Source organism: Dreissena polymorpha, chromosome 14, assembly GCF_020536995.1.
Source record: "Dreissena polymorpha isolate Duluth1 chromosome 14, UMN_Dpol_1.0, whole genome shotgun sequence".
Lineage (NCBI taxonomy): Eukaryota > Metazoa > Mollusca > Bivalvia > Myida > Dreissenidae > Dreissena > Dreissena polymorpha.
The window spans coordinates 58454043-58564370 of NC_068368.1; the positions used below are offsets into that span (position 1 = coordinate 58454043).

Here is a 110328-nt window from a genome sequence, read left to right on the forward strand (position 1 = left end):
ACACTGGCCTGTGGTATCATAAAGGCTCTGACGCCTGTATAGTTGCCTCAATGCCTTACGCTATACTGTCAACATGGGGTCTTGTATGTCATGATCCATTGTGGGGCTTTGCTGAATCTATAGAACAGGCTGTATTTTAAAACTGCTGCCCCACATAGGCTTGTCCGTGTACTGGCAGCCATTGGTGAATAACGACGTTTGTCACTGGTTACCCTGACCTTACCTAGTGACCTGAAAATCAATAGGGGTCATCTGCAAGTCACGATCAATGTACCTATGAAGTGTCATGATCCTAGGCAAAAGCGTTCTTGATTATCATTCGAAAATCATTGACTATTTCGGGTCACTGTGACCTTGACCTTCTCTTGAGTTATAATCCGGCAACCATTTTACAATTTCGATCACACCGTGACTTGACCTAGTGACCTCAAAATCAATAGGGTCCTCTGCAAGTCATGCAATGTACCTATGTGTTTCATGATCCTAGGCCCAAGCGTTCTTGAGTTATCGTATGACAACCACCTGGGGGACGACGGACCGATCGACATAGCAAAGCAATATACCCCCTCTTCTTCGAAGGGTGGCATAAATATATATTGGCTTGGACAACAAAAATTGTACTAGAATATGAGTCTACAGTTGGGTCATGTCTTTATCATCAATCAATGGGTGGGCCTTTATTATATGATAATAGAAATACCATGTCAGACTGGCTGGCTCTTCACTTGGCTCCCTTCTATCAGGTGTCAGACTGGCTGGCTCTTCACTTGGCTCCCTCCTATCATGGGTCAGACTGCCTGGCTCTTCACTGTCAGCAGTTGACATGGACTCTGAAAGAACCAAAGTGAAACCTGTAGATTGCATTTGATCAGCACAGTTAACACTGGCCTGTTGTATCATGAGAGGCTCTGACTCCTGTATAGTTGCCTCAATGCCTGTAAGCATATAATGTCAACATGGGGTCTTGTATGTCTATTATCCATTGGTGGGTCTTGCTGAAATCTATAGAAACAAGCTGTTTGTAAACATGCATGCCCCACATATGGGCTGTCCGTTGTACTGGCAGCCATTGTGTGAATACGACTTTTGTCACTGTGACCTCGACCTTTGACCTAGTGACCTGAAATCAATAGGGGTCATCTGCAAGTCACGATCAATGTACCTATGAAGTGTCATGATCCTAGGCAAAAGCGTTCTTGAGTTATCATTCGAAAATCATTTGACTATTTCGGGTCACTGTGACCTTGACCTTGTGACCTCAAAATCAATAGGGGTCATCTGCGAGTCATGATCAATCTACCTATGAAGTTTCATGATCCTAGGCATATGCTTTCTTTTTATCATCCGAAAACCATTTTACTATTTCGGGTCACCGTGACCTTGACCTTTGACCTAGTGACCTCAAAATCAATAGGGGTCATCTGCGAGTAATGATCAATCTACCCTGAAGTTTCATGATCCTAGCCGTATGCGTTCTTGAGTTATCATCCGGAAACCATTTTACTATTTTGGGTCACCGTGACCTTGACCTTTGACCTCAAAATCTATAGGGGTCATCTGCGAGTCATGATCAATCTACCCATGAAGTTTCATGATCCTAGGCGTATGCGTTCTTGAGTTATCATCCCGAAACCATTTTACTATTTCGGGTCACTGTGACCTTGGACCTTTGACCTAGTGACCTCAAAATCAATAGGGGTCATCTGCAAGTCAATGATCAATTACCTATGAAGTTTCATGATCCTAGCCCAAAAGCGTTCTTGAGTTATCATCGGAAACCACCTGGTGGACGAACCGACCGACAGACCGACCGACATGTGCAAAAGCAAATACCCCCCTCTTCTTCGAAGGGTGGCATAAATATATATTGGCTTGGACAACAGAAAAATTGGTACTAGAATATTAGTCTACAGTTGGGTCATGTCTTTATCATCATAGGTGGGCCTTATTATATGATAATAGAAATACCAAAGGAATGTTTTGTTTTCCAAAAAAGCACTTCTAAACGTGTTTTTTTATGCTTTTCGGTATAAGGTATGAGATGTACACAAAATAACAACACACATATCCCCCACTAAAATATGTTATAAGACCTGCTTACAATTTAAATCAGAAAATCTTCATACTTGGCCAAGTACGTTATTTATCCTTAAATCATTAAAATAACTCAGAAACAGAAATGTCTAATTGAGCATATAAACTATTTCATAAGGTGTCCAAATCTAAAGGTATTCCTATACTCCCTTTTTTTTTTAATGGGCTACCATAACAATGACTCTGTTATGGACCAACTTTCATAATACAAATGAACAGTGGCCAATGATCTAGCATGGGTATAATAACTATTTTACCTTCTTGATGGCCATCTTCGTCTTCAATTGGAAGAGGTAAATCTGTAAAAATGATTTTTATTTAAAATAACTATTTAGAAAAAAATAACCAGAAGTCACTCTTGATACGACAGTAAAATATTTTCAATACTTCAAGGTTGTTAAAAAGTATTTGTGTTGCATTAGCATTTCTTAAGAGGATAAAACAAGTTAATCACAAGGCACTAAAATAGGTTTGCCTATTTTTACCACGTAAATTTTAGACTTATTGAATTAACGTGGCCAAAACAAGGGCCCCGCCTTTTCAAAACAATGTTTTACATACATCGTTTGTCTGTTCTCAAGCGCTCTGTTTTGTTCTGAAGAATGATCATTCAGTCGAATTTAACTGACAGCCATAGGAGAGAAAGTAACAAAAATTCTCCATCCCAATTCAGTAAAATGAATTATATTAATAAAATTCTTATAATCAAAACCTTCTACTACTATGTCCTTCATCTTGCCTTCCCTTCCACTCATTGACTTTACCATTTTCAACAGCATACAACATCAGGGGCAACCTATAAAATTTCAAGAAGACCATAATATTCCAGTGTCAAACAATACTTCCATCATAACAACAGTAGCAATCCATAGTTCCCTGACCTCACTTTTATTTCAATATCAATATAATTGAACACAACGTTGCCATATGCTATTTTGTTGACAGCTTGTGAAAGTCGCACAGTACCATATTTGTAAATTACACAGCCCTACAAATATATAATCTCAATTATCTGCCACAACACTTAAAGAAACTAGAGCTTTGTCACAGGACGTGACCTATACCCCCACGTGCCCATCCACACAAGAGAATCTAATTAATGGCTATTTTAAGAATTATTATGCATTATCATTTATGGCCATTTTTGACCTTTGAACTTAAAGCATGACCTTGACCTTGGAGATATCGACATAATTCTTTTCTTCCTGGCCACACACCATCCATAACGGTGAACACATGATTTAAAATCTCACAATGAACAACATAGTTATGGCCTTCTTTTACCTTTGAACAAAGTGTGACCTTGACCTTCGAGATATTGACGTAACTCTTTCACGTGACACACAAGTCATATGACAGTGAACAAATGTGCCAATGATTTTTAAATCTCACAATGAACTACATAGTTATGGCCCAGAAAAGCTCATTTATGGCCATTTTTGACATTTGAACTCAAAGTGTGACCTTGACCTTGGAGATATCGACGTAATTCTTTCGCACAACACACCTTCCAATGATGGTGAAATGTTCCAACTGATTTTAAAATCTCAAAAGAACAACACAGTTATTGCCCGGACAAGATGAAATTCTTTGCGCGACCACCCTCCAATGATGGTTAACAAATGTTCCAAATGATTTTAAAATCTCACAATGAATGACAAAAGTTATGGCCCGGACAAGCATTTTACCCTTGAACTCCAAAAGTGACCTTGATCTAAGTTCTTGGAGATATCGACGCAATTCGTTCGCGCGACACACGTCCCATGATGGTGAACAAATCAAAACCAAGTCAATTAAAAATCTAACAATAAATGAAATAGTTATGGTCCAGACAAACTTGGTGTTTAAAAAGCACTAAGTGACCTTGTGACCTAGTTTTTTTACCAGGCATGACCCATATTCAAACTTGACCCTAGACAATCATCTAGATACAACTTGTGACCAAGTTTGGTGAAGATCGGATGAAATTTCGGGACAGACCGACAAAGTGACTTTAATATAGCCCCCATTACACATAGGTAAGTGGGTATAATTAACGCTTATATTAATGCTAGCTTGTGTGATGTACTGCCTTTAGATAATTGCATTTTTTGATACCATTTCGGTAAAAGAACTTAATTAATGAAAAGCTGGTCAGTGACCAAAATTCCCATTGAATAAATGAAGAAAAGCCACAATAATATAAAATAGTCAACAATGGCAACAAATTAGCAGACAACACTAAACAGTATGACAATGAGGGCTAAATAGACAAAACAACAATAACATGAACTGGAGAGTTTCCCACCTTGGCATGGACATTGGTTTGTAGCACAAAACACACTCACAACAAGAGATGTTTTGTAAGAAACACAATGCCCCTACTGTGCCCGCTTTTTTTATTTGACCTGTTGACCTTGAAGGATGACATTGACCTTTCACCACTCAAAATGTGCAGGTCCATGAGATACGCATGTAATCCAAATATCAAGTTGCTGTTTTCAATATTTCAAAAGTTATGATCAAACGTTTAAGTTTTGGTAAAAGTTTTGTACACACACACACAACCTTGACACGCACACACATACAAAGAAAGACAAGCCAAAAACAATATACCCCCGTTCATTCGATCCAGGGGGCATAAAAAGCCATTAATGCAAAGCATACTAGTCAAAGTCAACATCAGATATGGTCTTACTGTGGCTGCCTGTTAAATTATTCTTTCTTTTAGCCCTCTTAGTTACAATATAGCATTTAGTTTTTCAAATATCTGTGTATGGAAAATTTAAAGATTTTTATTAATGAAATATATACCTTTGAGAGTTCCATGGTACTGGAAGACAACTGATAATATTCCTTGTGGGTCTTCACATCATGTCCCAGATGCTTTGCAAGCAATTTTAGTTCACCATGAGTCATGTCAAGAATCTATAAAGCATGTTAATTCTTGATTATATTCACAAATATGCAGTCATCATTCCAGTTTGCTGCCAATTTAAACAAATTTGTTTTGCATCTTCTACAGAAAAGATGTACACAAGAAAGCTTTTATCTGTATAGTTGTAGTCATTATGGTGCTCCAAATTCTTGTAATCACACCATGCATTTACAGAGTCAAAAATTTGTAATGTTTAAATTCTGAAAAAGCCAACACGTGGTTTGGTATTTACATGATCCGCCATTTTGAAAATAGCTACTTCCTGTATATATGCCAAAATTTATGTTAAATATACAATTGGGTCTAACAATTTAAAATCAATTATTGGGTTCTCACAGATAACCATTTTCCTGTCATACAAAAGCTGCCAAAATCAAAGGTCTCCATAAAAGTTTTATTATAATTTATTCACAAATTGATGGCAAGCAAATTCAACATAATTACTTATTTCTGTATAAAAGCCGAAGTATACATGTATGTATGTATGGCCATTAAACTGGAAGAGAATGTAGTATAATTGCTGAAAGTCTAATAATATTGTGCCATAATAAAGAAACCTTCAGGTCACAATATCTCATCTGTACAGGGATATGAAACAAAGACCATAATTCTTAATGGCTTAAGCAATCCCATATTTGCACAACTAGACTTTAGAAGTAATTGTGAACGATTGTACCAGTTTGTAAAATAAAAATACATACATATAAAACAACACAACAATTTCTTGATTTAACAGCAAAGTTTAATATAAAATAACAAATCTATGTATCAAAGACTAAGTAAACAAAAGGACTGCAATGGTCGCTTCAAGGTATAATTGACAGCAAGTAAGAAATGCTGAACCAATGATTGGCAAATCGCCATGACAAAGTAACCTTGGAACTTTTGAAGAATGTCTTATATGGTACCAGACAATATTTCTTACAATACTTCTTATATGAGACTCAACAGTATTTCTTATATGGGACCCAACAATATTACTTATATGAGACCCGAAAATTAGTGTAAACATGTTTATTTCTTATATGGGACCCTACGATGTTTATTACTTGTAAGAGGCCCAACAGATAATAGAAATACCATGGGTCAGACTGGCTGGCTCTTCACTTGGCTCCCTCCTATCATGGGTCAGACTGGCTGGCTCTTCACTTGGCTCCCTCCTATCATGGGTCAGACTGCCTGGCTCTTCACTGTCAGCAGTTGACATGGACTCTGAAAGAACCAAAGTGAAACCTGTAGATTGCATATGATCAGCACAGTCAACACTGGCATGTTGTATCATGAGAGGCTCTGACTCCTGTATAGATTCTAGACTGTGGGTGTCTTCAACAGTTGCCTCAATGACTGTAAACATATAATGTCAACAGTGGGGTCTTGTATGTCTATTATCCATTGGTGGGTCTTGCTGAAATCTATAGAAAATATATATTGGCTTGGATAACAGAAGGTTTGCTATTATGTTTACGTGACATGGTTCAGAAAAAAAAGGCCATATGAATGTGACAAAAATAAATTGAGTTTTTAAAATGTTCTTAAAGTTCGTTTCTTTTCCTATTCAGATAATGTACACGTTTTATATGATCAAATGAAAACTTGTTCAAACCTATAATTTTGAAGAGATGCTGTGTGAACTCTAAAAATGTTTTTATATCAATGCAACTATTTTGACGATATAATTTTGCAAGAAGTTTTGTCCGTTGTTTACTACTATACATGTAATATGGCCAATTTGTATTGTTACACGTTCTAAATTAAATGAATTAGCATAGTGATTAAATTTGTGTGATGTTTGTCTAAAATAATTTTTAAACGTCGGAAAATAATGCATATCTTCACAACGTCATTTCTCCGTTATTTGACGTTCACACAAAAGGGGCCTTTTTCAGAAACGCGCCACATATATATAAGTATATAGTCAACAGTTGGGCCTTGATATTATTATCCATTGGTGGGTCTTACTGAAATCTACAGAAAAGTATATTGGACATTACAACTGAAGTTTTGCTGTTATGTATATCATAAGTTATAGTTTTTTGTTTACAGTGTATATTGGTTCCTCTACCCAAACAGTGCACGTATGACCAAGAAAAATTTGACGAGGAGTAATATGTGCACTGGAGGGGTAGAGGAACCCATATACACTGTGACAAAAACTTATAAACAATTTTATAATACTTCAAATTCTTTAAAACAGCCAAAAAATCCTTCATTTAACGGACAAAAATCCCTTTTTGCCATTCAAGATGTTAAAGACAATATCCACATGCCGCAACCCTTAATATGATGAGTAATAGAAGGGTGTCGTTTTTACGTACATATTATACGTGTATAAAAATGTATAACAACGGCAAATGCATTTCTGCAAAATATTTGAATGTCTGTGAACATGCCATAATTAGCTTTATGTTGTATTGTGTCATTGTATTCGTTGTGGATTCAGGGCTTTTTTTCCTTCTTTGCGATTGGCCATGGACGGACATTTCACAATTTTGACACGGCCAATTCACAATCCTTTCATGTCCGTGAATATTTACAAAAACGGCCGTTTTAAATCGTGAAAAACGGACTGTTCGTGCTCAAAACTGTAAAAAGAAGAAGAAGAAGATGTTTAAAGAAAAAGTTAACGCACGCATGGACACACGACGGACACAGGACCATGACATAAGCCCCGCTGGCCAGATGGAGCTAAAAATAAATATATATTTTTTTTTAGGTGGAATTTTTTTGACCAGAAAGGGGAAACAAACAGCCTAGTTCGGCGTCTGTTATAGAAGGTAAAAAACCCGTTTCTAAAATGGGACCCAGCAATACTTCTTATAGGACCCAACAATATTTCTTATATGGTACCTGACAATATTTCTTACAATGCTTATTATACATGGGACCCAACAATGTTTCGTATATGGGACCCAACAATACTTCTAATATAGGACCCAACAATATTTCTTATAATACTTCTTATATGGGACTCAACAGTATTTCTTATATGGGACCCAACAATATTACTTATATGAGACCCGAAAATTAGTGTAAACATGTTTATTTCTTATATGGGACCCTACGATGTTTATTACTTGTAAGAGGCCCAACAATTCTTATTACATGTATTTAGGCAGAAATATTGCAATAATAAAGCTTCAAACAAGGATACATCGTAAACAACCTAATAAATAAATATTCTGCCCATTGGGAATTGGCAAAAATGACTTCGCAAACTGGAAATCTGAAATTGGAAATTCTGCAATCTGGTACAAAGATGGCGAAGATCACAGCTTAATTGCTTTATTCGTCCATTTAACAGATTTTAATGGCATAGAGGTTAAACGACTTTCGACAGCTCATTGGTGTTAATCTGTTGTGTAATGTCAATAAAGGTGTGAAAAACTCGCAAGTCATGTTTATAACATGTATTCCCTATCAGAGCAGTATGTGTAAGAAAAATAAATGAAATAATCCAGGCAATTTGTTTCATGCTTATGCAGTGCAACTGTTAACAGATATTCACTTTCATTTTAACCCATTATCAGAAAGTACCACTCAAAATGTGCAGCTCCATGAAAAACACATACATGCCAAATATGAAGTAGCTTTCTTCAATATAGCAAAAGTGATTGCAAAATGTTAAAGTTGGCAGAAACAGACCAACAGGGGAAAATCCATATGTCCCCCACTATAGTGAATGGGAACATAAAAAATAAAATGGGCTGGGTGGTGGTGGGGGGGGGGGGAGGGGGGTATAGTGTAAGGGTGTGGTGGTCATTTATAAGGTGGGGGGAGTCTATTGTGGTATGTCAGTTAAGAGTTGTTTTGTCAAATTATCAGTTAAATCTAATCATAAATAAAGATGTTATGGCAATTTTAGCAAAATTAAATAATTTGACCTTGAGAGTCAAGGTCATTCAAAGGTCAAGGTAAAATTCAACTTGCCAGGTACAGTACCCTCATGATAGCATGAAAGTATTTGAAGTTTAGAATCAATAACCTTGATACTTTAGAAGTAAAATGGATCTAAACACAAAATTCACATAACCAAATCTTCAATTTTCTAAGTATAAAGGGCCCATAATTCCGTCAGAATGCCAGTCAGAGTTGCATGACTTTGCCTGCACAGTCCCCTTATGATAGTTAATAAGTGTTGCAAGTATGAAAGCAATAGCTTTGATACTTACGGAATAAAGTGGACCTAAACACAAAACTTAACCAAATTTTCAATTTTCTAAGTATAAAAAGGGCACATAATTCTGTCAAAATGCACGCCAGAGTTATCTAACTTTGCCTGCCCAGTCCCCTCTTGATAGTTAGTAAGTGTACCAAGTTTGAATGCAAAAGCATTGATACTTAATGAGTAAAGTGGACCTAAATCAGGGGGTTTTCAGCACTGTCTGCGCCTCCGGAAAACGGAGGCACTCCCAAAGCAAACGGACCCGATCCCAAACCAAAATATTTAAAAAAAGTCCCAACTTCCAAAAAAAAAATTTTTTTTTTTTCTTTAAAGAATGAAGTGTCTTATAACTTGTGTGACTAACCAGTGTTTGTTTTGGTAAAAAATATCTGCTAAAAGGTTTTGACTGTTCAGTTCTTATCTCAGAGTGTAACTGTAACTAATAAACAAAAATGCAGTACTTGAATAAACGTTGAACACGCCCAATATTGCATCTGTTTATATAAAGAAGACAAAATAACAAATAAAAACAAATTTATTTGTTAAACTACTGAATTATTTAAGCATGATATATTCACTATTTTTTCCCAAATGAGCTGTTTAATCGAAGCAAAATTTCCCCAAATGGCCAATTGTGTCGATAAAAAATTCCCAATTTGGTCAGACTCCTTTTCCCAAAATAGACAGAAAAACCCCTGTAAATGCAAAACTTAATCGGACGCCTACGCCAAGGTGATGACAATAGCTCATAATTTTTTTTCAAAAAATAGATGAGCTAAAAATGAAAAGATGCAAACTAACATGAAAATTAAATCTTAACAAGCAGGCTGTAATGATACCTTTGAATTTGATTTTGCCATTCACTGGATAATTCAAGTATCATATACATGTTTGCCCTAGGTGGCAGACCATTTAAAGCGGGTATATACGATCTTGTCAAATATTTATTAATTAATATAAAATGTGCAAAAAACTTATTATACATATATTTCAAAATAAACTAAAATACAAGTAAAGAAGAGCATTTGTCGGAAAATGCGAAATAAGCAGAATATTTAAAATTGAAATCGAAAAAGCCTGTACAGCCGAATTCGCCAGCATGTATATCATGCATGTAAGATGTGAATCTAAATTTAGTTTAACGGTTCATTTTAAATTCCTGCAGCGATATTGATTCATACGACACACCAACACTTACTTAAAAGACGAATGCATCGGTTATTGTAGGAAAATATGTACGAATTATCTTCGTCACAATCAGCTTGGTGCGCAAGTTTGCATTTGCTGCATTTTATGAAATTCGTCTTAAATGTATCATTTTTCTTGCATATTGCGTGTTATTATAGCATATTTGTTTCAATATATTACAATTTAACGCATTTAAAATCGAATATACCCGCTTAAAGTTATGTTGCTTTTTTCCTAAGAGATGTACATGAATATGTGTGCCAACTATCATTTGCATACTTTTGACAGTATTGAAATTATCATAACTATTTATCAGCCTTGAAAAAAACTGACAACCATGATGCGAAGTTGGCCATAAAAACTTATTTTCTTTGAACGTTCTGCTAAATTGTATTTCACAAGATTGGCTTACTCAATAATTAGACAATTTAAACAAGAATATTTACCTACTTACTTCCCAATATTACCATTCAAAGTATCATTACATCCATTAAAAACTGTGAACTAAACATACCATTGGCTTTCTTTTCCTACAAATTATTGCAAAAGTAACTTAATATTGATTTTATAAAAGGTACCAGATAACACAAGACTAAACAAAAGGTCCAACAAGATGTGTTTGTGAAACACAATGTCCCCCTATATGACGTTTGACCTTGAAGGATGACCTTGACCCTTCACCACTCAAAATGTGCAGCTTCATGAGATACACATGCATGCCAAATATGAAGTTGCTATCTTCAATATAGCAAAAGTTATTGCAAAATGTAAAAGTTGGCGCAAACCAACCAGCAGACCAACCAACCAACCAACAGACCAACAGACAGGGCAAAAACAATATGTCCCCCACTACTATAGTGGGGGACATAAAAAAGCCCAATATTGCTCAACAGCTATAATAAAGATTGCTGAACTCTTATTGATTTGTGGGGTTGATTAACTTGGAACATAAGATGAATCTGATAGCTCATTAATTTTTGTAAAAGATGTGATCTCCAAGGAAGGAGCAAATTTTAACCAAAGGGGCATTATTTAAACAATCCTGATAGTGGACCAATTAGAGACGCTAGATACCAAATACAAATGTATAAATGCTCTTTCCTTTTTGTTACAGGGAAAAAATAAGAATGTGGCGTCTCATCAGGATCCAAACTGTTTGCTATTCTAATAATATTCTATGAAAAAAACTCGAAGAAAATGCTAATTTTTGAAATTCAGCAGATGAATTAGAGCAGGAGACACATTTCCCAGCATGCAAAGGGTTAACAGCTGTTTTTGAGGATACAATTATGTTAGCGAAAAGCCATAAGCTGTTTGATGACAAAAGTTATGTTAGTAGTTTGACATCCATTCATGTGTGCTTCTTCATGATAATGGCATCATCTATTTATTAAATATGATGTATATGATATAACTAACCTTCCATGGTAGATCAGACACACTATAGTCATAAAGAAGCTCCTCTCCTGTCTGAATGTCTCTTTGAGCAAATAAGCATAGGTATGGTTTTTGTGTGTTCATTTTCAGCACAAAATAATTGTAGATGTCACTATCTATTAATGTAGGAAAGTCCATTAAGTCACTACTCAAAAATACGTAATAGCCAATATGGCGGCGCCCTTATTATCGATTCTGGGATTGTCTATATTGCGGAGGATACTGGCAGTGGTCAATGTATAGTGATTGAGCATGCCTGTATTTACGTCATCGTCCAAGATGGTGGCAAGCAGAAAAGAAATTACGATGAACGGCAAAATGATAAATAACATTCGAATTAACAACGGATACCATATGGTTATAAGGAAATAATTTAATGGGTGTGTCAATTAACCCTCAAGACTAATTTTGAGATTAAAACAACACATATTTAGTAGAAATCTGCACAGTGAATGTGTGTCACTGAAACCAGTGTTAGAAAATTGCAGTTCAGTCTACTAGCAATACATTTTAATTATATGGGTCTCAACATTAGTCATTAAGTGTAAACATGTCTACTTCTAATAAAGGGCCAGGCCCAACAATTTTCATTACTTATATGGATACCTAAAGTGTTAATTATACATTTAATGTTAATTAAATTATAAGGGACCCTAGAATGTCAACTTGTATCTTTTATGTTGGACCCAACGATGCTTTTTACGTATATGGGACCCAACAATGTTTCTTATATGAGATCAAACAATATTTCTTACAATACTTTTTATATATGGGACCCAACAATGTTTCTTATATGGGACCCAACAATACTTCTTATATAGGACCCAACAATATTTCTTATATAATATGGTACCTGACAATATTTCTTGCAAAATTTCTTAAATATGGGACCCAACAATGTTTCTTATACGGGACCCAACAATACTTCTTATATAGGACCCAGCAATATTTCTTATATGGTACCTGACAATATACCTTATATGGGACCCCACAATATTACTTATATGGGACCCAACAGTATTTCATATATGAGACTCAACAATATGACTTATATGAAATCTGAAAATTAGTGTCAACATGTTTATTTCTTATATGGGACCCTACAATTTTTATAACTGATAAGAGGCCCAACAATGTTTATAACATGTATTTTGGCAGAGGAAGAAGTATTGCAATATTGCAATATCATCTGTTTACCACCACTGTTTCCCTTTGAAAGAAAGGAAGTATCTGAAGAGAAGGGGAATGGGAAGCTTGGTATTAGTTTATAGCCGTGTGGATACATAATTATGGCTGAATGTTACTGCTTCTGTTACTGATTATCATAAAAGCTTTAAAGCAACAATCAATATTCCATTAAAAATTTCCTCTGTATTTTGGCAAAGAAATATTAATCTTAGTCTTTTACAGATGACACAGAGGGAAAGTTTTGAAAAAAAATCGGTTAAAAAATAATACAATATAAAGAAGTGAAACTCCAGCTGCTGGAGCAGTATTGAATTTTCATTAAAAACAATTAGTAGGTCCTTTATTTAAGGCAAGTGACCGATTGCCCAAACAGTACAAAACAGCACAATACAGCACAATACAAACCAACATAAACACAAAATATGAATAAAGCTGGGGTCACCGCCTTGGAACGGTCAATGCAAAGCATTGGGGGTTTAAACCTGGTTATAGAGCGCTCAACCTCACACTTGGCCCAGCAATATTCATAATACATTTAAGTGTAAATAAAATTTAACGTCATAGCATTGTTACTCAAGTTAAACAATAATAAAAGGGAATTAAAACGCATTCAATTTAATTGCTATTTAATTACTCAATTGCATTGAAGATACAAGAGTAACAGAATTACAACTTTTTGACGAACGATCAAATAAAACTATTAACAATTGTCAACTACATTCCTTCTTTATAGAAAAGATTTGAGAATACAGAATCATAGAGTTAATATCTCAGATAATCATCGCGCAAATACAGGAAGAAGCAGCAATAATGGGTGTAAAAATTCCATATTACATAGCTTGGTTGTTTATGTGACTGCTAAACAAATTACAAGGCATTTTTCCTGAACAATTCCAGGGAACAGTTAAGCATTTGAAACTTGAAATGTTTTATTTTATTCATAAACCCATGTGGGACAGACAGACACAGTGATTGCAGTATAGCTCCAATCACTTGTGGTAGGGGAAAGCCATATAAAAAGCTACAGCTTTTAAGTGGAGCAAATAATGGTTATTACATGTAATTAACCTTCGGTTTATGACAATTTATTGCAATTTTTCCCCAAAAGTGCCCGTCACATGGTATTTTCCCCTTTTGAAAGGTAAGGCCGTATCCCAGAGTCAATTGTTTGTTTGCTTAAAGGATTTGATGCCCATTTTATTTGTTCAAACATATAAAGGCAAAAACATGTAGTGCCAGCTGAAATTGAAATTAACAAACAAGATTAAATGACTTAAGGTCAAGGCTACAAAGAGGAATCTTAAATGATGCACAGTACCAACTCCAGGGATTTTCTTAACTCTTTCAGTGCTGGAACCGAATTTTGAAGGCCTTTGCAAACAGTTTGGATCCAGATGAGACGCCACAGAATGTGGCGTCTCATCAGGATCCAAACTGTTTGCTATTCTTATAGTATTCTTTGAAAAAATTCAAAGAAAACGCTAATTTGAGAAATTCAGCAGACAACATTTTAGCAGACGACAAATTTCCCAGCATGCAAAGGTTTAAGAACTTGACTTCCACTTGCACAGATCCTAGGCCCAAGCGTTCTTGAGTTATCATCCGGAAACCACCTGGTGGACGGACCGACAGACCGACATGTGCAAAGCAATATACCCCCTCTTCTTTGAAGGGGGGCATAAAAATCAGTTACTTGTTTTATTTCTGCATAAACAAACTGTTGAGTGAAACATCTATCAGACATGAAAATCATGCAAGATTAATACATGGCTCTATATCTAACATAAATGATATTTAAATTTTCATAATATTTAATGATTAATCAAATAACTGTAGAGAATGAAATTTTGAAAGGCCTTATTACTCACTTAATGTCATAAAGACTAGTCACTTTAGGGAGAAGTTCTGCAAAATCTCAAACAGAAGAAGGAATAACGTTGGTCCAGTTCTTTAAGATTAATATTAAATTGTGTTTTGGAAACAGTCAATCTTTAGAAAATTGAAAACAGTTTAGACAAATGATCGTTGTTGGCAATGTTATTGAAACGACCATACTATTGACTGCTAGCCGCTGACAATCGAACTGGACGGGGCTTTATAATCAATAATCGAGGTGACTGCCAACAGCTGTTGTGTTGGAATGTATTTGAAACTCTGACCTTTGGGCAAAAGAATTTGGTTGAATTTAGATTGATCAGGTTTAATGCCTTCTTGAACCCAAATTAAGGTCATTTTGCAAGTGGTCAGGACATGAACCAGCTTTCCTACTTCTTGTGACCAGTATTAGCCAACCACAAGTGACCCACTTCTTCCCAACTTGATTCAGAGGTTGGGGAAGAATGACCTACAAATACAATGTTACAATGTTCGGGAACCAATCTCTATGAAGAAACTTTATCCTACCCCCAGATTCAAACCTAAAAATTGACAGTCTGGCGCTCTATCAACTGAGCCATCAACTCAGCTAGCTGGGCAGGCCCAAAACATTTTGGATTAAAAAAATCAATGCACAGAAAGCAGAAAGCATACTTCATTTTTAGCATATGATCATATAACCGGACATTACCTAACTTTTGGTTCCTAAACATCAGTAAATTACAGACTGCGCATTGCGATAAATAGTTGATATTTTAGATGATATTTAATATATAGCATCTTCAAGGTCTGTTCTTTAAAACGCACTGATTGAGTCGTAATGGGAAAGACTCTTTGTCAAACATTTCGGTATGTTTTGCTGACATTTATATACAATTTTGTTGATTTCTGTCTCGTTTCCAAATCGAGGTTAAACATTGTTCGCGGCCACATGCTAGTATAACTATGTTGGCAAGCAAGAAGTTTAAGCATTAATTTTAAGGCCATTTAGTAGTCCTGCCTGCAAAAGTCCATTTCAGTTTTGATTCGTGTTTAAAGATTTTGCAGCACCTTAAATGAAATAAAGAATAAGGACAATAACAGATCAAGCGTGATAATATGCGTATTGCTAATATATTATATTAAAATATATGAAAATCTTGTTGATTCTTACAATAAATGACATCAATCTTATAGTTTTATTTATGATCCATGTTTAATATCGATGATTATATATGATTCAAATAATTTCATGGTTTTTAACACGCCCATATCTTTCTGATCTATTTAGGATTTTCATCAGATATTTCACACAAGAATACAAGATCACATATAGAAAACAATCAATAACAATAACAAAAACATGAATATTATTTATAACTGGCAATATAACTTGGTCCTTGTAAACAACAAAGTTCATGTTTCGACAGTTTAAATAATATGTTAAATGCCCCCCTCCTTGAGTGGTTTTGATCATGTGATCCGTTATAGCTACAACTGATCCGTTAATGCATGAATTCTGCGGCGAAAAAAAAGGTAACACAAATACATTTTGGATTTGACAAGGCGGACAGTCGCTCCAACATTATTTTGCCAACCCGGCTAACATCTATAATTAACAGACAATTAAATTTGCCAACTTGTTAACAGAAAGCCAATTTAACATGAGCGGATCAATGTGATTTTAATAAATCAATTTACTTATTAAGAAACTATGTTACAGTTGGTCGATTCTTTAAATGTAATTTAGCAATCTGTGAAAACAATATGTATATATTGTAATGTCAATATTACGCCAATAATTTACTACCAACATGGAACTTCTAACAAACAAACGCAGTCAGTCTGTGCTATGCTTAGAGGGTCACTCGTACTCAAAGAAGCACATGTCTAAGTCAACCATATGATGGTTATGCAGTAAATCGAACATGTCTGTACAGTCGAATTTGCCTGCATGTTGCATTTTATGAATTTCGTCTTCAATGTATAATTTTTCTGGTATAACATTCTATCAATATATAACAATTTAATTCTTTGCTATTATATAAATATAATCGGTGATAAAACGCGTAAGAAAGAAGACGGTGAGCCACTGACAGACACAAAAGACCTTTTGTTTGGATGTTTTTTCGTTTGTGTATTTTGTGTATATATATGTTTATAAATGTCATATAAATGTCATATCATAAAAACAAATGAAATTAAGAACAACATATTTGCGGTTTTTATGTTTATCCCATTCGCAAAATGGCACTTACATGTATTCCAATAAATGTAATGTAGGAAATGTAATGTTTTGAATTGGCTAACTGTCAACAAGTTGGCAAAATTAATTGTCGGTTAATTATAGGTGTAAGTCTTTGATAGGCATATAGAACGTTTTGCCGTTGAATAAAAATAATGTAGGAGCGACTGTCCGGGTTGACAAAATAATGTAGAAGCGATTGTCCGAGTTGGCAAAATAATATAGGAGCTACTGTCCGCCCTATCAAAACATTGTAGGAGCGAATGTCCGCCCTGTCAAATTTAGCGTTAGCTAAAGAAACTTCAGCGTACAGTTTATATAGTATTGACATATCTGTACGCTGAAGTCAACCCTGTATCGAAAGTCAACCAGAGTGGTGACAGATTTATGTCACGCTATAAATCAAAGACAGTATGTTTTCTTGGATACATTCCTTCATATATTGGTGAATGAATATAAATTACTGCATCGGGGCATATTTTAAGATTCAAATGTTTCAAATGCATCTTACAATAGATGAAAATAACTCTCATCAGCCTGAAAGTCATAATTTTGCACCATTGTCGCTTTGTCATGTGACGAGTTTTCATTTGGATACTTTCGGATCGACCTTGACATTTTTTGCTGGAATTGTAAACATTACTTTCGTTTTCTGAAATCTATTATTTGTGATTAACAAGTTACGTCTGGTGGATTTAAACACTGATTTCAAAGTGAATTTGGTAATTTTGAATATTTTGTACATTGATTTTGTATTTACACTACAATTTGTTTACAAAACAAGCAAGAATAATTATAAAAAAAAAACGGGAAATGTCTTTCTGAATTTGTAAACAATTGAGCACATGGTTTGTTACTAAAAATAGAAATAACATCATATGACCGTGAAATCTCGGGAGATTCGCATTTCAATCATGTGTGTCACGTCACTGTTTTTCTCGATAGACCAGTTGAATGTTATTGTTTACAGTCGGGATTTTCCGCGCATGCGCACTGGCTGGTTGGCAAAAAACACTGGTTACAGTAACGTAAAACATGTATACATGTCGTTTGTTTAGTCAATAAAACGATACAAAAATCCGAAATAAACATAAAAACTCTTAAATAATAGTGCAAAAATATAATATTTAGTACCAATAAATGTATTTTCATAAATATAATTACCTCTGTATAAAAATACATATTAATAATATTAATACATCAGACTAAAAACTGGCAATCCAACAAAACAAAACAATAAATATTCTTTCATATTTTTTGTGATTGTAAGATTTTGGTAAATTATATTTCAAAGATAATAACACATACATTAATTTGATTATAATTATAAGTGGTGCAGATATTGTTATTGTTCATAAGCGAACGAAGGTGCAAGAGGGGCATTTAATCAATTATAAAACGAAGCCCTAAAAGCGGAATACATTACAATTAATAAACATTGTAGTAATTTTATTTTACATGGAATGAATTACCGTTTCGTTTCCATCGAATGACAATATCATAAAGTTTAGCATACATATGAAAAACAAGAACTGCATATTAAGCAAATTAAACTGTCTTTGCATGCACTCTCTTTACTGGTGGTAAGGAGTGATAACAATCTAGCATTTTATGATAAATATATCTATATATTAATTTATTTTACGCAAGTATTTTTTACCCTTTTGTTGTTTGCTTGTTTTCATGTCATTTCATACACTACAGAAACGTACAATCTTAACATGAATAGCCGAGTTTACATTTGCCGGTACTCGTTAAATACGTTAATTGTGTAGCAATGAAATTGCACAATATTTTTAATTTATAGTTATTAACACTCTATTATTATGATTAAACAGGCTAATATATACATACACTAATTCCTGTTAATCCATTTCGGACAAATATCTTCATTTTTTAATATGTTCAAATATTTTATTAAAGCAACTGTTTCGTATTTTGGCTTTACAATTTTGCTTAGATGATCGCTCAATATGCCAAGAGATGACATGGAGGTATCATAAATGATGTTTAATGACCAGACACTTGTATGCCACATGTGGTTTATGCAGTGGCCAAGAATAGGTCCCTGGATTTATCACACCATGTGTTCTTTGTAATTGTTTGGACAGTATCCGATCATAACGAGATAATCGCTTTATGATGAACAAAAGTGCAATAAAACACCGGGTTAAAAACGCTGAAACAAAGAGTGTCAAAATTGGTGTGAATAATTAAATAAAAACAATTACATTTATCAAGAGAATTTATTTAATGTGTAACAAGGCAAGTTTTTACAGGCATGTTCAAATCAGTTACTATATGTTGCGTACATAAAGTCGATCTATTTGCTGTTTGTTTACATCCTTATTTTTGTTCGTTCATTAAATTTGTTTTATTCTGAAAAAATTTCAATATCAGAGAATTTTTTATCTAAAAAATGGTCGCGAAGATGTGCCAAGTAGAGATTTTTATGGTAACTGCATACCGTGCTCGTATATTGTGTTCCACTCCAGATTTCGTTTATAGTAAAAACAAATAATAACAACAATATAATCGTTCCAAAAATGCATTTCCTTGCACGCTTATGTTTAATTCAGACATAGTTAGTAAAATTATATTTGATATAGTGCATGATTATCAATAAAAACGATTATTATTTCAACTTTCTCTATAAGCGCTTATATGAATTTCACCTCTTTTTGCCAACCAGTGGGCGGAGTGTAATATTTGCAGGTGCGCGTGACTTCACTCGTCAACTGGTCTATATGTTAGAGCAGAAAAGATAAATGTTAAATGTTTAAGATAGTATTTTGTAAAAAAACATATCAGTTAAATGTGAAAAATGTCAATCTTTCCAATAAAGACATAAAGTAGCTGATTTGGGCCAATAACTGCTTTTACAAGCTGTTTTGGAGCGGTCTTTGTTAACTGTCAACTTTTCGTATATTCCTGGTTGACTTTCCTACTGGGGTTGGTCCATAACTTTAATGTTGCGCCATTCAAAATTCATAGAAAGCGAATTTTAAAGTTATTGAAGCCAGAACTAATTTAGCGTAGGAGCGATTGTTTGTGGGAGCGTTTGTCTGGAAACCTTATCAAACTGATGTAAAAGAAGTCTTAAACCATTTATTGCTTTTCCCCAGAACAACTTTATTACGCTACTGATCCGGTAATAGTAACATGACTGTACCACTAAGGCTAGTCCAACTGTCTTGTGTGGTTAAAGATTCTGTTCTTTTATAATTTATTTCCCCAGTCTAACCATTGCAGTCAGCCTAAAACATATATTGAACTTGTATCGCATGGAAATGATCTGATGCTACAATCATGCTTGCTTTCATGAATGTCACTATATCTGCATTAAATGCAGATTATAGGTTACATTTGTTTGTTTGCGGTAACAAGGTTGTCACCTAAATTCGTGCCACGGCTTTACATGTTTGAAATATGTTTTCATTGTCAGCAAACGTTTCAGAAACTGTGTCCTTATTATTGGTTGCAGTTTCAGTTTAAATTCAGTCATTTGCAGAATAATTTTAATAACCAAAAATATAAATAAACCTAATAAATATTATCGCCACTTACCTTTTTAAGTTTAACCGCGAAAATTGGCAATTTATATTACAGAGTTGTCGGGCGCCGAGTTGTCGTTCGTTGCTATGCTGGTTCCCGGTAAATCACTGCGCCGAGGTTGGTCAATCTCATACGCAGTGGCCTCCCTTATTCTAGAAAAAGACATTAATGATTGGCAAATGCCCAAGGGAAGTAACTGCTGTGTGGAGTTTGACCTAATGTGTGCTAATGGGAGATATAGGCCCGACAATTCGAGTAAAATTACACATGCAAATTTGAATTTAAAAATAGTCATGAGTATGTTAAGCAGCCTTTTTTTAAGTGGGTCTTCAACTGTCGGGTCCAAGTGCCCGATAATCGACTTTGGGACCCGACAATCGACTAAAGACCCAACAATACGGCCGTAAAATGGACGTTTGACCCACCATTTTACCCAATCTGAAACTATATATATATATATATATATATATATATATATATATATATATACATTATTATTACTTTATGTTAATAGATCTCATGCACCAAAGAATGAAACCATCTCAGTAGAATCAAACAATGCAAGCAACTCGTCTGCACCAGTGTATGCAATAGTCTCACGCAGAGGTAAGAATTGCGTTTGGTAGAGCTATTGTAGAATTGTATTCGTAGTCATTAAAAACTTCACAATTAACTTTTTTTTTAAACTTATCTTCAATATGTGTTTAAGGAATGCAAGCATAATAATCCCAACTTTTTTTGCGCAAAGAGCATCCAGTTTCGATGTGTGAAAATACGTCATCTGTAAAAGCCAATAATACGGCAGTTCAAGTGCACAACCCTGTTTACACAAAAAGTCGCGTGGATCCGGTCTCCCCAAGGGATGGTTCTTCAATAACAACAGAAGACAGTTTAGAAATCGGTACGTGTAATGTGTGCATGTTCATTATGTGAATGTACTTACTATTGTATGTTTTGGTTTTGTTTCTAAATAGATAGCGTTAATGAATTGAATTTGATCGTTATACATGGGTTCATATTTTTTATAGATTTTTATAATATGTTTCTGATCATTTTCGATTAGTCCATATCAAGAAACGTGAATTAATGATGCTAGTACACATTTTACCACTATTTATACTATTTTACCATTCATGTGTGAAGTGTTTAATTCTTCCATATCATGGGAACGTAAAATGATGAAATAGTAAATACATAACGTTGAAACAGAGTAACATTGCAACTCCTAAAACAACAGCAGGCGACTAATTCATGTAACAACTGATCATGCCAATTATATCCCAAGATGAATGGGACAGTATCGCTCGCAATAATGCGATCATATTCGAAGAAAACGGAGGGGTGTACTACAACAACAACGAAAAAGTAAAGGCACTGAAAATTCAAGTTGTAGAAATGAAGAAATTTGTTATGTCAAAGAATATGGACTACATCAAGAAAGAGTTTGAGGTGATTATTTTTTCACTTTAATTACCTTTTTTTGGAACGTCTTTTAAATGTCAGATTTTTAAGTAAGCGTTCCAAAGCAATGCACCCAATTTATTTGGTATGTTTTGTGGTTGTTTTGTGTTTTCGGTACGTTGCTACAATCTGTTTGGCTATTCGATCGTTGCTGAAAATAAGATACTTTTAGTACCTATTCCCAGCTCATAAGCTAAGGTTATACCATTATTTGGCAGGTTCAGTCTATGAGTTCCTATTACTAAATGACTTACGTATTTTGTTTATTTTTGCAGAAACTTCCGTACGGGCTTCTAAAAGAGTACCGGGTTTCGCAAATGAAGGAAAACATTGGCAAAAACAGATACAAAGGCATATATCCTTGTAAGTTAATTGAAACTTAATATTATAATGAGTATACTTTTGAAAGTCATTGTAAACCCCACTCTCTTTGATTATTTGTTTCATCGTGCCGAAGCATGACATTATATCAATCAATGAATGACTGTTTATTGATTATTCTAAATGTTAATGATACCTATATGTTAATTTTATCATACCACTACACTTATATTTGCCTGATATAACGCTGCCTGTTATATATTTATCTACTTAAGAGGAAGTGGTTATATCAGTTATGTTGGGAGGTAGGTCGCATCACTCGGAATCAAGTATTAAGTCATCATTTTTGGTGAAACAAATTCAGACTCAACCAATCAAGCAACTTGATACCAAGATGTTATATATTATGTGTATAAATAAAAAAAGTAACATACACAGCATCAAATATATTTTACATGTTAAAGTGCCAGTGCGAATGACATCATTATTTATACGTAAAACATCATATTCATTCCCGTTAAAAATGCAGCGTCGCGCAATTATATTTCATTATTTCTTTTGAAATGGGGACGCAGATTTATGTTTACCGTCCTATCGCTGTATAATATATCAGGCTCGGCTCAAATACCACAACGGTACGGCAAGCCTCGTCGTTCTTTTATTCTACGTGTCAACCGACACCATACACAACGATCGGGCAGTAACCTGCTATCCTCAATATAACTAATATTTATAAAAGTAAACGCTGTAAATATGAAATCTCCTTGTTGGATATTCGTGTAAATGCAAAAATATACACCCTAGAGATTACTAAGTAACGACACCTTTACGTTCGTAACACTTGATAAAAGATTTCAATCATAAACGTATACAATCATTTGTGATAATGGTCTAAACACAGATGATGACTACAGGGTGAAGGTTCGAGGTGGAGACACCGACTATATCAACGCTAGTTTCATTGACGTAAGACACCGTTCTCATCAAATTTAACTTAATATATTATCATAATTTTATTTACTTTTGATGTAAATTTATTCTATCTTGTTCTGTATAATACATTATTCAAAGCAATATTGAATATTGGATTGATACATTTTCATATAAATTACTAATATTGCATTGAATATTTATGCCTCAACACGTACAGGTGTACTTAGTAAACATGAGATTGGTGTATAGCAGCTTTCAATATTTTATCATATGTACACGGCTTTTAGCATCAGCATTTGGTTGTCAAGAACAACTCATTGCAAATACAAACAATTACGTTAACACATGTATACGTTCAGTGTTAATTATGATCAGTTTTGCTATGTTGTCAGGGATACAAAAGGCGAAACGAATACATCGCAACATTGGGTAAATATTATTCACGCACTCTAAACATTTAACCTTTATAATTATTTAATTTTGTATTTTTGGTAAATTGCTATTTTACTTTTACATGAGTAGTGAAATACTTTGGACTATTTTTCATCACATAGATTAAGTTTAAGCGGATTGTATTTTTATTTATACATGAAGAATATGAACTGTTTTTACTATTACTATAAGGTCCCATGTCTAAACAACTTGGCAATTTTGCGACTTTCTGGAGAATGGTGTGGCAACAAAACGTAGAGAAAATTGTAATGGTAACAAATCTAGTGGAGGACGGGGTGAGTATATCATGGAAGTATGTCCGATTTAATCGTTTTAAATATTTGGTATGATTACTTTTTTTGATGGTATAAACCTAAAAATAATGGTTTTATAAGTGGTAAATTCAATGAAAAAAACAGCAACACTTCACTACAGGCATATTAAATTTCATACTCGTCTGATAAACCCCAATAAGGACGAATTCTATATAACTCAAAATATTTACCAGGAGCTCTTTCGTTTTAAAGATATGATATCGCTACATGTATGTCTCCAGGTATATCCATACCGTGAATATTTTTCTTACAGACAGACAAGTGCGAGAAGTACTGGCCCAGTGTTGATGCCCCGCAGATGTACGATGATATTCAAGTGTTATGTCAGAGTGAAGACGAATATGCCGAATTTACGCGACGAATGTTTACTGCTATAAAGGTATAATGTTTTAAAACTAATTCTCATTATACAGCATTATGAAACCCGCAGTCTTTTATTGAAATTATCGACATAATGGAACTGGCATATTTTAAAATACAAAAGAAATAAGACAGTATGTAGCTATGCATATTAAAGCACATATCACATACATGAATACGATTTTCAGGACAGACAAACTCGGACTTTGACTCAATTACATTTCACATCTTGGCCCGATAAAGATGTTCCAGAAGATGTTACATCAATCATCGATTTCAGGCAGAATGTTTTACGTGCTCCGGCGCCACTTGAAGGACCCACAATCGTGCACTGCAGGTACAAGACAGAGAGTGTAGATATGTATGTGTGTCTCAGTCTATATACAAGAGAGAATGAAAGTCCCTCACTCATTCAACGAAAAAGGGATCAGTTGATTACATCTCTGTTAATAATTAACAATAAATATCTATAAAAAATATATTCTGCGTCTATACTGTCTAAATTACTTGTCTAAATAATTAAATCGAAAATATATATGTCTTAACCGGGAGATCACCTTCTACGTTTCATCACAGGGCTTCCTAGGAAATTATTCTTCACCATCGAAATATATTACATGTTTATATTTTTTGCACACAGATTTTTATCGACACATTTAAATCACACTTTAAGATCCGCGTTATGCGAAAACAGGCCTACATGGGTTTTGGTTAGCGAAGCGAGATACCAACCAGCGCAAATGCACAGTCTTTTCCAAATTTACGCTTTCCGCAATAAAATAACGTACGCCTTCATGGTCTTATCGGGTATTTATTGACCAGATTGCGAAATGTTCAATCTTGACATAAGCTACGCTGGCCGCATATAGCATAATACCAATTTTCGCAATCCTTTACGATAGAAAATTGAAAGCAATTTGTGTTATGTATAGCTCATTTGCAAGAACTGGCAGCTTATTCAGGCTTTAAGGAACAATGTACAGACGGACTGACCGAGTACTGCAAACATTTGTACTTAGGTAATTAAACGGTTGTTATCATGACACTATACTATTTCGGTAGTGTTTGTTTTTTCATCTTAAAAGCGATACTTAGATACCAACATTTATCGATAGTCCGTAATGTATTCCCTTTAATGTCCGAGTACTGACCCTGAAATTCTGCGATATTGATTTTAAACGCGTAATTGAAACTTTGCCAAAACTTGTGTCTAAGTGTCTTGTTAACATGCAGAGAGAAGTCAGGAATTCCTTACACTGAACAGTGTTAAATCCAATACGCTTTATACTAACGCAGTGATGTTGCCGAAGTTGTGGGGGATTTCTCTCGAATCGTCCAATGGAATATTTGAATGTATTCTAATCGTCCGTGTCTGCTGCCGTTATGTAACTGTCAGTTAAGGTGAAAAGCTGAGTTAACCAGCTACGAAGCTGAGTTAACCAGCTACGCCGAAAAACCATTAATTTTGCCTTGAAATTGTTCCATGTTTCTGATTGTTTTGGTAATAGTGCAGGCGTAGGTCGCACCGGTACCTACATAGCTATCGATATTCTCACAAAAGAGGGAGAAGCCGAAGGAGCTATAGAAGTTCCTAGCTGTGTTCTGAACATGAGACAAAACAGGCCAAATATGGTACAGACAGAAGTATGTATTCTTTTTAATATTCTATCTTCAAACTTCAAATAACGACACATGAGAGCTTCAAAACATTATTAATTTTTAATGAATATATTATTCAAATAACAAATGCAGGCACACTTTGTTTTTGATGTAAAACAAATCTACATGTACAATTATATGGCTAATGCAAGAAATTGCTTTTGTAGAAAACATTTGATTTAAAATTAGTATACATAATGTATCTAAGTTGATTACATATAAACATCATATCATTTACATCATGTTATCCGGATATTTATAGTTAATCGCAATTGGGGTATGTCACACACAATTGCGTATTTAATACAAAACAACTTCGTACAAACTAAATCGTATCACATGTTAAAGTGAAGAAACCTAACCATATTCTTGAATTTATACCTCAATACCTGCATTTACAGGGACAGTACGCGTATCTTCACCATGCCGTTCTCCATTCGCTCACATTTGACTGCAAGCCAGTGACCATTAACAAATTCCAATTGTACATGGACACAACATCAAAGGATAAAATCAGGAACTTATTTCACGTAATGTTTGTTTAATTTTATTGCGTTAAAATTGTTAAACCATTTCAAATCTATGCATTGATGACACAATATCGGAACTCATTATTACAAATATTATTTAGCAATTACAAGAGACAGCGTCGTGCGAGTCATCGGATGACACCGAAGCAGTTGCAAGAAACGCCAAACGTACTGACAAGAACAGAGAGGGGGCTGCTGTTCCAGGTATTAACTCGGTTTATGTTCAGTTACATGATCCCTCTAAATACGCATCAGTTTTAGAGCGATTGGCAAATGGAACATTTACATACTGTGTGTGTTTCAAAACACAAACAATAAAGAACAATACAACCAAAAATTTACAAAAGACTTACGCTTGGCTTCGATGTAAATTTTACTTGTAAAATGAATGTCCGCTTCTGAAACTTCTGTTATTATGTCTACTTTCTATGATTTGTACAAAAAAAATACTGATAATTGACTATAGTTCACTGTTTTTAGCATTTCGGAGTTTTGTTTCGAAACAAATGTAAACAAAGTCAAGCTCCTGTTGTATTGAATGACGGCAATGATTGACGATAAACGCACATCTAAAACAAACATTAACATAAATCATGGCTTCCTTTATTGTGAATTGCAACGCATATATCATAATGATCATAAACAACACACATTGGCATCAGTAATAACTTCTAACTTTAATTATGTTAACATAAAACATGCGTTTTATAGTTTCTGCTCACAATACTGATAACAATCACAGGTGACGAGCATCGACCGAAGCTATACTTAAACCGGAAACCAGGCTCCACAGATTATATAAATGCAGTTTTTGTTAACGTAAGTATGCGATGTATACAGGCTGTTCTTATCGTTGAAACGCATCAAGTTAAACACATAATACAACATATGTGTTTACTCTAGAAATCGTCCATGAACACGTTCATCACTCAGCTTGCTGTCTTAAACATTGCATATTAACATGTTACCATGTGATAAGCACTTTTGTGCTGAGTATATCGGTATCAAATCCACTTTTGGTTTACGCAGGTACAAATTTTATGCAAGTAAATAGATTTTGCAAATAATACGTTTTTAACTGCTAATATTGGTGCAGTTGATTCAATGTAAAATTATATGACACATATTGTCAATCTGTAAATCAATCTCATTAACAATTGTTATTTTGAATAAAACAAAGTTACTGTTCTTTAACGGTAGTCGTAGTGAAGTCATTAAAATAAAGTATTAAGATTTACATCGGGTGTCTTTTTGCTTTAGTCTGTTATAGATCTAGTATAAGTTATTATTATCTCGGATAAATATGAATATATATCTTATTATTGTGTGTGTGACTTGTTTGCAGAGTTTCCAGAAAAAGAATAAGTACATCCTTGCACAAACTCCGTTAACAAACACCGTCGTCGATTTCCTCGCATTGCTTGTCCAAACAAACTGTGCGTGCATTGTAAGTTTGGAATCAGCAAATATGAACGCTGTGGTAAGTGCTGCTTTAAATCTATGACAATGAGTTTAGTATATTTGGTACTTGTACACCATCGGTTATTGTCTAATCCATTGCACATTTAAGATATGGAACACTACACGAGTCATACCAAACAAATAACAATTTAAACTATTAAAATTGTTATTAATATGCAAGTAAAATGTATACATGTACCATTCGACTTCATATGTGAATGTGAACAATTGCGGGTAAAAATAAATGTTGTTAATATGCCAGTAAAACTTCATACCACTCGACTTTATATGTGTATATAAACGCTCTAAGGTAACAAAATGCTGCTACTGTAAAACATATAATTTAAGGACATCGGTGTGTACTTACCTGCGGACAATCAGGTGTTGAAGAATGGAATCTTCAGCGTCCGTTGTTCGAAGACAGATGCAAATGAGTACCGCAATAAACGGACGATGACCGTTGAGCATCGAGCAGATCAGGTTTGAAGTCCTACAAAAACTTAATTTCAGTGCATTGTATTTATTCGCAAAAAAAATATTATGAAGAATGAATTCAAATGACATTTACTCGTGTAATACAGGACGTATACAACTTTTTTTCAAAAGATTGATGTATTAATTATAATTATTTGCTCTGTCTTACTCTAGGCAAGCGAGGCATTGTCTTTAACGTACCTGGAGTTTACAGACTGGAACACGGAAGACAGAATACCAAATTCTCCTGTCAATTTCCGCCGATTCATTGCAGAAGTTGACACAGTAACAGCCAATAGCTCTGATCGTCCTGTTCTGATACATTGTCTGTAAGCTCATTTTGTTGTTGTTGTTGTGCAGCGATATGGTACCTATGATTCAAATGTTTAGTTCCAATATTATAAATTCATTACAAAAAAGTTAAACTATCTTTGAAGATAAGTGAAGTGAAACTTCAGCTGATCCGAAAGGAAAACAAACTCTTATAAGCAGTTAATGTTCTATAATTGACGGAATTCGGCGAATTGCCAGAACAATACGACAGTAACAATTATAATCAAAGTAAACATCGATAATCATCTTACATGTCCTTCATGTATGGTAACTGACCCAATAAATGACAACACAAGCAAAGCAATTATTACATGCAAGATATTGAATGTGAAATATATATCAGTTGTTTCTTTGCAAAACAAAACAATTCTTAAGGTCGTTAAGTTTACCTGTCAATGATCAAGCGAACTTACAATTAATTATGCAGGTAAATGCGCAATTTTTCGTTGTTTCGAGGACTGATGGCATAGTATAATGTTATCAGGGATGGTGCCAGTAAATGCGGCCTATTTTGTGTGGTTGCCAATCTCCTACAGACGATGGAGGTGGAACATGAAGTCAGCGTAGCGAACACTGTGCGGAAGGTTAAGGCGAGAAGAAAGGGCGCGATCCCTAACTTAGTAAGTTGTTTAAAAAAAGCTTTCATCACTAATGTGTTCGCATTATGTTCACATTGTGTGAGGCTGATTTAGTTAATGAATCACTAACAATCTTTGCAAAACACTGCAATGTTCATAGGCCCTCCATTGTGCGTTCGTTTTATTTAGTTTTCAAACTATTGAATATGCAATTCGTACACATTTATATTACCAGTAGTTGGTATCTGAAAACAAGAGAAAAATGGACATGTTTATCAGATTACTTAAAATCAGCGGACTTTTTCTATTTTACTTGTCGAATATCATTTTTATAATTCATGTTTCATTTTTCAGGAGCAGTTTCAGTTCTGCCATGACTGTGTCCTTGACTATACTCAGAGCTTCAACATTTACTCAAATATCGCCGCTGAGCTATCCGATTGCTGAGTTGATGTTGTATGAAACGACTTGGTCCTTGACTTCATTTTGAGCTTCAATATTTACTCCAACTTCGGTGCTGAGCTCTCCGATTGCTGAGTGCAGGAAGTATGAAACGACTTGGTCCTTGACTTCATTCAAAGCTTCAACATCTACTCAAATTGTGCCACTGTGCTCTCCGATTGCTGAGTTCATGTTGTATGAACTGACTTGGTCCTTGACTTCATTCAGAGCTTCAACATTTACTCCAACTTCTCCGAGGAGCTCTCCGATTGCTGAGTTCATGTTGTATGAGACGACTTGGTCCTTGACTTTATTCAGAGCTTCCACATTTACTTCAATATCGCCGCTGAGCTCTCCGATTGCTGAATTCATGTTGTATAAGACGACTTGGTCCTTGACTTTATTCAGAGCTTCAACATTTACTCCAACTTCGCCGCTGAGCTCTCCGATTGCTGAGTTCATGTTGTATGAAACGATTTGGTTCTTGACTTCATTCAGAGCTTCAACATTTACTCCAACTTCGCCGCTGAGCTCTCCGATTGCTGTGTTCATGTTGTATGAAACGACTTGGTCCTTGACTTCATTCAGAGCTTCAATATTTACTCAAACTTCGCCGCTGAGCTCTCCGATTGCTGAGTTCATGTTGTATGAGACGACTTGGTCCTTGACTTCATTCGGAGCTTCAACATTTACTCCAACTTCGCCGCTGAGCTCTCTGATTTCGCGGACTTTAGGAAGTTTGCCTTTCGCTGGACTAGACTACACTCAAACATTCCCAATCTACTCCGATGGAGGAGTTCAAGTTGTCTGTCATGACTGTGTCCTTTGCTATATTCAAAGTTCACAGTGGCTTTAACAACTACTCCAATTTCGCTGCTGCTCTTTCCGATTGCTGACAATACTTCGAAAAAAACAACAACAACCTCTCAAACTTCGCTGTTTTCATCTCCAAGTCCTACCTTAACATTACTACCCTTTGAAAGTGCTACTGATAGACTACATAGTGCTTTCCTAACAAAGGCCGAAACTAATCTCCATCATTGATCACTTGATTTAAACTTTGATTATTCTATGATTTGAAATTCGTGTTGTCTTTTTTATGAATTTCTTAATAAAAGCTCTTTTAGTATAGCTGTTTTAAATCTTAAAAGAATACATGTTGAAATGCATGACGACATTAGAATACAAGTCATTCAACTGATATATACTCTTGGAACAATCGACTAGGGTAATGGACTGTATGTATATGAAAATGCATCGCAATTCGCGCAATAGTGTGCGTGTAAATATGTCCAATTTTATTTTATTGGAGCGCTTTGATATTATTCGTGATAATTGTAATCTGTGACAGTAAGTAATAACCTATGTAGACTAGTTTTTCAACAATAATATTCAATTATTTAAATTCAACTTCTAGAGCAGATATTCGCTACTTTTTGCCATTTAAAAAGTCCTGTCTCATAGCCACTGTTTTTAATGCGACAGCTTTTACATGGTGTGTTTTATGATTATAGCCGTTTTTCATATCAATGTTATGTTGCGTTACTTATGTTTTTCAGACATTTGCAATTGCAAAAGTAAATATCCAATGTGAATATTAAACATGATGCTTTATTATCGGGCGTATGTATACATTATGAATTTGCTTTCTTTTTAGTTGTCCATGGATTAATATGAATTTATGTATAATTGAGTATTTGGTAGTATTGAGTGTTTAGGGAATGTGCGTTGCGTGGTCCCATTCGAAGTGACTACATATACGTGTTTTAAAGTTGTGTGTGCCTTAACTACCGGAAAACTTTTCATACGCTAATTTACAACGCAGTTTTAAATCCGGTTTATGTGGTTTTTGTTAATTTTAGCCATAAAGGTTAAAGTTTGAAACATGTCAATGTATATGCTGGTAACAAAACGACCGTTGCATGATGAATTGTGTTTTTGTTTTGTATGGGTATGATGATAGTTTGCGCTTGAATTCTTTGTTAAAGGCATTAACTGTATTTCCATAATGTGTTATGCTCCAGTATTTAATGTGCTTCTTGAATTTGTAAATATAAATAAATAACGTACTTTCTATCTTTTTGAACATCTAAACCTTTCGCAACAAATACAACTACTTTAAACAGCTGATATGTGCCCGTTGTTTTCTGGTAAGTTTGAAAGCGCACATAAACTGTGCTACAGTCGCTAAAATAGTGTTAACTCTATTACTAAGGTAAACAGATAAACAAGCTTATTTTTTTATAATAAACTATCAAAGGAATGTTTTTACTATAATCACAATCGGGTCTATTCAATATCATCACATGAAGGTCGTGTTTTTGAGTTGCAATATACTTATGGATTAGATTGGAATTTAATACGCACTCAAGGGGGACAACTGCTTTTGCAGCAAAGCAAAAAAGCAGCAAGCAAAAGTTTCTCCCATTTGATATATTTGTTCAACGGCCGGATGATCATATTAAATTGACGCTATATTTTGCCATCACAAAGAAAAAGCCATGTTTCAATTGGTTTCTTATTTATTTATTTGATCTTTCTCTGAGAAAAAAACACAGAATGTTTATTTTAGTGCTAAGATCTTTTACACAAACAATGTATGAGTGCATTTGTACAATATATATTCACTAATCTTTACTTTTCGTGATACTTCAACTAACATTTGAACATATTATCGTTTACTTGAAAGCTTTTTCAAGATGTTAAACAGTACATCCATCTATTTTAATATTTGCGGAAAATAAGTTTGAAAAACAAATATTGCCATGATCAGAGAAAATAAATGATCCGTGATATAAAACAAAATGTACATAACCATGCATGTATAGGTCGATTCTAAGATATTACAGAAATATTTCACGTCGCACTTTTTTCTGTGTAACTCAATTTGTCTTAATAGCATTGAAAACGACAGTCTGTAAAATCATTTTCTTTAAAGGATATTAACGATCTCTCCATTAATATTAGCGCATTTTATGTTGCCTTATCTCTATATTGTATTCATTAATTTCATTAAAGTAGAAAAGATGTCAAATGCTTTAAACATCATGGGTAGATAATGGGCGTTATATTCAGTCCGTATAGGTGGTGGTTGCCGGTCGGTGCATCTCTTATGGATTCTACCCAACATAATTCGTTACCTGCGAGCATCGTTTGTCTTAGTTAGTTTTATTCGTTTCTCTGGATGATGATGATGATTATGATGATGATGATGATGATGATGATGATGATGATGATGATGATGATGATGATGATGATGATGATGATGATGATGATGATGATGATGATGATGATGATGAATATAACCTTATATAACTCCGACACTAGACGCGGTATTCCACTCTATGACGCCAAACAGCGCTCGCGCACACCGGTCACATGACGAGATTCTCGCGCTATCCGAGAGTCTTCTGCAGTCCGTATGCAACCTTCTGTACAAGAAAGAGGTCCGAGGCAAATACGAACTATGATCAACAGGTCATACCGAACTGTGAAAGGAGTGGTGAGAGAACTTACTTTTAGCAGTTAGCTTATTCATAAAAAGTGTAATGCCTTTAGCAATATAGGATCGGATTATATTTAACATTTCTTATTTTACCATATTCCTGAAAAAAAGATCTCGTTGGGAACATTGTACTTGTGGTGATTTCCAAGAAAATTTCTAAAAAAAATACAGACATAATATTGAGAACAATATAGGTCATATATACGAATATTATTTACTTTCTGATCAAAAGCTTGACAAGATCAAGGTTCACATAATATTCACAACAGTTCATAGTGCCCGTAATTTCAGATTTAAAATACCCTTCAATTATGTAAAATATGGTTTGTTAAATATAAATGATCATATAACTGTTTAAGACATGCTTTTACAAGAAACCTCATAGGCTAGACTTGACGCGAGATACAGCACAGAGTGTACACGCGATGGTGTTATACACAAACATTAGCTTTAAACCGAATAATAAATTCTTATTAAACCGACAGAAATAAAAACAAGATCAAAGAGTATAGAAATAAGAGTGAAAGTATCTGAATAATGCGTTTTATATTTGATTAAACATGGACGAAAAAATACATTCATCCATGAAAGAATCCAAGCATATTTATCTGTAAATGATAGTTAAAGCAATATAAGTTTCGTAATGGAAACTTTACCTGTATAGATCTGGTTGTCCTATCTATTATGCAAGTATGCATGCCGAATATTTTTATTTCAAATTTTAAAAGTCAATCATTTATTCAATTCAAGTCAAATAATATGTAATCATTCTGTAATCAATAAATTACTTAGATTGAATGCAATGATGGTGAGGTTGTTTTCTTTATTAAAGCAATTGTTTGATTTAATATGCACGCAAATAATTATCTTACACTTATTATTCCAAAACCAGAAGTGGTATATAGTGTCCATGAATGTTTTTTTTTCAACTGTTTACCCATAATTTCTATTATTTAAGTAATTAAAATATGTTATGTTCATTATGATGGTGCTCATTATGTCACTGACACACGCTGTATAATGATGCAACTGCCGGAAACTTTGCAATATGGTTTATATGTACACTTGTAGACTTTTCTAACGCAACACTTTTCAAACTTGAAAATCTCGGTTATTTGTTTAGATGTTGATTTTAAATTTTACATCTGATCATTTGACAACATTCTGAGCAAGCTCACAATAAAATGATTTATCCTTGACGATATGTCGCTTTAGCGCGTGGGGTATTTATGGTTTCATCTGTCTGCACGTTGAAATAGAGAAACGCGATATTATTCTTAATTAAGTTCACTTTCATCATTTAAGGTGGGTTAAGAAAAACATAAAACTAGTTTAAAAAAATGTATGGCTTGTTTAATATTTAGGAGTGCAACCGCGTATATCGCTCATTGCAGGTTATCTGCATATGTATTTGATACTTTTCTAACCCAATACTTTTCAAATTTGAATATCTCTCTTATATGTAAATATTTCATTTAAAATTGTACATGTGATCATTTGACTACATTTGGTGCAAGCTTACGAGAAAATCATTCATCCGTGATGATCGGACGCGTCAGCACGTGGGGAAAGTAACATGCAATCTGCCAAAACGGTTGTGCTATTAAATATTCATATGAGCCATACATATTTTAATTTAGTGTATGTTTTCCTGGTGTAAGAACCCTCCTAAAATGATTACATTGAAATAAATTTAGATTTAGATTAATATTGCGTTTAACCATGTCCACGTGCAAACAGACGAAACTATACATATCCCACACGCTTAAGCGTCATATCGTCAAGAATGAATATTTGTATCATGAGCTTGATCAGAATGTAGTCAAATGTTCACATGTAATATTTTAAATCAAAATCTTCGGTCATTACAGAGATATTCAACTTTTAAAAGTGTTGCTTTAAAAAAGTCTCCAAGTGTATGCTATGAGAACGTTGGTGCAAATTTCGATACGAATTGTATCTGCTTGTTTATCTGAACGGTTTAAATGTGTAAACAGTAGGCGGAAGTTTAAATCACTACAGTTTTACAAGTGATATATCAAGCGGAACTTCAAAAAGGTTCAAATCAACGTTTGTTCAATAGTTAAACATAGCTGGGCATGAGTTTTATCGGTTTGAAGAAATAGTATGTGACGTTGTGGTATTGAAAGGTAAGTGGGTTTATGTTTTATTGTAATGATTTTAAGTATCAATAAGTAAACTGAACAGAACAGCTCGTGAATTATGCTGTATACAGAAGTATTAAGTTTTATTTTATATTTAGAAGATAATATAAAGCTGAGCAGGGCCGGGCAGTGATAATTGGCCCGCAGGGAGCATAACGGCCCGAGGGCCGTTTGCGATCTGGGGCCGATTATCACTGCCCGGCCCGGCTAAGCCGTGTATTAATGTCTATAATATATATTTTACTTTGTTTTGTTTATCGTTGTGTTGTTCTACCTCTTAAATTTATAACAGAACCAGCTTTCCGTACTTTTATTTTAATTCAATTCATTACGCAATTTATGACGTTTTTTGTGACGTCATATCTGTGACGAAAACACCAGTTTTTGCTATTCGGACGTGAAAGGTTCTTATTCAATATTTTTGAAGCATCGAACGAAAAATACAAACGTTTTTTCGGATTGTGCACTTTTCGTGCATATTTGGAGGGACGATTGAACTTTACCGGTACGCAACACTTAACATCAAACAGCGTACCCTAACCCTAACCCTTAACACCTAACACATAACAACTAACACAACACCTTATAATCCTTTTTATCCTATATATTTCCTTAGTATCGGGGGCTACCGCCCCCAAACCCCCGCTTTGTCGATAGTGGTAAACAACTAACACAACACCTTATAATCCTTTTTATCCTATATATTTCCTTAGTATCAGGGGCTACCGCCCCCAAACCCCCGCTTTGTCGATAGTGGTTAACAAATGCGTACCGGTAAAGTTCAATCTAGCCTATTTGGAAGCTTTGATATAATTATTGTAATCGCTCCGACAAGTTATTCGATTTTGTAAATCGTGTTTTTGGTGACAGTGCCGAGTGGTTAGCATTCGCTACAGTCGTTTAAAAAAAAAGTGATTTAAAATAAATATAAATAAACGGATAGAATAACAGAAAACGGATTGCACATCTTTGATATTTTATTATTACAAGCATCGGATTAAAGTTGTCATAGAGGTAAGTGTGTCTTTTACTTTTTAAATTTTGCTGTTCGATGAATCCTGTTAAAGCTTAAATAGAGGCATCAATCTAATGTGAAGCAGAGTTTCAGTTTTAATCGATATTTTTATTTAATATCCAAATTGCGTGCTACCTGTCATGAAATAATATAATTATTATTGATTGTTTCGTTGATTTATGGCTAAGACTGAATGTGGACGCCGTTGAACGTCACGCGCACACATTCTGAGGGCCGATTATAAATAATCGGCCCTAGGGCCGAATATTTATAATGACCCCGCAACGGTGATAATGGAATGAAAAACTGTACACATTTGCTACTATATATAGTAAGGTATGTATAATATAAAAATAACGATAACATGAATTTGTATATCACGGTATGTTTAATGCGTTATCAACATAATGCATTTAATCATTTGCATACTTCGTCATTTAGCAGTTTTATTAGAGTTTCAAATAACAATTCGAGCGTTTAATGATGTTATTTACTTGTGTTGGATGCCTGCTGCGTTAAATGACTAACAAAAGATTATTGGCAATTTACGAAATAAATGAATAAATAATAACATATATATTCACGGCTTTTGTGTGAAGGATATAACTGCAAGCATGATTTAATATCATTGATTAAATTGGGCCGTTTTTTGTGAGCGAAAATAAACATAATACAAGAAACCGATATATTTTCTTGAGACAATTGCACGTAGCTCAACGTGTTCATAGAAAACCATTGTAATGTTTCTGAAGTTTCCGATTGTTATTTGTTTGCTTCTAAGAGCTTAAAATTACATTAACAATATCGCGTATTGTATTTCAAAACAAAAATCATACACGTGTATCCTGGTCTATCGTAAGTTCGTGGATATTACAAATAGAACAGTTTTTTAAGCAATTATATTTTTATTTTGATCAAATTAATATAATTAAGCATAAATTAAATCATTATCTGTGTGAATAATTAAAAAGAATCAAGTTCAATTGTAATCTTGTTTTCCAAATTCAAGTTAACAAACACCATCCATCACTTTGAACCGCCATTTTGAATTCATGTAAGTTCGTGGATGACACATGTGACGTCACTACTCCAAAAACAGCTGATGAGGCCAATTGTAGGAATGTGTGTTTTCTAAACAGATGAAAATCATGCGAAAATTAGACTTCATGTACAACATCACGTCATTCTTCCTCGGGGAAAGCGTGGACTTTAATATTCGTTTGCTGAATAAAAACTTCGTAGCGCAGAGGTCGCTAATATCTTTACTTTTGGTAAAACACCGTAGATAACTTTTGAAATGTGATTCTTTTTAAACACCGTAGATAATTTTTGAAAATTGATTCTTTTAAGTAGTAGTTGTGTACGCTGTATCTACAGAGCTACATTGGTTGAGATCAGTAATGATCTGTGAAATGTACAGTTATTGTATTCAGTTCCACGTGGGGGGGTCGGCGTGTATACGGCTGCCTGAGCGCTGATTGGCTGATGCGCTTACCAATAAGAGTTTGATTGACAGCTGGAAAATCAATATTGGCCACTCGCTGAGAAACTCATTGAAAACAGTAGCTCGTAGGTGGAGTTAACGGACTAAATAACCCGATTTACTGTTGACATGTGTACGTGTTGTGTATTAGAAAATAGCGTACATGCGGATTATCGGACGTCCAAGGAACTTTTACCATTTGTATACAATGGACGTACGACTGCCGTTTTTGGGCGTAATTTACGCCCGGACGTCCACTAACGGCAGCGCTGACAATTTTTTTTTGCACTATGGAGACTGGTTGGTGAGTACAGTCTATATTTAAGTTTCAATGGAGTTGGATTGGCCTGTAAATTAAATAAAGATGCATAAGAAATCAGGTACCGAAAACCACTTATTATTTACTTTGCCTAAGTAGCATTTCCAAATCGAGAACAATGTTGTGTACATACAGTGTCAATAAAACGCTGTTTGTAAACAAAGTGAGCAAAATAGGGTTTATGTATTTTGTTGCGGATTTTTTTGGAAAGGAAATTTGTGCATTAGGAAAATGGAGGCAAAATATACTTATGGGCATTATTCAATTTGTTTACATGTTTAGAACGCATTTTATTTGAATATTTTGTTCTCAGTTGTTAAAAGATAGTTTGCAATACACAATTTCGGTTTTCGTCTCCAGAATGTCAAATTTTAGCGCGTGTAGTTATTCCAAACTGAAAATCCACGAACTTATGCTATCCACGAACTTGGACTACAGTATGCACCGATATTTATTTAAAAAATATATCTATATTACTTTATAGTATTGGGAAAATGGTTTTTAATAGTTTCAGACATATTTATAAAAACAGTAATTTAATAGTAAAATATTTGATGATAAAATATGACATTTCTGCAGTGAAATAACAGCAATGAAAATAACAAATTGTTATTTTCACCGATGAAAAGAACAACTTTTCGGAACTCCTTTTCTATTTTGAGATTATCATAAATAATTTTACATATATTTTTCTATGATCACGAGTGAATTAAAATCATCATTCCACAGAACCCAACACATTTTCTTTTTATTTTATGCTTAAATTCACCGTATATTTACATTGTAAAAGAGTTTTAACTGGAAATTCCGCTGGTATAATGACGTCATTCCGTCATACTAATGACGTCATTTTGTGTTTTGAAATGTTTTTAGGCATGCCATGGGAGAAACTCCGAGAAAGGGTAACTTTTCAGCGAAAGGTAAACAGCTGTTAATTATTTTCTTGAAAAAGGGGCATGAAAGAAACAGAAAATGTGTTCATGTCAGTGTAAGATCGTATGTTATTTCACTCGATATCATAGAAAAATAATATTTTGTGTTATAATATAAATATAATTTCTATGATCACTCGTGAAATAACAAACGATCTTACACTGACATGAACAAATATCAATGTATTAAACCTTACTGAGTGAATGCTAAGTTGTCCCCTTTTTTGGAAAACCATAGCCTTTGTTATATTTTTGTTAATACATAAAGTTTCCATTCATCACAATATTCCTCTAACAAGAACAACCCACCCTGTAATTAGTTCTTCCTAAGTTTCTACCATAATTACAATATAATCTGCATATAACAACACACATAATTTTAGCTTACCGATATCACTTCCTCTAAAACCATTTAACATACAATTTGTCTTTTAAGTCTTTCAAATCAAGAGAAAATCGGAATGGTGATAATGATTCTCCTTGTCTTACTCCCAAAACACAGGAAAAATCGTCATTACTTATTGTGTTACCTAAATTTATTCTTAATTTCACATTTGTATATATTGATTTCATGCTATCAAGCATTTTTCAAATACTCCAAGCTTCAACAGTTTATACTAGATAATCTCCCCCAAACAATAATCGAACGCTTTGTTGTAATCAACACATTTGACACAAACAATTTTTGTTCACTTGATAAATAATTAATGACATCGTGTAATACAAATATGGTATCAACAGTTCCCATATTTGGTCTGAATGCTGCCAGAGCCTCTATGCAGACATAGAAGTGTTCCGCCCAAGTAGTAAGCCTAGTGGTAATGACCTTAGTGAATAATTTCCCAAACGTACTTAATAATGTTATCCCTCTGTAATTATTCACATCATGTTTATTATAATTTGAGCATAGACTTATCGGCTATTCGAAGGCGTTTACCGAACCTTGTTGGTGTTTTTGTTATGTCTGTTGTAAAAATTATATTTAGTATGTTATTTATATTTATTTTGAAAGGAGGTACTTGTCAGTTTTAAGGATTATTACGCATATAGTTGCATATGTCTTGGTAGTTGGATCGAGATTATATTTTTTAAATAAAATAAATGCAAATCTAATGTCACAAGAGTTGTGCCTCAACCATTACAACTGCGTAATGTCACAAATATGCCATGAAGATAAACACGGTGAGTAAATCGTTGAAACAAAATCACTGTTTTCATTTATTAGTAGGATAAACATGTGATTCATTAACATGTGATTCATAATCACTAAAAAAATCCAAATAGTTTTTACTTTTCATTGTCAATTTTTAAAACAATCTGAACTTAACAAATGCAATTTCGCTGCTAACATTAAGTTACCAGGATTGTTTGTTCTCAACTCCTAACATCTGCCGAATGTAGATTATAATAAAAAGCACAAGTACAACAATTGAAAAGGTGTTACATAAGTGTCTGTCCCTGGTTGCTCAATATTATGCAGGTGAATGTATTGCCAATTGAACAGGTTGAAACATATATCTTATTAAGAACCAAAGACATTGTAGATTGAAAGCTCGGTTTTCTCCAGTCACAAAAACAGGTTGATTCAGGTTTCCGTGTGCTACGCAGGATTGCATTTCGTTCATTCAGTAGTTCAATCTGTCGAAACATAGACAGAGAACAGTCTACACGGTAATATATTTTAACCACTAGCCCGAATTATGATGCTTTATTGGAAACAGACAAAAATCCAATAGCCCAACTATATAAATTATTAATTTCTAGTGGCCCGATTAACGTTTAACCAGTCCCGGGCTGTCGGGCTTATAGTTAGCGTGAAGACTTAGAGAATATTCACAAATATTTTATTGCAAAATCAAATAGCAGAGCAAATGCTCGTTTAAGCTGACGTAATGTGGATGTCATACATGCGTTGCACGCGCGGTACGAGCAATGTCGCATCGCTCATCAATGTTCTTAAATCGAAAGTAATAAATTCTACTAAAACACATATTACCCGATCGGTTAAAAGAATAAAATGTGCGAACTAACATGTATCATATCATGATGTAGCTATCTACAAGATGATGCTATCACATAAAATCAACGTTTTAAGCAGACGATATAAAATACATGTTATAATCGCCGTAGCTACGTGAAATAAAAACCAAACCTTTCACTGTAAAGTACACTGACATTTAAGCCTTTTCCATGTGTGTGCATGTTCGTTTTTGACCTAAATATATTTTTGTAATGTGCACTACTATGTGTATTGCTATTTGAAAGTATCAATTTCATAGTACATAAGATAGCGCTTCAAAATTGTATGAATTTGGCCGTTGTTAATGTTATAAATCATACAAAACGAATGTAAAATTCTCTATAAACAAATTAAGTACGTATGCGTGTTTATGTATCATTTTTGTTCTGTGAAAACTTATTTTAAAGCTCACGCTTATGTGTTATTCAATACGTCTCAATTTACATTATAATAAAATAAAACAATAAACTTTACCTCTTAATGTTTTAAAAAGTTATTGAAATTATATACTGAATACTAACGGTATTGAAATTGAAATATCTGCAATAATCTTTTATTCGCTAATATGACTGTGTTAAGCAGTATTAATGTTCAAAGTATTTGTTAAACAAAAAAATACTTACATGGCTGTAATTAATGTGTGTATCAGTCATTTCGTATGAAAAGCCAGGTTGAATCAATACAAATGCGCCGTACAAATTTTTTTAACATTTTATTGCTTAAATATTAGATATGTTATTTCCTCTAAGCATTTGCAATTTAATAAGGTGAAACTTATTAACGGATATTGAATTGTCAGTTAGAACATATATGCAAGCACTGAATGTCAGCTAGTTAAAAAATATAAGTGCAGTAATAAAAACATGGTTTTTATCTTAAAGTGTTGTGTTTAGAGAAGGAATAACTTAAATACAATAAAGATGCATTGAACGTTATTTCTGTCCAGGTACTCAAATGATAAAAACACTCTAAGTTATCTGAATGTTATTACTTTCAAATTCAATCGGTTTGTGGTATGCTTTATTTTTGTTTGATTTGACACTCGGTGCTTTCATATTATTGTATTTACACGTTTTTGTTGTGTGTGGTTTTTGATTTCCGGACAAAGTTTGGAGTTTGACATGCTTTTTAAGGCTTCTATACGGTTTACGCCGACGATGTGTGTTTTAATTGAGCGTTTATTGGCGGTGATCTCTGTAATTTGTCTGGTATTTCAAGTTTATCAAGTATGTATTTTTTCTTTTATGTGAGTAGTGCTTTGTTAAATATGAGGTTAGGACTGCCGGTTTCAACACACAACATGCACTATCATTAACCGTTCCAAGAAAGTGAATCAATCGTGTTTATTTTAAATAACTTATTGTATGAAACATGTTGGATGGGATGTGTCTCAAGACTTTTAACATGTTTGATGCGCGATATCAAGCTTTGTTACCTGTCTGATGCAAAATGACAAGCCTTATAACAGGTTTGATGCGCGGAGTTAACCCTTCTAACAGGTTTGATGCGCGATATCAAGCATTGTTACATGTCTGATGCAAAATGTCAAGCCTTATAACAGGTTAGATGCGCGGAGTTAACCCTTCTGACAGGTTTGATGCGCGATATCAAGCTTTGTTACATGTCTGATGCAAAATGTCAAGCCTTATAACAGGTTTGATGCGCGGAGTTAACCCTTCTAACAGGTTTGATGCGCGATATCAAGCTGTGTTACATGTTTGATGTGAAATGTCAAGCCTTCTAACAGGTTTGAGGCGCAGAAATAACCCTTCTAACAGGTTTGATGCGCGATATCAAGCTTTGTTACATGTCTGATGCAAAATGTCAAGCCTTATAACAGATTTGATGCGCGGAGTTAACCCTTCTTACAGGTTTGATGCGCGATATCAAGCTTTGTTATATGTTTGATGTGAAATTTCAAGCCTTCTAACAGGTTTGAGGCGCGGAGTTAAACCTTCTAACAGGTTTGATGCGCGATATCAAGCTGTGTTACATGTTGATGTGAAATGTCAAGCCTTCTAACAGGTTTGATGCGCGGAGTTAGCCCTTTTAACAGGTATGATGCGCGATATCAAGCTTTGTTACATGTTTATGCGAAATATCGAGCCTTCTTACAGGTTTGATGCGTAATGTCAATCCTTCTAACAGGTTTGATGCGCTTTGCCAAGCCTTTTACCAGGTTTGATACGCTATGTCAAGCCTCACAAAAGGTTTGATGCGCTATGTTAAGCCTTTGAACAGGTTTGATGCGCGATGTCAAGCCTTCTTACAGGTTTGATGCGCTATGCCAAGCCTTCTAACAGGTTTGATGCGCTTTGCCAAGCCTTTTAACAGGTTTAATCAGCTATGTCAAGCATTTTAACAGGTTTGATACGCTATGTCAAGCCTTCTAACAGGTTTGATGCGCTATGTCAAGCATTTTAACGGGTTCGATGCGCTATGTCAAGCCTTCTACCAGGTTTGATGCGCTATGCCAAGCATTATAACCGGTTTGATGCGCTATATCAAGCATTCTAACATGTTTGATGCGCTATATCAAGCCTTCTTACAGGTTTGATGCGCTATGCCAAGCATTCTCACAGGTTTGAAGCGCTATATCAAGCCTTTTAACAGGTTTGATACGCTATGTCGAGCCTCCCAACAGGTTTGATACGCTTTGTCAAGCCTCTCAACAGGTTTGATGCGCTATGTCAAGCCTTCTAACAGGCTTGATGCGCTATGTCAAGCCTTCTTACAGGTTTGATGCGCTATGTCAAGCTTTCTAACAGATTTTATACGCTCCGCTTTACAGACATCCGCTTAACAGACAAACAGTTACGTACAGAATGGAACAGGACGTCTCTTAATTTTGTTTCACGAGTGACATAATACATTGAGCTATATTTATTGTAACAACAGCAAGCAAATATAAATTATTTGATGACACAATTGCAAGACATATGGCAATCAGAAGGAGAACAACACTATTAAATCATGTTTTGGTAAAGTTGACCTTAAAAGTTTAATTAACTACGGATATATTGCGAACTGTCTTAGGTAGATATCACGTTACAACTAACGAGTTTGAAGGTTATATTTTAGAAATTCAGAACACAGCTAGACGTACCAATCTAGAAATGAGCCGGCTAGAACTAATACAGACTACACACTTGTGTTTTTTGGCAGGAAACACTTCAAGTTTAAAATACAAAATGACCGGCAACAATTATATTAACATAACAATTAAACATTTCAAAGGGCGAACAAACATCAAGATACAGTTGCATAAGATTTTTTATTGTTTGCAATTTCAAAATCACATTTGGAAAAACCGAGTAGTTCATTTAAGTATACGTATAAACGTTTTAATTTCAAAACCTCCGATTTATCAATTTGTTATAATACATTAATGCAAACAGATTTTCAATTTTATTATTTGAGGAAAACAGTATTTACAATTTTCAGACATATTGACAGCAAAATTTAATTCAACGCTACAATTCAGTTTTATTATACCATATTATATTAAAAAAAGACTTAACTCAATGAATACCAATAAAATAACTTAACTGATGGGTTTCTAATCAGAAGCCAAATGTTTGAAATAATATATAATAATATTGATAGACACATGCTATTTATGATTTAATTTTAGGTTATATAAAATTATGAAACATTCTGCGCGCTATTAGTTTTACGTACACATTTGAAACTAAGCACTAAATCAGAAGTTCACGACAGTGTTAAACACAAAATCAAAAAATCAATCCCTATGTTTACAATATCAAATACTGGATCAAGATTTAATGATCCCTCTGACTACTAAGAAGTGGAAGCCAGTGAGCATGCATGATTTTGCTGTGCTGATTTATAAAATATGAAAACTTTAAAAAAGAATTAATAGAGGCCAGTGATAACAAGTTATCGAAGACTTATCGACCGTTCAATCAAAGGTAGTGAACGAACAAGAAAATGTGTATTCGTTATGTCTGTTGTGAAAATCAAATGTAGTAAATTGTAATTATTTCCTTTTTAAGGAATTACTATCAACAATTTGAAATTTTTGGTAGTACAGTTGAGCAAATTTGCTAAAATAAAACACCGAGGGTCACCATTTCTGTAAATTCGAATACAGCATGAACTTTACAAATAAACATACTAAACCTCTATATAAAACATTATAACTTGCCTTTTCAAAACTATATTTAATATACATAAGCCAAATGGTTCAAAGCTCATCCCAAAATAGGCCAATGAAGAGCAAAAATTACCATGATAGCATGTTCAATTCACCTGTATAATGTAGAATAAAATCGGAAACACAGTGCAGAGCAATTGAAATGGAATTACCTACGTATATGTTCTTACTTGCTCAATATTTTATTGGTAAACTTATTTCTCCGTTGATATAATAAACCATACCGTATATCTCATTGGAAACCCTTAATTAACTAACATATCATGATATAATACACATATTCCGTTGTGTTCATTTGGTCACTTGATAATAATAATAAACAAGTCGATATGATATAAAGGACATAGTTGGCCTCCTGTTGTTGTTGCTTTTTTTCAAAATTACTCAAAGACTGTAGACAGCTGATATGAATTATGGATCAAATTATCCTCTTAATGTGTACACAACATCTCTTGATGGCAGATAATAAATAGTCTCTTCTTACAAGCATCTTATAAGTTTATAAAACGTCCCTTAAAGGTACCTTTTCATTAATTTGGCGTTTATTGAAGTCTGCCATTAAACGCATTTAATTGATAAATGAAGACGTTGGAACTAATGAGCTCAAATAAAAAACAAGCACAAAATTACATAAAAAGTAATCCTTGACTGGGCTGGAACCACTGACCCTTGGAGTAAAAGCCTAGCACGTAAACCACTCGACCATCCGTGCTGATACAGTGCGAGGTGAATTGTAGTCTTTATATAAGCAATCCTCGTGGTGCCCCACAATATAACGATAAAAACAGAGCACACACTATTATTCAATCGTTTCGAGTTTTGACGCTTTATAATTTTCAGGTTTTTAAATCGTCAAAAGATGCATATAATTGATATATAAGTTCATGATTAATGTTCAGTATTCCTGTTTCCTCGCAACTATTATAACTGCAACGAAAGAACGTGAATCTGATTTTTTTTTTCAATTATGTTTATTAACCAGAACGCGAAAAGGTCCCTTTAAAGGGATCTTTTCACGGTTTGGTCAATTGACAAAATTGAAACAAATTGGTTCAGATTCGCAAATTTTCGGTTTAGTTATGATATTTGTGAGGAAACAGTATTACTGAACATTTGCCATGGTCTAATAGAGCCATAACATGCATCTTTTGACGATTTAAAAACCTAAAAATTATAAAGCGTTGCAACGCGAAACGATTGAATTATTTGGAGAGTTCTGTTGTTGTCGTTTAAATTTGTGAAACTACGAAGTTGCTTATATAAGGTATTAAATATGCATCTTCTGTATTCTAACAGGATAGCTTAGTTGGCTTATGCGTTTTTACTTCAGGATTCCGGGGGTCACTGGTTCGAGCCCTGCTGCGGGCTACTTGTTTTTCCTTTTTAAGATTTTATTTTTGATTTTTTACTGGAGCTTTTGAATTTAATATTTACATATATCAATATAAAGCATTTAATGACAAACTTCAAAACATGTCAATGCGCTTTTACTTCAGGATTCCGGGGGTCACTGGTCCGAGCCCTGCTGCGGGCTACTTTTTTTTTCTTTTTTAAATTTTATTTTTGATTTTTTACTGGAGCTTTTAAAATTTAATGTTGACATGTATCGATATAAAGCATTTAATGACAAACTTCAAAACATGCCAAAATCTCTGAAAAGGGCCCTTTAAAATAACAAGGCTGCAATCGAAACTCGTTGAAAGTACTCATAGTGAGCGACTGTAGCATAAGGCTTATAGGCGTCTTTCGTCAACAAGTGTCGTTAAACGACATCTTCTTAATCGCTTTTCATAAAACCTTACCATAATATTAATAGGTTTACCCTCTTTCAAAGATGTTTAAATCGTTGCAGTTTACTGCTTATATCTCTAGACTTTAACGCGCACACCACTAAATCTCTTAATTTTCAATAATCAGAAGTTTGAAAGCTGCATTTAAAATGATCGTCTGGTTGTTACTAAATGTGTTTTATTAATTCATTTCGATTAAGATTATGCCCAAGTTTTTGCATATTTAAGATCGATTTGTTTGGCGAAAGCAACCTTAACAATCGTCTATTTTAAAATCACTAGGTCAAGATGTGTAATGTTTGTTATTTAACATCGTTTAGTTGTCTCTATAACATGTGATCTAATTCTTCTAGCTAGCCACATCCAGGGGCTCACTAACATATTTAAAAAGTAATTCTCTTCAAATGGAAGACCAAACGCGGAATGATTTGGTATAAGGAATAAATTGTTTAGTCATCCTTTGACAAGTTTATTCCAATCATGAGAATTTCGTTAAAACTGGCAATATCTTTGTAGTACAAATACACCGTATAGACTACAGCTACATTTTATAACAGAACTCAGATGAACGAGCTATGAGCGAGCTATGGGTCCTGCTCACCGTGCAACGTTTGAATATTGACTATATGTTCACAATTATATAATGGACTGAATGATCCTTTTTTCCGAGGATATACAGCAAATCCCACTCGACACTTATCATTGTAATCGCGTGCCACCGCATCGGAATTTTTACTGCATATCATTATTTGTGATCTAAAATTAAACGGAGTTTATCGACGATCAATTCTCACAATGGGCTCAACTATTCGTGCACGATAATCATATGTATCATATCACCGCATTGATATATGCCTGATACAACGTTGTGTTGTACTTATATTCTTAACTTCGTAATGTGTATGTTAAGCCTGTATCACTATTTTTTTAATTTTACGTTAGCGTTGTTTTTATAAACTTATATCAACTGTTATATCACATATCATAGTTCGCCATCTTACGGATTATTGGTTTGCACATTTAAAAAAAATCCTTATTATCTAAACAGACCAACATGTGCATGTTTTCCACAAAATTATGGTTTAGCTTTTTTATGCGCATCGTCTTGCTTTATATTTAACAAATCATATATAGAATAGAATTTATATGATTCAAATTCTATTCAAGTAAACATTAGTGTGTATACTCTGAAACTGAAATTTAATATGAACGTGTTTTTCTGTATTATATTGATTCGGAGAAGTACCGAATATCCGCACGATTTGAATACAGTTTCAAATGCCAGTTCAAGCGCGGTCTTTAATAAACTCCTATATGCGCTATAAATTAGCTAGAGCTTCAAGTGGTATAAGCATTATAATCGTTATAATCTCGAACGATTAATTCAGTGTGTGTAGTACAAATGTAGTTTGAGTTTTGGTAAAAATCTGAACAAATATTTCAAATCTTGTATACAATAATTTCCTAATTAAAACTTTAAATAATGGTTGAATAAACATTTTTCACTCGACTGTTTACAGTCCCTTGTTATAGAGTTAACGATACTTCACCAATATAGTAATCCACAATTATTGGGTTCGATCTGTAAAAACCTCTTATACAAACATTAACAAAATCCCATAATATAATAATGGCTTCCCGGTATTTACAATTAATGTTGTAATCCTTGTGTATTTTTTTTTCTTTGTGAGTTTATGTTAATTGACTTACCATCGTAAATTTGAAAATGAACACATGTGGGTTTTTTTCGGACAATAAAGGAAAATGAACTGAATTTTTCAAACATGAAAATTTCAACAGGAAATTATTCAATGAAATGTGTATATACAGCAATGAATACTATGAACTCCAACATTTATAGCAATTTATTTAATATACTCACAGCTAGGTCGAGTAGGGCTCGTGGCATACACGTTACAAAATATATAAGAGTTCATATACTAGCGTATCAACAATATTCCATTACTTGCTATATTAAAGACGTATATTAAAACGCCATCATGAGAACAAAAAAAAGAATACAACTCCTGGCATGTCAGCAGCATTAAAAAAACTTAATCACTGGTTATTTCATAGTGGCATTACAAAACTCTCATTATTTCTATAATGAATAGTATCGCATGATTTGGCACTAGCGCATCTCATATAAAGGACCTAAGGAAAAATGATAAAAAATATATGTAGGTTTTTAAACGATACTTGCATGTGTGCATTTATTAAAAACACGTTTAACATGAACTATTTAACACATTTTAAGTCATAAGTTAAAATCCTTGATTTTTAAATCATGCTGTTCTTGAAACCGCCATGTTTTGTTAACTGGAAAGGCTCGTTCTGTCACCCTGTTGCTTACCTTCTTGCTGTAATTAAAAAGCAACAACCAAATGTTATTTCTAACGTCCGACAAAGATGTATTGACGCCGTAGCGTCATCCGTTTACTAATACATGTACCGTGGGTACTATTTTGTTACTTATAAAAGGATTGCATGACTAGCAGCAGAAACTTTTAGAAATTGGTAAGTGAAAATACGATGGCAAAAGTCATTATGCTTACGAGCGATATGATAATAACGACAATATTTATTTTTGATTTTGCTGCTTACTGATATCATTATTATTATTGTCTGGATTAATGTATACAGACATAATAAATGAAGTAACATCTCAATGTATTCACTGACAATGTAGCAACTTCACTAAAAACAGGTTATGAACGTGTTTTACTACGCTAGAGTATGCGATATAAACACCGGTTTTATGTACTTCAATACACACACTCGCTTAATTGCCTGAATGCATTGTCGCCTTTTCATTATTTGCCATCTTTTCACAGCTTTGTTTTGTTTTGGCAATTGGTCGCTTGCCTTAAATAAACGACCAACTAATTGTTTATAATGAGAATGCAATACTGCTCCAGCAACTGGAGTTTCATTTCTTTATATTATATGTTGGGACATAAACAGCTCTTTCTCTTGATTTATGTGTTAATGTTTTTTACGTAAATGATGCCATGACATAACTGTTTTAAAAACATTTAAACAAATCTTATACACCTTTTGTGAAGTCTTACATTAACACAAGTAGTCCCTATTAAGGCTATTTAGGGAAATTTTCCCAATCATTTGTAAATATCGCGTCACATAGCGTAAAATAAATTGGTCTATGTGTGTACTCTCATATATAAAATACGTCTGTTCTTGTAACCGGAAGGATGGTCGAGTGGTCTAAGTGATAGACTTTTTACTCCAGGACTCCAGGGGTCAGTTGTTCCTGCTGAGGGTTACATTTTTTTTCTTTTTTAAATTTTATTCTTGATTGTTTTCTGGAGCTATTTATATCTAATGTTTACATTTATTAATATTTAATGACAAACTTCACAACATGCCAAAAATTTGTGAAAAGGCCCCTAAAATCTATCGTATTACACAATATTAAAAACGAACAGCGTCTATTCGTTCTTTTACTATATCTTCGCAAGTTAATGTTTTTCAATTTATTAATATTAGTCGTAATAATTTATTTATTGTATAAATGAAGGGAGAAAATATTAGTCGGTTCTTCTGACTCTATAAAAAGTAAAGTCAATACGAGTTTGTTTGGCTTTATGTAACATTTTCAATTTTATGTATTTTTCGAAACGAATGAAATTGCACGTGTGTGCGGGTGGGTGGGTGTGTGTGTGTGTGTGTGTGTGTGTGTGTGTGTGTGTGTGTGTGTGTGTGTGTGTGTGTGTGTGTGTGTGTGTGTGTGTGTGTGTGTGTGTGTGTGTGTGTGTGTGTGTGTGTGTGTGTGTGTGTGTGTGTGTGTGTGTGTGTGTGTGTGTGTGTGTGTGTGTGTGTGTGTGTGTGTGTGTGTGTGTGTGTGTGTGTGTGTGTGTGTGTGTGTGTGTGTGTGTGTGTGTGTGTGTGTGTGTGTGTGAGTTTGTAAAACCTACCAACCGGGGAAAATCGTATGAATACACACCAACAAACCGGGGAACACCTACCAACCGGGGAATTCCCCGGTTGGTTTTAGGCGAAAATCTCTGATCTACGTGAATGAAATACTAAACTGTCAATTTAAGTTAGAAATCCAACGCCTTCCCCGATTAGCGGGTTTGTGGCATGCACAAAATATACACAAATCTTGACCATATTACAATCGAGTGTGTATCCAGGCTTATAACAGTTCCCCGGTTGCGCTGTTTAAAAATCATACACTCGGTATTTATATCATTTAGTGAAAGTCAGTTGGAAAAATGGAGTTTCGAGCGAACAAACGCATCAAACTAAGGTAAGTTTTTTAATTATGTTTACAATTTTTAATTACTATTAAAAAGCGCTTTTATGTAAACGTTCAAGTAATACTGGAAGACGAATTCTAAAGATCGATTTATATAAATATCATTTGATTACAAAGCTTGTTTTACGGTACATATTTCACGAATATATTTTATAAATATACGTTAAACAAACTAGAGCTCTAGGCAGTTTTTAGCTCGACTATATATATACATATATAGTGGAGCTATTCTACTCACCCCGGCGTCGGCGTTAGCGTGAGCGTTGGAATGTTAAAGTTTGCGTACCACCTCAAATATGTTCTATGTCCCTCGACATATTGCTTTTATATTTTGCATACTTCTTTACCAACATGACCCCAATCTATAAACAAGAGCAGACTACTGTAAACAGCATTTTGTAAGAATTATGGCTCCTTAGTGATTTTACGGACAGCCAGGAACCAGGACAAACAACATCCGTACACACGGAAGAAGTCGATGAAACGGTTTGTAATATTTCACTATGTCGAAGCAACTAAGGCGTATTTTCTGGTTTGGTTTAGTCTTCAGTGAAATAGGCGTAATTTTGCCTTAAATTATATTGTGCCAATATTTATTCCGGGTGATGCTAATTGGTATTTGGGCTTAACATAACACGTACGTCGATGATCATTATATTAACATTTTATAGCACACGTTATGCGAATTTTTAAAGAATAAAATATTGTTTACCTGTTATAGTGACTTTGAATTCATTGTCTTTCAAAATCTTCATATACACAAAGAATTTAGAATTTACACCTGTCAATGAAACTGGTGCGCATGTGTATTAACCAATGTAGTTTATAAACATCGACTTCATCATAATCACAAAAACGTTACTTATCGCTTATCCAAGAAGTGTAATATCATTAATTTTAATTTTCAGTGTAAGACTTATACGCTGCCAATTACTGTGTATGAAACTCTGAGACATTAGGAAATTTAACTTGCGTGTTACATATGGACATTGGTTCATATTTTATCTTAACGACAAAAAAACAATAGCGTCTACTCGATATTTGCTATACGATACATTCTGACATGGGTAAGAAAAGATAGTTCATTTTACACCAACCACCGCACAATACATACAGGATTTACCGTGAACCACAGTCCGTTCACCAGTTTTTTTTTCTTCCAACACATTTGTCCAGAGAAGTACAATACCTTTCATTTTACCGTGCATACATTTTGTCTTATTAGTATCTGTAAAAAATATTCCTTGTATACTTTTTCGAACTTTGATAACATGTTTGGAACAACCTGGTATATGTTAAGACTTGCTACGTCGGTGTATTCAGCCAATCTTTAAAAAAGCTTGATACGTTCAAGATGAATAATCAAAGATATGTTAAATTTGAAACCGTTTTGTTGAAATTGATCATTTAAATGCAACCTTTAAAAATGTTTTATGGGTGTTTTTCAGTTTGTTATTATGTCGACAAAACAAACTATCAATTTGTTTCAAATCTTTCCCAATGACAGTGAACGGCAAAAAATAAAACATGTGATGTAAGATAAGCAAAAGTAAACTATTTTGGACGAAGTGAATTAAACTTGTATTATACCATCGGTTGCAAACATTTACACAAAATTCTCATGTCACTTAGATTTTCTACATCATAATAAAAAGCCACATGAGTGATGATATCAATTGAAAATGCTGCTACTAAAGAATTGCAATTTCAACTGATACTAAGTAACGTGGATGTATGAATCTTACTCTATTATTGTCTCATTGAATTGTGTTGCAGAGTACCGAAACTAAAGAACATAGCGACACTGCACAAGAGTACAATTCACAAGATGCAGCAGAAAATATGTTGAACTGTGAATCATCGGATATCGATGTACGTAAACTTATAACGATTTTGTGATTGCAATACAGTACACACATTTAAACATTTTATCTAAGATTATATATAGTTCCGATTTTTTTCAAGCTCTAGTATCGAACTGTAATTAAGACATGCATTCTTTGATAATGGGTAAATTACCAGGGAAAAAAGAATTACTAGCATGTATTAAAAGTGAGAATGACCTTCACAACAGAAGTTGGAAAAATGTCAAAGACTTTTGCAGAAATTTAATTGAAACAAATAAGCGACGGGGACTTTTAACTTAAAAATATACTACACATATAATGCACGTTTAGGAGAATACGTTAAAGGATGAAGTTGCCACATGTGTTTTGTGTGTTTTCTTGTTCTATATACTCTTTTCGAAAACGATATATGTGTGCTTATTGTATTTGAATGTTTTATTAAAACGGTTCAGTCAAAAACGATATTTGTTCAAAATCATATCGCCGAACAAATTAGGATTGGTATATAGTTCGGCCAAAGAGTGTTTCTTTGTACTTTCTATTACGAGTTTCTACGAGTTACTCACTATACAAGTTATTTTTTACCCCAAACTTGGTGAATATGAATGAATATAGCAAACATGATAACAAATCAATCTAGAAGGCTAAACGTTCAGAGAAGGCACAACACAATTCAGTCGGATAAATGGAAACAAACATCTTGTTCAAGCATAACAAACAAACACTTTTAGATGTAATAAGATAAATGTAAATAACATAAAAAACTACTGCTAAACTACTGCTACAATGTGAAGAATACAAATGAATATTTTGTCAATTTTACAAAATTTGTTTTGAATGACAGGTGTCTGACTTGCAGTTGAGTACTTAATAGTTATTTTAAAGTAAAAAATTACCAATATGTAAATTATTGCGTAAATATCGCACTTGATTAAATAGTTGTTAAATATTACAATAATTTCCTACACAGACTTTTGTGCATTTGTTTTGCGTGTAGATATTCACATTAACTATCAATTCACATATTTGCTTTGTGTATATAATTGGTATGTTTATATTCAGAATTGAGTCACACTGTTATAATTTCCCTGTTGGTACATATTATTTTTAAGTTGGCACCAACAAGGGTCTAACAATTGATTCACATGTGCACTCCCCAGTAAATATATATACTATAATGTTAGTGATGCAAAATAATATTAAACTACGTGTTTGATAAGTGTTTGCTTTGGTACATATTTAATTATTAGTGTTTTTATATAATGATAATGCTGTCAAAGTCAGCGGTGATTATACGTGTATAACAACATTAATTATAACTTTTATATTGTTTTCAACAAATAATATATGGTTGACACATCGGCATAAATTTTCAGTGCTTAAAATACACTCTTTCTATTATATTATATGCAAACATTAGGTACATAAGTTGGTTTACATAAAGGTAGTTTGAACAAAATACGTGAATTCAAATCTTGAAAAAAGGTGTTTAGTTTGCAAGGGAAAACTAAGCGATTGCCAGTGACTATTTTCCTTAAAATATAATCTGTTATTTCGACAGGTAGAATTAAATGTAAGTTCATTATTAACGTTAACCCGATTTTGGCATTCTCTACTCAAACAATTGCATACATACTGTATTCTTTTAATACAGCACATGTGTAATGGTATCACAGTTGTAGAATTGGAATTCATATATTATAACAATAAATACTGATCATTATTCAGATTGACCTACCGCCGTAGACTAAGTCACTGGCGCATCAAAATGCATTGTTATCAAGTCGTTTTGCTAGTTTACTAAACTATTTTGTTTCTCAGGCCTTGCCACATTCGTTGTGAAACGTTCATGATTGTTTAAAGTTACAGATTTTATTATTTTTGAAAATGCAATAAATGTATTTAAGACAATTTTAGTGAAGTGGAAGTTGCCATGCGTGTGAATGAATTTTCTGATGTTTACCTGTTTTAGGGGATTAAATGCATGAGTTATTTTATAATGTCAGAGTAAGGACAAAGTAAATTTACACTACTCAATCTACATGCTTATGGGCAGTTCTACTTTTAGGAAAAAAAACTTCATAGTACGTGAACATCGTGAATATTTTTTTCTGATGGAAAAAAGGAATTAAACAAATAAGCCGCCTCCCCCTCTCCTTCATTCGGTTTGACAATTAGCGTGGCCTGAAAAAACATTATTTTTTAGTTTTAAGAACGAATTGTATTCATTTGTTGATTAATTGCACCATGATTGTTATGGTATAATGCAGCACTTGCATGCTTGTAGTCGGCTTATAGCTAATAAAGTCATAAATGTATTGTTTGATTTGCGTTATGTCTCGTATGCTTATTTTGATGTGAATAATATTTAAGTCAATCAAATGAGGCATTTTTGCAGAACTTATATAAGGTCATATAATAAACATATTTAATTTAAATATTGTTTCATACATATTCTTTTCAATTTTTGTACTAACTTAAATATTATTCATGAACGTGCACGCCATTGCCCTATCAACAACGTTACCATGATTACACACAATTACCCCTGTTGGTAAACGCAAGTTCCCCGTTGGACATTATTGAAGTTCCACAGTGATAGCGCGCTTAAGTTCCTCTCTTGGTTAACACAATTCCCCTGTTGGAACACATTAAAGTTCCACGGTTGGTACGCACATAGTACCCCTGTTGGTATACACCGTTCCCCAGTTGGAACACATTGAAGTGCCACAGTTGGAACGCACTAAGTTCCCCTGTTGGTATACACCATTCCCCTGTTGGTACACATTGAAGTTCCACAGTTGGTACGCACTTAGTACCCCTGTTGGTATACACCGTTCCCCAGTTGGCACACATCGCAGTTCCCCATTTGGTACGCACATAATTCCCCGGTGTGCATGTAAAATTTTCTTTGATTTATTACCCTATTTATCATAATTTTTATGTCAAAATCGTATTTTAGGTTCGAAACTTGTCTGTTTTTTATCACTTTAAGCTTTCTAGAATATTTGGAAATGGTGGTCCCCGTTTGGTAGGTTTAGAACACATTTCCCCGGTTGGAAGGTTTTACAAGTATGTGTGTGTGTGTGTGTGTGTGTGTGTGTGTGTGTGTGTGTGTGTGTGTGTGTGTGTGTGTGTGTGTGTGTGTGTGTGTGTGTGTGTGTGTGTGTGTGTGTGTGTGTGTGTGTGTGTGTGTGTGTGTGTGTGTGTGTGTGTGTGTGTGTGTGTGTGTGTGTGTGTGTGTGTGTGTGTGTGTGTGTGTGTGTGTGTGTGTGTGTGTGTGTGTGTGTGTGAGGGTGTGTGTGTGTGTGAGGGTGTGTGTGTGCGTGCGTGCGTGCGTGCGTGTGTGCGTGCGTGCGTGTGTGTGTGTGTTATCATATTTTATTTAACCAAAATGTAATACACAGTTAAGGAACAACTAATGCATGCAAAACATATTTCAACATTTCATTAAAGGAAATAATGTCGATGTCACTTCCGTGCTCATATGTGTATTTTTAAAGCAGGGATATTTATTTTCGACTCTGACCAACTCGATCAGGGATGGAAACTAACTTTATATGGCTGGTTGCCCCGACGGGCAACCAACTTCTGAAATTAGGTTGCCCAGCAAAAAACCTACGAGCCCAGAACTGTCCTAATACTTTATATACATTTTTGTAGTTCAATGAACGTACAATGTTTGGTCAGACAGCTAGGTAATAAAATGACATAATTTTCACATTGTGTACATTGTTTAAACTTATTAATGACCTGACAATTTCGTTAAAGCTTACGATGTGATCATAAACCTCAAACGCACACTTTTTACATGTACATTTTTAGATTAATGTTGACCCCTACTAGGCAAGACCACTGTAATTAACACAAAGATTTCTTGTTAAGTAAGTTCTTTTATTTGAAAGTCTTGATACATGCTGTAATGCAATAATTTTAACTGCACCATATTTTGAGGCACTGTAAATAATTTTCACAGTCTGCCACAGACACATGATATACATAAATCAAAAGAGAATTTCACGAAAACAAATTTGGTTACATATGTCAATACATGAAAAGAAATGTTGCAGCTCTACTAATAATTTACATAGGTTCGTTAAAGCTTAACAGGCGATTAAAGACCTCAGATTCATCCGAATCAGAATCTGACGAGTCGCTAGACACCAAGTCTAATTCAAGTTCACTGTCAGTCTCATTTTCTACTTCATAAACGTTGACCACATTGTATGTATGTATTTGCTCCTTGGACTTATTGTCCTTAAACATGGGTCTCCTCATGCGAATCCCACTAGTGTTCCAGTTGTGAACCGCATCAGTTGGGTCAAAGTGCTCTACATCTGGTACCTCGAGTTTGATGCACAAGAGATTATTCAGTACTGGCTGGGTAATTCTTGTTCGTAGTCTCGTTTTCAATAGCTTTAATTGTGTAAACCCTCTCTCTGCTTCTGCACTGGAGGGTGATATGGACAAGATGGGTTCAATGACAGGTAAGATATTGGGGAACTTTTGTGCCATCACATCATTCACAGAGATCCAGTCAGCCAGCTTGTTGCTGAAGTTAAACATAAATGATGCAATTCATATTTCATAAATTAAAAATCTTTCTGGAAAAGTATTTAAACCAGAATTTACTTAATTAATTCAGTAAAAACTACTGTCATTGCGCTAAATAGCTGTTGGCTAGCATTTAGTACCTTTGTTTTAATTCAAGTTTATTTCGAAGAAATTATTTATTAAATATGTATAACTAAATAAAGAAGAAAATAAATAAATAATGCAGAACTACCAAAAGTAATGTTTAGTATTTTTTTTGTTTCATTGCTAATTGCCTAGTTATCAGTGACAACAAGATTTAAACTCAATGGCACCTGAGGATTTACTTCTTGAGCATTGTCCACTCCATTTCAGCCTCAGCAGGTCTTACTCCTGCCTTGACTAGATTAGGGCTGAAATGCTGCAATAGCACCTGAAGCTCCTGGTCACCATAGTCTTAAGGGTAGAAATTGAAAATTATTAAAACACTATCCAAATTAATATGTTTTATTATTGATAAATAAGATTTACAAAACGCAAGGCAGCATCATGCGGAAAATCATTACTTCCTGGTGACTGTGTTAATTTGTTTTATGTTTTATTATGGAACAGGATTGATTTTTAAATTATAAGATTATAATAACTTAAAATGAATTTGATTGGGTCAACTCAAATATTTAAAACCATTTGTGATATTAATTATAAATAAAAGTGCAACTAGTGTGTTAGCAATATAAAGAATGAACATTTCATCCTCCTAAAACTTGGAGCAACTACAACAGCAACAACAAACAATAACTTATCTTCAAAAGTATTAAACTCAACTGAAACCATTTTTTTAAACATTGCACCTTTAAGCTTCTCCCATGATTTAGGCCATTCACTTATATCAGCTATTATCGTTGCATGAACAACACCAGGACTACATAATTCCTAAAACCGTTTCTCTATACACTTGGAAAAGAGTGGGGTCATGTGCTTTCTGGCACATACAAATTCATCATCAGAACCCTTCAAATCATTGAAAACATGATCCTGTGATTGTACCTTCCTCAGATTAGGACCATCACTGTAAAGAGTGAATATCAACTTTGTTTTAATACATTTAAGATATATGCTGACACGTTTTAAATTACTTGTTTACACAAAAAAGTTAAATTAAAGTTAAGTTAAATTACCTGTCTGTGTACTCGTTGATGGCATCAATAGTTGAAGAGAGTTCTGCATGCTGAACCCCAAGGACAGCCTGTCTGTTCTGGAGCATCTTCGACATCCGGCTCAAGGGAGTAAGGACATCCAGCAGGTGGTACAAGAAGTACGCAACGCTTCTGGACTGCAATAGCTTGAGGAAAGCTCGAGCTTTAGCCTTCGCATCACTGCTGACTTTCTCAGACGTCTCGATCAGCTGGATAAGAGAGAATTTTAATACACTGAAACTCGTTATTCTATATTTAAAATGTGCTGCTTAAAATTTAATGTATATTATAATCATTGTGCATCGACTATTTACACATGTATTTTGTATTTTAAGAACATTAACATAATGTTTTCTGCAGGTTCAAAGATAAACATTTTTATATGAGTTTATCTTACATTCACCCCTTTATTACCTGCTGAAGATGTGCAACTATAAACTTGTTAGCTGCAATTATGTTAGTCACTGCTCGCAGGGTGTGTGCTATCCATCGAGTTCCTCCAACACGCACAGGCATTAGCAATGGGCCATCACCATTTGTCTTCAAAGCTTCATAACTCCTGTTCAACATTGATCTATTCAAACTGCTATAATGGTAAAACAAATAAAGGCCCAGCAGTAGTGTGTCAACAGTTTTCACATACAATTTAGTAGACTTTGCCATGTCCTTGAGAGAAAGTTCAAGTCGATGGGCCATACAGTGGATTTTAATCAATGATGGCTGTTCTTTTTGAAGAAGTGCCCCAACTCCTGCTTTGCATCCTAACATGACACTTGCTCCATCGCACGATAGAGCCACCAGCTTAGAGGAAACATCATCCCATTCTAACGACATGTTTGTGCTTACTAAATGCCTTATTCCACCAACAAGACTTGACGCATCTGTTTTTTCTGGTTTATGCACTCCTAAAAAATATGTTACAATTTTACCAGCAGTAGCAGTTCTTAAGTACCAGAGTTCTTGTTCTTGAATAGCAGCATCCGTGCTGCCGTCCCCTATTGAGCATAAGAAGTTACTTTTTGAAATTTCTGTTGAGATTCTATCAAATACAGTTGTAGCAATCGCATTCACAAAAACTTGAGCAGATTTTTCATTTCTATAGGTTTCGCCTAGCTGCATCCCTTTCATGTCATCTAATTTACACATCCACTCAAAGTAAGATAATGGCCTGTTGTTCACTTCCAACGCATGACAGGTTCTGAACATGTTACAAAGTTTATTGAAAACTTGAGCATTTAATGTTTGTAGAGTTTTTGCAGCTTGAGAATTGTAATTTGGCTTGCTCTTTGCTAACGCAATAGCCGCGGCACGCTTGTGCCCATCAGATTGTTCGTGCTTCTTAATGCTGTCGATTTTCAATGAGGAGCAACCCGTTACAAAAGAATTTTGCATGCCTTGTTCAATACAATGTGTGCATTTCATGCCGCTTTCGTGATCATTTGTCAACCAAGGCCTAGTTTTCAACCACCCTAACTGAAATTCTCGCTTAAGTTTATTGTAATCATAATCATGATTATACTTGCGTTTTTCAGTAGGGTGTTTTTTTCCAGGCTGAGAAACGCCTTGAATGAACTGCCACATATTGAAATTTATTACGAAACAGCCATTTCGAACAGAAAGTTTACAGCGTAGTAAACATCGTAGTAGTAGTAAATGGTGACGTCAGACGCTGTCAACTTTATGGGTATTCAATGTTTTGAACGGCACGATTTAATTGGCTGAGACAATTTCACGCCAGAGGGGTAAATGTATTGATAAATACCGCGCAATGTATCGATTGTAGAAAACATCGTAGTAGTAGTAAATCGTGACGTCAGACGCTGTCAACTTTATAGGTATTCGATGTTTTGAACGGCGCGATCTAATTGGCTGAGACCATTTCACACCAGAGGGGTAAATGTTATTGAGAAATACCGCGCAATGTATCGATTGTTCAGAACGGCCTTTTTAAAAAGCTATTCGTCCGGACGGACTACCGGCTTTTGAGATTCATTTGCCCGACGTAAAAATTACTCGCCCCTGGCGAACGGGCAATCGTTAATTTCCATCCCTGTCGATTGTTTTAATACTAATATCGTTTTGAATATTTGAGGTTGTTATTATTTACGATATTATTATTGTTATTTTTATTATTAATATTATTATTGTGTAATCCCTGACCACAATGGGGATTAAACCCGGGACCTCCCGGTCCCAAATCAGGCAGACACTCTACCACGTCGCTATTGAAGCTAGCTCATATAGCAAGGCAGTTTAAGTTCTCCTTATACTGAACCCTGCTACATACACCCGCTACAATTGTGAAATTCTTAAACGAATTTCCTATTGCTATGATATCTGTGGGACGTCTGACAAGCATGGTTGGGGTTTTTCACGTTAGGCGCCAATGTAACCCAGCCAGAAAAAATCCTTGGCCACAATCGGTAATTGAACCTGGAACCTCCCAGTTCCGAATCAGGCGGGCACTACCGGTCGCTACTGAAGCTAGCTCATATAGCAAAGCAGTATTAAGTTCTCAATATAACGAATCCTGCTACAATTATTATTATTATTATTATTATTATTACTAAAAATGAAATAATTTTACAAAAACAATCATCAGATACCACGCAATAAACTCTTGCAGGTGTGTTCAGTTCAGTATAGACCAGGTTTAGCTTCAATTATCCTGAAACGCCTGAACTTTAACATGCATTTCGATATTAGTTTGTGTTTTGCATTCCGCTTTACTTTTATTTAGGTTGAACGATATGGAAATAACATCAAGTAAGATACATTCTCATCTATAAAACAAATTATAAATACAAAAATAATCAAAAGTTTAACTTTGCGATTATATGTAACTGAAATTTCCCAATGTGTAACCAGCGCGATTATCTGTTAAATTTAAAACATTTACCTGTGTACATCGGCAATCCAATGGAAGTGGTCAAATTGTCCGTTGCAGACAGGCTGCTTACGTGGGTTACCATTGCCTACATGGTTGTTCAAATACTAGAATCATTCTCATTTAAAGATAGAAGCTTAGCAAAACTTATTTGTACACAAACATCTAGCATAAACAGCATTGTAATTTAAACACCACACACACTTTTCGAATTGACCTGTAATGAGTAAATTGTTATATTACCTCTTTGTTGCAATCCACATACAGTCATTTTTAATGAATACAGCATATCACATCACTCAAAAATTGCTTAAAAGAACATATACTCATCCCCACTAAAACAGTTACACCACGTGTACACATATTCGCTCACAACAAATTCAACATATTACGCCGCGCTTTAAAAGCGCACTGGCACCTAAATATCGATAATGACTTAAACCGTTTTACAGACTATGACTTACTCTGTTTGAAAGATTTCTTCATAGTAATCATAAACAATAACATTATCGGCACCCCATTTTTTGTTTTCTCACTGTAGACCGCATTTTTCATATCAAATTGAGAGAATTACTGGCTTTGTCCACACGTCACTGTGCGCGGTATGTTGATCAGCAACACATTTGATGTAGTAGATTGTTATTTCGTCCATCAGTCGAACTTAAAATAGTGACCATATGTACTCAGTACCTTTGTCGTATTTGGGTATTCAGGAAAAAAACTCTTTCGTAATACTTTCATTGTATGTTGCCTTGTAGTATTGTTATATAGTACAATATCTGTGATCTGTACACTTTAAGCGAAATCCATACGCCTTGTATAATACAAACCTTATTTACAACCAATTATTTGTGTTCGCGCAATGGGCCGCAGTTATCCCATAAACAATTAACGCAATCAGATTATTCAGCCGAAAAAATAGACACACAATAGACACTATGACATCAGAGGTAAGAAAAAACAACGTACGTTGACTTGAGTGTTTACTTTTTGCACCAAAATATAACTGCCTCGTGACCGCCTGACACAGTTGGAAAATGTAGAACTTCGATATGGAATATACTTGCAATTGGCCGCTGAAACAAAGTGACCTAATACTTATATGTCATACACATTTTTTGTCGGAACGAACCCAGATTGACCTCTAAAGCTAGTCGACTGCTATTCAGGGATGACCATTACGTCAAGTCAGATTGTATGTTTGAAGAAATTGCGATAGTACAGCTTAACAAGTCCGGCTAGCGAAACAGATATCGGAGCTCTGGCACTATGTTACACAGCAGAAATGAGGGCCCACGTATGCTGTAAAATAATTTTTTTGACCGGCTGGCTGTCTGACCCATAATAAGTTAGACCGTTTGCCCACTGAGTTCAGTCTACAATGACTGCTAGAGCATACGATTAAAAGTTTGGGATGTTACAGCTACTTGGGTTATTTTTACATCGAATGATTATGTTTATAGTTTTACTTCCAGCAAAAAATCTTGTAAAGGCTAAATAATAAATCATATTTTACATAGGGTGACCTGCCTTGTTTTAACTTCGTTGAACAGTATGATACATGCGCTTTTGCCAAAACACTGTTAAATGTGTGTTTGCGATTAAACTGACTAAAGGAACAGCGTAAACCCATATGTTCAATTTTACCATGATGAACAAATCAGTTAGCATCTTATAGCAAACATGACACATAAAACGAAAATCACAAGGTACATATTTCAAATCGAATTTCATACGAAAAAGAATGTTTTTCCAAACTTACTATATACATTACTCTAAAGGCTTATATTTTTAAACAATACAAACACACTTGTCGTATCATTTTTACTACACAATACAAGCAAGCAAGAGACTGTATCAATTCTCCAAAAGTTGATGTTTGAAAAAAAAAACAAATACGATAAAAGAAAAAGTTCGGACTTATGAAAATACAATTTATAAAAACAAATATCGCTCTGGTAATGGTTTCATACAAGTGTAAGCCGCGTTCGCATCTTGGATTCATCGACCTTAAGTCGAGATTTAGTCACACTAGTGTTTCCGACAAAGAGGGCCTTGCGTTTAAACCGATCGCTAGATTAACACAACTGACGCTATTGACATTGTCGAAAGCGTTTAGATTGATGTGTCGGACATGCTTCTAACAATTGTCGTAAAGGCAACGGGCTAATATCGTCCTTTGATTAACTCACGTCGTTTTACTATAACTTTTTCTGCCAATAGACGGAAACTGTCTTTGCGGACGGCACACTACGCCTATGCGTGTAGTCAAACGTTGATTGCACCTCTATAAACCATATAACGGTACACATTAAGAAAAATACATTCTACATATAGCGAAAAAATGCATCGCATTAAAGGGCAAACACTACATAGTTTATATTGCTACAAATTGAAAAAAAGGTTGAGTAAGTAATTACACATATTACGACAACTGTAAACATGTTAAGTATACATTATTTTAAGGGCATATCAGTCAATCTACAGGATTGTAACTGGATTCAACAGATACAAGTTACCTTCATAATAAAGAAAAATATAGATGAAATTCTAATAGCAACATATAAACGATACTTGTACAACAATGGAAGGATTCTCACATCATTACAATCAATACCTTTCAATGTTATCATTTCGAGAATAAATGTGTTGTAGAATGTCACATATGTTGTGCCATGTCATTTGTGGCATAGTCTTTGACACTCAATAATAAACATACTCAAGTCCCGTTCAAGGTTCATAACGATTTATTTCTATTGATTTAATTTCAAAACAACGTTTTCCAATGTTCGTAAAATATTCTTAACTTAAAGTTAAATGTATCGGCCTATTGGCCCCATGACAATAGCAAATTGTGTGGCCGTAGTGTCCGGCCGTGTACGTGATTATACTTCCCTCTCCTGAAAAACTGTGTATTAATATAGATTGGAACATCCACTGGTGACGTGTACAATGCAAAACCACGTGCTCAAAAGTAGCGAAGTGTGCGATAGACAATTTAGGAAGCCCGCTATTTACATGAAATCATACAACATCCAATCTACCGTCTGCCAAAACATGTTTCATTAGCGTGATAAGCAATGTGTCATTAACTTGGTGTGTTATTCTGATCTATTTTGACGTTATCTAATTACCATCTGTATCGGTCATCTGATATCGTTCTGAAGCATGTATCCGTTAATTCATAAATACTCTGGGCTCTTTGTATGTAAATTATTGCTTATTGTGGGAATTTATGCCAATTTCGTGACCCATTAATAACATTGAATTTCTGTTGTTTATAATTTTCCAATTCGTGTTATATTTTGTATCCTATATTTAATATAATATTTAACTTGTTACGCTACACATTTCTTTTGTAATTTATATATCTGTTTTTTGAAAAGCAAAGCATTTGCCAGATATGCAATATTAAAATTCAAGTATGCTAACAATATATTCAAATGTTAATTCAACTGAATGATCTGCATGGAAAGAACCGACGGTATACATGGTGTATGGCCTTAGGCTAAGGATTGAACATGTCAATCCATAAGATGAACACAATATCCAATACTACATAGTTATTTGTGGTACAAGTTTATGTATTGTCTTAACAGCAAAGTACCTTGTCATCAAATGATCTGTACATATATAAATAAAGACAACTAACACTGAAATGTAACTATTATGTATGGACCAAATGTACTTTTATATCATCTCATGAAGCATACAACACATTACATCCGATATTATAGTGCACTTCTGTAGACTACTTTTGTCAAGCTGAATCATACCATTTGAACCACATATTTGGGACTTTGAAAGTTCTTAATAGTTGAACTGTGTCCAAGTCCTTAAATGTTTTCTCTTCGTGTTTCCTAATGAAACCGGATAAAACACTTTGGGTGAATGCATATTTTTTTTATTCCAAAAAAGTTAGCACTACTCAAAATTAATTTTAAATAAATAAATCAATCCATCAACGTTCCTAAGTGCAACATTTCGGGAAATAATTAAAACAGAATAAATACTAGACTGGTTGGTGGAATTATAGCATTTAAATAACAATAAAATCGTCAAATACAATCTGACGTTCTTGTAAATACAACATAGTGTGCCCTTAATTCGATCAAGTACGACATTCAATTTTTGTATCTGTTGTTTTATATTTTCATATCATAATATCAGCAGAACAGATATTATAAACCGTTAACATAATATTTTCGTATAAATCCCCTTTAACCCAATCGTAATAGACTTAACAATTCCAGAGTGTACCTGAAAAAAGTTACGATATCCTAATAGCATATTTTATGGAGCTAAGATTAAAATATCCTCGATAAATAGATATTTCGCGCAACACTTTAACATTTCCCCTCAATGCATCAAAATTCAATTTCCTTATTTTTTTTATCAGTATGTCCGCTGGGATTTTAACAGAACAGAAACAAATGAGCATGTATTGAAGACCGAATGAATTGCGAGAACGCAATTATACTAGTTCGAATATGCTTTCGAAATGCTATTTGTTATACCCACGATAATTAATACTTACACACCCATATGGGGAAATTAAATTCACTGCTGTTTTAAAAGTGAATTGTCAAGTGGGAAATATTCCCAAACACTTTCAAAATATTTATATATTACCCGGAATGCATATACATGTAATTGCTTATAAGAAGTCTTATGTCGCGCTGTATTATCGATAGGTATGTGTTTTGTTCGCAATGTACTTTTTATGTTATGTTTGCCATTGAGTAGTAGACAGTATTCATACATGTGCAGGTATTCTATTTCGTAAACAGAATCTTAGCAACGCTGAGACGCGATGAGGCAGCTGATTCGCTTGAAATTTGCGGAACAACAACAATTAATAGAATTCTTAGAAAATCGTGAGACAGAACAATGTCAGCTGCTAAGTAATCAAAGAAATTAAGGCACCGTCAGTTCATTATGCACTTATTAATGGCATTTCAACTTTGTCAGTCATAAATTTAATCACGTTTTCAGTTCATCCGTTCTTTTCGATGTGCAAGACGCTTTAGTTCAATGTAATGCAAAGAGATGAACGAAAACGCCGATAAAACCTAAAAGTTGTTTGATGTAGCTTGTATTCACATTATAGCCTACAGTAAAATAAATGTCATGCTTGTATTGGGCGAGTGTGCAGGGCCTCTCCACCCCGATCTTAACTCGTTCTTAGTACTCGTCAGTAAGCGATACGATGTAATTTAAGTGATCTTTTGATTTCTTACTACATTCTCACGACCTCGAGGCGTATATGGAGATGCATCCGCGTAAATAGTCATCGTAGGACAGTTATATTGATTCCAGTTCGGTTAAGCGTATTTGCTAATGAATTGTCAACTAAAGCACACATACGTTGTAACGACTGGAATGCATTTGAAATAAACACGATAATGTGTCACTGTAATCGTTTACGTTTCACAATCGTTACTTCTTTGTGCCTACTCTCGTTTTATTGTATAATAATAAAAGTCCACGGATATTAATTACACGTTCATGTATCGTAAAAATGTTCAGTGGTACTTGATTTGTTATTACATGATTCGGGTAATATCCAAAACGCACCAGAGGCGTTTTAGGTGACCAAACATTCAATTGTGGCATTATCAGATCCTACCCACCACCCAAGACTGCCTTGGGTTAAAGGAAAAGTTAACTACGTCACTTTTGTAATTCAAAGTTAAGATACCCCCAAAAGACGGTTATATTGCTTTAGCTAAAGTATAACAATGGTGTTTATTTAAACTTATAGCAGAGCAGATTGTAATCATTTATATAAAATACTCCTTAAGTGAAACGTTGTTAAATGTCATACAATATCACACTTTTAGAGTCAAAACTTTGAAATGAAGCAAATCACTATCGGGGGGGGGGGGGTGAGTGTTTTAATATGAATTCAAAATAGAAACATTTTCGATACAATAGTGTATCATTGTCTTGTTTATGTTGATAAATGGTGGAAAATAAAAATAATGTTCAGACTTTTATTTGATATTGTTAATAATTCAGCTTATAAAAATCTAAATTGTTTTTATATTGTTTACTTTCCAGAAAACATCTAGTGACACAGTATGAAGACTTTATATCTAATAAACTTCGTAATAGCAGTTTACATGCAAGGTAGGTACAATATATTGTCATTTTAGTTGATACATAAACGCCAATGTGTTAATGCGTGTATACCCATCTGAAAATCGATGTATTTTTTTAAGAATATATTATTTATGTTTTAGATCTCTGCACATCACATTGCATTTCCGACTGTCGGTATTGTAATAACGGGCAATGCACCGATTGCAATGATGGATTTTATTTGGCCAATTACCGAAGTGGTACGAATATTGTGCCCAATGCAGGGTCAACTGCATATCATGCACAACCTGGGACGATTGCAATTCTTGTAAACCAGGATATACTGGTAGCAAATGCGACACGTGTCTAAAGGGTTATTACGGATATATTGGGGGTTGTTATCAATGCAGTGAAAGATGTATATCCTGCACAGATTCGTCAAATTGCAATGAATGTAAAATGGGATATTATGGTAGGCGGTGTGATTTATCATGTAGATATAATTGCAAATAATGTACGGACTTAGACACATGTTTTGAATGTAAATCTGGATTTTTTATGAGAATGCGTGCCAAATATGTGGTGTTGGATGTGTGGATAGATATTGCTACGAACATTCCGGTGAGTGCCGCTCATTGTGCATGGATAAGTATCGTGACAAAGACTGCAGTCAAAATTGCTCTGAAGGATGTCTTTACATTTTGTGTCGCCAGATCAATGCCGTATGTACAATTGGGTGTAAACAAGGATACTCGGGTGAAAATTGCTGCCTACCAGGCAAATTTGGATGGATGTGTGAGCAACAATGTCCTACACACTGTAATACATGTACATCCCTGACCGAATGTCACATTTGTAAAGATGAGTTTTATGGATCTATATGTAACAAAACATGCCCTGTAAATTGCAAAACTTGCATCTCGCAGAGTAACTTACTGAGTGCAAGAACGGATATTTCGGGACAACATGTCAGATAAAATGTTCTGAAAACTGCTTGGCATGTGATAATGTTGGCAAATGTGTATCTTGCAAAGGCGTATTTTCGAAGCCAGATAGTCAATGTCAGTGTTTAGATAGTCAGTGTGCGTCTTCTGAGTGCATATCTTGTGCGAATTCTACTTACTATTTAGACGGATCTACTTGTTGTCCGTGCAATAGTAACTGTAAACATGGCGCATGCACATCAGCTGATCAGTGTACATACGGATGTGAAGATGGCTTGTTCGGACCAAAGTGTGATTCGTCATGTACACAGATCGACATGAACTGTTCTGTGTGTAGTGGTAATAATATTCAGTCATCTTTTTGTAAAAGCTGTAATATTGGATATTATCCTTCAACAAACCGTACATGTGCTAAATGTTCAAGTTTGTGTGTTGAAGGTCAATGTAATAGCTATAACGGACATTGTGAAAAGGGTTGCAAAGATGGATACTGGAATTCACGATGCGACCGCAGTTGCAGTGAAAATTGTACAGTATGCAACCAGGGCAGTGGAGATTGTTTGACTTGCTCATCGACAGGTGTTTTCGGTGCCAAGTGCGATGTACCTTGTAGTAACACGTTTCTTAATGAATCATGTCATATGAATGGAACTTGCAAAAGCGGGTGCATTCCTGATTTCTATGGTCCATCCTGTGAGCAGTCATGCCCTACCAATTGTGCCAATGGAAGTAACGGAACACGATGTTCACGTGCAACAGGTTTGTGTCTGTACAGCTGTAATGAAGGCTTTGTTGGAGAAGGATGTGTGGAAGGTGAGAATAGTTTCTATTAAAAATGCTTTATTCATTGTATGGTATTAATTTATATTTCATAATGAACACATTTTGTTTTATTTTAAACTTACAAAAAAAAACAACAATAGAATACGTTATTTAGAACGAACATGATTCCAACTGTAACATGAAAACGTATGCATCATTTTGTGTTTGAAACCCATTTGGTAAGCGTACCAAGAACTGTTACTGTGTTTATAGCTCTCAAGTTAGACAAAACTAAAGATACAGTACCAGCAGCCGCAATAGGAGGTGGAGTTGCAGCTGTAGCTGTTGTTGCTATTATGGTGGTCGTTGGAATATTCGTTCGGCAAAGGTAATGTACCTTCCAGGCATAAAATATTTCGCACACCGGTCAACGCATACTTTTAAACCAACTTTCGCAAACGCAGGCTTTTTGAAGGACGTTGAATTTGTATAACCAAGTGAGTATTTTCTATTTCTTTTTAAATCTGAGTCATAATTTGACTGATATTAGAATAACAGGTCTATGTGGCGGTTATGTTTCAGGAATCGAATGCCATTGTACGATAATGTCGTAAGAGAAACACATGAAGATCGCCCTGAACATACATATGACGGCTTACATATGAATTGTAAGAACATTAAGTTTATAGCTTTCTTAAATGTGTACATTGATCGTTTTTCATCAATCAGTCAACCAAATTTCATATTAAAGGAATCTTACAATCTGTAATAGTGAGCGATGGCACGAAGGAGTACTCTACAACTGTTGTAAGAACACATACTGACTACCAGAACACGAGCGATCGTTTTTCGGAATCGCCAGAACAGACTGCAAATGAAGAACACGCGTATGAGATCGGTTTATAGATACATGCGAACAAATGTGTTTTTATAGTAAGAGTGTTGTGGTTTAAATACACAGGCAATGTCGTTCAATTATACCTGTGTAGTGGACATACATTATTATTGAAATTACGCATCAATTAGAAAAGGATACGTCTACGCTCATCAACTATCGTCACGTTATAATAAGTAGTATTCTAATCTGTTATGTATTGCAATGCATGTATTGATAATTATGTAATTTAAGCTATTTGACATGGGCTACACGCTCAGTCAAAGTAGCATCTTATGACCGTGCATACCATACCTAAAGAACAAAGTGATGAAATTAATAATAGGCAAGAACTAACCTGCATCATAACATATTGCATTCAACAGTTTGAAACAATTACTATTTTCAACAGTAAATTAAATAATTTCTGTTCCCGTAGTAGCTATACAATATTTTTATGTAAACACGTACGGTGTACACGCCATTATTATCAATCGGTAAGCTTTTTCACTTATAGTTATTCAGTAAAACCAAAAACAGTTTTACTGGGTATAAAACAACTTTTAATTTGGCTTCAAAAAAAAATATGCCCAAAGTTTTGTACTAAATAATTTTAACATAAATATTACACACACATGGTACATCTTGTTTGATACGACTCTTCGCAAACAACTCAACTAAAATACATTTTCGAAAACAGTTCATATGTTTATGTACGAGTCTGATATTTACATAATTGCTATGTGTAATTTGTAGAAATATAAAGACATGAATGTCTTAACTGCCAAGTATGTATAACTTTCGGATCATCTTTATTTGCGTATAATCTGGAACTTATGTGCTTATCAATGCAGACATACCGCTTATAGAAGTATACATAATTTATGATAATATATTCACAAAAACAATTTTAAAAACCTGTGAAAAATATTTATCATCATTATCATCATCATCATGATCAACATTTGTCATCTGTTATCGTAACCACATTCACTAACCTCGTCATCATTGTCATTACTTATAACTCCACCACATTCATCACAACCACGAGCATCATGATTACGTTATTCATCATCGAAATCATTATCACAACTAGTACCGCCATGATAATAATTACCATCATCGTTATGGTTACCATTATCATCATCATCATCATCTTACCACAGAAAGATAAGTTATCTATGGAATTCCAAACTGAAAATAAATATGATAACTCTTACTGGTGTGTCTGTAACCATGTTGTTTTCGACAAATCTTAATACAAATAATACAATGAATATATGTGTGTACGTATCGTTTATATATAACATGTATACATTTATTTAATACGCAGTTTTGTTCATGCAATCGAATAAAGTTTCGAAAAATAATCAAAATGAACAATAATCATGCAACATGTGTTTAATAAAATAAAAAATACTGCAACACATGGTAAGGACCTTTTGGAACACAAAACCACACAATTTACAGTAAGAAGGAACAAAGAAGGAAGTAATTGTGTTAACCATGTAGAGAACTGAAAGGTACCATTAAAGGGGCCTTTTCACAGATTTTGGCATTTTTTAACTAATTCATTAAATGCTTTATATCGATAAATGTAAACATTGGATCGTAAAAGCTCCAGTAAAAAATCAAGAATAAAATTAAAAAAGGAAAAGAACATTGCCCGGACCAGGTTTCGAACCAGTGACCCCTGGAGTCCTGCCAGAGTCCTGTAGTAAAAACGCTTTAGCCTACTGAGCTATTCCGCCGAGTACATATACTTGAAGTATTTAATACCTTATATAAGCAATCTTCGTAGTTTCACAAAATTTAACGACAAAAACAGAACTCTCCAAATTATTCAATCGTTTCGCGTTGCAACGCTTTATAATTTTTAGGTTTTAAAATCGTCAAAAGATGCATATAATGGCTATATTAGACCATGGTAAATGTTCAGTATTACTGTTTCCTCACAAATATCATAACTAAAACGAAAATTTGCGAATCTGAAACAACTTTTTTCAATTTTGTCAATTTACCAAAGCGTGAAAAGATCCCTTTAAGGAAGTCGAAGATATATGAGGTATATGAAATGAAATCAAGTATAAGAAATATGTATGCATTATGTTGACGATGAGCGTTTGGCCTTGAATAACGTATGCAACATTTCAATACTGGCTTTATGTTTACAATATTGTAACGGATTAATTGATGGTTATTTTACCAGGCTTTAAAGCACGTACTGGAACTCACACACAAAACTTAATCATTTTAATCGTGGGCTACCATATCGGAACACCAACATGATTTGGGCTCAAAATTTAAACGGGAATAAACGACGATGATCTTCACAAGTGGTTCTTTTTTGTTCAAAATATGCAAATGTATGCGATATAGGATATGTTCTGATAAAATTTGACTTTAAGTTCTTAACAATATACTATCTGAATGTTCTCTTTCTTTATCATCATTTCCACTCAAGTTGAGTTGCATTTGAAGTGGTCTCGTTATTAACATTAAAGAAATGGAATGAAACGAGCCCGTGATTACAACTAGTATAACAAACTAAACAATTAAGCAAACCCTCCTAGACTCACTACTGAAGAACGACACATATTTGTAATGTGGACGAGCTTTAAGACGAAATCAAATATGCTTGCTTAATTGTGTGTTTATCTGTGCGTTTAAAATGATAACACCATATTATGCGGAAGTTGATTTGACTGCTGCTTTACAATTGCGACATCTTTTGCTTGTATGACATCATGCGTAATTTAAATATTCAAACTTATCTGTGAGTGTATTATAACCATTAATAAAGCATCGTTTGCGCTTCAGTATTCACAGGTATTTGAGTTTATATCATTCGTTTAATGCTTATAATCTTGAGCAAAAAGGGTCAATTTCTGAAAGTATGCGTCATTTAAGTCGTCAACACTTTTCAAACAAAGTCCATAAGCATGCAGTCTATTATTTCATCATTGTTAAAGAGTTTTAAATGATATTTCAATCGAGTCATTTGATATAATCTTGTGCTGTCATGCTATCGACCTACTATCGCATATGCTCACCCATTTGTTTGCCCTGATATAGGCGTTGAGGTCTGCATAATACTATCGTCAGGGTTATATACAGACTTTGCTCGCATAGTTAATAAAGTTAAACAAAATTAATTTGTGTACAGGTGAAAAGTTTCTTTGAATTGTAACGTTTCTTTTTGTTATTTGAAATTTAAATAGTATTTAAGGTTACGCATTCAATATTTCTACCACAGATAGTAAACGTCCAATATGTATTTGTGGTCATTTTAACTAAGGACAGAAAGAGGATATTAATACCACTGTCAAAGCGGAGAAAAAGTTTGGCATGTTGTCTTGAGAAAGAACTTGTTTTAGTTAAATGACGTGTTGCATGTTGTGTCCTGTATTTTATATATTTCGTTTCGTTACCTGGCGGCCAGTTCAAGTATGTCCGGATATCTGACATGTTAAATAGTTGCATCAATTGACATTTCTGTATGACCAGACAAACACAGTCTATGCATATGAGTAGGACTATTGGTCCGTCTGGCTTCCAATAATTTGGTTGTTACGGTTAACACGTCTTACGTAAAAATATAAAAACTTATATTAAAATAATAGTTTGTTTATATTTATAGAATATTTAAAATACAAGTTGTTTCAAACTTTTGCTACAAACAAATTATGTTTAGACATATTTGTGGCCTATGTTGTTCTTCACGATTTCTGAATAAATATTTGTTATATAGATTTCCGATACTTACGACGCTTGTTTTATATGCCAATATGCTTTGTCAATAATGCAGGGTTAAGTGTGAGGTTCTACTTGCCCTCAAACCGAATTGAATCACAAATGCTAGAAATTGATTTTTTCAAGTTGGTGATCACAGTTGAAAGAATTGTACGTTTATAGTTTATGTGCTGTTATAAATGTAGTTGAAAAGAAACAGCACATTTTCTCATGATATAGTTTCTGGAGTTTCATTGTTTACGCTATCAATAATCTGCTGTAATTGTATTGTATGTTTATTTGGCAATTGTTTATATGTTGATATGTGATATGTGTACATTAATGTATTCATACGAAGAAACCCGCAAACAGTTTACAACGCGATTTAATACTTGTTAGAAAATCAAACAAACTTCATCTTTAGGGTCCCCTCCTCGCCGCCCTTATTTGTTAAAGTTATTGCCCTGTTGTGTGACAATTTAAAAAAATGGCTTACACTTTTAAAAAAGTAGCGACAAAACCTGTCAGATTTTAAAATGCGAGCCACCGAATTCAAATTGGGAATTAAGTGGGGCTAGCATATGTCCAATCCTAAGAATGTGTCCATGTATGATTGTAGCTAAATATAATCGTTGTTTGAAGTATATATTTTGATGTGATACACCTCGACTTAAGTACATTTTATATTAATTTCCTGAACTGAAATTTCGCCTTGTTCTATCGATAATTTCACTCAAAAAACATTTTATGTGTGTGTGTGTTTTTTTCTATATCTAACGCTGCTTTTACAAAAGAGGAGAAACAAGAAGAGCGCATGGTCATTGAATAGTAACTACATGTTTCATTACTTAGCAAACACTCTTAATAATAGAAGACCGCATGAAATATGAAATGAAATTTATGAAATCTCTAGTTTAAATTTTGGGACAAACTGTATGTGCTATTTCATCGGAACGGTTTAAATATAAACACACCAGAAGCGGAAGTAAAATTCACTACAGTTTTACAAACAATAAATCAAGCGGAACTTCGTGTGCTGCTGTTCAAATCAACCTTATATATTCAATATTTAAACACAGCTGGGAATGCGTATTATTGTTATAAAGACATTGTATGCGACTCTGTAATATTGAAAGGTATGTTAATATTTTATTATTTTAATCATTCTATGTTGAAAAGAGTAGAATACTCAGAACAGGTTTTTGAATATAATTGTTAACAGTAGTATTAAACTTGTATTCAAATAATCAAAATTACGATCTCATACTTATGTAGGTCATTATACATGTAATGGGTTAGCAATCTTCAAAATAATATATTGTTATCATGTGCAGACTTCGTCATTTGTAGTTTTAATATAGTTTCAAATGAAGATTTAAGCGTGGCATGTTATATAATACTGTGTTGGCTTCCTGACTTTAATCACAAATATTAGATTATAGACAAACGTAAACCAACTGTGCATGGATATCTTCCAATACATTATCACATGGCTTGCGTATTACAGATTAAATTGCCAGAATTATATAATACCAAAGATATATGTTTGCGATTTGTTTGAACGAATGTAAACATAATGCAGGAAAACAGATGTTTCTGCTTGAGAAAATCGCCTATAGCTCCCCATGTACGTAAAATATCATTGGAATATTCTGAAGTTTCCAAAATGCCTTTATTCGCAATTTGGAACTAGCACAAAGTCGGATATTTTAAACCTGCGATTTTTATAATGTATTTATTAAAATGGCATCGTCATTTTTATAAAACGTAACTCAATGAATACCAATATAATTACATAAATCGCGGTTTTCTGTTCTGAAACCAAATGCTGCAAATAATAATATACAATAATATTAAGAAATACATAATAATAATAATAGAATAATTGGTTGTATATATTATTATGAAAGATTATGCGCGCTACTAGTTAATAAGTTCACGACATTATTATAAAAAAGGAACAAAGAGGAGTAACCGCAATATCAAATTATGGATCAATATTTTGATACATACCCTGACTACTCAGAAGTGGAAGCGGGTGAACATTCATTAAATGATTTTGCTTTACTTTGATTTATAAAATATGAATTGTAAAATAAAACTAATATTGGCTAGTGATAATAAGTTATCGAAGACTTATCGACCATTCAGAGGTAGTGAACGAACAAGAAAATGTGTATTATTTATGTATGTTGCGAAAATAATGTGTAGTTTATTCTAAGTATTTCCTTTTTAAGGAATTACTAGAACAATTTGATATTTTGGTTGTTTGATTGAGCCAGGAGTCACCAGTGTCGGACCTTGAACGTCACCTCACCAATAAGCCGTGAAGAACAAAATGAGCCACAAAATTGAGAAAACCGTTATAAAAAGTGTAAATAACTAATAAAAAGTATATGTATTCTTTGCATGAGATTTATATATATATATATATATATATATATATATATATATATATTATAACAACAAAATTATGACAATTACAAAAGAAAAAAATGGATGACATTTCCATTATGAAAGTATGTATTAATTGCGCTAACAAATAAAAAATGATATATTAAGAACAGATACAAAAATTATATATCAAGACATTTTCCTTTAAGTAACGGTACGGTATAAGTAGTATTTGTAACCAGTTATAAAGACTACAACAATTTGAGAAAAAGAGAAGCATATGTAACACATATAAAATTATCCATAACATACAACTCAATGGCATAATTTGTAAGAGGTTGCAAAAAAAGAACAATAATCATCAAATTTAATTATAAAGTAGCGAGACAATCGCACTGAAGAACTCCCATTCGACTTCAAAGGATTTTAAGTTTTTTTATTGATATTTTTCTTAAGTTAATATAATTATGCTTAATGTATGTATTGATTCCTGTTATACTTGGGATTCTTTAACTCATTTTACACTTGTAGAAGTAAAGCTTTATATACAAAAAACTGTATTTATTGTTCAAGTAGACTTTGTAAAATATCTAAGTAGAAAAATTGTCTTATTTATGAACGGAAAAGTTTGTCCTGATAACATTCCGTCAATAATTGCTTTAGATATTTGACATTCCCAAAATAAATGTTCTTACGTTTCTTCATTTTGTTTGCAATTTAAACATAATGTACCATCAGTTATTTTCATATTTATTCAGAAGACTATTTGTTCCGAGAATCCTGTGGATTATTATGTATTGGAACCACTGAATCTTAGCATCATTGGTCATTAAAAATGGTTGTTCAAATATGCCATTCCATTCCTCTTATTGATTTATAGTATTGAGTTTGAAACACCATTTTGCTTTCACTGATAGTTGTTCATTTTTTGTATTTAGAATGATATATAGTCGTTTTGCACATGATTCACTTTTCAATATCAGTTATAATAATGAGGGCAAAAAGGGTTTTGATCTATTGTTGTGTACGACATGAAATACAATTTTATGTTAATAAAATAAACTATAGCTCTTGTCACTCATTTGTCAATATATTTGTTTTGTAGAAAAAGTGGATAATACAATACTTCTTCCGTGTTTAGTTCTTATTTACCACAATAATGTAAGAAGCTTTTTAAAACATCTACCTAAAAAGGGTTTCAAATTTAATATACCTTAACCTAACGGTTCAAAGGTCATCCCAAAATAAGACAATGAAGAGAAAAAATAAGGCCACACTGAAAGCTGCTCAATATTGTGTTGGTAAACTATTTTTTCTTTTGATACAATAACACATATATCTTGTTGTGAACCATTTATTTTAAAGCATCATGATATCTTCATACTATACACATATTGCGTTGTGTTCAGTTTGCCTCTTGATAATAAACAAGTCGATATGATATAAAAATACTTAGTCAGCCTCTTGTGATTGTTGCTTTTTTCAAAATTACTTAAAGATTGTTAACAGCAGATATGATTTATGGATCATAGTGGCCTCTTAATTTGAACACAACATCTCTTGAGGCAGATAATAAACAGTCTCTTCTTTTTTTTTAGAAGCATCTTGTAAGTGTATGTAATGTCAACACTTGTCATTAAACGACATCTTCTAAATCGATTTTCATAAAAATGTACCATAATCATCATTGAATTACCCTCTTTCAAAGTTGTCCAAGCCGTTACAGTTTACTGCTTGCTGCTCTTGACTTGACAGCGCACGCCTTGAAACCTATTGAATTGATAGTTGTATTGGTCCTTACCAAAGGTGTTTTATTAATACCTTTGGGACTAAGAAAATAGTGCCCTTGTGTTTTCATATGAACGATCAAATTTCTCAGCAAAGCAACCTTAAACATTTAATGTTTTCTGTTTTCAAATCACTCGGGCCAGATGTGTTATGTTTGTTATTTAATATCGTTTAGTCGTCCTCTATAACATGTGATCAAATACTTCTACCTAGCCACATCCGGGGGTCACTGATAAATATACAAGTAATTCTCTTCAAATGCAAGACGAACGCGAAATGTTTTGGTATATGGCATAACTTGTTTGGTCATCCTTTGACAGGTTTATGCAAATCATGAGCATTTTGGCAAAACTGGCAATATCTTTGTGGTTTAAATACGCCGTAAAGACTTATATAGCAAGATTTTATGTCAAAACAGAACTCAGTTTAGCGGGCTATGGACGTCTTTTTCCTCTTGGTAAATTAACTTAATCACTTAATGAATATGATAATCATGTGTTTTCATAGTTTCTTGTATGCCCTTGTCTTTAAATTAATCAAGACAAAAATGCATAATTTCTACTGCACAATGGATACCAATGTATAGATAATACAACTATGACTTTGGTTTGTATCTTTGTAACGTTTTGACGCCTTTATTATTATACATACTGGTAATTGGTAATTATGATTGTAAATAATTACATGGGCCGATCATAAATCTAACTGTTTGCTTAAACAGAACATAGTATATATAACATACGATAGAGGACTAACCCTGTAAAATGCCTAGGCCTTGTGGACTTGGTTCTTAGCTTTAGATTGCATTTGCCCTTGCTATTAATTGAATTTGTCTACATCGGTGAATACATTACGCATCGGTCAATACAAATAACAAATTGTAAGTATGTGTGTAAATTAAAAAAAAAATCTAGAAGGCCAAATGCCCATGTTGACAAAATAAGCGCACAGTGTTTACACAGTAAAGAGTTCATTATTATACAAAGAAATAATACGTTTAATCGCATCATTACATATTAAATTCTCTATAAATAACTTTCGACGGTTTATCAATAATTTTATGTGTGTCATTACGTCAATTTATGATTCAGCTTATTAATAACAAGAATATAGCTGGTATATTGTAGTTTACATACAATTCATTTCATGAGGCACCTGCTTTTGATACTTGTATACATAACAGTATGCAGATGTTTCAGAAAATATCAAAATATTTTATTGTAATAAAATAGTGTTCGTATATTACAGTTCGCTGCACTACAATAAACGTCAATTATAACTCACCATAAAACAATAGCACTAGCATTTACCCTTGTTTTCTACCTATACGGAACGCAAATATAGGCAGACCAAAGGCTCCGGTACAGTACATTATTTTATTTAAATAAAAATAACATTCAGACACGGTGTCTGTAGATAAACAAACACGCATTACAACATGAATTAAGAGAACGACGTTTGACTAACAAGTATTTTATAAACCCTATACAGACCACCTACAAGATTGGTCTAAACGTAATGTACAATGCAATATGAAAAATAGAGCAGTTACATGTGACATAATAGGCGTAATGTAATGCATTACAATTGTTAAAATAAATTTGAAGCAACATTTTTCATTTCGATTGTAAGTTATTCAATAAATGTTAGCAATTAGCCTTTTTTCAATGTGATATACTTTACTCTGAATACATCCTACACTCAAACACAAAGTGGAATTCATCTTCTAATGTATTACAAATTTTACGCTTTTTTTCGCCAACAGGAACGGAATAAGGTTAAACCCATCTCCCAATTTCTATAAACAATCTATATGAAGAGCATCCTAATTTTGAAAACTTATTAGATTTTTTTTAAATTAAGCACATATATAAAAAGGCTGAACTTTAAAAATGGCAATATTGTAAAACAAATTGGCTCTGTTTCAGTTACACAATTTCGAATTTCCAATTAGGAATAAAACTTATCCTTAAATCTTTGTTTAACGTTTGAAATGAATGCCTGATCGTTTCCGTCATCTGGAAAAAGCCACACCTCGTAAAACCATAAGTTACAAAGCAAGTCCTTAAGTAAAGATGACTAGTTGATTATATTTAGATGAAAGTTTTAATCATAAAATTTTAATATATACTTTTATTTTTTTTAGTAAGAACATTTAAACTAGGAGTGAACTGAAATATATATTATAGTGGCCGCTTTTTTGCAAAAATCAAGACACAAAGCTTTCCCTTATGGGTGGTTGTGCAGAAATACCAATTATCCCGCTGAAGTATATGCTCATGGCATTTCTAACAACCAATACAACTTGTATTCTGAAGTTCATTTATTTTTATTGTAAAATGTTCATATCAATGTTCAATTAGTACAAATACATTTCCTATTTCATACCGGTGTATCATCATTTCCACTTAAGTTGTGTTTCATTTGAGTGGCCTCGTTGTTGACAGAACGAAACGAAACAAAAACGCCCGTGATTAATGTCAACACCGTTTAAAGCGGAAGTGATCTTTACCAGTGCTGAATCAGGGAAAACATTCTTTAACACTGATTACACGAAACGATATTTATTTCAGTAATCATATGTTTTCGTCAATACATAATTATTTAAAAAAATCAGCGGTGGCGCTGCTGTATTCATATGTGTATGAGTATATTTCATTCGCTAAAAGTTCATATTGTTAAGAAAATAAACTTCTGAAAAGTGGTTATTAACTTTGTTAACACTAATTTTAAATGTACATTTAATATGTGTATAAGCGTTTATCTATAGTAGGATCAAATGCTAGTACATGTCGTTATGGGATTGATGGGTATCCAAAACAACTGCGTCCTTTATCTAGACTGTTCAATATTTACGATATCATGTGCATTTGTATTATATTTTCTTGTCGAAATATTGTCAATATGACTCCTTGTTGCATTTAAAGTGGTATTTTTGTCAATATTAAGGACACGAATGAAAAGATCAAATGAAAACAAGCCATTGTATTCTACATGTCTCTTGTCTGTCTCGGCCAAATGCCAACTTAAATATGTTAGTTTGAATGTTTGCTGCTTAATGCGATAATACTTGCTAAATGGGTTATTTATCTGTTCGGTTTAAGTTTAAACATTCGTACGCGGAAGTTAAATTTACCAACGTTGTACAAGTGCTTTATCAAGCAGAACATGCGTTTGCGCTTTTGAAACCAAACCAAATTTAATAATTTTACGTATATGTGACTAAATTGTTGATATTACGGAATCGTGCTGACAGGTATGTGAGTTTTATTGTATGTTTATATTGTTCAAACATATTACACATCTAAATATGTGTTTTCAATTGGTCTACAGCTTATATATGATTATATCCCTGATCATAATGTGCCGTTATACGGATTATACGTCTTCAAAGCAACAGTTACTTATTTTATCTAGAATTTGCAAATCTAACAAGATATGTGTTTGTCAGAAGTACAATGCCCCCCTACTGCGCCACTTTGAAGCCATATATTTGACCTTTGACCTTAAAGGATGACCTTGACCTTGACATTGGACCACTCAAAATGTGCAGCTTTATGAGATACACATGCATGCCAAATATCAAGTTGCTATCTTCAATATTGCAAAAGTTATGACCAAGGTTAAAGTTTTGGGACAGAATGACAGAATGACAAACAGACACATACACTGACAAACAGGCCAAAAACAATATACCCCTGATCACTCGATCCGGGGGCATAAAAATATTTCGAGAGTTTATGGTTCCGTTCTTCGCATAACAATTGTTTCCTGCTGACAAATAAATGTTTATACATTTACAAACTTACGAATTCTGTTTACAAACTTTAACAAGCTGTGCTATATAAAAGTAAATGGGACATTCAAATAAATACACATGTATTGTGCTGTTACATGTTTATACACGCCAGAACCTCAACCATTATTAAAGATTTTGAAATGACAGTGCAAGCTAGTAATGTAATATAAACTTGTGTTGGCTACCTGTCTTAAATCATCAACGAAACAGTATCGACTATTTTTAGAATCGTTCCAGCTATTTGCTGCCGTCTTTAAAATGTTTTGGTTAATGTTAACGCGCAACATATAACTGCTTCTTAAAGAGATAATCACTTCACTCGATTAAATTATTCAATGCGAATTTTTGAGGTCACTGACTAAGTTCCATACCAACTGAAATTCAGCAGAATTGTGCTTCGTCCCATATTAGACATTGCAGTTCGTATGTTTTACATAACTGTTTTTAGTCTTTATGAACTGATTAAGATCTATTATGGTGGCAAACTTTTAAGTATAATTATGTCGATCTTTGTACTTGAAAGGATCAGCTTAAGTTTTGAGTACAAGATGTAATTAAGTTCAAATTTGTATTTGGGGACTAAATACATAATGCATCTTTTCAAATATTGAATTAAACTTTTACTTGGGATCACCATTGAAGTCTTTCTGGTTCGTTCGTGAAATAATTCCATATCGCTACAACTACTGAATATATATTGAAGTATTACTTTGAACTTGTGAACAGGGTTGTCCTTTAAAGTCAATCACCACGAAGTAGTGTTTTTACTGGCCTTTTAGAAGAATTATTGAATCTTGTTGTGATTAGAAAAGTGGGTAAATGTTTGCGTTCAAGATGAAATTTTTGTAATATGTTGAGAGCAGCATGTATATATCTATGATCATATACTATTGACATTCAATAAAAACACTAATTTGACTTGAGGTGGAGGTTTATATAAGGTGCACAGACTTCAGTTTCCGCGTAACAATTTGAGTTTATATGAAAATGTTTTCCTGTATATGTAAGTGTACTTTGGTTATATCCATTCGTTTTCAGCAAAGTTAATTACGTTACAGACAATTAATTAATTTATTTATTTATCGTTAATAAAATTGATACATGGTTTCATGGCACTGTCACGATTTCTGTTTTAATTCATAATTTAAATTATTTTACCGTTTACATAATCTATATTACTTAATGAATGTCAAACTTCCGGTATGTCTAATTGTTCGTTATATTTGGTCGTTTTTGGAACTTTGCCACGTGCCTGAAATAAAAAAATGGCAGGTGTTTATCAGAATGTTTCACCTGGTAATTTGTCTAAAGTTCCATTATTCTTAAATGTTTATCAACAACACTACTCACTTCCTACAGATATATTTTTAGCTTTATTACACCGGCAACCAACACAACTGGGATATGCATGTATGTCCTTCATTCTTAATATTTCTGTCTCTGGACACTTACTTATGACCAAACCAACACATTAAAGAATTGAGATTTCGACTATTTTTCCGTCAGCCTTCGGGCCATATAGTTGCAACGGTTTGCAGGCAATAAGTAAAGATATTAACGAATGTACTAAGCTAATTATTGTTATATATGTATAGCAGCATTGAAATACAAGTTTAAAAAAAAACATTGATACAAACCAACGATTGTCTGACAAATTTAGAGTCCATGTAGGTGTTTGCGATTTCTGAAAGATATATCGTTATTTTAAGTTTTCGATACGTGCGATGCTTGGGTTACACGTGACTATGGCTTGTGGTTTAAACCAGGCATGTGTGACGGTTCGGATTGCCCTCCAACTGCTTTAAACTCCAAATGCAATGTATTGATCGTTATAATGATCACAGTGTTCATGTGACATTTTATATCTATACTTAGTATTCTGTTATAAAAGTAGCGATAATACCAGTCAGATGTTAAAATGTTACTTAAAAGATATATTGCACAACCAATTTGGAATTAAACGAGGTTTTACGTCCGATCCTAGGCATTTTTCAATCTATACGTATGATTTATTTAAGTACATGTATATTCGCTGTGTGTATTATATATTCTGGTTTGATCAACTTCGAATTTTATATATAAATTTCCTTAACTGAACATCGCATTGCGCTATCAATGAATTTACACAAAATAAATGTTATTAGTTTGTCTTTTGTTCACGATGCTATTACAAAAGACGAGTAACTTAACGAGCGCATTTACTAGTAACTATATGTTACATTAATAAGCAAACACTCATTTTAAGTGAGGAAGATTGCATGACATATGCTTTGAAAACGCTAGTGCAAGTTTCGGTAGGAATTGTATCTGCTTGTTTATCTGAACGGTTTAAGTAAAACAATAACAGAAGGCAGATCACTGCAGTTTTACAAGCGATAACTCAAGCGGAACTTAATAAGCGTTTGAATCAACTTATCTTCAATAGTTAAACATAGCTGAGAATGTGTATTATCATTTTAAAGAAATAGTCTGTGACGCTGTGGTATTTGAATGTAGATAGGTTTATTATTTCTTGTACTGATTGTCTGTTTATGTTTATATATATTCACGACTTTTGTGTGACGGATATAATCACCAGAATGATTTTATATCATGGATGAAATTGACCGGTTTTTGTTAACAAAAACTACAAAATACAGGAAACTTATATATTCGCTTAAGACATTCGCATATAGCTCAACATATTAATGAAAAACCATTGTAATGTTTCTGAAGTTTCGGAAGTTTTATTTTTGTTTCTTATAGCTAACATTAACAATATCGCGTAATGTATTACCAAAAAATGTCCCTACACGTATATATTTTTTTGTGATCAAACAAAATTTTGTCAAAATACGAATTTCGTATAGAAAACGGTCTTTAATAGTTTCAGACATGTCCATGAAACATTAATTTAATACTACAATATTTACATGATTCAATAGTATATAATTATTAAACTTAGCTGAATGAATGCTTATATGGTTTTTGAACTGGTGGTTGTCTGTTCACTAACAAAATCCGTGGAATAATAATATTAAAACACACATAATTATAAAATAATAACAGGATTTATAAAAGCGTTGACACATCCACTGCGCTACAATTGTAACGCGCTAAGTTGAAATTTATAATTTAATCATAAGATTATTACATGGAACCTAGTGCATATACATGTTATGCTTTTATTGTTTTGAATATTTATTTTAAAACATAATAAATAAGACCCGTGATACTAATTGTCGAACACTTATCGACCATTTGAAGGCGGAGACCGAACATTTTGGGTAAATTCGTAATGTCTGTTGTAAGAATATATATAAAGTAAGTTTTTAATATTTCCTTATGATACGCATATAATTACATATTAGTTGGTAGTTTGATTTAACCATATTTTGTTTATAAAATTAAATTAAAATATCATGCAACCAGAGTTGTGCCTCAAACATAACAACTGCGTAATGTCACAAATATTCTATGAAAGTATAAAAGGTGCGTAAACAAAACAAAAAATCGCTGTATTTATTGATTAGAAGGAGAAGCATGTGAATCATTAAAATGTGATGTATTATCAATACAAAAAATATGACTATTTACTGCCAATTAAAATTTGAACTTCAAAAATCCATCTTCATTGCAAACATAAGGTCACTGGGATCGTTTGTTCTCAATTACTGGCTTCTAATGAATGTAGAGTAAAATAAGAAAACATAGTTACAACGATTGAAACGTGATTACATACGTTTCAGTTCCTGGTCGCTAAATATTATGCAGGTGAACTTCTTGCTATTTGAACATATTTTAACATGTATCTTATTAAGAATCCAAAAAATTGTGTGTTGAATGTTGTTATTTCTTTAGTCAAAAACATAGGCTTATTCGTGTTCCCGATGCTACGCAGGATTGCATGTCGTTCCCTAAGTAGTACAATGAGTGAAAACATAGACAGAGAATATTCACAGTTTGATTGCAAACTTAAATAGCAAAGTAAACGTTCGTTTTGTCTGCTATGATGTGTTTGGCAAAGATGTGTTGCACTTGTGGTACGAGCAGTATCTTACCGCTCACCACTGTTCTTAACTCGAAAGTAACAAAAATTATTTAAAAAATAATTATTGTTTATCGGATCGGTCCAAAAAAGACTTTGCAAAAACCTAATATATAATTGCATGTATCCATTTGTACGATTCAACCACATTGGATAATAGTGCAAACGTATCAGCGTCGTAATTCAATGGTTGAAATGTCAACACGAAGAAAATGATATGTAACATCAGATTAAAAGTGTGTATATATTAATGTACCTTGTAATTTAAGTTAAACAGCATGCTTATGCGAAAAAAAAATATCCTCTATAATTACTTAACACAATTTGTTATTTTCCGATTTTAGGGCTATATCGGCTGTTGTCATCGTAATTTGAATACAAATACATTGAAATCACGAAATAAATCGTTTTATAAAATGCGGACATTTATTTGTGGCAAGAAACCAATGACTAATCAGTAAGATACCAACAAATAGACAAGACACATACATGCATAATACACTTACATACATGAACAAATTTGGCGTCACCGTATCAAAATGTACATTGTAAACGCAAGGTTTTTCGCCAATACCTAAAAAGGCTAAATACAAATGTACACAATTGATAATTCGGTACGCATCAAACACCTATTTAATCTGAATTAATCTAGAGTCGCTGCCTTGGAACAGTCTGTGAAAACACAGTAGAGACTTATAACCGTTTTAATGAGCTAATAATCTCAAGCTGGGCCTAGAATTATTTAAGAAATAAAACATTTATTCACGTGAAGATTATTGTGTATGCTCTAAAACTGAAACTTAATATGCATGTGTTTTGCTGTATTATATTGATACAGACAAGTACCGAATATACGCAGATTTTAATAAAGTTTCAAATGCCAGTTCAAGCGCGGTCTTTAAGAAACTCCTTTATGCGCTATAAATTAGCTAGAGCTTCAAGCTATTTGTTATATTCGCGAACGATTTATTCAGTGTGTATATAACAAATGTAGTTTGAGTTTTGGTAAAAATCTGAACAAATATTTCAAATCCTGTATACAATAATTCCCTCATTAAAACTTTAAATAATGGTTGAATAAACATTTTTCACTCGATTGTTTACAGTCCCTTTTTATAGAGTTAACGATACTTCACCAATATAGTAATCCACAATTATTGGGTCTGTAAAAACATTTACAGCATATACTAATGGCTTCCCGGTATTAACAATTAATGTTGTATTCCTTGTTTACTTTTGTTCTTTGTGGGTTTTGTTAATTGACTAAGCATCGTAAATTTGAAAATGAACACGTGTTTTTTTTCGGACAATAGATGAAAATGAACTGAATTTTTCAAACATGATAAGTTCATCAGGCAATTACTCAATTTAATGTGTATATACAGAAATGAATACTATGAACTCCGAAATGTATAGCAATGTATTTAATATAGCCACAGCTATGTCGAGTAGGACTCGTGGCATACATGTTACAAAATATATACGCGTTCATATACTAGCGTATCAACAATATTCCATTACTTGCTATATACAATACGTTTATTACAACGCCATCATGAGAACAAACAAAGAACAACAAAAAAATGTAACTCGTGACATGTCATCAGCATTAAAAAACGAAATCACTTGCTATTTTATAGTGGCATTACAAGCTCTCAATATTTCTATAATGAATAGTATCGCATGAATTGACATTAGCGCATCACATATAAAGGACCGATTGAACAAGGATAAACAGTGTATGTAGGTTTTTAAACGATACTAGCATGTGTGCCTTTATTGAAAACACGTTTAACATGAATTATTTAATACACTTTAAGTCATTAGTTAACATCCTTGATCCTTCAATCATGCTGTTCTTGAAACCGCCAATTTTGTTAACGGGAAAGGTTCGTTCTGTCACCCTGTTGCTTACCTTCTTGCTGCAATTAAAAAGCAACAACCAAATGTTATGTCTAACGTCCGATAAGAAGCATTGACGCCGTAGCTTACTAATTCATTGGGAACTATTTTGCTACTTAAAGGATTGCAGGACTAGCACCAGAAACTTGTAGAAAATGTTAAGTGAAAATACGATGGCAAAAGCCATTATGCTAACGAGCGATATGATAATAACGACAATATTTATAATTGATTTTGCTGCTAACCGATAACATTCTTATTGTCTGTGTTAATGTATACAGACGATATAAATTAATATAAAGAAGTGAAGTCACATCTCAGTGTATTTACTGACAATTTAGTAACTTCACTTAAAACAGGTTATGAACGTGTTTTAATACGCTAGAGTATGCGATCTAAACACCGGTTTTAAACACGGGTTGTTGCAGTTGAATTAAATTGCTTATGTTTCCTGTGAATATCTGCACATAACACGTAGACAAACATATAAGAGGTAGGTTCGTTCTTATTAAAAGATAAGTACATTGTAATATTGTATAGTTTGTATGTACTTCAATACACACAATCGCTTAGTTTCCTGAATGCATTGTCGCCTTTTCCGTATTTGCCATCTTTTCACAGCTTTGTTTTGTTTTGGCAATCGGTCAGTTGCCTTAAATAAAGGACCAACAAATTGTTTATAATGAGCATGCAAAACTGCTCCAGCAGCTGGAGTTTCACTTCTTCATATTATGGGACATAAACAGCTCTTTCTCTTTATTTATGTGTAAATGTTTTCTACGTAAATGGTGCCATGACATAACTGTTTTAAAACATTTTAAGCAATCTTATACATCTATTGTAAAGTCTTACATTAACACAAGTAGTCCCTAGTAAGGCTATTAAGGGAATTTATCCCAAACATTTTACAATATTGCGTCACATAGCGTAAACTAAATTGGTATATTCGTGTAATCTCATTACTTCATTCGAAGCAAACATTTGAACGCAATATTTAAAAAAAAATCAACGAGCGAGACGATATTATACACATAAAAGTCTATTTTATAGGACGTTTTACAAATATATTTTGTGTTTGTAAAGTAAATAGCTAAAGTATTCGCGCATGGTTTAAACTGCTAACTTGCGCGTAAGATTAACATTACATTTCGAATAGTTTTTAGTTGATTGTAATATTGATTTTTGTGATTATGTATATCTAAGTTTAACATAAACGTAACACGCGGAAGTAGAATTGACTGCTCATATTTGCGTATTTGAACTAAACCTAGCTTTATGCTCTTTACATTTTAATATGAATACGAAACCAGCAATGGTACTAATTCCCAATGGACGGAGGTGCTGAGATTATGAAGGGTATGTTAATTTCGTTTTGGAATATAATTTAGTGATAAGTTATTTAAACCATTCAATTGTAAAATATATAAATGAAAACGTTCAGTGTTCGAATGTGTAAGTTTAACCGTAATCAAATAGTTCAGTTAGCCACACAAATTAACGAGGTGCACAATTTCACAGTTTGCCTAGTAAGTTATCTTTAATACAATCAAGTTGACGTATTAGTGCGCTTTAATAAGTGTGCAAATTATATAATTTTATTTTATGTTGTGCTCTTCTGTTATAGGGATTAAACATTGCCCTTATCCTGCTTAAATATGTCAGACTACTCCTTAATTTTATCATTAATACCTATTATGAGAATAATTGCGTTCCAAATACATGCAAACGATATACCACATCGATCACTATTGACCATTTGAAGCAGCATGAAATTTAACATGCATTTCAATATTGTTTTGCATTCCGCTTAACTTTTAATTAGGTTGAACGATATGGTAATAACATCAAGTAAGATATATATTTTCATCTATAACACAAATTATATATACAAAAATAATCAAAAGTTTCACTTTGCAAGTACATGTAACTGAAATTTTGCCAATGGGTAACCAGCGCGCAATTATCTGTAAAATATACAAGATTTACCTGTGTACATCGGCAATTCAATGGAAGTGGTCAAATTGTCCGTTGCAGGCAAGAGGCCGCTTACGCGAATTACCATCGCCTACATGGTTGTTCAAATACTAGAATCATTCTCATTTAAAGAAAGAAACATTTAAAGCTTATAAAAAATTGTTTGTACACAAACATAACACATAAACAGCATTGTAATTTAAACCCGACACACACTTTTCAAATTGATATTTAATGAGTAAAAATTGTTATGTTACCACTATATTGCAATCCACATACAGTCATTTTTAATGATAACAACATATCACATCACGCAAACATTACTCAAAAAACCCATATACTCATCTCCACTAAAACAGTTACACCACGTGTACACATATTCGCTCACAACAAATTCAACATATTACGCCGCGCTTTAAAAGCGCACTGGCACCTAAATATCGATAATGACTTAAACCGTTTTACAGACTATGACTTACTTTGTTTGAAAGATTTCTTCATAGTAATCATAGACAAAAAATTATCGGCGCCCCATTTTTTTGTTTTTTTTTTCTCACTGTAGACCTCATTTTTCATATCAAATTGACAGAATTACTGGCTTTGTCCACATGTCACTGTGCGCGGTATGTTGCTCAGCAGCACATTAGATGTAGCAGATTGTTATTTTGTCCATCAGTCGAACATAAAATAGTGATCATATGTACTCAGTACCTTTGTCGTATTTGGGTATTCAGGAAAAAAACTTACGCAATACTCTTATTGTCTGTTGCCTTGTAGTATTATTATATAGTACACTATCTGTAATCTGTACACTTTAAGCGAAATCCATACGCCTTGTATAATACAATCCTTATTTACAACCAATTATTTGTGTTTGCGCAATGGGCCGCAGTTATCCCATTAACAACAGTTAACGCAATCAGATTATTGAGTCGAAAAATAGACACACAATAGACACTATGACATCAAAGGTAAGAAAAAACAACGTAGGTTGATTTGAGTGTTTACTTTTTGCACCAAAATATGACTGCCTCGTGACCGCCTAACTCAGTTGGAAAATGTAGTTCGGTGTGGAATATATTTGCATTTGGACGCTGAATCAAAGAGACCTAATATTTATATGTCATCCATATTTTTTGTCGAAACGAACCCAGACTGACCTCTAAAGCTAGTCGACCGTTATTCAGGGATGACCATTAAGTCTAGTCAGATTGTATGTTTGAAGAAATTGCGATAGTACAGCTTAACAAGTCCGGCTAGCGAACGTATGACCTTAGCGACAGAGACTTCCGCATAAACAGACATCGGAGCTCTGGCACTATGTTACACAGCAGAAATATGGGCCCTTGTATGCTGTTAATTAAAAAATGCTGACCGGCTGGCTGACTGACCCATAAGAAGTTAGACCGTTTGCCCACTGAGTTAAGTCTACAATGACTGCCAGAGCATACGATTAAACGTTTTGGATGTTACAGCTACTGGGGTTGATTTTCCCATTGAATGATTATGTTTATAGTTTTACTTCCAGCAAAAAATCTTGTAAAGGCTAAATAAGAAATTATATTTTAAATGGGGGGATCGGCCTTGTTTCAACTTCGTTAACAAGTATGATGCATGTGCTTGTGCCTAAACACTTTAAAATGTGTGTTTGCGACAAAACTGACTTAAGGCTCAGCGTCAACCCATATGTCAAATTTTAGCATGAATGAAGCAACTAGCATCTTAAAGCAAAAGTGACACATAAAACGCGAAACACAAGGTACATATTTTCAATTGAATTTCATACGAAAAAGAATGTTTTTCCAAACTAACTACATGTATATACATTAATCTAAAGGCTTATATTTTAAAACACTACTAACACACTTGTCTTATTATTTTTACTACACAATAAAAATAAACAAGACACTGTATCAATACTCCAAAAGTTGACGTTTGAAAAATACCAAATACGATGAAAGAAAAAAGTTCAGACTTATGAAAATACAATTAATATAAACAAATATCGCTCTGTTAATGGTTACATAAAAGTGTAAGCCGAGTTCGCAACTTGGATTCATTGAACAAAAGTCGAGATTTAGTCAAACTAGCGTTTCAGACAACGAGGGCCTTGCGTTTTAAACGATCGCTAGGTTAACACAACCGACGCAAATGACATTGTCGAAAGCGTTTAGATTGATGTGTCGGACATCCTTCTTACAATTGTCGTAAAGGCAACGGGCTCATATCTTGCTTTTAACGGTGATCAACGCACGTCGTTTTACTATAACTTTTTCTGACAATAGACGGAAACTGTCTTTGCGGACGGCACACTACGCCTATGCGTTTAGGCAATCGTTGATTGCACCTCTATAACCCCTATAACGGTATACGTTAAGAAAAAATACATGCTACTGATAGCACAAAAATGCATCGCATGAAAGGGCAAACACTTCATAGTTAATATTGCAACATATTGAAAAATACGTTGAGTAAGTAATTACACGTATTACGACAACTGTAAACATTTGAAAATATACATGTACATTATTCGACTATTTAAACGGCATATCAGTTACCTTCATAATCAAGAAAAATATAGATGAAATTCTAATAGCAACATATAAACGGTACTTGTGCAACAATGTAAGGATTCTCACATCATTACGATCAGTACCTTGCAATGTTATTCATTTCGAGGATAAATGTGTTGTGAAATGTCAGATCTGTTGTGCCATGTCATTTGTGACAAAGTCTTTGACACTCAATAATAAACATACTCAAGTCCTTGTCAATGTTCATAACGATTTATTTCTATTGATCCAATGTCAACAAAACAGTTTCCAATGTTCGTTAAATATTCTAAACTAAACGTTTAATGTATCGACCTATTGGCCCCATGACTATAACAAATTGTGTGACCGAAGTGTCCGGCCATGTACGTGATTCTGCTTCCCTCTACTGAAGAACAGTTAATAAATATAGATTGGAACATCCACTGGTGACGTGAGCAATGCAAAACCACGCTCCCAAAGGTAGCGAAGTATGCGATTGACAATTAAGGAAGTCCGCTATTTACATGTCTAAACAGCAAAGTACCTTATCATCAAATGATCTGTCACTATATAAAGACAACTAACACTGAAATGTAACGAGTATGTGTGGACCAAATGTGTTTCTATATCATCTAATGAAGCATGCAACCTTACAATACATTACATCCGAGTTTATAGTGCACTTCTGTAGACTACTTTTGTCAAGCTGAATCATACCATTTGAACCACATATTTGAGTTCTAAATAATTGAACTGTGTCTAAGTCCTTAAATGTCTTCACTTCGTGTTTCCTAATGAAACCGGATAAAATATCATAGATAAATGCCTATTTTCGTATTACAAAAAAATGAGTACTACTCAAAATTAAGTTTTCATAAAATAGATCAATCCATCAACGTTCTTAAGTGCAACATTTCGGAAAATAATTAAAACAGAATAAATACTAGACTGGTTGATGGAATTATAACAGCTGACGCAAACGAGACCAAAAGTAAAACCAAAACATTTAAATAACAATTAAATCGTCAAATACAAACTGACGTTCCTAACCAAACAAAAGTGTGTGCCCTAATTGTGATCAAGTACGCCATTCAATTGTTGTATCTGTTGTTTTATATTTTCATATCATAATATCAGCAGAACATATATTACAAACCGTTAACATAATCTTTTCGTATAAATCCCCTTTAAACCAATCGTAATAGACTTAACAGTTCCAGAGTGTACCTAAAAACAAAAAGTTACGATATCCCAATAGCATATTTTATGGAGCTAAGGTTTAAATATCCTCGATAAATAGATCTTTCGCGAAACCCTTTAACAGTTCCCCAAATTGCATCAAAATGTCATTTCCTTATTTTTATTTTATCAGTGTGTCCGCTGGGAATTTAACAGAACTGAAACGAATGAGCATGTAATAAAATAGTAACATAAATTTCAGGTTTTATTGAAGACCGAATGAACTGCGAGAACGCACTTATACAAGTTTGTATATGCTTTCGTTATGCTCTGTGTTGTACCCAATGTTTAAATATATACACACCCATATTGGGAAATTAAATTCACTGCAGTTATAAAAGTGCATTGTCGAGTGGAAAATTTCCCACACACATTCAAAATACACACACATTCATTGCTTTTAAGAAGTCGTCTGTCGCGCCGTATTATCGACAGGTATGTGCTTTGTTCGCAGTGTACTTTTTTGGTTATGTCTGCCATTGTGTAGACAGTATTCATAAATGTGCAGGTAGTCTATTTCGTAAACAGATTCTTAGCAACGCTGAGACGCGATGAGGCAGCTGACTCGCTTGAAATTTGCGGAACAACAACAATTAATAGAATTCTTAGAAAATCGTGAGACAGAACAATGTCAGCTGCTGAATAATCAAAGAAATTAAGGCACCGTCATATCATTATGCATTCCAATTTCGTCAGTTGCACAAATTAAATCACGTTTTTCGTTCATCCGTTCTTGTCGGTGTGAAAGAAGCTTTAGATCAATGCTATGCAACGAAATGAAAGAAAACGCCGATAAAACATAGATGTTGTTTGATGTAGCTTGTATTCACATTATAGCCTACAGTAAAATAAATGTCATGTCTGTTTGGACGAATGTGCAGGGCCTCTCCACCCCGATCTTAACTCGTTCTTAGTACTCGTCAGTAAGCGATACGATGTAATTTAAGTGATCTTTTGATTTCCTTCTACATTCTCACGACCTCGAGGCCTATATGGAAATTCACCCGCGTAAATAGTAACCGTATGACAGTTATATTGATTCCAGTTCGGTTAAGCGTATTTGCTAATGAATTTTCAACTAATGCACACATACATAGTAACGACTGGAATGCATTTGAAATAAAAACGATAATGTTTCACTGTAATCGTTTACGTTTCACAATCGTAACTTCTTTGTGCCTGCTATCGTTTTATTGTATAATAATAAAAATCCACGGAAATTAATTACACGTACATGTATCGTAAAAATGTTCAGTGGTACTTGGTTTGTTATTACATGTTTCGGGTAATATCCAAAACGCACCAGAGGCGTTTTAGGTGACCAAACATTCAATTGTGGCATTATCAGATCCTACCCACCACCCAAGACTGTCTTGGTTTAAAGGAGAATCTAACTACGTCACTTTTGTAATTCAAAGTTAAGATACCCCCAAAAGACGGTTACATTGCTTTAGCTAAAGTATAACATGTATCGTAAAAATGTTAAGTGTTACTTGATGTGTTATTACATGATTCGGGTAATATCCAAAACGTACCAGAGACGTTTTAGGTGAACAAACATTCAATTGTGGCGTTATCCGTACCCTACCCACCACCCAAGACTGCCTTGGGTTAAAGGAAAATCTAACTACGTCACTTTTATAATTTAAAGTTAAGATACCCCAAAAGACGGTTATATTGCTTTAGCTAAAGTATAACAATGGTGTTTACTTAAACTTATAGCAGAGCAGATTGTAATCATTTATATTAAATACTCCGTAAGTGAAACGTTGTTAAATGTCATACAATATCACACTTTTAGAGTCAAAACTTTGAAATGAAGCAAATCACTAGCAGGGGATGACTTTTTTAATATGAATTCAAAATAGAAACATTTTCGATAAAATAGTGTATCATTGTCTTGTTTATGTTGATATATGGTGGCAAAATAAAAAATGATGTTCAAACTTTTATTTGATATTGTTAATTATTCAGCTTATAAAAATCTAAATTGTTTTTATACTGTTTACTTTCCAGAAAACATCTAGTGACAAAGTATGAAGACCATATATCTAATAAACTTCTTAATAGCAGTTTACATGCAAGGTAGGTACACAATATTGTCATTTTAGTTGATACATAAACGCCAATGTGTAAATGCGTGTATGTCCATCTGAACATCGATGTATTTTTTTAAGAATATATTATTTTTGTTTTAGACCTCTGCACATCACAATGCATTTCCAACTGTCGGTATTGTAATAACGGGCAATGCACCGATTGCAATTATGGATTTTATTTGGCCAATTACCGAAGTGGTAACCAATGGTACGAATATTGTGAACAATGCAGTGTCAACTGCTTATCATGCACAACCTGGGACGATTGCAATTCTTGTAAACCAGGATATACTGGTAGCAAATGCGACACGTGTCTAAAGGGTTATTACGGATTTTATGGGTATTGTTATCAATGCACAGACTCGTCCAATTGCAATGAATGTACAACGGGATATTATGGTAGGCGGTGTGATTTATCTTGCTCATCAGGTTGCCAAGGTGGCGTCTGTAATAAAGAAACTGGAGCATGTACATGTTATGTAGCATTCACTGGATACAAATGCGACACTTGCATTGAAGGACGGTATGGGCAATATTGCACACAAACGTGTAGACCGAATTGCATATCCTGTATGGAAGAAAACACTTGTGTTTCCTGCACACAAGGGTTTTATGGACCTGTTTGCGGTAATGTATGCCCGAATAATTGCTTGACATGTGTATCAAGCGACGAATGTTTGCAATGTAAATCGGGATATTATGGGACTGCGTGCCAAATTTCATGTGGTGTTGGATGTCTAAACGGATTATGTGACAAGCAATCCGGTGCGTGTTCACCGTGCATGGGCGGGTATCGTGATACCAATTGTACACACAATTGCTCTGAAGGATGTATTAACAAGCTATGTCGCCAGAACGATGCCGTGTGTAAACTCGGATGTAAACCGGGATACTCCAGTGCATATTGCTGTCAGCCTGGTATGTTCGGATGGTCGTGTGAGATAAACTGCCCCACAAACTGTGCTACATGTACATCCTTGACGAAATGTCAAACTTGTAAAGAGGCTTTTTATGGATCGCAATGTAATCAAAATTGTCCTGAAATGTGCAAAACTTGCACATCGCCCTCGTACTGTCCTTCCTGCAAGAACGGATATAGCGGGGATTCATGTCAAAGGCGCTGTCCTGACAAATGCTTGACATGTAATAATGATGGCACATGTCACGCATGCAGAGACGGTTTTTCGAGGCCCGATACAAACTGTCAGTGTTTAAGTACTCTGTGTATGTCTCCGGAGTGCAGATCTTGTGCGAATTCTACTTACTATGCAGAAGGCTCTACATGTTGTCCGTGCAACATTAATTGTAAACATGGCACATGCATATCAGCTTATCAATGCACAGACGGATGTGAAGATGGCTTTTTCGGACCCAAGTGTGAGTTCCAATGCACACAGATCAACAAAGAATGTTCTGTGTGTAGTGGGGATTCTCTTGAGTCATCTTTTTGTAAAAACTGTACTAATGGATATTATCCTGATACAAAGCGTACATGTGTGCAGTGTTCAAGATTGTGTGTGGAAGATCAATGTAATAGTTCTAATGGGCATTGTGAAAAGGGCTGCAAAAATGGTTTCTGGAATCCAAAGTGCGACCGAAATTGCAGCGAAAAGTGTGCAGTATGTAACCAGGATAGCGGAGAGTGTTTAACTTGCTCACTGACAAGTGTTTTCGGTGCAAACTGCGATATGCCATGTAGTAAAACATGTGACAATGCATCGTGTCATATGAATGGAACTTGCACGAACGGCTGCATTTCTGATTACTACGGCCCATCCTGTGAGCAATGTCCTATACATTGTGCCCGTGGTGCTAACGTAACCAGATGTTCCCATGCAACAGGATTATGTTTGTTTGGCTGCAACGAGGGATTTAAAGGAGACAACTGCATGGAAGGTTATAATAATGACACACAATTATTGTGAAAAAAAATATTTTTATTATGTTTACTCGCTCGTCTGTTGCTGTTGTTGTTCTTGTTTTACATAATTTACGAAGCAAATGTATTTTGAGTCCGACACAAACAGAAACCTATATCTTAATATGCGTTGTTAATGAGGCAGTTTTAGACTTATAAAGGAAGCTTTTCTTTGATTCAATATACCTTAACAATGCCATATACAATATGTTACGTGATACCTTATAAAAGCGTATTATTGTGTTCATAGCTCTCAAGTTAGACAACAGTAAAGATACAGGACCAGCAATAGGAGGAGGGGTTGCAGCGGTCGTGGTAGTTGCTATTGTGGTAGCCGTAGGATTATTTATTTTCTTTCGTAGAAGGTAATTGACCCTATGTTCGAAAGGGTTTCAAACATAGTATAATGTCGAAAACTACTTTCATTTCGAACATGGTGGCATTTTAGTGATGGAGTTCATAATATACGTTTACAGGTGTTTTGCATTTGATTGAATGCATTATTATTTTGATTAACAAGATTGCATCCTATGACATATTGAATTAGTGATTTGTCCACATATATGTAATAAGTAAGTAACATATATTGTAACAATGCATGACATCGTAATCAAATTTGTTAACAGAACACATAGACCAAAGAATGAAACCATCCCAGAGGCACCAAACAATGCAAGCAACTCGTCTGCACCAGTCTATGCATCGGTCCAGCGCAGAGGTATGCATTGCGTTTGGTAGAGATGTTGTATAATTGCATTCGTAGTCATTTAAACTTATCTTCTAATTGAACTTCGAAAAGTTAATGTTATATGTGTTTATATAATCCAAACATTATTTTGCACATAGAGCATCCAGTTTCGGAGAATGAAAACACGTCATCAGTGAAAGCCAATAACATTTCAGTGCCAGTGCACAACCCTGTTTACACAAACAGTCGTCTTATTCCAGTCACAACAAGGGATGGTAATTCAATAATCACAGAAGACAGTTTAGAATTCGGTACGTCTAATGAATGCATTTAAAAGTGTATTGTTTGTTTGTAAATGGAATATTTACACAGATCGTTACATGTATACAGGGCTTAGTTTCTTGTAATATGTTTTCATTCATTTATGATGTTTTCGATTGGTTAACCTCCAGAAACGTGTTTTGATGAATGCAGTAAACATTTTTACTATTTAAACTATTTGTCCATTCATTTATGAAGTGCTTAATATTCCATAAACTAATAATTTATTGAATTTAGTCAAATTGAAAATCCAAAACAAAGGGAGAAGAGTAACTCATGTTACCACTACAAATGCCACTTATATCTCTAGATGAATGGGACAGTATCGCTCGCAATAATGCGATCATATTCGAAGAAAACGGAGGGGTGTACTACAACAACAACGAGAAAGTGAAGGCACTGAAAATTCAAGTTGCAAAACTGAAGACATTTGTGATGTCAAAGAATATGGACTACTTCAAGAAAGAGTTTGAGGTGATGCATTTTAGAATTTCCTTAACAATTTGGTTTGGAACTTCTTCGAAATTCTGGTTTTAATTTAGCGTTCCAAAGCAATAAACCCGTTTTTATTGAAAGGTATTTTTATTGTTTTTTTATTGACGGTACGTTGCTACATTCTAGTCGGCTATTCGATCGTTGCTGAAAATGAGATACTTTTAGTAACTATCCCCAGCTCATATGCTTATGTTATACCATTATTTTGCAGGTTCAGTCTATGAGTTCCTATTACTAAATGACATACGTATTTCGTTTATTTTTGCAGAAACTTCCGTACGGGCTTCTAAAAGAGTACCGGGTTTCGCAAATGAAGGCAAACATTGGCAAAAACAGATACAAAGGCATTTATCCGTGTAAGTTAATTGATACTTAATATAATAAAGAATATAATTTTGAAAGTCATTTTAAAGTCTACTCTCTTTGATTATTCGTTTCATCGTGCTTCGTGTGACATAATATAAATAAATGCATGACTGTTTGATGATTATTCTAAAGGTTAAGGATAAATATATGTTAATTTTATCACACCACTTCATTTATATTTGCCTGGTATAATGCTGTCTGTTATATAGAGAATAACAGGTTACTGTCCCATCGTTTTGTAATATATCAGGCAAGGCTTAGAATAATATAACGGCGAGGCTTGCCGTGCCGTTATTTTATTCGTGCCGAGCCTGATATGTTAATTTTATCATACCACTACATTTATATTTGCCTGATATAACGCTGCCTGTTATATATTTATCTACTTAAAAGGAAGTGGTTATATCAGTTATGTTGGGAGGTAGATCTCATCACTCGAAATCAAGTATTAAGTCATAATTTTTGGTGAAATAAATTCAGACTCAACCAATCAAGCAACTTGATACCACGATGTCATATATTATGTGTATAAATAAAAAAAGTAACAAACACAGCATCACATATATTTTACATGTTAAAGTGCCAGTGCGAATGACATCATTATTTATACGTAAAACATCATATTCATTCCCGTTTAAAATGCAGCGTCGCGCAATTATATTTCATTATTTCTTTTGAAATGTGGACGCAGATTTATGTTTACCGTCCTATCGCTGTATAATATATCAAGCTCGGCTCAAATACCACAACGGTACGGCAAGCCTCGCCGCTCTTTTATTCTACGTGTCAACCGACACAATACACAACGATCGGGCAGTAACCTGCTATCCTCAATATAACTAATATTTATAAAAGTAAACGCTGTAAATATGAAATCTCATTGTTGAATATTCGTGTAAATGCAAAAATATACACCCTAGAGATTACTTAGTAACGACACTTTTACGTTCGTAACACTTGATGAAAGATTTCAATCATAAACGTATACAATCATTTGTGATAATGGTCTAAACACAGATGATGACTACAGGGTGAAGGTTCGAGGTGGAGACACCGACTATATCAACGCTAGTTTCATTGACGTAAGACACCGTTCTCATCAAATTTAACTTAATATATTATCATAATTTTATTTACTTTTGATGTAAATTTATTCTATCTTGTTCTGTAAAATACATTACTCAAAGCAATATTGAATATTGGATTGATACATTTTCATATAAATTACTAATTTTGCATTGAATATTTATGCCACAAAACGTACAGGTGTACTTAAACATGAGATTGGTGTATAGAAGCTTTCAATATTTTATCATATGTACACGGCTTTTAACATTAGCATTTGGTTGTCAAGAACAACTCATTGCTAATACAAACAGTTACGTTAACACATGTATACGTTCAGTGTTAATTATGATCAGTTTTGCTGTGTTGTCAGGGATACAAAAGGCGAAACGAATACATCGCAACATTGGGTAAATATTATTCACGCACTCTTAACATTTAACCTTTATAATTATTTATTTTTTGTATATTTGGTAAATTGCTATTTTACTTTTGCATGAGTAGTGTAATACTTTGGAATATTTTTCATCACATAGATCAAGTGTAAGCAGATTGTATTTTTATTTATACATGTAGAATATGAACTGTTTTTACTATTACTATAAGGTCCTATGTCTAAACAACTTGGCAATTTTGCGACTTTCTGGAGAATGGTGTGGCAACAAAACGTAGAGAAAATCGTAATGGTAACAAATCTAGTGGAGGACGGGGTGAGTATATCATTGAAGTATGTCCGATTTAATCGTTTTGAATATTTGGTATGATTAATTTTTTTGATGGTATAAACCTAAAAATAATGTTATTATAAGTGGCAAATTCAATGAAAAAAACAGCAACACTTCACTACAGGCATATTCAATTTCATAGTCGTCTGATAAACCCCAATATGGACAAATTCTATATAACTCAAAATATTTACCAGGAGCTCTTTCGTTTTAAAGATATAATATCGCTATATGTATGTTTCCAGGTATATCCATACCGTGAATATTTTTTTCTTACAGACAGAAAAGTGCGAGAAGTACTGGCCCAGTGTTGATGCCCCGCAGATGTACGATGATATTCAAGTGTTATGTCAGAGTGAAGACGAATATGCCGAATTTACGCGACGAATGTTTACTGCTATAAAGGTATAATGTTTTAAAACTAATTCTCATTATACAGCATTATGAAACCCGCAGTCTTTTATTGAAATTATCGACATAATGAAACTGGCATATTTTAAAATACAATAGAAATAAGACAGTATGTAGCTATGCATATTAAAGCACATATCACATACATGAATACGATTTTCAGGACAGACAAACTCGGACTTTGACTCAATTACATTTCACATCTTGGCCCGATAAAGATGTTCCAGAAGATGTTACATCAATCATCGATTTCAGGCAGAATGTTTTACGTGCTCCGGCGACACTTGAAGGACCCACAATCGTGCACTGCAGGTACAAGACAGAGAGTGTAGATATGTATGTGTGTCTCAGTCTATATACAAGAGAGAATGAAAGTCCCTCACTCATTCAACGAGAAAGGGATCATTTGATTACATCTTTGTTAATAATTAACAATAAATATCTATTAAAAAAAACATATTCTGCGTCTATATTGTCTAAATTACTTGTCTAAATAATTAAATCGAAAATATATGTGTCTTACCCGGGAGATCCTCTTCTACGCTTCATCACAGGGCTTCCTAGGAAATTATTCTTCACCATCGAAATATATTACATTATATTACAGAAATTTATATTTTTTGCACACAGATTTCTATCGACACATTCAAATCACACTTTAAAATCCGCGTTATGCGAAAACAGGCCTAAATAAGTTTTGGTCAGCGAAGCGAGATACCAGCCAGCGCAAATGCAAATGTCTTTTCCAAAGCTACGCTTTCCGCTATAAAAAATAACGTACGCCTTCATGTTTTTTTCGGGTATTTATTAACCAGATTGTGAAATGTGCAATCTTGACATAAGCTACGCTGGCCGCATAATACCAATTTTCGCAATCCTTTACGATAGAAAATTGAAAGCAATTTGTGTAATGTATAGCTCATTTGCAAGAATTGGCAGCCTATTCAGGCTTTAAGGAACAATTTCCAGACGGACTGACCGAGTACTGCAAACATTTGTACTTAGGTAATTAAACGGTTGTTATCATGACACTATACTATTTCGGTAGTGTTTGTTTTCTCTACTTAAAAGCGATAATTAGATACCAACATTTATCGATAGTCCGTAATGTATTCCCTTTAATGTCCGACAACTGCGATATTGATTTTAAACGCGTAATTGAAACTTTGCCAAAACTTGTGTCTAAGTGTCTTGTTAACATGCAGAGAGACGTCAGGAATTCCTTACACTGAACAGTGTTAAATCCAATACGCTTTATACCAACGCAGTGATGTTGCCGAAGTTGTGGGGGATTTCTCTCGAATCGTCCAATGAAATATTTGAATGTATTCTATTCGTCCGGGTCTGCTGCCGTTATGTAACTGTCAGTTAAGGTGAAAAGCTGAGTTAACCAGCTACGAAGCTGAGTTAACCAGCTACGCCGAAACCATTAATTTTGACTGGAAATTGTTCCATGTTTTTGATTGTTTTGGTAATAGTGCAGGCGTAGGTCGCACCGGTACCTACATAGCTATCGATATTCTCACAAAAGAGGGAGAAGCCGAAGGAGCTATAGAAGTTCCTAGCTGTGTTCTGAACATGAGACAAAACAGGCCAAATATGGTACAGACAGAAGTATGTATTCTTTTTAATATTCTATCTTCAAACTTCAAATAACGACACATGAGAGCTTCAAAACTTATTAATTTTTAATGAATATATTATTCAAATAACAAATGCAAGCACACTTTGTGTTTGATGTAAAACAAACCTACATGTACAACTATATGGCTAATGCCAGAAATTGCTTTTGAGAAAACATTAGATTATAAATTAGTATTCATAATGTATCTAAGTTGATAACATATAAACATCATATCATTTACATCATGTTATCCGGATATTTATAGTTAATCGCAATTGGGGTATGTCACACACAATTGCGTATTTAATACCAAACAACTTCGTACAAACTTACTCGTATCACATGTTAAAGTGAAGAAACCTAACCATATTATTTAATTTATACCTAAATACATGCATTTCCAGGGACAGTACGCGTATCTTCACCATGCCGTTCTCCACTCGCTCACATTTGACTGCAAGCCAGTGACCATTAACAAGTTCCAATTGTACATGGACACAACATCAAAGGATAAAATCAGGAACATATTTCACGTAATGTTTGTTTAATTTTATTGCGTTAAAATTGTTAAACCACTTCAAATCTATGCATTGATGACACAATATCGGAACTCGTTATTACAAATATTATTTAGCAATTACAAGAGACAGTGTCGTGCGAGTCATCGGATGAAACCGAAGCAGTTGCAAAAAACGCCAAACGTACTGACAAGAACAGAGATGGGGCTGATGTTCCAGGTATTAACTCGGTTGATGTTCAGTTACATGATCCCTCTAAATACGCCATCAGTTTTAGAGCGATTGGCAAATGGAACATTTAAATAATGTGTGTGTTTCAAAACACAAACAATAAAGAACAATACAACCAAAAATTTACAAAAGACACCCGCTTGGCTTCGATGTAAATTTTACTTGTAAAATGAATCTCCGCTTCTGAAACTTCTGTTATTATGTCTACTTTCTATGATTTGTACAAAAAAAACACTGATAATTGACTATAGTTCACTGTTCCTAGCATTTCGGAGTTTTGTTTCGAAACAAATGTAAACAAAGTCATGTGATCCCGTTGTATTGAATGACGGCAATGATTGACGATAAACGCTCATCTAAAACAAACATTAACATAAATCATGGCTTCCTTTATTGTGAACTGCAACGCATATATCATTATGATCATTAACAACACACATTGGCATCAGTAATCACTTCTTATTTTAATTATGTTAACATAAAACATGCGTATTATAGTTTCTGCTCACAATACTGATAACAATCACAGGTGACGAGCATCGACCGAAGCTATACTTAAACCGGAAACCAGGTTCCACAGATTATATAAATGCAGTTTTTGTTAACGTAAGTATGCGATGTATACAGGCTTTTCTTATCGTTGAAACGCATTAAGTTAGACACATAGTACAACATATGTGTTTACTCTAGAAATCGTTCATGAACACGTTCATCACTCAGATTGCTGTCTTCAACATTGCATATTAACATGTTACCATGTGATAAGCACTTTTTGTGCTTAGTATATCGGTATCAAATCCACTTTTGGTTTACGCAGGTACAAATTTTATGCAAGTAAATAGATTTTGCAAAAAAATACGTTTTTAGCTGCAAATATTGGTGCAGTTGATTCAATGTAAAATTATATGACACATACTGTCAATGTGTAAATCAATCTCATTAACGATTGTTATTTTGAATAAAACAAAGTTACTGTTCTTTAACGGTAGTCGTAGTGAAGTCATTCAAATAAAGTATTAAGATTTACATCGGGTGTCTTTTTTCTTTAGTCTGTTATAGATCTAGTATAAGTTATTATCTCGGATAAATATGAATATATATCTTAATATTGTGTGTGAGACTTGTTTGCAGAGTTTCCAGAAAAAGAATAATTACATCCTTGCACAAACTCCGTTAACAAACACCGTCGTCGATTTCCTCGCATTGCTTGTCCAAACAAAATGTGCGTGCATTGTAAGTTTGGAATCAGCAAATATGAACGCTGTGGTAAGTGCTGCTTTAAATCTATTTAAATGACATTGAGTTTAGCATATTTGGTACTTGTACACCATCGGTTATTGTCTAATCCATTGCACATTTAAGATATGGAACACTACACAAGTCATACCAAACAAATAACAATTTAAACTATTAAAATTGTTATTAATATGCAAGTAAAATGTATACATGTATCAATCTACTTCATATGTGAATGTGAACAATTTCGGGTAAAAATAAATGTTGTTAATATGCCAGTAAAACTACATACCACTCGACTTTATATGTGTATATAAACGCTCTAGGGTAACGAAATGCTGTTACTGTAAAACATATAATTTAAGGACATCGGTGTGTACTTACCTGCGGACAATCAGGTGTTGAAGAATGGAATCTTCAGCGTCCGTTGTTCGAAGACAGAGGCAAATGAGTACCGCAATAAACGGACGATGACCGTTGAGCATCGAGCGAATCAGGTTTGAAGTCCTACAAAAACTTAATTTCAGTGCATTGTATTTATTCGCAAAAAAATATTATGAAAACTGAATTCAAATGACATTTACTCGTTTAATACAGGACGTATACAACTTTTTTTCAAAAGATTGATGTATTAATTATAATTATTTGCTCTGCCTCACTCTAGGCAAGCGAGGCATTGTCTTTAACGTACCTGGAGTTTACAGACTGGAACACGGAAGAGAGAATACCAAATTCTCCTGTCAATTTCCGCCGATTCATTGCAGAAGTTGACACAGTAACAGCCAATAGCTCTGATCGTCCAGTTCTGATACATTGTCTGTAAGCTCATTTTGTTGTTGTTGTTGTGCAACGATATGGTACCTATGATTCAATGTTTAGTTCCAATATTATAAATTCATTACAAAAATGTTAAACTATCTTTAAAGATAAGTGAAGTGAAACTTCATCTGATCCGAAAGGAAAACAAACTTTTATAAGCAGTTAATGTTCTATATTGACGGAATTTGGCGAATAGCCAGAACAATACGACAGTAACAATTATAATCAAAGTGAACATCGATTATCATCTTACATGTCCTTCATGTATGGCAAGTGACCCAATAAATGACAACACAAGCAAAGCAATTATAACATGCAAGATATTGAATGTGAAATATATATCAGTCGTTTCTTTTCAAAACAAAACAAATCTTAAGGTCGTTAAGTTTACCTGTCAATGATCAAGCGAACTTACAATTAATTATGCAGGTAAATGCGCAATTTTTCGTTGTTTCAACGTTGGTATACACGCTATTTGCGGACTGATTGCTTAGTATAATGTTATCAGGGATGGTGCCAGTAAATGCGGCCTGTTTGGTGTGGTGGCCAATCTCCTACAGACGATGGAGGTGGAACATGAAGTCAGCGTAGCGAACACTGTGCGGAAGGTTAAGACGAGAAGAAAGGGCGCGATCCCTAACTTAGTAAGTTTTAAAAAAAAAAACTTTCATCACTAATGTGTTCGCATTATGCTCACATTGTGTGAGGCTGATTTAGTTTATGAATCACTAACAATCTTTGCAAAACACTGAAATGTAAATAGGCCCTCCATTATGCGCTTGTTTTATTTAGTTTTCTAATCTATTGAATATGCAATGCGTACACATTTATATTACCAGTAGTTCGCATCTGAAAAAAAGAGAAAAAATGGACATGTTTATCAAATTACTTAAATTCAGCGGACTTTTTCTATTTTACTTGTCGAAGATCATTTTTATAATTCATGTTTCATTTTTCAGGAGCAGTTTCAGTTCTGCCATGACTGTGTCCTTGACTATACTCAGAGCTTCAACATTTACTCAAATATCGCCGCTGAGCTCTCCGATTGCTGAGTTGATGTTGTATGAAACGACTTGGTCCTTGACTTCATTCTGAGCTTCAATATTTACTCCAACTTCGGTGCTGAGCTCTCCGATTGCTGAGTGCAGGAAGTATGAAACGACTTGGTCCTTGACTTCATTCAAAGCTTCAACATCTACTCAAATTGTGCCGCTGAGCTCTCCGATTGCTGAGTTCATGTTGTATGAACTGACTTGGTCCTTGACTTCATTCAGAGCTTCAACATTTACTCCAACTTCTCCGCTGAGCTCTCCGATTGCTGAGTTCATGTTGTAAAAGACGACTTGGTCCTTGACTTCATTCAGAGCTTCCACATTTACTTAAATATCGCCGCTGAGCTCTCCGATTGCTGAATTCATGTTGTATAAGACGACTTGATCCTTAACTTCATTCAGAGCTTCAACATTTACTGCAACTTCGCCGCTGAGCTCTCCGATTGCTGAGTTAGTGTTGTATGAAACGATTTGGTCCTTGACTTCATTCAGAGCTTCAATATTTACTCCAACTTCGCCACTGAGCTCTCTGATTGCTGTGTTCATGTTGTATGAAACGACTTGGTCCTTGACTTCATTCAGAGCTTCAACATTTACTCCAACTTCGCCGCTGAGCTCTCCGATTGCTTAGTTCATGTTGTATGAGACGACTTGGTCCTTGACTTCATTCGGAGCTTCAACATTTACTCCAAATTCGCCGCTTAGCTCTCTGATTTCGCGGACTTCAGGAAGTTTGACTTTCGCTGGACTAGACTACACTCAAACATTCCCAATCTACTCCGATGGAGGAGTTCAAGTTGTCTGTCATCACTGTGTCCTTTGCTATATTCAAAGTTCACAGTGGCTTTGACAACTACTCCAATTTTGCTGCTGCTCTTTCCGATTTCTGACAATACTTCGAAAAAAACAACAACAACCTCTCAAACTTCGCTGTTTTCATCTCCAAGTCCTACCTTAACATTACTACCCTAATGAAAGTGCTACTGATAGACTACATAGTGCTTTCCTAATAAAGGCCGAAACTAATCTCCATCATTGATCACTTGATTTAAACAGTGATTTTTCTATGATTTGAAATTCGTGTTGTCTTTTTTATGAATTTCTCAATAAAAGCTCTTTTAGTATAGCTGTTTAAAATCTTAAAAGAATACATGTTGAAATGCATGACGACATTAGAATACAAGTTATTCAACTGATATATACTCTTGGAACAATCGACTAGGGTAATGGGCTGTATGTATATGAAAATGCATCGCAAATCACACAATAGTGTGCGTGTAAATATGTCCAAATTTATTTAATTGGAGCGCTGTGATATTATTCGTAATAATTGTAATGTGTTACAGTAAGTAATAATCTATTTAGACTCGTTTGTCAACACTTATATTCAATTATTTTATTTCAACTTCTAGAGCAGATATTTGCTACTTTTTGCCATTTCAAAAGTCCTGTCTCATAGCCACTGTTTTTTCATGCGACATCTTTAACAAGGTGTGTTTTATGATTATAGCCGTTCTTCATATCAATGTTATGTTTCGTTACTTATGTTTTTCAGACATTTGCAATTGTAAAAGTAAATATCAAATGTGAATATAAAACATGATGCTTTATTATCGGGCTTATGTATACATTATGAATGTGCTTTTTTTAGATGTTCATGGATTAATATGAATTTATGTATATTTGAGTATTTAGTAGTATTTAATGTTTGGGGAATTGCTTGGTCCCATGTTATGTGACACCATATACGTGTTTTAAAGATGTGTGTGCCTTAATTGCGGGAAAACTTTGCATACGCTAATTTGCAACTTATTTTATATTCGGTGTATGTGGTTTTGTTAAGTTTGAGCTATAAAGGTGAAAGTTTGAAACGTGTAAATGTATATGTTGGTAACAAAACGACCATTGCATGGTGAATTCTGTTTTTGTTTTGTTATAGGGATGATGATAGTTTGCGCTTGAATTCTCACTTTGTGAAAGACATTAACTGTATTTCCATAAATTGTTATGCTCCAGTATCAAATGTGATTCTTGAATTTGTAAATATAAATAAATAACGTACTTTCTATCTTTTTTGAACATCTAAACTTTTCGCAACAAATAAAACTTCTTTAAACCGCTGATGTGTCCGTTGTTTTCTGGTAAGTTTGAAAGCGCGCATAAACTGTGCGACAGTCGTTAAATTGGTGTTTACTCTATTACTAAGCTAAACAGATAAACAAGCTTAGTTTGTTTATAATAAATTATCAAAGGAATGTTTTTAATATTATAACAATCGGGTCGATTCAATATCATCACATAAAGGTCGTGTGCAAGATGTTTGTTAGTTGCAATATATGGATTGGTTTGGATTTTATTACGCATTTAAGGGGGGCAACTGCAACAGCAAAACTAGCAGCAAGCAAAGTATTCTCCCATTGCATATATTTGTTCAACGACCGGATGATCATATTATTGACGATATATTTTGCCTTCACAATGAAAAATTCATGTTACCATTAGTTTCTCATTTATTTATTTGATCTTTCTCTGAGAAAAAAACAGAATGTTTATTTTAGTGCTAAGAACTTTTACACAAACAATGTATGAGTGCATTCG

General features: G+C 34.0%; 2 protein-coding genes across 2 annotated transcripts; both read left to right on the forward strand.

Annotated features, from left to right (window-relative positions):
• Positions 1–21409: 21409 nt before the first annotated feature.
• LOC127856828 (receptor-type tyrosine-protein phosphatase kappa-like) lies at positions 21410–109848 on the forward strand. Its single transcript, XM_052392976.1, has 17 exons — positions 21410–21541; positions 99499–99662; positions 99952–100039; positions 101067–101131; positions 101488–101524; positions 101721–101824; positions 102119–102244; positions 102414–102562; positions 103729–103864; positions 104279–104407; positions 104509–104611; positions 105153–105229; positions 105755–105889; positions 106219–106356; positions 106524–106678; positions 107187–107322; positions 107638–109848. Exons 2-17 carry the CDS (start codon positions 99624–99626, stop codon positions 107728–107730), a joined length of 1710 nt encoding a protein of 569 aa, XP_052248936.1. The 5' UTR covers positions 21410–21541; positions 99499–99623; the 3' UTR covers positions 107731–109848.
• On the forward strand, positions 69767–71234 carry LOC127856832 (uncharacterized). The gene is made up of 4 exons (XM_052392979.1): positions 69767–69950; positions 70173–70287; positions 70482–70567; positions 70672–71234. Exons 1-4 carry the CDS (start codon positions 69779–69781, stop codon positions 70803–70805), a joined length of 507 nt encoding a protein of 168 aa, XP_052248939.1. The 5' UTR covers positions 69767–69778; the 3' UTR covers positions 70806–71234.
• Positions 109849–110328: the final 480 nt, after the last annotated feature.

Excerpts from the sequence above, each read along its gene's own strand:
- LOC127856832 (XM_052392979.1), top strand. The coding sequence starts at position 69,779 with ATGAATGGAACTTGCAAAAGCGGGTGCATTCCTGATTTCTATGGTCCA. Across the intron at positions 69,951-70,172 it reads TGGAGAAGGATGTGTGGAAG|CTCTCAAGTTAGACAAAACT; the intron begins GTGAGAATAGTT and ends CTGTGTTTATAG. Across the intron at positions 70,288-70,481 it reads GGAATATTCGTTCGGCAAAG|GAATCGAATGCCATTGTACG; the intron begins GTAATGTACCTT and ends GTTATGTTTCAG.
- LOC127856828 (XM_052392976.1), top strand. The coding sequence starts at position 99,624 with ATGTCAAAGAATATGGACTACTTCAAGAAAGAGTTTGAG. Across the intron at positions 106,357-106,523 it reads TTGAGCATCGAGCGAATCAG|GCAAGCGAGGCATTGTCTTT; the intron begins GTTTGAAGTCCT and ends GCCTCACTCTAG. Across the intron at positions 106,679-107,186 it reads CCAGTTCTGATACATTGTCT|GGATGGTGCCAGTAAATGCG; the intron begins GTAAGCTCATTT and ends TAATGTTATCAG.